At 40.5% G+C, this 121857-nt stretch overlaps 4 protein-coding genes across 10 annotated transcripts; all 4 read left to right on the top strand.

Moving 5' to 3' along the window:
* The first annotated feature begins 2807 nt into the window (after nucleotides 1-2807).
* slc25a10b (solute carrier family 25 member 10b) lies at nucleotides 2808-17185 on the top strand. The gene is made up of 11 exons (XM_054780310.1): nucleotides 2808-3281; nucleotides 9776-9895; nucleotides 10198-10312; nucleotides 10379-10427; nucleotides 10522-10563; nucleotides 10649-10692; nucleotides 10768-10838; nucleotides 11977-12069; nucleotides 12137-12214; nucleotides 12295-12351; nucleotides 13767-17185. The coding sequence occupies exons 1-11, from the start codon at nucleotides 3192-3194 to the stop codon at nucleotides 13866-13868; spliced, it is 861 nt and encodes a 286-aa protein (XP_054636285.1). The 5' UTR covers nucleotides 2808-3191; the 3' UTR covers nucleotides 13869-17185.
* Nucleotides 17186-21639: 4454 nt separating this feature from the next.
* On the top strand, nucleotides 21640-77047 carry gcgrb (glucagon receptor b). 2 transcript variants are annotated; one of them, XM_054780042.1, is made up of 14 exons: nucleotides 21640-21987; nucleotides 61228-61378; nucleotides 61452-61548; nucleotides 61615-61722; nucleotides 65785-65873; nucleotides 66150-66256; nucleotides 66517-66673; nucleotides 67387-67546; nucleotides 67752-67812; nucleotides 68718-68787; nucleotides 71759-71847; nucleotides 73003-73147; nucleotides 73946-73987; nucleotides 74294-77047. In XM_054780042.1, the coding sequence occupies exons 2-14, from the start codon at nucleotides 61325-61327 to the stop codon at nucleotides 74714-74716; spliced, it is 1602 nt and encodes a 533-aa protein (XP_054636017.1). In that variant the 5' UTR covers nucleotides 21640-21987; nucleotides 61228-61324; the 3' UTR covers nucleotides 74717-77047. The 2 variants fall into 2 exon arrangements, with proteins under 2 accessions (XP_054636017.1, XP_054636018.1); XM_054780043.1 differs by lacking the exons at nucleotides 21640-21987; nucleotides 66150-66256 and having other exon boundaries at nucleotides 61335-61378.
* A 22289-nt stretch (nucleotides 77048-99336) lies between these two features.
* On the top strand, nucleotides 99337-103791 carry LOC129182651 (tubulin beta chain-like). Its single transcript, XM_054779035.1, has 5 exons — nucleotides 99337-99478; nucleotides 101752-101860; nucleotides 101949-102059; nucleotides 102151-102395; nucleotides 102649-103791. The coding sequence occupies exons 1-5, from the start codon at nucleotides 99422-99424 to the stop codon at nucleotides 103465-103467; spliced, it is 1341 nt and encodes a 446-aa protein (XP_054635010.1). The 5' UTR covers nucleotides 99337-99421; the 3' UTR covers nucleotides 103468-103791.
* Nucleotides 103792-104168: 377 nt separating this feature from the next.
* On the top strand, nucleotides 104169-121355 carry dennd1c (DENN domain containing 1C). 6 transcript variants are annotated; one of them, XM_054779031.1, is made up of 22 exons: nucleotides 104169-104336; nucleotides 104665-104729; nucleotides 108646-108689; nucleotides 109984-110024; nucleotides 110546-110665; nucleotides 110727-110796; nucleotides 111868-111948; nucleotides 113075-113128; nucleotides 113244-113354; nucleotides 113443-113543; nucleotides 113613-113658; nucleotides 113728-113829; nucleotides 114066-114191; nucleotides 115137-115238; nucleotides 117290-117377; nucleotides 117461-117501; nucleotides 117596-117649; nucleotides 117753-117800; nucleotides 117893-118000; nucleotides 118142-118221; nucleotides 119405-119618; nucleotides 120017-121351. In XM_054779031.1, exons 1-22 carry the CDS (start codon nucleotides 104320-104322, stop codon nucleotides 120731-120733), a joined length of 2430 nt encoding a protein of 809 aa, XP_054635006.1. In that variant the 5' UTR covers nucleotides 104169-104319; the 3' UTR covers nucleotides 120734-121351. The 6 variants fall into 6 exon arrangements, with proteins under 6 accessions (XP_054635006.1, XP_054635005.1, XP_054635004.1 ...); XM_054779030.1 differs by lacking the exons at nucleotides 104169-104336; nucleotides 104665-104729 and having other exon boundaries at nucleotides 105770-108689; nucleotides 113731-113829; nucleotides 120017-121355; XM_054779029.1 differs by lacking the exons at nucleotides 104169-104336; nucleotides 104665-104729 and having other exon boundaries at nucleotides 105771-108689; nucleotides 120017-121353.
* The last annotated feature ends 502 nt before the right edge of the window (nucleotides 121356-121857 follow it).

Here is a 121857-nt window from a genome sequence, read left to right as displayed (position 1 = left end):
TCAGACCTGAGATTTCTAATGGAATGGAATTCATTGGTCAGTCTACGGGACAAATGACATCCTGTATGGCAGTGTTTTTAAATAGTGTGGCATGCTCCACCAGGCCACACTAGTGTGCAGAGCTGTGCAATGGAAAAGTTTCTGGCACAAGTCAAAAGAAGAACGAAGGAGACGTCAGAGGCAAGGAAAACAGGTGACGATAACCAGAATAAAAAGACCAGGAAATACGACACGGAAGGGGATGAGGAAAGACCGGTTTGAATCATTTTCACTTGCAGTATTTCTCTGTTTTGAGAATCACACAGACTGAGCAGTCTTGTTTGAATGTTGCAAATTGAGTTAATAAACTTAACTTGGAAATTGTTGAAAAAAATGGTTGCAAGTGTTATCTCAGCTCATTTTATTACATCTATTTTGATAATCAGGTGATTGAGTGCAGTATGCTGGTGCCAGAAACTCATACGGTTGTTTGTATAGAGAAATAAATATCAGGTTCTCAATTGAATTTCACTTCTGTCACCGATGGGAGCGTGACATAAAAGAATGGAGAACCACACATTAACAATTCAATATACAGGATATCCCAGCTAAAATGACAACCCGAGCTGTGTGGATGCAAAACAACTTTCTTCAGCTAAACTAAGACAAAACTGAAATCATTGTCTTTGTCCCACGGAAACAAATAGAAAGTGTTATCAGTCACCTTGAGACTTTTTCTCTAAAACCTAATGATCAGGTTAGAAATCTAGGGGGAATAATGGACTCAGATCTGAACTTTAAAAGCCACATTAAATCAATAACATCATCAGTTTTTTACCACCTAAAAAACATTGCCAAAATCAAGGAAACAGTGTCTAAACCAGATTTAGAGAGACTAACCCATGCCTTTGTCTCCAGCAGGCTAGACTAATGTAACGGCCTTCTCACCGGGCTCACTAAGGAGAGAAGGCCGTTACAGTAGTTTAGCCTGCTGGAGACAAAGGCATGGGTTAGTCTCTCTAAATCGGGCTTAGACACTGCAGTACATCCAGAATGCTGCTGCTCAAGTCCTGACTAGAAACAGGAAATATGACCATATTAGTCCAGGACTCAGGTCTCTGCGCTGTCTTTCTGTCACTCAGAGAATAGACTATAAAACAGATCTGCTTGTGTACCCGTCTCTTCAGGTCTTGCACTAAAGTACATGTCTGACATGTTAGAGCAGCTCAGGGAGTGGTCTCCTGCGGGTGCTCAGAGTTAAGACTAAACACGGTGAGGCTGCATTTCAGTTTTATGCTGCCAAAATCTGGAACAGTCTTCCAGAAGATGTGTGACAATCCTCAACTTTGGCAATGTTCAAATCCAGGCTCAAAACACTTCTATTCAACTGTGCATAAGACAAATGAAAGTATTTAATCTGCACTCTTCATTTTTTTTGTTTTATGGAATGATTTATGAAATTTTATATAATGATTTTAGAATGATTTTATGTTTTTATGGAATGATTTTATGAAGTGATTTTACCCTGAAAGGCACTTTGAATTACCTTGTGTCTGAATTCTCTATAAATACACTTGCCTTGCCTTGCTTAGCTGTGTCATTAGCCCCTTTCACACTTTCCTTTTTTTTTCAGTGTCGCTAATTTATGTGCACAAAATGTGTCAAAGTCACCTTGCAAATTTTCCGGCTTTAAAGCTTGTGTCAGAGCTGTAACAGCGGCAGGCTTGCGCCTGTATGACAAAGCTTGACGTTGACATAAAATGACCATCACCTGTACAAATGGCAATAAGAGTGTAATCACACTAGGCCATTCATATCTTGCTGGACTTGAGTCCGATTCCCCCACCCTCTCCATAAACTCCAAAAATACTGCTAGCTTTGTGTATACCACATTGACCACAGCTTATGCACAGGATACGGGATCTCTGAAGTGACAAAAGAAACGGACACCGCTTTAACAATAGCAAGCAACCAAGCTAACTAATTAGCCTTTAATTTATTTATTGTAAACCTAAGAATAGGTTTTAAACTGAGTGGGGAAGAAGGACAATGTAAGAAGCCAATTACGTACCACTTCCATGAGGAATACAAGAATTTATTTTCACTATGTCATGTCAGACTGGCTGCAAGTTAAGGTAATGTAATGTAAAGAAATGTCTCATCAATGTGAAGCCTAGTGAACAGGATACTACATGACTTGTCTTTCAATATTTTTGACTAATTATAGGCCATAGTCAACCATGAAATAGTGCTAAATTGTTCATGAAATTTTGAAAAACCGCGATGTAGTGAGGGGCGACTGTACATACATTGTTAGCTGCCTCATGCTAGCTTCTTTTCACTCTTTAGATTATCCTTCCTTTAAGTCTCTAATTGTAATGCATATTCACTCATTCATTTTCTATCACTTTTGTTAAATACAAATGTTAACTTTATTGTTTTTATCATTACACGTAAAAAGTCATATTGTTACAGACAATATAAATCAAGTACACCACCCCACCCCCCCAAAAAACATGTAAGGGTTAGAATTCTGAACCTCAGCTGGGAATCTGCAGTGTCATTCATGTCATTGCACAAGCTGATAAAGTCATTCTATTTAAGGTTCTCTGGCATGTGAGTGCAGAGGACACATCTCTAACAATGCTGAACGCAAGATCTTAAAGTATAAAAACAGACCAAGAATACATGGGTTAAAAAGTGCTCTTAAAGAGACAGTGTAAACAGTGTGAACAGACACGTACATGGGGGACGCATGTCTCTTTAAGAGCCACATGACAATGAATAGTGTAAAAAGTGGGGTGAGAGTGTGTGCGTGGCCTGCAGGGGTCTGTGGCACTGTCACGGGGCTGGTAGGCAGCTCCGGCGTCCACGCTGTCAATTGGCTGCTCTTCCTTTCGACTTCGGGTGCTTCCGGCGTCTTTGCACTCCGCGGCTGCAAAACATGCACGTACACACGCACGCGTAGTCTCCATAAATATGTGACAGGAGTGTGCACGGTACACCTGTAGCCAAAGTCTCCGCTTCTGTGAGCAGCCTCTTATCGGAATGTTTGAAGATTAACGAGGTTATCGGCGGACGTGCACATTACTACCAGCGGTGGTGTCGTGTCTCCAGCGGAGACAGGCGGCCGGGCTGTGAGGCGACTCGACCGGACTGGGAGCAACGAAGCTACCGCGTAGCTGCACCGCGCGACGGTAGAGGACGCAGCCATGACCGAGAAGCGGATGTCGCGGTGGTATTTCGGAGGGCTGGCGTCCTGCGGAGCCGCCTGCTGCACGCATCCTCTGGACCTCCTCAAGGTGAGAGGTTGTGAGTCTTAACACTGAAGGGTGCACCAAGGGTGACCCACACAGTAAGGACTGCAGGCCTTAACTGCAGCTGTGTTGACCAACACTCATGTTTTACCCTGAATGACTCATGATGGTATTCTAAGGCGGTAGATATAGTGACATGGGATTTGGAAGAGTGCACACTTTACATTCTGTGACCAACAAGATGTTGCTCAAGGGTTTGCGCACACTGTGTGGCTGTACACCTGCACAATCTAATGAAACACAATACCATATTTTATTGTGGCTGCCTTATTTAGTAGGGGTAACAGGACACCATAACATAATCACAGCACAGTACATACTTCCATTTTAAGGTCACGGTTTTGTTCATTCTCGATACAGTAAGGGAACATTCTAAACATAAACCTCCATAAGTTTTAATGATTTTTTAAAATTAAACAAAAAAAATGCAATAAATCATTTTTTTCCCCCAAAAGCATGTATTTTTAGGAAAGTGCAATGATTCAGACAAGAACAACAGTAACAGTTTGAACAGTAATTATTTAGTTTTAGGACATTAAAGTTGCTTACTGCCTCAAGGGCAGCAGTAACAGTTCCAGCTTGTAGCCCCGGTCCCCATGTCTACTAAACAATGCTGACACACAGCTTTCGTCTTATCCACTTCATTAATATAATGTAATACAGTAATATAATACAGTAATTAATGCTATTTGAGTAGTAATGTCATTTATGGATGTATAAAACAAGGAAAAGCGCAACATCAAATTAAAAGAACAAAACAAATACTGACTCACCATTGGTGGAATAGCGTGTTTTGATGTGTTTACCGGATTGTTCGGGAAAAACAGGAAACACTCAAATGGTTTGGCTCATTAGCATGGAAGTGATGAGCACGAGCCACGTGATTGCTTGCGCCTAACTCCAAAATCAGAGTAAAATACAGTTGGTTTTCTGTTTACGTTGTTCTGTAGAGTGTTTTGTGATTACGTACACATGCTCATAAATTCATTAAAAACATAATTTTTGTGTGTAAACACAAGACTCGCTGGAGAACTACGTACAGCGGAAGAGCTCACATGGACCAAGGACACTAGAAATGAATAGGACTGTCAACTCGGCATCCACATCTGTAGAATGCCCTGCGTGGGTTTGGCCCCCCTGATGGTGAGCAGAATCCAGAAGCATTAAATTGTAAACATGTCTACTGCACACTGCTTAGCCATTATTTGCTCTAATAGATGGTCCAAAAGACCAGATTTGTCATTTTTTAAGTTCCCCAAAAACAAAGACCGGTATGTGTCATAAAAATGTTGTAGATTTATAACACTGGTTCTTGTAAATAAACAGGACAGTGGACAAGACTCCAGAGTTGTCCCGCACAATATAGCTTTGTTTTTTGTTCCTCTGGGTGATTAGTTAAATTAATGACAAGTCAATGATGATGGTGATTTAGTTTATAGTCTATCAAATGTATTAACAATGCCATTACTGAAATAAATGTTGCATTGTGTAAATACTTCCAGTTAATTATCCATCCATACGTAAGAATTCTTCTTTTGTTGAGCGTTGGTAACACTGTTGTGTGCCTAGCTTGCTTACCATCATGGTGGACTTTCTGCTCCATGGCGTACCATTCCATTCATTTGCAGCCGACTCGACATTCCTATTCATTTAGCGTCCGTGCTCTCAACACTGGACTGTAGCGACCATAATTCAGGATAAAGATCGTAGTGTAACATCTACCCGGATGGATGACGAGGAGGTGTTTCATCAACATTCTCTTTCTTGCAAAAACTAACCAGGCTACTGTCAGCCAAACCATGCCACAACAACATCAGCAAACTCAACTGTCCACACTGCATGGCACCGTCCTCCTCCTGTACACACCCTGCTTCTTGTAAATCTTTACCAAACTAAGCTGCATGGACTAGTAGGAGCCAGTGTATTGGTGAACCTCAGTGACCTGGCAGAAGGTTGCGGCACAAGACTCTGATAACACTAACTGGCTCCATGGGGTGTGTAATTATTGACAGGAAGCCAACGTCACCAAAGTTTGGTTAAGACGCAGCGTTTTTTTTTTTTTTTGTGCTTTGAGCGGAATCTGCCGGGAGCATGTTTGGAAAGCTATGAAGGTACAGTGTGAATGGACACATGGGTCACGCTGCCTTCTGTAAGGTTTTTCTATTTAACCGACTTCCGCTAGAAGTATGTTGCAAGAAGTATTGCAGCAGCATTAGTGCTGAATATTAGAATATCCTATACAAATCACACAAGTGCGCGAGAACTTTTACAGCCACAAATACTGCATACTAACAAGATAGCAAACATCAAAGAATTTGATGTTGAAGTAGCATTGTAATGTGCACATAAATGTAGCAAAGGGAAGTGACACATTGACTGGATGTTTCTCATGATCGAAGAACATCTGTCCCTTCCATTGAGAGCGACTGTGACAGTGACTGGCTGCAACTATTGCTTTGTTTACAAGAATTCCAAAAATGCTACATTGTCCATTTTGACCCATATGAGGAGCTTTGTGGGTCATTAAAAACATTCCAGTACAGGGAGGCTTCTTCTAACTCAGCCAACTTTTGAAAACCAATCAGAAAACAGTGGGCTTTTAGCAAGGGGGGAACTTAAAGACACAAGTTTAAACAGTGAGCGTTGAGGACAACATAGGTGTTACAGGCATCTATTTTTTTTTTTCTAGAATCTTTCGCTCCAGAAACACAAGTACTTGATGATCAGGTGTGTGACAACATAACGGGAAACACTGTTTCGCCATTTTCTCTCGGGTTTTATTCTGCAAGTTTTCCTGTTTCATTTATAACACCTTGCATTTGAGAACAAACACTGTTCATATATTTTTGTGATCTTGCAGTAAAAGTCGCACAAAATTCAACTTGTCATCAAAGTTGTATTTGAATTCGTAAAACACACAGTTCGAAGTCATGTTTCAAACATCTTCCTTATTTGCACAAAGGCTTCTATTCCCCTAAACCAAAATAGTTGTTGAACAAGATCCTCATTTGCTGACCTGACACACCTATCTGCTCATCAATGTTATTACTAGTGAGTGTCTGTGCATGCATATCACTCAATAGTGATCATTGATACATCTTTGCAAACATTCTCTGTTCCTCAATGAGATAACTAGTAACTACTAATAATATATTTAAGGTAATAACTTTTTTAAAGACATTGTAAAATCTCCATTCACATTGAGGTGCAAAATTTCATAAGACGTTTTCAATTGAATACTGTGTATCACCCACACTCTCACCAACTGCTTGCCCTCATGTTTTTATTGTAAAACTATTTTTTTATACTAGTCTACAAAGTGGTTGAGATTTTAGCTCAAGTTATGGCTAGTGTGGTGCAGGGGTTTGCGGCCCATGTTTCATTTTTTGGTGGTTTGGAAAAGAACAAAAAATGTTTTGAGGAAAAAGTCTTAAAGTTGACTGTTACAAGAAATCCAACTAATACTGGCAAATACAATAATCCCTTGTTTATTGCGGTTAATTGGTTCCAGTTTTTTTGGTTATTCATAATATACATGTATGAGAGCTGCTGGTACAAAAATTTCTGTTTTGCATGAAAGCTGTTTTTGACTTTGCTATTCTATGCTCAGGATTTTAGTTTGAATTCAGAAGCCTTTATTATTTATTTATGAGTAATGGCATATTTTTCAAATGTTGGTTATGCTGCTGCTGGGAAATATGTTGGTAGATGTAACCTTCCAATTATTAAGATAATGGAAGTGAATTCATCTTTATTTTAATGTTTATTTTAATTGAGGCTCATTACAAATATGCTTTGTTGTAGTAGTACAAAGTGAGTAAAAATAAATTATATATAGAAAAAATTACGCATAAAAAATGGACAAACTATTGATCACAAAAAAAAGATGCATCGCTAATCGTGTTATCATCACATCGCAGGCCTCTGAATCTAAATGGCATCAAATCGTGAGGTGGCCAGAGGTTCCCACCCCTAAACCATATAGTCACTTATACATTTGTATTACCCAGTATAGTAGATATAATCATTTACAATAAGCTATTTAAGACAAAATTGTGCAAATTTTTGTCGCAGTGTTCTGGACGTGTGGACAGGAAATGACGTCGGGATTCAGAGTTGAATTTTAGCTGGAGTATGGCCACAACAGTAGCCCGTGTTGTTGTTGTTGTTATTGTTATTATTATTATTATTATTGTGCCTGTTGTGAGATAATTTAAACCTGCAATAAAAGCCTGTTGTTCCAGTGATCAAATATGGTGCTTGTCTCATCCAGCAATTATTGACGCCTTGTGACCAATGTTGAATACGACATTCACAATTCCTAATTCTTAATTAAGTCTTCTCAACTCCTTATATTTGTGTTTTTGTTCATTTAGCTATTTTATGCTTGAAAATGCTTAATTTAGGTTAAAAAAAACAACCTTAAAATGTGCTTACATTTTTATTTTGAAACATTAATTTGTCGTATTCAACCACAAAACAGCATGATTTATTTATATTTGAAAAATGGTGATAGCTTGTAGCCTTGTTATGGCGAGGGACGACTGTATTCAATTTGACAACTATAACAGTAAGCTGAGGTGTGGGCTATTCTTTCTTTCTTATTCTTTCTTTAAATTTACTGATTTTGCCAAATCTTGACTTACATTGGATTGGTTTTAATATGTTTAATGAACAAAAGCGAAAATACGGCCCCTGCATTCTTAAGTTGTTAAGGATGCGTTCACTGTTGGAAAAGGTTTGGACACTCCTGGTGTAGAGGTTATCTCTGCTGTCTTTCATGCAGTTTTTGTCCTTTTGTACAGTCATGGATGCAATAGTTGTGTCCTACCGTAAAAGAAAGAAAAACACAGTAATCACTAACTTGAAAATGACGGAAGTATTTTTTGGAGGGGAATTTCCCAAATGTATATTGACAAGTTATAAAAAGCTTCTGGGAGACAAATCTGGAGCTTTTTGGCAAGTCTTTGGCAAGCTCTATGTTTCCAGATGCAGAAATGAAGCGCACCAAGAAAAGAACAGCATACTGTACCTACTGTGAAACATGAAAGAGACTCAATTATGCTATAACGCTGCTTTGCTGCATCCGACACAGGGTGTCTTTAATCTGTGCAGGATACAATGAAATCACTCTCACGGCATTCTGGAGCCAGGTGTGTTGCCCAGTGTCAGAAAGCTTGGTCTCGGTCGCAGGTATTGGGTCCTCCAACCAGACAATGACCCAAAAACACACAAGTATGGCTAAGGGCGAATCATTGGACTATTCTGAAGTGGCCTTCAATGAGCTCTGATTTAAATCCAATTGAACATCTGTGAAAAGATCTGAAACATACCGTCAAACCCGAGAGAGCAAGAGCAGTTTAGATTGGACGAAAGTACCTGTCGACAGGTGCAGGAGTCTGACAGGAAGTGCTTAATTACAGTAATTGCTTCAAAATATTAGGTTCAGGGTACCATCATTTTTGTTCAGGCCAGTTTCGTTAGTTTGTTTAAAAAAACAAACCAAAAAAAACGTTTTCTTGAACCACAATTGAAAAGGAACGTCTGATTTTGATTAGATTCACTAATTTTTGGTATTTTTTTTTTGTATTATCACTTTTCTCAGCTTCCAACTATTTCAGAGATTCTTATGTGTTTTGCCTTCTCGTGTATGTTTTCTGTGATTAATGGGGAGTATCCAAATTCCACTATGAGACCTGTTTTTAGAAGTTGTTGAGAGGTCACCAAAGCAAAATGCTAATGAGAAGAGTGGCCAAAGGCTACATAGTAATGTTTCAGACCCTTTCAGGGCATCACTCATATTATGGTGCTGTGACACATTCCTGTCTTTTTATCTCTAACAACCGTTTACTCATGAAAGTATACATTTGATGGAGTGAAAACATTTGTATATGTCTTGTAGTGTTGTGTAAGAAAATAAGCATAATAGCTCAGCGATGAAAAAGCTCAATAACGGCAGTGTTGAGTCACGTTGTGAAACACGTACAATTTGGCTTTTGCCGTTTGATCTATGCTTACGAAAAGTCTTTGGTCATTTTCTCAAATTCCCAGAACTGCCTCAGTTAGTGTTGTTATTTTTTTGTATATTTATCGAGAGTTGACAAAATTCTTAATCACGTGAATCAACTGCAAGAACAGTCGTCCCTTGCTACTTCTTCGTGGTTCACAGTTTCACTGACTACGGCCTATTATTAGTCAAAAATATTGAAAGATAAGTCACATGTAGTATTCTGGTCATTACTTGGCGTCAGTAATGTTACATCGATGAGACGTTGCCTGCATTAAGTCAGCCATGGACGAAGTGTCCAACATGATATCGTGGGAAAAAAAGTTTTCCTTTCCTTGTAATTAATAATCCGCAATTCATTCCACACAATTAAGAGGATGCATTCACCCTAATCAATAATCAATTTGTATGCTATGCTAAAAAGCTGTAATGTTTTAACTCGACTCCATCCCATTATTTGCTGCCCTTGCAGGTGCATCTACAAACACAGCAGGAGGTGAAGAAGAGAATGTTCGGCATGGCTGTTCATGTGGTGAAGAACAATGGTGTCCTTGCTCTTTACAATGGCCTCTCTGCTTCCCTTTGCAGACAGGTGTGTGTTTTATTCCGCATAAATATATACCTTGGGTGTCCTGCTGACTCACAGTGAATTTAATTAATGGACAATAAATGGCCATCCACTTACAATCTACTTCATTAGTACCACTTGCACATCTAATGCGGTCCAGTAGAGCCACTCAACCATCAGCCCGTTGAAGCACTTACCTTCTCAGGATAATGCGTGTACATCCCTCATTGTTACCTTAAACTTAAAGAATTATGAGTTAGCATTAAGTCTGTGTTTTATTCTATCATTTCTTATTTTGAAGGTTCTCCTCTTTCTTCCTCTCTCAGATGTCCTATTCGCTGACCAGATTTGCCATCTATGAGACTGTAAGGGACATGATGGGCAGCACAAGTCAGGGACCCATGCCCTTCTACCAAAAGGTCTTGCTAGGAGCCTTTGGAGGTTAGGAAACACACACTCCCATTATGCCGGCAGTGTTACAAACCAACAATATGTCTGCTTCAATAGGTTTTACTGGCGGGTTTGTTGGCACGCCAGCAGACCTGGTGAATGTCAGGTAACATGCCAATGCCACGGCACTCAGCTTTTTCGTAATGTTCTCTCATTTACGGTATGTGAGTGAGTTGGATGATCTGTGTTTCTGTCTCCAGGATGCAAAATGACATGAAACTACCTGCAGAACAAAGGAGAAAGTGAGTGTTGCAAAACAAATCATAATATATATCTTCTATCTATCTTATCATAATGGAATATGTACACCTCGATGTGTTTTTTCAGCTACAAACATGCCATTGATGGGCTCTTCCGAGTCTTCAGAGAAGGTAACATTGGCGCTGGAACAAACTGTGGCTGGAAAGAAGTTATAGCTTAACTCCAACCTGCATCCTGTTCTACAGAGGGTGTGAGAAGGCTATTCTCAGGAGCCACCATGGCCTCCAGCAGAGGAGCCTTGGTCACCGTGGGACAGGCAAGTTACATTACTTATAGTCAACTCCGACAGCATGGAACGATTAGCTAGTATGAGTGCACCAGTCCGTGCCCAAACACGCCACACGTACCACGCTTTGATTACGATTGCAAGCAGTGGGCCAGGGCACGGCCCGATTCCATGCACACGCATGTGCACGAGTCATGGAATGACTGCTCTTGGCAGGTTCTTAATAATTACTGGCACATTTTACAACATAAATAAAATAGAAAGACTAAAAATAATCCAGAATTGAAACCCACAGCTTGCTTGCGCACCGCAATTACACTCATGTGCATAATTAAATCATGTCATTGAATTAATCTCGTTACGCCTCTCGCAAGTAATTTAAGACATCCGCCACCTTGCACACTAAAAATAATCACAACGACTGGCGATACTTCACAAAGTCAGAGATATTGCAGTAATACAGCAGTATAGAAGTGAATGGGCCAAAGCACAAAGGGGAAACTGGCACAATATGAATGATCTAGTGTGTCTACACCCTAAAACTAATTTGGAATGTCTGAGTATCTAATTGGAAGAGTAACATGTGAGCACTTCAATTTGACTGATTCAAACTAGACAAACAAAACATGAGTGAATGTTGTCTCTTAAATGATTAACATAAGTATTAGACACATTAAAAGCTTTTCTCACGTGTAATAATAGTCTTTTAAGGGCACATTACTGTATTATTACTAAATCCATATTTGGAGTGAATTGAGTAGTTGGTCAATACAGGCAGAGCCTCACTTATCACTTGGAAATCATAGACGGTACAGACTTTTATTTATTTTATGTCTTGATGTTCTACACACATTGTTTGTATGCAACATAATTTTACTTAAAATGCATTTAATACTCCAAGGTCACAAATATTTGAGTGTTGGTGAGTAGAGCCGTTGGTAATGGTAACTCTGAGCATTCAGAGCTACTTTCTCAGGGAACTGCAATTTGTGGTATGCGTGGTTTATTTGATGAAGACACAGGGTGTTATGGGGATGTCAATATCCACTGCAAATCCACAGTGCATAAATGTGGCTTCATCCTAGTAGGATGATAGAGACTAACTGCAAGATTGTAGATTCTTCTACCCAATTTATTCTTGTCATCATGCTGTATTCTTCCCGTTCAGCTGGCGTGTTATGACCAGGCCAAGCAGCTAGTGCTGGGAACAGGGATGATGGGAGATAACATGTTCACACACTTTCTCTCCAGCTTCATTGCTGTAAGTATAAGTTTTCTGGAGGAGGGCAGCAGAGAAAAGTTAATTTCATCAAATGTTCTCTCTGCAGGGAGGCTGTGCGACGTTCCTTTGTCAACCACTGGATGTCCTAAAGACCAGACTCATGAACTCAAAGGGAGAGTACTCTGTGAGTGGATTTCTCCTCTTCAGTGTCTTTGCTCATTTTTTTTCTCCTAACTTTATCAAACCAAGTGTCTTTCTTTTCAGGGGGTACGACATTGCTTACAAGAAACTGCAAAGTTGGGTCCCCTGGCATTCTATAAGGTAGTGCCACTTTTATTTCACAATGACTACCTAAATGTATCATAGCAGATCACCGAATATTTGCAGATTTATTATTATTTTTTTAATCATAACCCACCATTTTGGTATTGTAGTCTGATTAATTAGGTTGTTTATCATCTCATTTGCCCTACATTCCTAAATCTTCCTAAAGCCAGACGCACACTTCCCCAACAGGAGGTTACCCAGCATACATTGCAGGTTATGAGTTAGCATAAAATAGTATTGTTTTGCACATACTGTATATTAGTGTGTAAGCGTTTATTTCGATACCCGCATAGTCCATGTAGTACGGTTACATTGTTCCACCTGTGTTAGTGTTCCCTCGTGGCTCACCTTTTGGGGATTTGTTGTTTTGCAGGTTTTTTAAAGTGCAAATTTACATATTTTTTAAACAGCGTATGAACATGCATTGTGTTCTGCGTCCTTGTGGTGTATTAGAGCGATCTATCGGTGCTCTGTTGTGTCTCTTAGTGTTTGTACTACTGATACCAGTAGAGGGCGTATACTCATGTGAGAGTTGCAGACGTGTGCAGCTGGAGTAATCCTCCACAAATATAAAGACACAACAGTCCTGACTGCTTAAGGGAGAACCCGCCCATTGTGGTCTGCGTTCGGATTGGCTGTAGACCATTGTCAATCTCCTTTTGTGTTGCACTGCCGTGTTTCCTGTTAGCTAGCGATCGTAGTTGTGCGATTGCTAGGGCGCCATTATGAAATACTGTAAATGAATCTTCGGTTTATGGAGGACTACGGAGAGGACTAAAATACTACAACAGGAGCAATATGTTTTAACAAGGATACAAAGGGCGTGTCACAGCGGAGTGGGCTCAGTGGGAGGCGTACCTGGAGGGTCAGGGGTGGAGTAAATTACACAGACCGTTTGGGCAGGAGGCAGGAAACACTGCAGCAAGAGGTGCAGTGTCGGGAAGATATAGAAAGGGGTAGACGTGTGTAGCTGTTCTATGGGAGTCCAGAACTCAATACAAAGGCCCGAAAATTTGTATAATAGGTCCCCTTTTAATGTTTTTTTGTGTCCAAGAGATTTATCACTAAGATTCTAATGACATTTGAACTTTGAGAGTCATTAAACAAGAGAGAAATGTGAGAAAATGTTGTATGCTGTCTGAAAAAAGTGCATAAAGTGTATGGTGAGGGCTTTTACAGACTTAAAACACATACAGTACAAACATTGCAAACAAAGGTGGCTACTTCGCGAGTTTCACTTATTGCGGTCTATTTTGGGAGCCTATCCCCCGCGAGGGAACGAGGGAACACTGTAATTGTTATTTTTGGTTGCACCGTGCGTGAAGGAGGCGTTTTGGTCTGATGACCTGCTATTGATTTGCGTTAGTGTCAATGTTAATGTATGTGATGATCTGCTACGTTTTTTGCAGGGCCTCGTGCCAGCAGGGATCCGCTTGATTCCTCACACCGTGCTCACGTTCATCTTCCTCGAGCAGCTCAAAAAATACTTTGGGATTCGCATTGTCTCCTGAGCACAGCGTTGTGACCTGTCATTCTTCATTGGCTCTGCTCTGATCATCTCATGTGAAGAAGGAGGCAAGAGAGGAAGCCATGTGCTGCTGAGGGATCGGGCATCTTGTTCTACCTCTGTCTCATGGCGTGAAGCTGGATGGTTTTTAACATGAACAGTTGCCACATTTTACTAGGGATAAATACTGGAAAAAAACTATTTTGGAGTAGCCAAATTTGAAGTAAAAGTTAAAGATTGGCAGGTTTATCGAAATGGCCCGTTACCTTTTGAGAAAAGATATGTGTCTCTATGATTTCAGGTATGGTGAGACATGAGGTTTTCATGCGATTATTTCAAGTAATGTCTATTCCATTTTATTGAAAATGACTGACTTTATATTGACTTAAACTAATTCCAAAGACCATCATTTACATTTAGACGAGTTATGTTGATTGTTAGTGAGCTGTAGGCAGGTGAGAAAAAAGATAATAGTCAATTGCTGTTTTAATATTGTGTGCCAGGAAGACAAAACAAAAGTGCCATATTCGGCCAACATGGTGTGGGCATCGCATAATACATAGTAAACGTATACAGCTAACCTAAATACAATGGAATGTAGGTCGGACTCTAACCAAAACGGACACTAACCGAAACAATTTTTCCCATAAGAAATAATTATATCCGTTCCAGGAAGCCAAAAAATGTTAACACAAAACATGTTTTGCAATTTTCCATTTATACTTTCACTTACAGAAAGCAATTCAAAATGCTTACAAATGATGATCGTAAGGGATAAATGAACATTTGGTTACTTTAACCTTCACTGAAGACGTGATTCTTGACGTGAGGGTGCGTGACATGTGATGTGGCAGCGAGACACCACCTTCCAGTTTTATTTTTTTTAATTCAATAGTGTTTCTCACCTCAATACTGGGAGCCAAAGAAAGTTGCAAGTGCCAGCATTATGATAAAGAAGGTGAGAAGCACTGTTGATTTCAAGAAACGACCCATGACAAACAAGGAAGAAGGTGTTTGTGCGGTGTCTCACTGCCTCATTGTGTCTTCAATGAAAGCAAAAGCAACCTTAAATGTTCATTTATCCCTTTCGAAGATCGTTTATATGCATTTAGAATTATTTTATGCACGTAAAACTATAATCGTAAAACTATAAAAATGTGTTTTGTGTAAACATTTTTGAGTCACCGGCTGATGACATCACGGGCGAGATCCTGGTTGCCATTTTATTAGTAAGCTATGCTAACAAGGATGTTTGTGACAAAACAGTTGGACTCAAACGGTTTATTTATAACACAACAAGACGTGTGCCATATTGTATGCTAACCAAAAAATTTACACATACGAGGCAACATTTTGGAATTTTCGACGTTAACCGAAAAACACGCTAACCGGGGTGGACGCTAAGCAAGGTTCCACTGTATCACTAATCTGTTATGTCACCGATTATTATTCATTCCCACTAGTACTGACCAAATGTGGTACAAGCCTATATTACACTTGTTAACGTTCTTATCACCTCATAATTATTTTAGAACGGAAATTCAAGTAGTATGTCCTTCATCCAGGTCCTTGTATTCTTCGGGTATTGAATCGATCGCAACTGGACTGTTCAGGTTGTCTTAGAAGACGTTTGCCTCTCATCCATCAGTTCATACTCGTGTCTAGATAGGACAGCTCTAGTCTAGACCAGACATGCTCGTGACTAGATAGGACCGCTCTAGTATAGTTCAGACATGCTCATAGGGCAACTGTGGTCTGGACTAACAGACTACAGCTGTCCTATCTAGTCACGAGCATGAACGATGAAGCCGGCTCGGATGAGAGGTGAAACGTCTTCTGAGACAACCTTAACAGTCCAGTTGCGATCGATGAAATATCAGGTAGTAGTTTGTTCAAATTTCTTAGCGTTCAGATTTCTCATTCCAGTCACCTGGTATTAATTCATTGTAATCTTTTTGAGGAGTGGACCAAGTTGTCTCAACATCAGCTGACATAATAACGGTACACCTAACAGAGGCTTGAACTTCTTTAGAAGTGTGTTTATGACTAGAGGAGATTGTTGAAGAACCCATTAAGAGAAAAGCTGTGCATGTAGTGTGTTTTGTCTAGCAGAACATGTCACATTTAACGACTCAGGATTCTCCGATGCTTGAAGATGGCACTTTATGAAAACCTTGAACTCACACCGACTAAAATGCTCTACATTCAATTCAAACACTTCAAACATGTTTTGAAGTGAAAATGTTCCCAGTTACAACGTAGAGCCACTTCGTGCGTTTGCGTGCGTGTATGTGCCATCAATCATCAACTGTAATGGACATGTCCACATTTGTCCGAGATCCCAAGATGAGAATCCTTGTCATGTTGCCTTACTTTATGTGTCCTCCAGAGGGCAGTACAGATGTGTCTTTGGATTAAAACCCATCAAGCTCAAGGCTCCTCTCATGGGTGACCTCACGGCCTTGCACCTTAGGCCTAGGATAGATTTGGAAACAAACCCACCAGCTCCACTTGTGATGCATGTCCTTGATAATGTGACCTGTTGATCAGCCTTACTAATCCAATGGTATGAACACACACCTGCTGCTATGTGTGAAGTTTATATGCATTTTACTGACCACGAATTAATGACAATTTTTAATTAAAATACTAATTGAAATATGTGTGTGGTTTGTTGGTGTGTGTGAATTCACAAGTTGGGTTTTAGACGTTTGGTGGTATTTATGCAGTAAGTGAAAAACTACTGATCTTGCGAATGAGCTGCTGAGCCATGCAAACGGCCTTTGAGCATCATAATGCAATGATGCACAGCGGCACCCTCAGGGATTTGTCCTCATTCGATGAAAGATCAGACACAGGACCATATATGTTTAATATTCAGCTCTGTACATTTGAGTGGTTGCAGTATGATCTGCTCCTGTGATTAGGTGAACATATTTATCACATGTAAAGTGTTAATGAGGCTGACCTCACATATAAGTAGGGAGTCATTAGCCTTCTGCAAGCCACGGCACTCAGGAGAGGAAGGAAGAAATAAGGTTATTCATCATGTCTTTTCTCATTCTTTTACCTCCAAAACATCTCTTTTTTTCAAAGTCCGTTTCAATTTCCTGATGGGACATTTTTGAGCTATGACTATGAAGAAACCATCATCTTCTGTGTAACAGTTGTTTTCTCCTGACATCCCTTACAGAAAACTTATATTTGAATAAAAGTGCTGCCTGTCGTGAATGTTCTGCAATGTGTAGTTGAATTACCACATTCTGTATTGAAGTCATCAAGGTAGGTGACTTACAAGACATCCAATCGCAAGGACATTGTGGAGGAGAACTGCAAACTTTGAATGGCTTGTTTTTAATTAAAATGAATCACAAAAGATGAATGCCTGGGAAAATAATCTATACTCGCTGATAATGCTTTTAAGGTCGGGACGTTAGCTACCGATTTATTTCTGAATATTGTAATACTCTCATTTAAACATGTTAACACGTTAGTTTGCTTGCTGAATGCAAGCAGTGGAGGTTTTAGCTTTAATGCCCCGTGAGGTCCACCTTCCGCGCCCCGGTTCAGTGGCGCCCCTCCATCATCTTTTCCATATCATCTATTGCCGCATTAAGTGTGCGTTTTATAAGACAAGACATTGTGTACAAGCTGCTCTTGACAAGACAAAAACATTTCACTGCTCACAGAACCCTCCACTAGTTACAATATATTGCACTGGCTAACAAGTAATGTTAGCTTATTTCGCCACATAACATAATATGGTATAAAGTGATGACATACTTTTGTCTTTGGCTTCGTCTTTTTATTTGTTGACACTTAATCATCGCCCACCATCAACACCTCAACTAACAGTCAACTCACAATTGGCTCGTTATTATTTAACATTTTCGTAGTGATATAACATGTATATGCCTGCGATATATTCAATATTGAAGGTGTGTGCCCCCATTATATCTGGCCTAAAAGTAACGCCGCATTTCAGAAAAAGAAGATCATATTAACAATAAAATATGGTGGTGGTAGTGTGATGGGCTGGGGCTCTTTTGCTGCTTCAGGACCCGGAAGACTAGCTGTGATAAATGGAACCGTGAATTCTGCTGTCTGAAAAGGAGGAGGATGTCCGGCCCATCTGTTTGTGACCTCAAGCTGAAACAAACGTGGGTTCTGCAGCAGGACAATGATCCAAAACACGCCAGCAAGTCCACCTCTGAATGGCTGAAGAAATACAAGATGAAGACTTTGGAGTGGCCTAGTCAAAGTCCTGACCTGAATTCTATTGAGATGTTCTGGCGTGACCTTAAAACGGCGGTTTATGCTGGAAAACCCTCCAATGTGGCTGAATTACAACAATTCTGCAAAGATGAGTGGGCCAAAATTCCTCCACAGCGCTGTAAGAGACTCATTGCAAGTTATCACAAACACTTGATTGCAGTTGTTGCTGCTAAACATGCAAAAAAGAAGAAATCAGGAAGGCGGCAAACACTTTGACACCACCGTATAAGTGATTATTTATATTTTTCAGATGCTTCTCTGTGACGATTCAGTCAATAACTTCATGAATGAAATGTCCTTGCTCCTTTCTTTCCTCACATTTCTTTTATCTTACTAATCCTTGTCATAGTAATTTACAATGTGAATATTTCTTTAGATTTTGTCATGAATGTGACTTCAAATTAGTTGTGTTATTGCTTGGCCATAAAACACAGTTTCAAAGCAAGGAAATATGTGCCATCTGAAAATGGGAGCACAGCTGCAGCATCATTTGCATATACAGTATGCGTATGATGACTTTCAACAGGTGCTTAATTGGAAGCTTTACTGAATATAACTGTAACTGCACAGCAACAACTGGAAACGTTGCTTTCAAATACACAATATTCTATCATATGATTTATTACGTAATGCATTGGTCAGAATGATGGGCCAACTCATCTTCCGTGCAACGGCTGCAAAGCAAGGAAATATACGCTAACCAAGGGTATGTACAGTATATACAGTACATCACATACTTGTACATACTTCCTCATCAAACCTACTCTTGGCTAACTTTTTTTTCCTCTTCCACCAGGATAGAATGTCAGTTACTGATGCGTGAGGTACCCTCTGCTGCACCACATTATAGCACAATAGACATCAACAGTGGTTCTTCTCATAAAAAGTGACCTTAAACCTCAAAATTAAAAGGGAGCCAACTTGGGATGTTCCGATCGATCGGCCACCATTCAGTATCGGACAACAATTTTGTCATGGCAAAAGCAGACCTTTAAATACAGCTCTTGTTCTAATGTTGTGGCTACTGTGTGTGTATGTTCCCCATAATGTATATTTGCTGTGTTTAATTATGGAACACAACCTCAATTTAAAGCAAATGTGATTGATCACCAGTATAGAGGATGGATAAGAAAAGATTTGTGTTTTGGCAGTTGTCATTAGCTTGCCAAATTTAAAACAATTAAGTCATTTTCTTCCCAAAAGCCTCAATCACATATTCTCCGTAAGGACTAAGACAGCCAACTGCTATATCATGTTTTTTTTTGCCTCCTCTTCTCTTGTCAAATACAGCTTTGAGTTTAACAATGACCTTGTCTCTGATAATTATCTACCATAATCTTTGGATGAGTTGCAGTCATGAAGAAAGGTTGCCTTCATACAGTATTACATTTGAGGAACTCATTTGAGCTTTCATAAGAAGATGAGTAGGCCTACCATCACCAATGTGTTGCATTCACTCATTTTCTACCACTTATTCTGGTCTCAGGGTCTCGCGTGAGCTGGAGCTTATCCCATCTAACTTTAGGTGAGAATCAGGGTACACCCTAGACTGATCACCAGGGAAACACAGGGCACATACTTTAAAACAACCGTTCACACTCACATTCACATCTATGGGCAATTTAGTCTTTCCAGTTCAAGTTTTTGGACTGTGGGAGGAAACCCACAAGCACAGGGAGAACATAAACTCATAAGATTGAGCCAAGAGTATAGTGAAACGTAGTGATCTTGGTGCATCAAATATGCGTCATGTTACACTGACTGGAATGACAGAAGCTACAATTCCACCTCCTTGCTGAACCTGCGAATGGTACTCGACTTGAAATCGGTAGCACAAAATATTTATATTGCAGTGGATACATTTCCAACCAGTTTTCTTTTTTCCACTATTGATTTGCACATCAGGTTAGTCAAACAGCCAAATAAAAGCCAAAATAAACACATCTCAATGCTTGCTCTGATCAGTGCTATATTTTCTCAGCTGTGTTTTCTAGAAATCAGCAGGTAGCTTTTTCCCATGTCCACGTTGGCCAACCGCAGACGCCAAGCCACCCACGTCGTAGCAGTATGTGTCATTCGGTAGGCCACAAACAGAATCTTGTTTCGAGCAACAAAAATACCTCGACCCCTCCTCCTGCCCCACGTTTATCATAGGAGAATGCATTTTTGTATAACTGTATATTTTTGGGACATGCCAGCTGTGTATTTTAAATAAAGCTAATAATAATAATGAATGCTCCAGGATTCCTTTGAAACAGAATCAAACCAGAATAGAGTAAAACATGAATGAACTCCTTTACAGTTGCCAAATGGAGAGCCTTTTTGTAGAATAACTAATGTAAAAAAAAAAACACTCACTTACATTGTCTTGTACCCACGGGTGGACTGGGAAACAAATTTGGCTCTGGACTTTTTGGTCCAGACTGGCCCACTACATTCCGCACGCATATACTGCGCCAACACGCCCCATTAATGGACATACAATACAACACACAAGCCCTGATTACAGTGGTTGTCAAATATTTTCTGCCATAGGGACAGAAATGTTTTCATTATGTATCTATTTATTTATCTGTACTGTACAGACTGAACTCAAACCTGAAACCAGGAAAATGCAACAAAATAGAGAGCTGTGAAGCATACAAGCTTATTCAAGAGTCAAATTGCATGCCGAGTCTGATAAATTTGTACATGTTGGCAGGTCTGCAGTAGCATTGAAAGTACTCCCTCCCTGCCAAGGGTAGATGTCACCGAGTCCACTTCAGGTATTCGGAGAAATGGAACGACAATTATGATGATGATGGGGATTAGAGCTGCAACAATTAATCAGTTAATCAATGGTTAATCGATTATCCAATTAATTGACAACTATTTTGGTAATCGAATAATCGTTTTTTAAATTTAAATATGTAAATATCCTCGGAATTCAGCCTATTAAATATGAATTATTTTTAATTTCCTAATCATCCATGAAAGCACAACTATTATGTTTGTAGTAGTGATGGCAATGTTGGCTCCTTTAAGGGAGTTGGTTCTTTTGGTTTGTCTTACTAAATGAGCCGCCTAATTCGTCTCCTGACTCCTCAGATTTTATTTTGCTACTTCAATTGATTTATTAGCACAATATGTGTAATTTCTAATGTAAAATGTGATGATATCAAATGTTTATCATTTATATGGCTTTATTTATGTTCTCAACATGGAACACATTGCTACAAAAAAACAAAACGAAACAAAAAAAGAACAAGACACCTCAAAGGTCCAATCTGAATAAGTATTTGCAGTGAAACAACATAACCAAATATTCCAAAGGAAAATATAAATTCAATAAATATGCCTACCTAAAAGAAAAAGAAGTAACCAGGTAGCCGTTTTTGCTAGTCTTTACTGAAGGTTGGCATTCAGAAACCTTTTTGTTTTTTGTTGCGTTCACGGCTGTGATGTGTGTGTAACCCCTCCCTCATTCTCATTGTCGACACATAAGGCGCCACACAGTTTGACCATTCACTCCGGGATTTAGCATCAAAACAGACAAAAAAGCCGGATCGTTCGATACAAAGAGCAGCTTCCAGTCGCCCCGGATCCTTCGCGAAAGACCCATCACTGGAGCGCAGCGGCTATTATTGCGCCTCATCTCAGCGGGAAGACTCAGCGGACAGACTTCAAGAAAAGTCTTTGTAGACATTTAACCAGAACTGAAAACCCGACTGTTTTCTTTGCCACCCTTTGCACGGTGATGCATATGTTGGTCGTCGTGCGTCTTGAGCTGTGATGGACCGCGCCGGGAGCGGATGAGCATCGAGTGGTGTTGGGGTGGCCGAGGTGCAAAAGGACATCTGGACGCTTAGGTAAGTTTGGCTGTTTTTGTTTTACCCAGTTGTGTTTATTGCGAGGGTTCAATGTGTCATTGTATAGTTGGATGACTCAACTTTTTGCAATGGAGCAATAACGTGCTGATACATTCTAACTGTTTCAAGTGTCTGCTCGAGTATTGTGTTTGTATATAAAGCGTGCCCTTGCACATACACCGTGTCCTGTTTCCACTATCAACAACAACTGCCTTCCATATGTCACCAAGACAAAGCTATAGGTTTGCATGTTGATAATGTTGCGTAACATAATTAGGCGTACGTCTCCTAAGGTTTCTGCATCCGTGGTAATAATAATTATATTGTTTTTTGAACATACGGTTTGCCTTGCATTATTATCTAATCTCATGAAGGCTGCACACAAAACGTCTTGTGATCAGCAGCCATAATGTGATTTCTTCTATTATTTTTGTTGCTTGTTTTCACATTCAGCTAGATTCAGCAGAGATGGGTGAGATGCCTTCACAGACTGTGGTTAGTTTAGTCCATAGTGAAGCATGAAGTATTATGTCTGCGGGAATTGCAACAAAACAGTACATCATCATTGCCGTGGAACACCAATAGTGAATCATCGTAAGGATCTACATCTGTACTAGCTCAAAAGATGATCTCCGCAATGACCCCCTGTCTAATGACCTCTTCAAGGAGCTTCTTACCCGCATCAGAGAAACCGGTCCTTTCTGTCAGTCAGCAGGATTATGCAAAAACTGCGAGACTGGTTTTCACTCACTCAGTCAGGTCTTGTAAAGAGTTTCTCTGAATTGTGTGATGTTGGGATGGGCAGGCAGACACTGTGGCAACATATTCAGTTATATGGGTTTTAAAATAGACTATAGCGTAACGTATCACGCTAATGGCTTGTCGACCATTAATGGCTTCTTTGACAAGATCACTGTTGTTAAAAGCAGTTTTTAAGGGCTAAAAGGCAGGATGGACTACAGGCTAAACTTTATGAATCAATAAGCAGATAGTGGCAGACTGCTGTTGTGACACAAGGCTGGGAGCAAATAATCTTCTGAACTTTGAATCCATTATTATATTGAAGACTCTTAGTTATAGTATCTGTCTGTTCAATAAGACATGTGACACACCGAATTTACTGATTTGATTACATAGTTCCAGATCTATTCATTCATTCATCCATTTTCTATACGGTTTATCCTGTTCATTAACAATGTCACTCACTCACTAGCTATCGATATATTGTGCCACAACTTTACTGTTAACTGTTGGGGTATTTAATTCTCCCTGATGGAGCCTACTACTTGTAGTATGGCACTACACATTACACATCATTGCAATCATTGCAGCAGAGACAATAAAGAGGCAAACAACTTCAACATTAGAATGATGGACTTAAGTGGAGAAGTCTTGAACATACATGGCCAGAAAACCAGACCCATCCACATACTGTACAGTCTGAGGTCAATCACAGTCTGTACTGTATCGACCACAGATTTATTTAATAAAAAAAAAGATATTGTAATTGCCATGGGGGTGTAAAGACAGGTAAAACATTTCATAGAGAGAGAAGTGTGGAGGGAGTCTTGGGAGTTCTGTTCTACCTGGCTCGTAAACACATCACGGGACTGTCTGTGATGTAGCTTGTCCTTACAACTGTCTGCAGTAGGTGGCGTAATGAATCGTAACTCCACTTCTTAACACAACTCATAGTCCAAGTGGCGTCAACATTTTGGATTGTGAGTGTAACCCGCCTGCTTCACACTGCCCGCTCCGGGGCATGAACCCAGGACCTTCATAATGGGAGACGAAAGTGCAGACTGCACGGCCAAAAGCCCGGACTGTCGACCGCGCATTCAGCGCAGCTCTTAAAGCAAAGGGAGTGAGGGTTTTACCAACGTACGCTTGCGCAGCCTCACAGGCTGGCATCCGTTACATGAGCAATAAATGCTACAGTACTACATTGTACAGCACGCCCATGCCCAATTCACTCATTAGTTGTGCACATATAGTAAACTGGCATTGACTTGTGGTGCAAAGTTCTGGAAAAGGAAAATTCTGTTGAGTGTGAAGTTACACACGTTTTCCACCTCGGAAAGCAACTTACCTATTTTATACGTCACTCACTATTGCCACTACTGTGGAACTTTCTAGTGTGCATGCAATTTGGTTCAGAAGACTGAGATGAGATGAGATTTTAAGAGAATATGACTGGACAAACAAACTTTTTGATTTATTCACGTCAAAAACAATGCAGGTGCGTTGTTTATGTTTATTGTCCCACAAATTGACACTCAAAATATTGGCAACATTTTTTAGAGACCAAGTAAACCATTTTTATGGTAATATATAATAATAATCATAATAATGCAGTTCACTGTTTTTCTCTTGTCTACTTTTGTCTATTTACGTCAGGGCCATCCAGCTGTCCTTTGATAGTTAAAATAAAAAAATATATATAAATGAAAAAGAAATACATATATTCAAAGACAAATCTTTGTGTTTTTATTAGTTATTAGCATCAACAGCTTTTTCTATTTGCATTATGTCTTTGTGCTCTATATTTCCACTTTTGCTGGGATTCTGTTTATTTTATTTCTGCAATGAGCCACGTTCCACAGATGGCCCCTGCGCCACATTGTGGACACCCGTGCGTGTTTTGCCAGGAAGGCGAATGGGTCCATGCTCTGCCGTCTTGGCGATGTTGGTCGGGGGCTGGGTTGCATTACGGAGGGTTATTTTTGTAGCTTTCAGATGTACTGCACATTGCACCGCGTTACCGAAGTGGGGCTCATCCCGTGCGCTTGCTGGGCGGGTGCTTCACCGTTGTTGGTTGATTGAACTTAATTACCGAATAAATGCATGATGCAAAAACACTTAAATGTGCACCCTTACTTTGTAAATATTTCAACCATGTCTCTAAATTGTCAACACAAATCTCTTCTATCTATGAGGTGTGTTAAGAAACGGAACTGGTGATCGTGAGTGCTTGAAAGCTGGCATCAATAGAACCACTCTGTGATTAATGGCGTGGAAAGTCTGAACATCTGAGTGTGTTGATCTGACAAATCTTTAAGTAAAGTTGATCAAATGTAGAATTACTCCAGCTTCTGCTTGGACATCAACAATTAGCAAGCAGCTGTTTAACTCCGATGGAGAAAAAAACAGCCACACGTCACTCGCTGGCATTGGCGCGGTGAACACCAAGGTAGGTTGGACTGCAAGGTGTGCCTAAAGCACTTAATGTGCTCTTCCAATAATGCCTTCCATACTGCCGCTTGCATATTACTGTATTATCATTCATAGTAGGGATGCCATTGTTCTCAGTCTGATTGGCTACCGCCTGCCATGGTTTCATTCAGTGTCGCAATACCAAAGAATTGCCCTGTCAATTATGATGTTAAACTACAAACAATGTTAGAGTAAATTCATTTACATTCAAGGTCATATAAGCTGGTGGTGTTGTGGCATCTTTATTTTTTGGTATTACTCACAATTACTTTGTTTGCGTTTTATCCATGCTAAGCCCGCCGGTTCCAAATGAACGACATAAAGCGACACAGGCGAACAGTGGGTTATCACTCCTGCTGTGGTTCTCTCATCCCACTGGGAAATCACTGACATGGTATGTGACAATATGAGATACTTGGTGAATGAAAAGCTGCAATGACATCCGCATTCATCAGCATATCTGACATCTTCATGCTTAAGCAGCCCAACCATTACTACTTGAGCAGATGCAGGTAATTGGATAGCTCCAATATACAGTACAATAGAATTAGTCATCCTAAAACCGCATAATCATGCACTGTGACCAAAATGAGAGGCTATTACATAGTATTTCCTGTTAATGCTTTCTTGAGCTGGCAGCCTTGGAATGAGAAGTAGGTTTATGTCAATGCTTTACCTAAATATTTAATGTCCGTTTTCTTTGTATTATCTTCCATTTGATCTATCCCTGTTCTTTATTCATTAGTGGGTTACGGTCCCGGGTGACTGATCGTAAATGGGGTCTCATCTCACGCCTCTCCTATGCAAAGCTAGTACATCATTAACAAGTGCTGGCCTTAAATGCAGCTGTTTTGGGTTTTTTTTAGGTTCCTAACGATTTACATTGTCTGCTAACAACATAACAATATTGTGAGTTTCAAACTGTGCACTTAACCATAAGGAAATTGATAAATTAGTTGTATTTTCCGCTCTTTTCTTTTCATGGAGATGTGATAGGTTAAAAGGTGTGCTGTGTTATGTGTACGTTTGTGTGTATTTAATGCATGCATGATGAGGTCTGCTCTCCAAACACAACTGTTTATTTAATCAACACCAACCGAGACCGGTCTCTGACGCATGCTGTGTCCACACACATGCACGTACACACACATGCAGTGTCCCTTTCTGGTTCAATCACATCAAATATTCTCCCTCTAGTCCAATGCGGATGTCACCAGCGTGACCCCCACATGTCCACACGGAAACGTTCTGGGATTTTGAGTTTGGACTGTGCCGGATTAGTAAATAATTGCATCCAAATGATGTAATACACAAGGCACACCTATGTGTGGCGCAGTGAACAGACACACAGACAGAACTGCGTGACACACCAAACTATAGAAGCAGAAAGAACGCATGCACATAAGTCCGTCTGCCACTTTCCAAGGCTCGTCTAGACTTATGAAGTGGAATTACTTCATTTTTGAGTTTGAGACAACAAAATATCAGGAGAATGTTGACTGGGGTGACTCATGCCAGTGGAAGCAATCAGATATTATGTTGGCTTGTCGTTGAAGCTCACATTTGGTCACGTCACGTCAAGATGGGTCGGTGACGTCATCATTTTCCAAAAGAAGCGGGTTGCTTGTCTAGTTGGCGGCCATTTTGAATTTGTGCGCGCACATATTAACACGTCTGTGATTAGAAGCTTGTTGTGTTTGCAGATACATATAATTACAGTATACTGTTACATGTTGACCAGTCGAGGGCACTGTGGGACTGCGGATAAAAGTTGTAAAGAACAACTAGGCTTGATATTCTACACCACCCACAGACCAAAGCTGTTCTACTATATATACGGCAGAGTGTCATTACAGCTTTACTTCATCAGGAAGTGACGGTGCGACGTCACGAGCAGGAGAGCTAGGCTGAGTGCTAGCTGTGAGTGTCGAGAGAGTTGGGAAGTGTGTGGATGTTGGCGTGTATGTAAAGTCCTGCAAGCGGGTTGCTTGTCTACATGGAAACGACAAGCCAGCGGTTTCAGATTTTCCCACTCAAGAAGCCGAAACACTTCCAGTCACCCAGAAGGCCATTTCCACAAAGATGAAAGGCTGAAACGATAATAGTTTTCTGTTTTGACTTGAAAACGTTTCGGTGTGGATAGCCCCTAAAGCTGCACGTGACCACAGGTGAGGAAGTAATTTATCTTTTAGACATTTTAAAAAAACAGCAGCAGGAAGTCAAATCTGTTGCATTGAACACATTTCCAAAGGCAAATACAGTGAAAAAGTCCAATGAAGTCGTATGGTTTGGAATTTAGGCAAAATATTTGGGAGAAACACTGCACAAAACATTTGCTATCACAACTATGCATGACATCTATGGTTGCCAACTGTGAAAAATAAGGGACACCTTGATGGCAGGGCTGGTCAACCTGATTTTTTTTGCCTTTTATTTGTGTGAAATGAGTTTACTATCCACAAAAAGCTGAATCGAGGCAACTGGGCCCTTCTTGTTTGGTAAAGACGTTTCACTTCAATTCACCCTCTGCATACGACGTGAATGACAGATGACAGATTTTTATACTATTTATATTTATCCGTTGACATTTTGTGGACTATTTTTGATCCTCACAGTAATCAAAATAGGGGACAAAGTGCATCCCTTGTCAGCTCAATACGGGATGCGTACTTTCGTTTGTAAATACGGGATGATTTGGTTTTTCGAGAGATGTTTGGCAACCCTGATGACATCACCTAAAATGATATTGTGTGAAGCATCAGCTAATCTCAGGAGACCTCAACTATGTTATGTCAAATCAGTTTAGAGAGCAACTGCATTTTTGCAACTTGGATTTAATAAGGACTGCTCAAGACCAGCATACAGGGAGTTGTAATCCTCTAGTGAGTAATACAAGCATATTAAACAGATTTGTTGTTTTAAATTCTTAGTAAGTCTTCACCTTGGCTAACAATCATAGCTGGAAAAAGCTTGTTTTAACTGCAGCCCTAATATGTTTGCATATTTTAAAATCTTTGTCTAAAATCACGCCAAGTTTCATGATGGAAAGATTGGCAGTAAGTATTATTCTTCAATGGGTCGATAGCATTCAAATCAAATCACTTTTCATGCATATAAAATGCAATCCAAAGTGCTTTGCAGAGCTAAAAACAATGCCCCAATAACCCTCTCCCCCGTACCCCAACCACACACACTCACGCAAATTTACCCATAGAATTAAAATATTTAAATATGGCTGAGAGAGGAGCCAGGTGAGGAAACACTATCACAGGAGCCGTCTGCACCAGGAGCCCATCAGACCATAGCCACGAGGACACTGACACAGGGGAACCCGGCAACCATGGCCAGCATAACCCTGATGTAGAGGGCTCCCTCTGAGGAACAATGGAAGATAGACTAATAAAATGTATAATAATAAAACTAATCTAAATGGCCCAAGACCATTAAGAGTTTTTAAACCATATTAAGAACCTTAAAATCGATCCTGAAATACAGTACATGTACTGGCAGTTCTAGCTTTGGGCCACATGGCCAATTGCCCAGGACGGCATTCTCTTTGGTGCGCTGCAAAGATGAGGGGGAAAGAAAAAACATTTCTGTTCAGTGCTCATTTGTGCATCAAGTCAGAATATGTGTGGCAGATGAGGCGCCTTCTACAGTGCGATACTGGCTCACCCATACTGCTCATACTCTTCTGGACGGAGATGTCTGATGTTTCTCCAGGTATCTGCTGGAGCCACTTCTCCAGTGTGGGGGACACGGCCCCCAGTGCTCCTATGATCATGGGCACCCCCGTTGCGTTCACCTTCCAGTCTCTCTCCAGCCCTTGGTATTTCTCTAGTTGTATATGTGTATATATATATATATGTATGTATATATATATACATATATACACTAGTTTTATGTGTATGTATAATATGTACAAAAGAAACTCCTTTAACTAAAAATAAATTAAATCTTTCCAAAAATAACATAAATAAAGGCACAAGAAACACAAATGTATTCTTATATAAAATTAGTAATACATTAATTATCTACTCAGAGATGGGGTGGAGTAGCCAACAAAACAACTTTACTCATTTAAGAGTATTGTTACTTTACAACACTTTTACTCAAGAAAAAGATTGGTTGATGTTACACATATCAGTATCGGTTGATATCTGAATCGGAAATTGAGACTTGGACAATATCGGACGTCCCTAGTTCTAATGTTAGTGTGTTTATGAGTAAACCATTTGTGTGTTTGTCACTAATACAGACAAATCTAATTTTCATGCTGCTTGCCAATTTGACTACCAATGAAATGAAAAAGCTTGAATGGCTGTGTCACATTCATTACGTACCTGCATCATTTCTCACATGCTCTGTTCCTGCATTCAAATCTCTCATCTGTCCTGCTCGTACTGTAATAACCCTCCCTGTCTGATGGCCAATGAGGTTATTCACATATCCTTTCTTTAACATCATGTCTTTTGTCCTCTCCTTTCCTTCATGTCCTAATCACACCACATTGCTTTAAGATTGATACTTTATTAATCTCCAAGAGAAATTAATTAAATAAATAAATTAAGTCTTTGTATCGTCCCCTACATCTCTCAGCTCGCCTCGCTCTCTGCTGGGTTGAATCTCAAATTACTCCATTCTTTACCTGTCGACATGGTCTCGTTCACTTAAAATTGAAGCAGCTCTAGCTTGGTTTTGTTTTTACAATAAAAACCCAACGTCGGTTCATAATGAATTGATAAGGGCTGACAATCAGCAATCAAAAAATCTGAAAAGTACAAACAAAAGCCTACCGGGAACAATGCCTGACAAAAGGCAGGAATAGTCAAAAAACAAAAAGTAGGCTATAATTTACAGTTGGGAAACTGAAGGAGTGAAGTCATGGTGCAGAACAGGGGAATGCTGAGGAACAATCTGGTGTCTTCCTGGTGTGGACGCACTGATTAGTGATTGCGTCCACCTGCCTCGCAGCCCCACTCTAGCCACAAGGCAATAAATGAAGAAAAAAATAGAGTGAAACAGGAAACAACAAAATAAAGACATGCCTAAGATGGAGACCATGACAGTGCCAAGTGCAGTCCAAACCAAATGTCACAGCACACAAGGGACTGTGACAGATTATGAGCGACTGTCTTTTTATATTTTTCAGATCATTCTGATGGCTGAACTTAGTTTTGTGATTTCCGACTGTCTCTGAATGCGACAGGCTGAGTCCTGACCGTGTGCAGGAGGATCACGGCTGCGTACAGACAGGACAGTTGAGTTTGCTGACTTTGTTTTGGCATGGTTGCGGCCGGCATTAGCCTGATTTGTTTTTGCAGTAAAGACATTGTTGATCGACCTTCTTGTCATCCATACAATGTCATCCTTACAATCTTTATCCTTAATGATGGTTGCAACAGTCCAGTGTTAACAATATTTAGGTGTGCGTGAGCCCCGTATAGTGTATTCTTCCGCTGTAACTAGTTCTTCAGCAAGTCTTGCGTTGACGGACCAAAATTAAGTTAATTAATTAATTAAAGTTAATTAATTTAAGGGAAATGCCAAAACATGGAACGTGGTAAACCAAGGACCACCTGTACTGTATTTTTCAATGACCAATCAGTAGTGTAGTCTCAACAAAATAGTGTTCTTTTCAAATGAATTCTATTTAAGTTTGTGTAGGATGTATTCATTATTTGCTTTATACAGTATATTGTAATCACCCGTTACATACATAAACACTGGTAGACAGACATAAAGATAATGTATATTCAGTCGCTCCTCGCCACTTCGTAGTTCGAATTTTACAGCTTCACTCTATCACGGTTTTTCAAAATAAGTTAATTAATAAATTATTGCTGTTTTGTGGTTATTAGTAAAAGGTAGGTTATTATTAGTAAAAAAAAAAAAAGCATATTTAAGCAAAGTTTGCATATTCTTGGCCTAAATTAAGCATTTTCAAGCATAAAAATAGCTAAATCAACAAAAATACAAATATAAGGCATTCAGAAGACACATTTAAAGAAGTGCTATGCAGTGTTCTACACTGGTCACTAGGTGTCAGTAATGTTACGGCAGCGACGGGTGTATTGTGTAGTTCTGAGGTGCTCTTTAAAGTGTGGGGCAAAGAGGGCAGTAACTTTCTGCATGCTGGGTTAGAGATAGCTTTTAGGAAATAAGTCCGTAGAGGGAGAGCACAGTTCACGCTGTGTTTTGAGGATCTGCCGGGAAGACGTAGTGCCCAGTGTCTATTTTAAATAAAACGGCTGACTAATTTACAGCCATCTTGACGTGGTGTCATTCATCCGCCTTTACATTACATTGATGAGACAATATTCACCGCAGGAAGTATGCTGTCCTGAAAAAAGCAACAAGAAACTCTTCCAATGCTGACGTGTAAGTCTATGTTGTCCAACAGCAAACTAATCATGGTTTCATATAGAGATGCTTTTATAATATTTTTATTTTCTTGTTCTTTATTTGTGAGTTGTCAATTTTGCAGAATTGGCCACAATGTACATGTTTTTTTTTTAAAGGCTTTAGAAATCCATATATTTAAAGTCAAATATTTGTGTATTATTCGGAGCGGTGTTACGATGAATACAAACAGAAAAAAAAGTATTTTTAGCGCATGATTGTGACGTCACAGAGAGCAGTCATCTTTCCAGCAGCGCGCCAGTATCCAACTGATAACATAGCTAGTCAGCTCCGTCAGCGAGTGCAGTTTATACGGCGTCAACGCGAGCTGCCGATGAGAACCAAGAAAAGCTGTAGGAGACTTGTAGATTTATATACAGATGCGCCAAAATGTTACTCTACTGTGATTCACTTTGTATGGACTTATTTCAGGAGCAAAATGCATGAAAGGGTTGAAAAACTTAGTCGCATGTGTGCTCCCTTTTTATTTTTACTACTTGCACAGTCTATTTCTAGGCGCATATGCAAGTGAAATGCTGGCACTGTAAAGCCGCTTCTTCATTTGAACCATCACCCGTTCCCTCGTCGTCTGTTTCCCTTCTTGTTCAGGCTGGATGGGTGGAGTCACGTGACTACACACGCTGTACCGTCTTAAAGGGGAATGAACATAGCATACCAGCACACACTTTCAAAACCGACAAAAAAAGACTTTTATTTTCTTTTTTATTTAAACACCGAATTCACAGACATGGGCCAAATGACGTTGGTAAACGTGGTAAACGTGGTAAACGTGGTAAAACATTCTCAACACACACAACTCACAAGAGCGCTTAAATAAATAAGGGTGTCATAAAAAGGCTGTGCCTCACCCGCCTCCCCTGACTGCACGTTACTGCGTGCTGTTCACTTGATGAGGCGTTGATGCATAATTCTTAACGTGGAAGTACAATTTCCTGCATTTAAGTATGCTTGGAAATCCCAGAAAATACACTCAAAACGTGAATTTGACTTACCTGTATGTGGTGCCTTTGAACACATAATAACACGGTTAAAGTGTGATTCAAATGTTCTGCTACTAAGAAAGAGACTAGTGTAACGCAAATAGATTTTCAGACATACAGTATGTGATATCATTAGCAGGATTTACATTTTTAATTCATTTGGAGCTGTTATTACATGCATATATACAGTAATTGTGTCCTGTCATTTATTTTTATGTTAAAAACAGAGTAAAAATGGGCATATTTCTGACATTGTTGTAAATGGTGATTAATCATAATTAATGCATGTGGAAACTATGATTAATCTGATTCAACATTCTAAACATTTGACAGCCCCAACATAAATATATACTGCATTGATTCCGGCTGATTTATGGTTGAATAAGAGTGCTGATTTAATCTGCTGTGACCAGCAGTCCTTTGAACTAATTGTGAAAGACATTTTGATAAACATAGCGTAAGATGGCTGGAGTGGAATAAGTGGTTTCCTGCAAGAGCAGCGCGTCGCTGGGTTCAAACCGTACTCAAAACATAGCAATAGGCAGCTGCCTCCAGGGTAATCCAACATACATGAAGGGCTCAAAAGATAACATTCTCTACTGTACACATCCGACAGGAACATACACTCCATCAACACATTTGTGTGATCGTTATCCTTTTTGGACAAGAATCAATTCCATTTGACAGATTCACTATTGTCAGATCAGATTTGTGAACAAGTTGTGTATCTCACATGTGCATGTACGCGACTACCGACTGTACAGCAACAAATACATGTGGATAGGTTTTGACAGGTGTGCCGTACACTTCCTGGATATCACTTACCCCTCCATGTCTGGCACAGACTCCCAGTTAATGTTTTAGTCATGCTGCCCGTCTGTTGTCATGACTCCTGTTGTTCTGACTACCATTACCTGTATGGGGCAGTGGGTGCTTTTTAATGGTGCTAATTTCATGTCACGTCATTGTGCAAAGAACAAAACAATGCTAGCAGTGCTGAGTGAGCGGTAAGTTCACTAAACCAGTGACATTCTACCAAAGTTTACAGAACCTCACAGAGTAAAACCAACTCTGCGTAGTCAGTTACATATTCTTCGTCTAGACTAGTGGTCCCCAACCTTTTTTGACCCACGGACCGGCCTGTGTTCCCACAAATCTCCCGCGGACCGGGGGAGGAGTCGTACATTATAGCGATCTAATGTATCTTATTTATTATGTATTGTGTAAAACTAAGACATGAATAACATCAAATTAGAGCACAAAATGAATGCTGACACACCATCCACCAGTTCAAGTTCCAGCCAAGTTTTTCCAGAGAGATTATTACATCGCTGTTTGACGTGGGTGGTAAGAGGCAGTGCGCTAGCATGAATTAACTTGAGACAAATGTGCACATTAGCACTCAATAAGTCATCAAAACTTACCTTTATGCATTCCCACATAGTATCAGCATTTGAGACCAAATATGTGGTGAAAGAAAAATGGTAAAAATACAGTAGTAGTCTATCTGTGCGGCATGAGATAAAGTTAGCACACGCACAATGGACATGCGTCAAGTGAGACGGATGTAACAGAGAGAATCTGGCCACTTTTCAAAATAAAACTTCTAAAAAGAAATGATGGAAGTTATTTTTTTTTCTGTGCGGCCCGGTACCAAATGACCTACGGCCCGGCCCGGGGGTTGGGGACCACTGGTCTAGAAAACACCAATCCATACTTTATAAAAATGCCCACCTCAGATTTGCAGTTTCATAAGAATAGCAATATTTATCAAGAATACATGAATGTGTGATGTTCACACAAAAAGGTAGTTTGATATTGTATACATTCAAATATATACACAAGAGTGCAGAGAGTGTATGTGAAAACAAAGATCAGGATGCACTTAAGATGGGCTGTACATGCAGTATGTAAAAAATGGTAATCATGGACCATAATAAGCCACTCTCCCCTCCGCAAGACGCCTTTTCTGAAACAAACCACAACTGTTTATTCCGGCCAATTGCAACAAAGATTGACAACCGTAACCATGCACATTCAGCAAGACATCATCTTCTTTACAGATACAGTGGAACCTGGGTTAGCGCCATTAATTCGTACCAGAAGATTCAACTCTACTTTTTCCCATAAGAAATAATGTAAATAAAAAGTAAATAATGTTAATCTGTTACAGAAAGCCAAAAATGTTAACACAAAACCCGTTTATAATTGTAATTGTTTTACAATTAAGGTTTGACATGCAGAAAACAATTCGAAATGCATATGTATATCTATAAATGATTAATAAAAGGGGAAAATGAACATATAAGGTTACCTTTAACCTAATTGAAGATGTGATTCTTGACGACTGTCCCCAAAGACACGATGTGGCAGCGAGATCACCCACCACCAACTTCCTGTTTTGACGTGAGTTGTTTCTTAGATTCAATAGTGTTTTCGAGCAGCTGGTGACCACGTGCGCGTGAAGTCACACTCCGGTTGTACACGTGCAATGGAGGGGTCGGGTCAAAGGTCAGCATGCGTGTGTCTATGTCGGGGCATGCACAGGTAATCACGATACCACCAGGGGTACAATTTAAAGTCATGCAACTTAGCATCAAGTCTCTCCAGGACAAATTTACCGGGCAAACAGATGACAAAACATATTTCAGGTCGGTGGTCGTCCCCTTCAAAAGTGTTCGCTCAACGAGCCACTGTTAGTGCACGGTGAGGTGCATGAGAGATCACTTTTGGGTATTTCAGAGGCCTTTATGACAGAATTAGTGGTGCCGGACTCTACAAGAAATTTAACTTCTTTACTATTAATCAGGGGAATTATGGTGGGAGAAATACAGGTAGGCAGTTTTCTAAAAAATGTGTAAGGATCGTGTTGTCTGTGTATGAGTCAGTGTCCTGTCTAGCAAATGTGTCAATCAAATGTGTGTCTGTACATCACCAACTGACGAGTGAGGGTCTGCCTGGCAGACGAACCGGGTGTTCACGTGACGTGGAGGTCCAGACCCACGGCCACGTCCTCTGTGGCGCTGGCTTCGCAGGTGAGGACAGTCGTTCGCCCAATGTCCGGTCTCGCCTTGTCACTGCAGCTTGGTCACTTCGTCTCTTACTTTCCTCTTCCCATATTTTCAAACATTTTTCATGTTTCTCAATTTTCTCTAAGTCTTTTGTTTTGATCGATATCCCCTTCTTCAACTTTTTCTTTCTGTAAACTTTCACGCGATGCCAAAAGTTGCCGTTCGTTCGAACTTCCCTTACTTGGAAAGCCAAACTGATCCACCCACACTTCAACACAATCAAGACTTTCTTCCCCATGTTTTCTAGTATTTCTTTTCTCGCTCTCTTTTATAAAGGAAACGCAAAACCCATCTTTTTGTTAAAGGATATAGTTACCCCTATAATGACCCCGATACGCTGATCTGTATCAGAGACACTCCTCTATCTTCCTTGGATTAAGATGTTTTCTGCCTTGATCTACCATCTATCCCTCTACTCTATTTTCCTACACAACCCAACCAGTTGAGACAGACGGCCACCCCACAGAGCTTGGGTTCTGTTCAAGGTTTCTTCCCCAGAGGGAATTTTTCCTTGCCTCTGTCACCAAGTGCTTGCTCATGTGGGCATTCAGTTGGTTCTCTTTTTTCATTTATGAGTGTGACCTTCATGTGGAAAGTGCCATGAGATAACTGTTGCTGTGATTTGGCGCTATATAAATAAATTTAATGATTGAATTCAAGAAATAACATAAGAAAGATGGTGTCCGTGTGGCGTCTCGCTGGCACGTCGCGTCTTTGGGAACAGTAGTCCTCGGTGAAAGTACAAGTAATGTTAAATGTTCATTTTTCCCTTTTATTCATAATTTATATGCATTTAGAATTGTTTCATGCACGTAAATCTATAAAAATGTGTTTTGTGCTAACATTTTTGAGAGACAACGGCTGGTGACAACATCGATGGGCGACGTAACGTCCGGTTCCGGTTGCCATTTTGTTTAGCTAGCTAATTGGATGTTAAAGAGGAAGGATATTTTGTGATTAAAAAAATACATCAAGAACAAAGTTGGACTCACGCAGTGTATGGACAACATGACAAGACCCGCGCCATATTGTACGCTAACTGGAGAATGCACTCAAACAGAGGCAAAATTGTGGCGTCAATTTTCAATGTTAAACGGAAAACACGCTAACCGGGGCGGACGCTAACTGAGGTTCTACTGTAAATAAATATAAATGATTCATGAAAGGGATACGTGAACATTTAAGGTTACTTTTACCTTCACTGAAGACGTGATTGTTGACGTGATTGAAAACAGAAAGGTGGTGGCGGTTGATCTCGCCATATCGTGTCTTTGGGAACTCTCATGTCTTCAGCCAGCTGAAAAAAGACAGACTCCAGTCAAAATTTCATTTATTATCTATACCGCTTGTCTTGATTAAGGTCACAGGTGAGCTGTAGCCTATCCCAGCTGACTTTGCGTGAAAGGGCTCAATCATTCCCAACTACAATCAATGAGTAGGAATCAATCATGTGCTCGCTGCACAAAAATATCAATAACACTTGCAGATAAATGTAAACCATATACTGTATATCTTTGTGTTTAATTACAGTACTTGCTTTTTACCTTGCAAGAATAGATTATTAGAGAATCATATTTACTATGCAATATAAGTCACTGCACGTATGTAAATGAGATTACGGTAGATGGTTTTGTCTTTGTATATGTGTGTGTGTGTGTGTGTGTGTGTGTGTGTGTGTGTGTGCAGGATGGTTAATTTATGCATCGTATGCATGAATACACACATATCTATATACACCACATGTCTGTTGGGTCCTGCAGGAAATTATGCAAGGGAACAATGGTGTGTATTTGTGTCTAAGCGGCCACCTTTTTAATGTTGGTTAGGTGGAAAATAAACTCAACTTGAACATCTGGAAGCCACGCATGAACCTTTGATTCTCTGTGGGGTCTTATAATCAAGAAAACCTCATGTGATGTGCGATAGTAATGTATACCAATTTGTAATCGGGTCAGCACAGCACATTACATTACAGCGAACATTGCCATAAATGCCATGAAAATGTTTTAATCACTGCCTCATCCCATTTGATGTTGGTCTATGATCTCTGACGATGTGCTTCTCAGATCAAGGGCGATGCAAGGGCGATATCACAGCCAGCGATACATTGCATACAATGCATATAGAATATGTATAAAGCTGCAACTGACAATCACATCAAATAACACCAATGTACCACTGGGGCACTTCAAAAGTGCTATATAAATTATTATTAATTGGGCTGTGATGCGATCCTCTCCAATCAAATTGTGTTACAAAAAAATGCCTGACATGGGGACCTGTAGCTGTTCTTACTTCACTCTATTTGATTACACTTGAATACCATACATCCATCCGTTTTCTATGCCGCTTATCCTTATTAGGGGCACAGGGGTATGCTGGAGACTATCCCAGCTGCCTTCAGACGAGAGGCAGAGTACGCCCTGGACTGATCGCCAGCCAATCGCAGTACTTTAATACCACTTGACATTACAACAAGCATAATGTAAATGCTTGTCTGTTTCTGCATTTGCGTACAGTGGAAGCTCACAAGTCAAACACATGATGCTGGTTGGCTTTCAAGTCGTTTTTATGAAACTCTATTTGGAAAATTCTCAGAGCATTCAATTGATTCTGGACTGTTCACATACAAATAGGTTTTAAAAAATTGTGCATCACACCCTGCAGTGTGAACGTAGCCAAAGACTAGGTGGGACACACGCCAGTCAGACTAGATAGGACAGTTCTAGTCTAAGAGCCTGGTGCAAGATCCAATCTATTTATCCTCTTAAGAAGGAGGCAGCTCCCGATAGGAATGATTGGCTCTTTAGTGTCAAATGACGATCGTTAGGATGCAAGGGAGTGGGGCCTCTGCCCGCCAATGATGGTTGTTCGGGTGGTATCACTGCGTTGGCATCCCATTCAAATGTAATGATGGTCATGGGCCCACCTGAAACCAAGGTGGCTATGCCTTGTTTATTTCTTAGAGGCTAAATGACTTGAGTCTTTTAGGAAGGGATAAAAGGAAAGCATTGCATGTGGAATATTTAATGTATTTAGAAAACTAAATTATGTAAACCAAATTTTGATATCAAATATTGATATTATGATGATATATAATGTAAAGTGAATTAATAATTCAACCTGCTCCAATCTCAATCTGTCATCATCATGTAACCTTTATTAAATGTACAGGTAATGTTTTAAGTAACATTTCAAAATTCCGAACTGTCATACAAGTAGGAGGTGTGTCAGAAAAGTTCCAGGACCGGATATATTTCAAATCCACAATACAAACTACAACTTTTCCCCTTTTAACTAATCCCCCTGGAGTCCAACACATTTTCACAGCCTTCTCTGCCACACCTTCATGCACTCATGGAGGGATTCTTCAGGGATTCTCCGCAGCGCTATCGTCACGGCTGTCTTGATGTTGCCCACGTCTTCAAAACGGGTCCCCTTGATAACACCCTTGAGCTTGGGAAAGAGGAAAATGATAATATAATTAAATGTGTGTAGAAGGGTTTAGTAAGCACAGTATGGTCTATTCCGAGGTTGAGTACTGTGATGTATGACGTGTAACGTGTGTGTGTGTGTGCATGTGTGTGTAGTCTGATGGTTCAAAAGAAGGTAGCAGAAGCTGTATAATGAACACAATTGCACGCACACACGGGGAGAACATGCAAACTCCACACAGAGATGCCCAACGGAGATTCGAACACAGATCTTCCCGATCTCCTGACTGTGTGGCCAACATGCTAATCACGAGGCCACCGTGCGGTCCCAGAAGCTGTATGATGAACACACTTGCTTGTAATTGTAATTTTAATAATTGTAATGTCTTTGGGAGGTTTTCGTCTACAGTCATTCTTCGTTTATCGCAGTTAAATGGTTCCAGACCTAACTATGATAACTGAATTTCTGTGAAGTCGAATTCAATATTACTAAACTGAATATTTTTGTAGTTTGAGCATAGAAAACCTGTTTAAGGCTTTCTAAATATGGATTTTAACATTATTAGAACCCTGTAGACATGAAATAACACCCCCACCAAGCTAACTATCCATCCATTCATCCATTTTCTATACCGCTTCTCATCATTAGGATCGCGGGGGCATGCTGGAGCCTATCCCAGCTGACTTCGGGCGACAGGCGGGGTACACCCTGGACTGGTCGCCAGCCAATGGCAGGGCACATATAGACAAACAACCATTCACTCTCACATTCATACCTATGGACAATTTAGAGTCACCAATTAACCAAGCTAACTAGTTAGGTATAATTTACTGATTCTAAACGTATTCTAAACGAATATTCACTTAAGAAAGCCTTTCAAACGGAGCGGGGAAGAAGGATAAAGAGGCCAAACACTTACCACGTCCACACGAAATGAGTGGAGAAACTTTTTTTCACTCAATCTTAGCCATGGCATGTCGGCTTGGCTTTGCTGGCTCAGTAGCCAGTCTCCATGCAGCGTGAAAAGTAATGTAATCTAATGTCATGTCTCATAACATTACTGATGCTTAGTGACCACAATACGACATATAACTTGTCTTTCAGTATTTTTGGACCAATAGGCCAGAGGCAACCACAAAACAGCGACCATTTATTAATTTATTACTTTGTGAAAAAAGGCAATATAGTGAGGGAGTGACATTCGAACTGCGATATAGCGAGGGATGAATGTACAGTATGTCAATATGTATGCTATGCTTTTCACTAAGCGCTTTCACGTATCGTAACTTAGGGTCCTGTTAATGAGTGAAGGATGGAGAGCTGAGCCAAAAGACGACAATCTCGTTCCCACCCTCACCTACGTTGGCAAAGATGTGGGAAGTGACCAAAAAGTTGGGGATACAAAAGTCAGACATTAACTTTATTCACACGGTGTCCACAGTGGCTGTTAGAACAGGTTGAGGAATGTGGGAGAGGCTCAGAGCAGAGCTGCTGATCCTCCACAGATGCTGTAGACAAGGAAGTCTGGGCACGGCAAGCCTGGAGTTCATTCCTTGTCAATACCCCATAAACAATACCAGGTGATTGTTCCGGTGTGTCCCCAACACCCTGGGTCATCTGGGATAAACTCCATTTTCCCTGTGATCCTGAATAGGATAAGCAGTATAATAAATAGACGGATGAATAATACTACATTGTTACATTGTTAATCTAAATCCCTCATCACCCCGGATAACATCGCTTCACTGATAAGAGCAGCCGGTACCTAATTTGTCTGAGGGGTCAGTGCTGTGGTGTTTTTTGGGGGGAAAACTGAGTTCCTAGAGCAACCCAAAGAAAGTGCGACACATTTTGTGACTATAAAACGCACATATTTTATAACAGAGACATTCAAGATTGTAAAAGTTTAAACATTCAATTACACAATTCTGCACTTTGATAATAAAGTTAATAAGAGATATTCAAGCAAAACTCAATGAAAGAATAAAAAAAAGACAAGCATTATTAAGAATTGAATAAACCCGTGTTAAAAAGTTAATGAACTCATAAAACGGTGGCAAAAGACTGGAGATAAACCACTTGAGGCAGAAAATGACTTTAATGGAACATTGATAGCGTCACAAAATTACGAATGTTTTTTTGGATATTGTCTTCAGATTCATTATCATTATTGTCAGAAAAAAACAATGCTAATATGAACAGAGATCTCACTTTTTTATTATTTTTTTATTATTATTATTGGACATGCTTATTATATAAACGTTAATTACATTAAATCTAAAATCCATCCTCCTTTCACTGTACATGCTCTCTTTCTGGGACAAAAACAAAGCACCCGGTATTCCGATATTTAATTCCCTCATTCAGAGAGGTCCAAATCAAGTTGCAGTTAATATTTTGATGCTGGATAACTGAATACAAGAACGAGAAGTCTTGCAGGACTGCACCCGCTGATTTGAATTTTGAGGCTTCACTGCTGTCCTTACTGCGATTGTAAATTTTAGATGCGATGAATCAGTGCTTAGGACGATTTTCCAAAGAGCACAAGTAATGATATATGTCAGAATTTATTTTCTACATTGCACTTTTTCCTGCAATTGGACAGCCATTAAATTGGACAATCAAGCAGCAATGAAAAAATAAGCACTCTGTTTGTAAAGACGCAATTTCAACAAAACTGTGTCATAAAAAAGCAGATGCTATTTCAGGCTGATCATTGCTTGTACAGACGACAGGGTGCCTGATGCATGCTAGTGTGATTGCCTGATTGTATGTGATTTTTTTTTTAAACCATCACGCAATCAAACTAGCAGCATCCAATAAATGTGAGCAATCTAACAGCTTTATCTAGTGTAATTGTAATTGTGTCAGAAGAACAACACTGTCGTGTTTGTGTCTAACACCCACGTGTGTTTTAATGTGGGTGCCATGCTTGTCTTATTAAATAGCTCATATGCATGCATGCATACATGCATGCCAATTTTCCCATAAGAAATCATGTAAATCCAATTAATCCATTCCAGGAAGCCAAAACACGTTTTTATAGTTTTACATGTAGAAAACTATTTGAAATTCATACAACAAGATATAGATGATGAATGAAAATGGTAAATAAAGATTTGAGGTTTCCTTTAACCTTCATTGACGACGTGATACTTGATGTGACTGTAAACAGCAAGATGGTGGTAGTTGATCTCGCTGCCACACCGTGTCTTTGAACAGTCATGTTTGTGTTCACATTTTGAGAGTCAACCGCTGATAATGTCACAGATGGTCTACATAACGGCAGGTTGCGGTTGCCATTTTGTTAACTAGCTAATAGGATGCTAACAAGGAAGGACGTTTTGCAATAAAAAATACATTGAGAAACAGAGTTGGACTCACACGGTGTGTTAACAAGACAACAAGATGTGCCAAATGGTAGGCTAACAGGGAAATGCACACAAACTAAGGCAAAATTGTGGCGTAAGTGTTCGGCGATAACCAGAAAACATGCTAACCTCCGCAGACACTAACCGAGGTTCCACTGTACATCAACAAGACCTGTTGCGTGTCTCATGTTTGCAGCTACCACAAGTGTGACCATGTGTGTTCAAGTATACTGTATATGTGAGTATTGTCTTGTCCTTCATGTCTTTTGGTGTATGTCCATGCAGGCTGTGAATGTCATCTGAATGGGGAGTAATGGCGTTGACAGTAATAGAACAGCATATTCTTCGACACGATTGTCAGGCATTGTTCACTGACTGGGACTAAGGATGTGGCTCTAGGTCAGTGCTTCTCAAATAGTGGGGCGGGCCCCCTTGGGTGGGGCGCGGTGAACTGTCAGGTGGGCGTGAGAGGAAGGGAATACTTTCAATGTTAGTGCAGACCTGCCAACACGTACAAATTTATCGTACTCAGCATGAAATTTGACTCTTGAATACATGCTTCACAGCTCTCCATTTTGTTTCTTTTTCCTGCTTTTAGTTTCGAGTTGATTCTGTACAGTACAGGCAAATAAATCGTAGGGATGTCAATCGATTAAAATATTTAATTGTGATTAATCACATTGTGTTCATAGTTAACGCATAATTAATCACACATAATTAACCTCACATTGCAGATAGAAATAAGTTTTTATCTTTAATAAGTAGGGATGTAAATCTCTTTGTGGTACACAACTACGATAACTACATCAAATTTTCGAGGAAAAGGCTTCTTGAGACGTCATCTGTACTTCTGTGAAGAAGGTGTCGGATGTTTCGCTCCTCATCCGAAGAGCTTCGTCAGCGAACTAATAGATACATCAAATTTTATGTAAAGCGATACAAATTTTGAAAATATGGGCCATTATTTTATTCCAACAATAATATACATTTAGAAATCCCCCAGTTTTTGAATGTTTAATGTGAGTGGCGTTTTATCCCACTTATGACGGTCCTTGAACATACCTTCTAACTTTGTCCCACGCTGCACAGAAAGACTACTATACTGCATTTTTCCCCTTTTTATTTCACCTCAAATTTGGTTCCAAAGGCTGATACTATGTGGGAATGGATAAAGGTAAGACTTAATGACCTCATTGAGTGCTAATATGCATATTTGTTCAGTACACAACCTCTCTGTAAAACAAAGAGCTTGTACTGGTGGATGTTGGCTTTATTTTCATTCCGTGCTTTTAATTTGATGTTGTTCCTGTCATAGTTTTACATAATACATAATAAATAAGATAAATTAGATCACTATAATGTACATATGTTTTAATGATGTGTCTGTAATCTTTCCTGGTGGTTAGCTAGTGTGCTGGTAGCTCTTCAGCCATGGTCACATTGACACAAGCCCCCAAATAGCTGTCCTCGACTAAGCCTGCTGTTAACTAGCAGCTCATAACACAAATTTTAAAAGAGAGACGGCTAGCATCTAAAAAAACACTCGTTAGGTGGGACACTTGCATGCCAAGGTAGCACTGTATAAATGAATTTAAAAAAAAATACCGGCAGCGCTTCAGTTCTTTCTCTCTTCTCTCTGGCAAGTCCACGTACTCCGTGACAACTCAACTCAGAGCGACAGTAGACACAAATAACTTCGGTCTTGTTGTGAGAGCCATCTGCCAGGGCTTTGAAGCTAAATTTACCAATTAAAATAGCATTTTCTTTGTCCAGTTCTGCTCAATATTTATCTTGTAGCTCCACAGTCACTGCTGCCTTCCCTCAACTACGGTGTGGGCCAAGGGTCAGACAGGATGTGTGCACCGTAATTGCGCGTCAAAAAACATACTGCCGTTAAAGGAAACTTCCGCGTTAACTTTGACAGCCCTAATAAACAGATATGATCAGTTTCTCAATAGTATTTCAAATCAAGGAGGGCGTGAAAACGCTTCTGTCCCCCAGGGGGGCATGACCGAAAACAATTGGGAACCACTGGTGTTCCCAAGGTGTTCCCCACAGGACGTGACAGGCAGGCCAAACCTTGCATCCCTCCATTTTCTATGTCGCCTATCCTCATTAGGGTCGCAGGGGTATGCTGGAGCCTATCCCAGCTGACTTTGGGCGAGAGGCGGGGTACACCCTGGACGGGTTGCCAGCCAATCACAGGGCACATATAGACAAACAAGCAGGCCAAACTTTCTCCTTCCCATTTCTCCCTCTCATTATGTTGCTTTCCTTCCTTTTCTACTGTATGTTCCCAAATAACTTTTACGGCACTCATCTACGGTACTCCACATTAACGGCCACTAATTTAGTGCTGCTTGCCTTTACATTTTCTGTTAAGGCTGACAGACAAAAAAAATGCTTATTCTTAGATATGAGAAGTTCTCTTGGACTTGATTGCTATTTTTAACTTCTCGTTTCTTCTAGTGGAAACTTTAATTTGGATTTGAATCAACATTGAAGAAAACTGCAACGACTATTCCCACAAGAAGGAACAACTTGAAAAGAGACTTACTAGATGGTGTGAGCCCCTCCCAGGCAGGCCGGGCTGCTATCAGGACGCTATCAGTCTTAGCCCCACAACTCAGCATATTTACCCTTGAATATGCTTTACTATTCTCCAGAATCATAAAGGGGTGTTCAAAACAATCCTTTGCACCTCAGGACAGTCTGGCAGCACAACCATGTAATTTGTTGCAGCCGAGAAGAATAATTAGAATGACACATTTTGTGGACAATGCAGCTGAAGTCACACAAATGCATGAATCAACATTCAGCTGCTTTTTGCTTCTTGCTTCATGTGGAGACAATCATGTAAATGTGTTCTTTAATGTGTGGGGGAGAAAAGAGGCACAGTCCTACATGTACCACTCCTAATTATCATCAGGAAGTTGGAGGAGAGCAGGCTTTTTCTTCATCTCTTTATCAGTTGTATACAATTTGAAAATTACTACTACCGTATTGACCCGGATCAGACTGTATTTCTTTCCTTTAGTATGAAAAAGACAAGTTGTCTTATTTTTGCGGTCTAGAGATTTATACAGTCAAAGCGTGGTTTTTGTACACCCCAGTTTCTGCATGATTACTGAAAATATGTTTCGGTTTTCGTACACTGTCTCGGTTATCATGCGGCCAAATAGTGTGCCTAAGAATCTGACTGTTGACTCAATCTTTGTGAAGAATGGGAAATTGTTCTTTTAGAGTTGGGACACTATTAACAGATTCTGGCCAGTGAATCCTTGAATCATCTTTATTATGTGCATGTGGGTGGTTTATTTGTTGACACGCACACAGAACAATGAACAACTCATATCTGTCTCCTTCCTTCCTCCTAATGAGCACAGTGCGCTGTGGTCAGTTAGTCAGAGTCAATTAGTCTTCTCCAAAGGAATCAGTGCCTCACCAGCCATGAACCTCATTGCACGTCACTGGCATGGGTATAGACTGTCACCACGACTTCCCGCATCCTTGAAGCAGTCCTCGCATTATTTGGTCCTGCTTTGTCCCGCATGACACCATGCTATAACAGGCATCACCCCTAGCTTCATTAATTTGATTAATTTCTCTATTTGCACGGGACTTACAAAATATTGAACTCCAGAGACATTGCTTTGGGCATTATGATCAGTTATTAACAGAACAGAACAAGGAAGATCCAAGAGGCAACAGAAATTACTTGAGTATTGCCCCTGACTCCGAGTTAAGCCATTCATGTGAATGAGACAAGCTTTGATACGCACCGCCCACATTGTTTGCACACAGGTTGCAGTGCATTCACGGTGTGTACACGACTAGTTCACGAAAATTATGCATTCCAGAAATGTTGCTCTTGCGCACTGGCACGTAGCCCCACACAGTTTACACATACTGTACTTCAAACCGGTCTATGACGCAAAATTGCGTACTACTGCATGACAAAATGCGTGCAATCGTAAACTACGCTATATATTGTGTTTTTCCCGTTCGTCTTTCACCTCATATTTGTTCTGAAATGCCGATACTCCGTGGGAATGAATAAATGTAAGATCTGAGTAATTAGTTATTCAGTACGAATGTGCATATTTGTCTCTCCATACAACAACGTTCTAATCTTCTGTCTGAAAACTTGTACTGATGTCGAATGGTTTCTATTCATTCATTCTTTAATTTGATGTTGTGGATGTCTTTTATACACAATCCCTAAGAAACAAATAGCATTAGATCTCTATAATGTTCGACACTCCCCACCAAGTTGGCAAAAAAAAGGAGCAATTATGAAGCCAATTTAAAGAAAAGGATGACCAATAGAGCAGAGCCATGAAGTAACTGTTGAGGTACACACTACATAACCTTTACAGTCGCTACAGATCTTGAAAGTCTTTAAGTACGCATTAAACGACGGGTTTGAGTTTTTCGTTTCTGATCAGTGAAAGGGGACCACATGTTTAATAACTCTGTCTGATGGGGGATCAAAGACAACATGATTTGTCAAGGCATCTGAAGTCAACTGAACACATCACAATCCTTCAAAAATTCTTGTGACAGCGACAAGGGACAAAAGCAGGTGTGTGCCTTTCAACATCATGTCCAATCATATGACTTCACCACCGACTGGTTGACTCCAATTAAGATTTAGAAACTGTATAAAAAGATGTTCACTGGAAACAGGATGCACATGAGCTCAATTTTCAGCTTCATTTCAGCTTCATAAAATAAAACCAAAAAAATAGACACAGACACACTAATGTTGGCAGTTCAACAGCACTTATTGGCAACACACAGGTCAAAGCTTTGACTTGTTACTTTAAATGACAAAATATGGTTTGAGAGGGAACTATTGGATACATTATTTTGCACTTTACTCAAGTGCATTTTGGTTATGTGTGTGCCGCTGGCGTTGTGATTGAATCTTAGTTTGAAAATGACTTTGCTTTTGAATAGCTGTCGCTTGCCCTAGGTTTATACCTTGAATTGATATTACACTTTCTTTCTTATATGTAACTGTTGTTATTTTGCAATTGGGAAAGAGAATTTCTCTGTAATGTTTCACTTATGTTTTCCAATTGTGAGCGAACAGGCAAGATTTTTGGGCTCCTGCTGACAGGACTGAGCATCACTATACCTGTTATTTTCTGTCCATAACTGTCTAAATATGGCTTCAACCTCTAATGTATGCCTTTTTTTTAGACATTTCTGTCTGTATAACAAATGAAGTGCTATCTGCTGGGGAATATAAACTGGCTTGATAAGACCTGCATGTTGCTAGGGAAAGATGGATAATTACGAGAGAAACACAAGCTAAATATTTACATGGTGTAAACACATCACTATTGTTTTTTTGTCTGGAAGCATTTTCAACATGAGGGCGTGTATCTAGGGGTGTCTTAGAATAGTCGACTGTTCGCAGATTCGGTTCGACGGAGTCTGACTCGACTATCAATCTTGCCGTCAAATCGTATTGTATTGAGCTGCTGTCCAGGATGTAGGCAGGATGGCAGTGACATTCTGCATGCTGGGTTAGAGCAAGCTTTAGGAAATAAGTCCATAGAAGGAGAGAACTAGGAAGTGTTGACTACTGTTCATGCGGTGTTTTAGGATCTGCCTGAAAGACCCCCGTGTCTATATCATCTATATAATAAAAGGCTGACGTTTCTACAGCCATCCAGCCGTTGTTGGAAAACTGCTTATAATACTGAACGCTGTGCTTTTGAGAAGAATACAGAACAAGGCTGACAGATTATGTCCCTCTTTGTCACCAATGGATGTTTGCATGAATTACCAACTTCACACAGATCATTAAATAATAAAGTCTTACAGCTCACTTACACACATACACAGTGCACAAATAGTTGAATAATAAGCAATAAATTTAGCAACTTCTGATCAATCCATGTCAATTTCAGACTTAAAATGACTTACAGATTTAAGCCCCATCCCACCAAGCCCCACCCACTTCCGGTTTATGCCCCACCCAGTCTGCGTACAGGTACGGATACAGATCATTTAGATGGGTGAACAGATACAGATAGCGGTGTACTTGCTCCTACCTAGTCAGCAGCGTCTTACATATCACACAGCGTATCACCTAAAACGGGTATTTTATATCCCAAATGTGGTTTTAATCCAAGAAAATAGACTGCTAACAGTTTTGGCAAGTTAATATTCAAGCCATGTTGTTCCTATTTTATGTGCACTTTTCTTATGTGTAATATGGCCACTTGCGCTTGAAGACAGCCCTAGAAATATGGCCACATTCTAAAGTTCTTTTGGATTTAAGCCAGCCTGCACTTGGAAAGGCTGAGAAGATCATCGAGGACGCTTTATCAACTGAACATCAGTAAATTTTCTCGAGTTTTTTTTCCACACTTCAACTATTTATAGGAACACAGGTTAGGTTGATAACCTTTGAATCAAAGAAGAATAACTATGAAATTACTACTCAAGACTAAACACAGTTTTACTTTAGGAACAACAAATGCTGTTAGATACCAGTGGTCTCTCCTGTCTTCTCTTGTTAGAATCATTTGAATAGTCGTGACAATGATATTTCAATAGCCTTCGTAGTACTTTCTGTTGTCTACAAGATTTACCAATTGTTTACTTTGTACAAATATCAAACAAGTCATAATTTCATCTGTAATTTTTATCAAAGGTTTGAAAGACACTCCCTTTTAGCATCATAATTGTCATAAGAATTGTCATACTCTTTGATCAATACATGTACAGTCATGCGATGCTTATTTTTAACAATATGTTTTCAAATAAGCCAAATTCGACCGAACACCTCCCACTTGACCTACTGTTTCTTGAACCCAAGGAGGTCACACCAGCTTTTTATGGGTTTTCCTACCTTCAAATTGGAAATTGCCTGGCTTTCTCCTGGCTTGCCCAAGTAGAAGCTGACGTGTACAAGCACTTCCTGGCTTGGCATCCTTGCATCAGATTCAAGATTCAAGAGTTTTATTGTCATATGCACAGTAAAACAGGTAGTTCTGCTATACAATGAAATTCTTGTTCTGTTCATTCTCCCAGAAAAAGAAAGAAAGAAAACCACAAGAAAATGAATAAGAACTTCAGAAACATAAATGCCAATAAATTAAGCAACAACAACAGAAGAGACATTAATACAAATAAATAAATCAATAAATAAATAAATAATATAGTGCTATGAGTGTGTGCGTGTGTTGCGTGCGGTGTGTGTGAGTGCTTCGTTAAGAAGTCTGATGGCCTGTGGGTAAAAGCTGTGTCTCTCATGGTCTCTCGTGTACATGTGGAAAGTTGGTCACCACAAGAAGAAATTGGATTTCTTCCCAAATCAAAACTTCATTTCCTTCACTATTGGTGAAGGCTTGGTTTTCTATTTGGATTCGAGTCACCTCAGCAGCTCCAATCCAGAGGAGTGGGAATATATGCGGTTGATCCTGCAAGGTCCTTCTGATTTCTGTTTGCTGCAAGATCCTTCTGATTTCTGTTTGAATTAATCTGTTCCATTCCTGGTATCGTCGTCAACGTTGTATGTGTTGAGCGTTGTTTGAAACTAGTAAAGTTCCTCAAGAGCAAGTCTGGCTTCTCGAATGTTCGTTCCTGCGCTTGACCACAGTTTGTATGAACCGATCGATGAATGGAATCCATTGTTGGCTGAAAGATTCATTTGTGCTGCAACTCGGTCTGTGCCAAATGTACAGGCTTTACCCCACACATTGAGAGCTCTTCATCTTGGTACACGGTAACCTATTGAAGGTTGTGTTTGGAATACCTGTTTTTTCTTGGGCAGAACTGAAGGGGGCTTCCAGAGAATTTTCTCATTCTTCCCCTGGTGCTTTGACCTTTTGGGCCATTTCTTCAAGAGAAATGACCTGCCACTTCCGTTGAATGCATGTTTGCTTCCCTTTTGTTTTGGGCCACTCTTTCACTCCAAATCCATTTTGCCATCCAGTTTTGTCAGTGCATACTCTTGTCAAGATATTAGCAGTGTTGAAATATCCTTGAGTAGCTTCCTGAACAGTTTGAATAGCTCCATTCTGATTCAGTGATTTTAAGTTGGCTCTTGATTTTTACAAGTCCTACAATCACTTGGTTTGTGTTCCATCTAAGGTACAGGACAGTTCCATGGTTTTGTCACTGCTGTTGAAGAATGTGATTTATTTCAGTCTTCCTTGCCAGCAGTGGCAGGGCTTGAATGACGCCCTGGGCGGATCGAGGCTGTGGCGCTCCCAATACCCCCCCACAAATGAATAAATTAATAAACCACGAAAATATTAAACAAAACACAAATAAAGAGGAAAACTATTTTTTTGCAGTGTCCAAATCCTTCAAGTACAACCCCTCCCAGCCACCCTTCTCACAGCCACAGCCACCTCAACACACTTCAACCTTTTCCAACTACAGAAAGGTGCTTAGTTAACAATCTCAAGCTCCCCTTACATTGCATTTGACTTAAATCTACATTTAGACAATTAAAACTCTCAGTCAAGAAAACAAATGAACAGCAGTTAGTCTATAGCCACCAAGTAACGTTAGCTTATTCGATCATATGCATTTCATAATGTGGTGTACATAAAGTGATTCTACTGTATAGCTCCATACCATTATCTTTGGACCGTTTCACCTCATCTTCTTTCCTTTTCTTACTAAATTGTGCACCTGATGGCCTTGACTTTGTATTTTCCATGTTTTGTGGACACAAATTAACAGAACTTCTATCATCATCTCCCACCCTCACCCAACTAGCAGTCAAGGCTAAACCAACTCTTATCGACTCACAATTCCCTCCTTTTTTATTTCACATTTTTGTAGTGAAATGTTTGAGACTCTTGGTCTCCAATTTAATTCATATAATATTAACAATTAAATATGTTTTATTTTTGAGCAATTACTGTTGTAATTTACGTTTTTTACCTTGTAATTAATCTGAGGTCTGAGGCCCAGCGGCACCCGCCCCCTCGCTTCTTCTTTGGTTTGATCCACATCACGTGGTGGACGTTTGATCACCTTTGACCAGCATGGGGGCGTAACTATCTCGCCTGTAGAGGGCGCCCACCTGCCACGCGTGTGTGCTGACTTGATTATGATTTGATGAACGCTGAGAATTAGGAAATAGGATTTTTTTTCTTTCCCCTGCTGCAGCGCACCATGGAGAATGCCGCCCTGGGCAATTGCCCACGTGGCCCATAGCTAGAACCGCCACTGCTTGCCAGTCTGGTATTGTGAAACTTGTGTTGAGTTGGATTTGTGCAAGCTGCACATATTCCTTAGTTTCTTTCCTGAAGGCTTTGCCATCTTGGTTTGGGAGAACAAAGATTTCCTTAGCTGTCGGAGCTTTGGTGTACCCTTTCCTTCCACTTTGGCCTGTTAGGGCCCAAGGCCTAAGGGCGAGGATCTTTTTAATCCCTTGAATGGTTTTGTCAAGTTCTTCTTGACCGTTGGGAGAGGTTGGAAGAGTGAAGCTATCAGATACTTCAAGAGCCTTGTGTTCTTCAACTACTTCTTGAGAGATTGTCAGAATTATTTTGCCAGGTCTTTGTTGACCTTTGAAAGAGGTCAAGATGTCAGATACCTCAAGAACCTTATGTTCCTGAGCTACTTCTTGAGAGATCAAGATATCAGATACTTCAGAAAGCTAGCAAAGTTTTTCTTGACCGTTGGGAGGGGTCAAGGTATCAGATACTTGTGTTTTTGAATTTCTTAAGGGGTTGTCAAGCTATCAGATACTTCAGGAACCTTGTGTTCTTGAACTTCTTTGAGAACCTCACGTTCCTGAATTTCTTGAGGGGTTGTCAGAATGGTCTCCACATGGTTGTCTTCTGCAAGAACCTTGTGTTTTTGAAGGTGTTCTTGGACTACTTTTTGAAGTTCCTCTTGTATGTGAGAAATGTTTACTCTTGCGGTTTCCTGTACAGCTGCCTTAGCAATGCAAGCAGTTGGTCTGTCTTCAGTGTTGACATTAGTGCTGGCATTTTCACCTACGGATCTTTGGTGCATCATCATGCTTGATGAAAGTGCTTGATTTGTTTGTGAAAGCCTTCTTGGTTTCTTTGGCACCCTCGAGTGACAAGAACTTTCTGGCCTCCTCTATCCCTCCGGGCGACAAGTTTGACATGACTTTAATGTATTCACTGGTGAGAGTGCTGGTTCTTTTTTCTTCTGTCGCTGCCTTTTTCCTTTCTTGGCCAGAGAAAGTAGTGATGATCCATTTTGCACTTCTTATGGCTGCAGCTTTATTCATGCTTTTATTTCAAGTGCACTTTGAAAAGAAGGAGCCTGGCGGCCATGTTTGAATCAGTCACCTTTAAGATGAAAGATGAACATTTCCAACTGTTAAAAGCTTTGCGTTGTTTGTGCCTTCAAAGGCATCATCTGTAAGTATTTTTTTAGAAGTTATTTAACAATAAATACAGTATGTTATACTGTGCCACCTTCAAGCAATTGTGAAGTTTGTAAACATTTATTTCATTACATTTGCTTCATGTTATTTGCTTATAAGGAGCTTGTGAACCGATTCATGTTGTATTTCACTAGCATACACTGATGCTTGTCACTGAGCACCTTTTCTTAATGTATGTTTGTTTATTTGGTCTAGTTTCCCAATTCCTATTAGATTGGACAGTGCTGCACAGTAAAGCACTTGAACCTTGGATGCTACTTCCTGACTCCCATATTCACGTGAATGGAGTTTGGCTTGCTGTTGACTTGTGTTCGCTTGCACACACGAGGGGAACAGTACAGTGAAAGACGTGTATGTAACTGGCCTGAACAACGCTACAGCAGCAGACACTGTGAATACAAACGCTATGGAGCAGAAAGACTTTCGACCATCTTCACACAAAGAGGCAATGTGGGCTCATAGCATTCTAGCTCATCAAGGTCATCACGACGATCAGTCACCTTAACCGCAGCAGAAGCAAGAAAACTAGGAGAGATCACCCCTGAAACATCAGTTCGAGCAAGCTTTAAAACAATCTCTCGAGCCGTCTTCTGAGCAGTCCATTCAGCTCACAGCTTGCATTCTTCAGCGCCAATTGGAGAGAAGCACCAACACGCAAGATGAAATGAACATCGACCCCCCAGTGATAACACCACAGATCACACTAAAAGTGCCACATGACCCACATTCATCATTTGAGCAGCACCAAGAATCTCATATCTCAAATAGATCATTCCAAAGAATGAATAACGATGGAGTCAGCTGACAAGGTTTAATGTCCGCAGTGCAGAGATCGACCGGTGCGTCATTCTGAGAGAATGGTGGAAATGCAAAATATCTGGCACGCAAAGAGCTTGTGAGCACGGGTCTGTTTCACTTTAATGACCATCCAGAAAGCTACAAAGCATGAAGGTCATCCTTTATCAACACAATCAGATTTCTGGATCTTACCACAAGTGAAGAATCTGCTATCAAAATGGCACAGCAAAGAATTGTCGAAATATGTGACACGCTTTAGAGCAGTTCATGTCCAAAACCCAGAAGCAGCACTCCAAATGGCCTGGAAACATTTGCAACTGCAAAGCTGTGTTAAAGTGTGAAGAGTGCGACAGCAATGATCATCTTGCAGCCCTACATCCAGGACCACCACCATGGGAACCTCAGCTCCCAAACGGCAGGGAGGATGAATAGCATGCTTCAGAGACTGCCGTAAACTCTCTGTGCACAGAAGCATGCGATGGTGGCTTCATAGAGAAGTCCTCCTCTAAAATATGCCTAGTCAAGGTCTATCCTGCAAAAAAGCCAGAAAACGCAGCGAAAATGTATGCTTTGCTTGATGATTAAAGTAACCAATCACTGGCTAGATCAGAGCTTTTTGATCTCTTCACAATTCAAGCACCCAAATCCCGATATTCTCTGACTTGTGCAGGCATGAAAGAGCTCAGGCAGAAGAGCAGCTGGTCTACAGATCAAAACATTAAATCGGGGAGTTATTCTTGCACTTCCCGAGCTGATTGAATGTAATGACATCCCGGCGTTTTAGATGAACGTTCTACAGAACAGCAGACCTTGGGTGTTCACTCCATGCATAAGCAATGCCCATTGGAAAGAAACAGTCAGCCCCAAACCACTGCTTCAGTTTGCCGACAATCAGAGATGCTACAGCCAAAAGACAAATGATGATCGTCTAGGACTCACCGTCTCCCAGGGAACAAGCAGTGACGATAAGTTTGCTCTTTCCACAGAGGAAAAGGATCACATTTCCAGATCAACCCTAACCTCTCAAGTCGTCCATACCAACTTGCTTCAGTCAGAAGAAACATCCCATGTGCAAGTAGGCGGATTCAAGCTAATTGACTCAAATCAGACCTCTAGTGAGAAGCTTCACCGCTAGCACAACATACAAGGAGCTTAAGCTGAAGAGGTCCAAAAGGTTCTCTTCTTGGTGCCCCCAGCAGAGAACAGATGCTACACTCATCCATTGAGCTCGGTCCTTCAAGCCAACAACCAATCCAACCAGTGATTGGCGGTGATAAGTGAAGATTCAGCTCAAGGTGGAGCTCAAGGTGACGAAACTAGGTTCCAGCAAGAGGTTCACCAGGCTTGTGTCAGAGGTCATCCTGCTTCTCAGAAAAATAAAACAGACATTCTCATGTACACCAGAGTAACTTAGGTGCTATAAATAGATAGTGTTTTGCCCTTTATTTTCTAAAGCACTCCTTTATTCATGCCTGTATTTTGAAGTGCACTTTGACAGGAAGAAGCCTGACGGCCATGTTTGATTCCAACTGTGAAAAAGCTTTTATGTTGTTTGTGCCTTCGAAAGCATCGTCTGAAAGTATTTTTCTCTTAGTTATTTAACAGTATATACAGTATGTTATATTGTGCCACATTTTGTGCACGTTATGTGCTTATATGGCGCTTGTGAACCATTTTATGTTGTATTTTTAATTAGCATACAACGATGCTTATCACTAAGCACGTTTTCTTGATGTTTATTTGTTTCAGTTTCACTCCGGTTCATACTGGACAAGACAGTGCTGCACAATAAAGCACTTGTAGCTTGGGTGGTTACAGTACTTCCTGACTCATGTATTCACTTGAATGGAGTTGGGCTTGCTGTTGACTTGTGTCCGCTCACACACACAAGGGGAACAGTACACTTGTCTTCATCGTGGCATCCTAGGCACATTTGGCAGGCCCCTAATCCCTTGAACTTCTTGCAGAAGATTTTATCATGATGCCGATCATCTCCACACACGATGCATGTGCTTTCAGTCCCCCGTTGAAGTTGATGCTTGGGTAAACGCTTGCTTTTTCTCAAAGGCGTAGTCAGGTTCACTTGCGCAATTTATATTGCGTTGATCAGTTTGTTCAGGAATGCTTTCTTGAGCGTATTTAGAAATGTCCATCTGTGTTAGTCTCTGTTTCAACCACTGAACAAGGGTAGACAAGTTGCTTTAACCTTAATGGACAGTGCTGGGGTTGGTGGTGGCTGCACAAAGTTCTCATTCACAGTCTCTGGGATGCGGAATTTGAATTTCTTGTGCTTCAGGCCACTGTTAGTGTCTAGGATAGTTTCGACCCTTGCTTCTAGTTCCTTCACCTTATCCTGCGGTGCCCATATTTCCCACGCTGAGATAAGCTGGTGTTGCTTCAACTTATTTTCCAGGTCATCCAGTTATGACTGGTAGTCATCGCGATTTATGTCAGCAGGAGGCAGCTGTTGAACTATGTCGCAATTCCTCTCAGCCCGTTTAATTACAGATATAAGGCTGCTCTTTATGTATATCGTCACTAGACTGGTCCAAATGAGTTCCTCAGTCAAGAAGAATGTTACGTTCTGTTGTGGGTTGGACCCCAGATGCAAAGCCAGGAAGCTGGTCTCAGTTTAAATCTTTTGATAAAGTAAGGTACCAACACAGGTAATGACAAGAAACAAACCTAGGGCAATGGTGCAGGAGAAAAAACTGAGGATGTGGCACCATGGAATAAAGTACAAAATAAAAACAGAGCAAAAAACAGAAGGCTGGGCTGGAAAGCAGGAACAACTGGGCAAAAATTAAGGGAGACACACACCATAAATGGTCCATGGGTTGAAGAAGCTAAGTTGTAAACAGCATAAAAAATGACTAACAAAAGGCAATCAAAGCATGAGGTGTAGTCCGTGCATGCATGACTAGCAGAAGTGGAAGAAAGAAGCAGCGTCTCCCAGGTGCATGCTGTCCGCCTAAGTAGAGCAGTAGGCAATCAGCAACAGATGCGCCCAGGCTTCTTAAAATAAGAAAAAACAAACACATCAGAGCAACATGGAGCATTCTAAATAGTATTATCAGGAATGGATCCAAGACAGCAGATTACCCTCAATATTTCATACATGGAAAAGTGCTAAAAATGAGGATATCAACGAATTAGTTGAAATGTTAAATAAATATAAATAGTGGATCAAACTTGGGAGAAAGGATACTAAATTACTTGTCAGCGGAAGAAGGGGATAAAAGTATAGACAGGAATCCAAATCTATTTTCCTCACTGGTGTGACAAAAAAAGAAATAATTGAGATCGTCAATAAAATGAAAGCAAAAACATCAACTGATTGTAATGGATTTTAAATGGAAACAAAAAGTAGGGACGAGTACGTCACTATCTGTCTCTGTTCACCCATCTAAATTATCTGTATCCGTATCTGTACTTTGAGTGGGCGGGGTATAAACTGGAAATGGTCGTGGTTTAACCGGAAATGGGTGTGGCTTAAATCAGTACATTATTTCAAGTCTGAAATTGACATGGATTGATCAGAAGTTGCTATATTTATTGTTTATTTTTCTGCTATATGTGTACTGTGTATGTGTGTAAGTGATCTGTAAGACTTTATTATTCGTTTTTTTAATGATCTGTGTGAAGTTGGTGATTCACGCAAACATCCAGTGATGGCAAACAGGGAAATAATCCGTCAGCCTTGTTCACTGTAGTTTTCTCAAAAGCACCGCGACGAGCAAAGTTTTCCTACTGACTTTATATCACCAGCCAAATTAGAAACAAGCAGACAGACAAAAAAAAACAAAACACCGGCAGTGACCGATGTAACACGTGCCATTTACAGTTCTGTCTTGTCAAATGCACCGCGTACGTAACAAAACAAGTTTCCCAAGTAACCTTAGATACGAGCTTAGATGAGGAAAACCTAAACCACACCCAAAGCGGGGGCAGTGACCAACGCAACACAAACCGTTTTCTTGTGAAATGCACCGTGTACGTAAAGAAACAAGTCTACCAACTAACTACAAATTTCATACAAACTGAAATACAGCGAAATAGACAACGTGAGCTGGAGTCGAGCCAAGCAAGCAGGGCATCACTGTCGGTATTGTGTCTGTGTGTGAAAGAGTGACAGGCATGGCTCCTCTCTCTGGCTGTCTTGTCTTGGGAGGATTTTCCTTCATCGCGATTATGGATAATTTTGAGCGGTACACGTTTCATGCTCGTACTCGGCAAAAATGCATTATCCATAACGGATACTCGTCTAAAAACGAGTATCCAGCTCATCCCTATTAAAAACCTTCACCATATCAGTATGTGGAATCAAATTATGGAACTGATTGAGTAAAGAACAGTGCACTAAAATGAGCCATTTCAACAGAGTACAAGCACTGATGTTTACAAAGTATAAGGAGGAAGAATCATGAACCACAGGGAAATACTATGCTATGTCATATAACAGCACTTTATGCAATTTACAGCAATTTGTCCATACAGACGTACAAACCCCAAGTTCATTGTAACACAGTGCTATATTGCTTTATCATTTTCTCGTATTATTCAGAACTGGCGAGGTGAACATGTTGAATAGGATATGAAATGAACAATGGATGTTAAATGTATTAACAATTGTGAAATATATTAGCAATTTATGTGAAACAAAGACATGGTAGGATTGAATAAGCTCTGCTTCTTCCTGCTCCAAGGAATTGTGATATGTGATGTGCACTGAAGTGAAAGGAAAATGTTCTAATAAAGACAAGATATGTCACAAGGGGTAATAAACAAGTCATCATAATTTGTATCAGGGGGTTGAAAGACACGCACTTTTAGCATCATAAGAATTGTCATACTCTTTGATAAATACACATATAGTCATGTGACGCTTATCCTTTACAACACCTTCTCAGATAAGCCAAATACGACCGGACACACATTCCGACAGCGACCGTAAATTTCGGTTTTGTTCATCTTCCTGTCTATGTCACAAAACAAATGAAGGTACTGTTGTTGTACACCTACAATGTTTATTTATCTGAGTGTTAGTGACTTTTTCTTGGCAAATAAGGCCTGTTTATTTGTAGGGATGCCATTAGCTCGGCGCTAAAGTCGACAATTAGTCGATGATTAGTCAACTATGGACAAAGTATAACGAATAAGATTCGACCATGACAGTCCTTAGTCGAAGGCAGCCCTAGTGGCATCTCTACTTGTAGTATACTGTTTGCTGTGATAACCTGTCATGCTGTCGATCTTGATGCCTCAACCAGGACAACAAGGCTGGAGACTGGAACAGAATGGAATTTGAAACGTTTTAGCCAAAAATGTTTCCACAATTAAGGTGTTTTTTGCAGAAACGTTTCAGATTTCGTTTTGTTCTCCAACTTCGTATGTGAAGAGGCATAACCGATGACTCAAAAATGTCACCACATCAAATCAACATGCTCTCCTCCTGGGATGTTCCCTCAACCGGCTTTTTCTTGACTTAATGTATCCACATTCATGTACAGATCATTTAATCGTGCATTCACTTTTTGTGAGGTATTTTTGTTTTTGGTAGCCAGAAAGTATAAGCAAGATGACTGTCACTCTCCTAAAGTGACATGCCTGAGCCATTTTTACATTTTTTTTAGGGCACAGAAAAAATAGCTTGTGACTTACTTCCTTTTTTTTTATTTATTTGACAGGGACAATGTACATTAATTAGCTTTGCTGCAAATGCACCAGAATTAGCCAAAAGGCTATTTTTCATCGTTTCATTTCATCATTACCTACTGAGGTTAGACTATTGGCAAACTATGAGCCATTACTACTAAAATGTAAAAAATGACTTAGGCTGTGAGAAAATATGAATACAGTAATCCTTCATTTATTGTGGTAAATTGGTTCCAGAATCAACCGTGATAAGTGAATTAGGATTAGTGATAAGTGAAATAGGATTCTGCCTTTCTAAATTGAATATTTTCGTAGTTCGAGCATAAAATACCTGTTTACGATGCTCTAAATACGTTTTTTAACATTAGAGCCCTCTAGACATGAAAGAACACCCCCTATAATCATCTTATTACCCAATATAGTAGACATAATAAGAGCAAGTAAGCCATTTGAGACATAAATAAGACTGGAGCTTGTGTACGTTGCAATAAATGTGTTCTGTATGGAGGACAGGAAGTGATGTTGGGGGTTCACAGTTCAGTTTTAGCTCAACAGTAGCCCGTGTTATTAAAATTATCGTTATCATGATTATGTGATCATTGTGCCAGTTGTGATATAATTCAAACCTGAAATAAAAGCCAGTTCCGATGATCAAGTCTCATGCTTGTGTCTCACCGAACATTACAGTGACTTGTGTCGAATACTACATAGCATGTATCCCTAATGCAACTTCTGACTGCTTTATATTTGAATTTTAGTTCAGTGAGACATATTTATGCTTGAAAATGCTTAATTTAGGCAAAAAATACATTCAATTTACTTAAATATGCATATTTTTTGACTAGTGGAACAGCATGATTTATTCATATATTTATGAAAAACCATGATAGTGAAGCCGCAAAATTTGAACCGCAATGTGGCGAGTGATGACTATTTTAAAAATTATTTTAAACATTTTTTTAATTGCTTTTTTTTGTATAAAATGTAAAATAGAAGAAAAACTAATGAACTCTGATACTAATAACTTCCATCTGTTTACTATGCCGCTTATCCTCACTAGGGACGCGGTGCTAATAACTTGAACATGAATAAAGTAGTAAATGACAAGCTGAGCTAACAACAGGAGATATAGTTACTAATCATGACTAGAAAATCTAAATCTAAATAGAACCCAGATATGTAGCAAAAGGTCTATAGAAAGGAACACAGCAAGGAGAAGAACTGAGCATCTATTGTACCTGCCGACAACAAGAGGCGAAAAAGCTGGACTAATGACAGATGGAAAGCAGGTGTGGTTTGTCTGTCCGCCCAACACCAGAAGAGGAGGAACCTAGCGAGGAAACAGAACAAAACCAGTAGGAGGGAAACAGGAACTAACAAAATAAGGGATAATAACAAAAGACAAAGGCAGGAACGGAATATAAAATGAGGAGTTGCATGTGCATGCACCTGTTGCACGGCTGGGAGGCAGAACTGATCTGTATTTTGCTTGTCATACGTTAAAGTGATTTGTCTGTCAAACCATTTGTCATGAATTGTCTCGAAAGACTAAAGTTGTTCTGTAAAAGGGTTTAAAAGAACAGAGGATTTAAATCAGTTTGTGTTGTTTAGAGAAAATGTTATTCCTTTTTTGAATTTATTGGCGAGTTACATGCTGCCCTGCTACTTTAATGTCACACCATACACTAAACATTACTGATTGGCTGGATAGCACATTTGTTTGGCAATTTTGCAAAACATTGTCAGAGAGACATGCAGAGAAACAAGCTAACATTACTAGAAGTATGTAAGTGATGGTGAGGGATGTTCCTTCATCCACACACACACACACACACACACATTGTACATGTAAAAACCTTTTCACAAGTCTCCCCCCATCATGCATGCAGGACTCACAGTGACATCAGGCCAGGTGCACCTCATGTTTGGGGCTTCCTTCTTTGTGTTCTGGTCCCCACCGTCCCCGATCCTTCCAGCATCAGTGGGATGTCCCAGGTGTGTCTCCTCTTGGCCCTGCTCATGCTCTGCAGCTGCACGAAGGTACGACATCCTTGCCGTGGCTTTCATGACTGCACTCAAGCAAGCCGAGCATCAAGACGTGCTCCTCGTGCAGGTGTCTTCTACCACGTCCCTGGAGCTTCTGAAGGAGCGGTGGAGCAGCTACAGGATTCAGTGTTTGGACTTCTTGAACACAACATCCCCTGCTACAGGTGAGCAATCATCTAGACGCATGCAACTGGTCTTATGAGTTCAACATGCCCCCCGCACCCTGGCAGGGGTGGTGTGTAACAGGACCTTTGACCAGTATGTCTGCTGGCCTGATGGACTGCCTGGAACCACAGTCAATGTCTCTTGCCCCTGGTTTCTTCCATGGCATCATAAAGGTCAGATTTCTGTTTTTGCATTGCATCCAGAGACCTGCGAGTGTGCAGTTTGTGTGCTCAGCAGTGTTGAATGTAACAGTATTCACTCCGGAATCACATTTTGACTACGTGATTAACTTGTCCACAAACACCATTAGAAGCTGTCACAAACTTGAGCTATTGTAGGCCATAACTGATAAAAAAAACATAATTATAAGAATCTAATATTGTGGCTCACAAGAGCTGGCCAGAGGCACTTCAGCTTGCTTAAAGGACGTTGCTCTTTGCACGAGCAGTAGACAAAATGAAATTCACAATAATCTTGTCAACACATTGGAAACGGCAGGAGGTCATTACTCAACACAACAGTCTGATTCACAGCGTCATCAAAGCAACTACTGCTACTAGTGGAGGACAATATATAACAACTTAGTCAACTCATGTTTTCGTTTTTTACAAAATGCTGCAGCTGGGAATCACCCCTGTCAGTGAAAGTGCTTCTGGATTCCCAGCATGCTTTGCGGCACTTATTTTGTAAAATGCTAATGTTTCATGAGTTAACATACTTGATGTTTATTATTCCCGTAGTAGTAGTAGTTACCCTTCAGTATGTGTTTACTTACCTTTTACATGTTGTTCTGTAATCATTTGTGTTTCTTCATTTGTGAAGTCATTCATTTGTGTTTCTTCATTTGTGAAGTCACTGTTCATTTCACTGTGCGATAAGCTCACTGTAAGTTTGGTGCTGCCCAATTAAAGAGACACTTCCTTTAAGCAAGCTAAAGTGCCTCTTGCGATCTCTCCAGGGTGTGCGGGCTACACTTAAGACTAAACCTTGATGTCGGTAGGGGCCCGCAAAATGTGGTTTGCCTGCAGGCTGCAAGTTGGAGGTTGGACAAAATTGTCTACACCTAATGCATGTCTTTTTAATATTTTCTAAAAAGGTTAAAACCACAGAAACAAAACAAAAAATAACTTTACCATAGGCCATTAAAGGGCAAGGAATCATGGCATGAACCCAGAGCCAGAGACTTTAAATTTTGCTCTAAATGTGAAACGTTTAATGACTTCTTATGTTCTTCTTCTCTTAACACCCTGTCTTTTGGAAAAAAGTGTTAAATTGTGATTTTCTGTTTACAAATCACTTTGTTGTCAAGTTAACCAGGCAGCTCGTCTGCACATTAGATATATGTAGGGTGTGTTTTGTAACCTGTGATTCAAGCCCATGTGTTCTAGTCATGATAGATCATGGGAGAGAAGCAAAGACAGAGCATCTATTCACCAAAACACAACTTCTTAGAATGACTTCACTTAAAGAGCCCTCTTCAGCAAATACATTTTTTTTAAATTGAAAGCAAGGCTTTCAACATGTACAAATACAGCTATTTTTTATGTGGGAATTTTTCTGAACTTTTACAGAAGTGAAGTTCATTAAAAGTCAGTAACCCTGCTTGATATGATATGACACCAACCAAAGTCTCATTGACAGTTACAGGAATCGTGTGATTGCAGTGCTTGCCTCAAAAGGTTGTGCAACAAAATATTAAGTTATGGAGTACCATCATTTTTGTCCAGGCCTGTTTCACGAGTTTATTTTTTGCAATAATTCTGTTGAAAGCAATGTCTGACATTCATTGGTTACATTTCATAGAATTTTTATTTATTATTACCTTTTTCAGATTCAAGTTATTTCTGTGACCATTGTAAGTTTTTCTTTCATTGATCGAACAGTACCAACAATTTTGCCCACGTGTGTAAATGATGCTTAATTGAAACTAGAACAAGAAAATCTGTGAAAGTCTGTTGATCTGACTGACTGTAATATAGTGTTATCATGTGCTAAAAAGACTATATTTAGTTTTACCCCCCCCCAATTCACTTACACACACATCCTTTCGACCCTCTCCCCCTCTGTTTCCTTCTTCTTCTTCCCCTTGAAACGGTGGTTGACGTGGTGTATTACTGCCACCATTAGTGTGTAACAGGAATTGCAGCTGCCAAATTTCCTACAGTGATAATGGGGTGCAGGTGCGCTGGTCTACCACAGGACGGTCTACCACTCAACTCTAAATCCATGATTTTTCAACCATCTTTCCTTTCAATTATGTATAAACATTGTTTCGATGTCACCGATGTCAAGTTGAATCAGTTTGGCAACGTTAATTCACCGTCTGTTTTGCATTGAAATTTCAATGGCAACCATTCTTACGGAAAATCAACAACAACCAACATTGTTTCAATGTTAACTTGTTATTTGGGATGTGCGTAAAGTACTTCTCTGAATCTTGGCCACAGCTGAGACACCTTCCTTGCCGTCGTGACGTTTTTTACATATGGTATTTGCCAAAGATTAACCTATGCTCTTACATCATTTAAAAAAGGTTGACATGGAGGAGGCCACATGGAAATCTGCTGATCTGCAAAAGGCACACAAATACGTCAGCTCAGTCACATGACATGCACCAGGCTATTCATCATGAATGTTAGCTTCGAGCTAGGAAATTTGACTTTGACTTACATTTCAATTTGTCTTGTTTGGCAATTTTCTGAAATATGATGTAACTGCTAAGTTACCCACAGGGCTTCCAGGCATACGCACAGTCCTGGACAGCTTTCTTGACTCTTTCTTTCAGGATTCATCTGGAAAGAAATACATACAATGTGTACTGACTGGGAAAATGATTTTGAATTGTGTAAATAATGTAGTCTGTACTGAAGAGGTCTTACCATCACTACAGGAGTCTGAATGGAACCTCCTTGGACGTCTGCTCTGCCAGGATGTAGGGATGGTCGTGTCATCCTCCGTCTCAATGCTTGAGAAGTCCCATCAGCTGCAGACATTTCTGATATGCGTTGGTTTAGGAATCTATGTCAAGAGACACATGCTTTTTGAGCCAGTTGCAGAACAAAGCGGTTTTCAATACAGAGAAAACTTGCTAAATACATTCTATAAAGTGATAGCTCACCTATTGTGTACCAGACTTTCTTTACTGAACGTTTGGCGTGGCTTGTGTTCGGCTGACAGCACATAACAATGTGACATCTCACATTCATTGCAGTAGATGGAGCCCTGTTTAGAAAAATGGAACCATTTCAGATCCATTCTTTACGTGGACATGTTGCTTCTGTTCCTCAAAGCATGCAACTTGTCAATGTTGTGTGCTGCCAGTGTCACTACTACTAGTACTACTACTACTACTACAACTATGGTGCAAAACGTTAATCCTTCTGCTCACAGCATTTAATTCACAATATGTCAATTTCCGCGAGATTCCGTGTTTAACAGTAGCTGTGGTTGCTCTATTTGTGGAGACACTGCCTTGTTCAATAAAGTCGCTCCACCTAGTGTTCAAACTTAGAAGTACAAAACAGTTAAGTACATGTTTTAGGCGGGCCGTAGTGCATTATATTTTTAGTCTTTAACTCGGCCCAGTTAAAAATGGATCGCGGGCAGCATTTGGCCCACTGGCTGTAGTTTGGACACCCCTGAAGTAACGTTTCATCAGTTTGGCAACATTGATTCACCATCTGTTTTTCATTAAAAATTTCACTGCCAACCATTGTGATGGAAAATCAACTTTGTTTCAATGTCACCTTGCTGTCTGGGGAGTAGCGCACACGTGCTCCTGCGAAGACGTTTCGGTTGATGGCGGTCATGTTTTTCAACCAGTCATTTTACATTTTGCATTTATGTGTCTCCTAAAATTGTGTACCACATTTTGTGGTGATTCTTGACATTTCAGGTCAATCCGACTTATAGGGTGAAACTTTGGGGTTTAATAACAGCGTCACCATGCAGTGTCAGAAAAACAATAGCACAGGCATGTTTTGCCACTTTTCCCCTTTTGTTGTTCAGCGGTTCAGGAGGAGCAGAGTTACACCATGGGGTGTCCTCGTGTTTTTTTCTCATGACTGTATAATCAAATGAAATATTGTCAACTACAGTATATGATAAATGTAAAAAGAATTGTTTGTTCATATGTCTTCTCAAATGAGTCAACTGTACTCTCATGTCAAAACTGAACTCTCCCCTGATTTTATGTCTAATGGTTGTCCTAATAACGTTTGTGTCCATTTGAACAGTCCAGCAGGGTTTGGTCTACAGATTCTGCAGTAAAGATGGTAGATGGGAGCAAAAGAATACCAGTGAATGTGAGGACGACAATGGCCAGGTGAGGTGTTTGTGCACATTGCATGTGTGGGTGTGTCCGTATAAAAATGATGCATGCTCGAGTGTGTGAATGTTTGAAACAGCTCTAAGTCAGATGGGCAGATGGGTGGCTCCTGTGAAGACTTTGACTGTCTCAACACATTTACATGAAGTGAAGTGAAATAATTCATTGTGTTTAATGCCTCCCATCTGTTCTTTTCCATCTTGCACATCTGTGTATGCTGCGTAAAAGCATTGCATGGAATTATTGTAAATGCCACCTCTGCTATTTTTGCAGCAGCAATATGGCCGCATCCTCAGTCAGTTTCGGATCATGTATACAGTGGGATATTCTCTCTCTCTGGCAGCTCTATTACTGGCTTTGGGAATCCTCATCACTTTCAGGTAGGAACCGGGCAGGGGGTAGCAGGAAGACATGGAAAGGCAGGGAGTAGAATAATGAATAGAATTATAAGGCGGGCTGAGGAAGAAGAAATGGTATGAAGCAGGTATGAAAGAAGTGAGGAATGAGGGAATGAAAAAGGGAAAATGGAAAGGAAAATGAAAGAGGCGAGCAGAATGAAATACCTTCACTTTACATGTTGCATCATGCTGAATAGAGCATCTCAAAGTCAGAAGATCGCACACTGTCACCTCTGCACCAGGAAGCTGCACTGCATGAGGAACAACATCCACATGAACTTGTTTGCCTCCTTCATCCTGAGAGCCGTCTCCATTCTGGTCAAAGACGCCCTACTGACCCTCACACTGGACCCCAGGAGCAGTGGTGACACCCAAGCTCAAACCTGGGTCAACATACCGGTTAGAGAACACACACCTATCGGAATTTGGCACCTTGTCGTACATGGGCAGTGTGGCTAATTTAATGACATTACACGCGAGTGAAATTTACTTTTAGCCACAGAAGGAATTTACATCAACGCACATAAATAAAAAAAGGTCTATGTCAAGACAATGGTAGTGCATTACAATCAATAAAATATTGTATTTATTCTCACAAATGACAACACAATAATTGCAATATATTGCCACAAATAAAAATAATATTGCGATTCAATGCTCCAATTCACACTGAAAAGGCTGAACGGCAGAAAATTAATGGGTAAATACATTCATTTGTAAAGACAGTTAAAACACTTCTCTGAGGAATGCTATTGTGTTCTTCCATACCACTTACTTTCACATGAGATTATTTTGATATCATCTTTATTTGGCTGACAGCCCCTATGAGCTATTATTGGCACAGGAAAAGGGATTTCTATGGTACGCTGTAACGTTTGAACAAGCCCTCAATATGTTTAGTTCACGTTTAAGCAGGGCGACAGCATCAGCAAGCATTCTGGTATTCTTTTCTTGGTCTTAGTATTTCAACACAGGATGTCTGACCACGGTGTTCTTTACAGACAGTTGATGCGCTGCAGTCAGTTCATCTGTCAACCACTGCAGTTATGTACTTGGAGCAGGTTCTGCTGTGCTCATCTTACAATATTTTTTGTCGCCCTGCTGCCGTGCAGGCTGTGATGTGGTGTCGGGCCGCCGTGGTGATGATGCAGTACACCGTGATGGCCAACAACTATTGGCTGCTGGTGGAGGGCATCTACCTTCACAGCCTGCTCGTTATCACTGTCTTCAGTGAGAAGAAGTACTTCTACATTTACCTGGCCATCGGTTGGGGTAAAATTTAAACTTCTGCCATTGTCATTTACCATCAACAATGATAATAATCATCTATACGATATGAAATTGCATCAATGATTTTACATCATTTCTTGCTTACAACATCCATTCTCACGTCTCCCCAAATGTCATGTTTGAAATCTATTTCTTTCATCCAGTGCTTGTGAACTCATCAAAAGTCAACTTTCTTATTTGTTCTCAGGTGCACCCCTCATATTTGTTTCGCCGTGGATCGCAGTGAAGTACCTGTATGAGAATGATGAGTGAGTCCTCATGAGTACTCATTTTTATCCATAACCTGAAATGCTTCTTTCATTTACGTAAAGGCACTGCTATCAACTCAGTTAATACCAAAGACGTATTTATACGTTTCTATAAACCCAAACGCCCAATCCCGTCTTTTACGTTTTTTTTGCGCGAGAGGCAAAAAGAGGTGATGACGCAACTGCACACTACTAGAAGTCACTGTCACGGCAGTTTTCAGCCATAAAAACAACCACAAGGTGGCAGAAGTGCATTTGATTAGAGCTTGGCATGGATCTTTTGCATGTATTTACACACTCAAAAGCAAGGAGGATGTGGAAGAGCATGGAGGAGTGTAGCGTGCAGAAGGTTATGCATTGTAGGGAAAGTTTAACGCGTGCACATGCACACACGCACGTGCACACACGCAGTTGAGTTCCAAATGTGAAAAGTGTAAATAGTTCATGGTGTTATCTTTGCAAATAAATTGTTATTTTGATGTAAAACAGCCCTTTTTGTCTGGTTTATGCTGTGGTATAGTTGTTTAGATATTTGAGCTGTCACAAAAGCAAAATGTTTGTGTCAAAGTGAAAGTTATGCTTGAAATGGATCTTTTTACAAAAAGCTGGTTTTCTCCCTTTTTTAGTCGGCAACTGATATTTTCCCGAAACTTACCAATGTTCTACTGCTGATTACTAAAGAACGGAAAAAGGTAGAAACAACCTTTTTTCTGATGAAAGACGGGAGTCTTTGGTAGGTTCCATGTTTATATGGACGTGGAACACAATATTCTGTGTGCCTTGAAATATCAGTCAAAATCGTCTAAAATGGCCGGTAGGGAAGGGGTTGTCTTTTAAAAAATGGCTGGGATTGAATGAGTTAAGACATGGGCTACTGGTGTGTGTGTGTGTGTGTGTGTGTGTAGGTGCTGGGAGAGAAATATTCACATGGGATACTGGTGGATCATCCGTTCTCCAATACTGGTTGCTTACCTCGTAAGTCTCCTATTTTTCTGTTTTATGTGTTCACACAAAAGCAGCTAGTTTTATTACAGTATATCTTCTCAAGGGACAATACCATAAAAATAAAACTTGGATATATACTCAACAAAAATATAAACGTAACGTTTTTGCTCCCATTGTTCATGAGCTGAACTCAAAGATCCAAAACTTTTTCTATATTCACAAAAGGCTTCTTTCTCTCTCTCAAATATTGTTCACAAATCTGTCTAAATCTGTGTTAGTGAGCATTCATCATTAATGATTCATAATCTATCCACCTCACAAGTGTGGCATGTCAAGATGCTGATGAGAGCATGATTATTGCACAGGTTTACCAACCAATCAGGATCTGGTGTGACCGCCATATGCCTCAAATGTCGTATACAGCAATCCAGAGCATCCCAAACATGCTCACTATCTTCAAAATGCCATCAATAAAATGCACCTGTGTATGTTGTCTATAACATACATGCCTGCCCATAAAGAGCACTTTTGGAGTGGCCTTTTATTGTGGCCAACCTAAGGCACACCTGATGCTGTCTCATCAGCATCTAGATATGCCACACCTGTGAGGTGGATAGATTATCAATCATGAATGATGAATGCTCACTAACACAGATTTAGACGAATTTGTAAACAATATTTGAGCGGGATAGGCCGTTTGTTTTAGATGTTGGAGTTCAGCTCATTAAAAACGGGAGCAAAAACTAAAGTGTTGCATTTATATTTTTATACAGCTTGTGGTGTGTTTTTTAGACGCACATAAAAATGCATCTACAAGAACAACACATAACTATAAATACTAGGGATGCTCCGATCGATCATCCACCTGTCAGTATTGGCCGATTTCCGTAAAAACATGTGATCAGCATATGCTGATAAATGCCTTTCAAAGCCAATCACAAAAAACGAACAGTGTGCGAAGGCCACCCCTACATGTGTGCTGTGTCACACAGGTTGCCAACACCCGTACTGGGCCGACGAGAGACTTTTTCCCGTATTGCCACGATAATCAAAACAAGTCTGTAAAACCTGAAAGGTTTCAGTCTGACAGTTTGCCACAGGCCATGCCAATCGATGGCAGCATGACTTTTCCTGCATCTTTGTTCACACGCTTTGCCTAGCTGTCACTGGCAGCAGCTAGTTAGCGAGATTTACCTTATCCAGAGTTATCTAGCTTTTGGTCTTCAGACTCCAAATGTGACTTTTTACCATAGTGATATTTTGTTTTTAAAACAAACACACAATACGATTAGTTTGGAGCTCAATTTTGTCCCACGACGAAGCTACAAGTGGACGTCATGTTCGTGTGGTATGTACTAACTTAGCGATTTTGCTCTCTCGTTGTCATTACTCAGCCCGTTAGTCTTCTTATATTAAAATATTTGCTGGAGGAATAAGCACTCTTAGCCATCAATCAACTGGAAGAAAACACTTCTTTATTATAACGAGGAAAAAATTGTCACAAATTAAAAAGTTCGCCACAACACGTCAACACTACCATCAATGTCAACACCGCCATCTAGTGGTCACAACAAGATACAACATTTGAAAACAATATTGACTTTATTTCAAAGATTAAAAAAATAAGTTGTTGCTCCAATTTATGTATTTTTTCAATGGATAAGTGTTAAAATGTCAAAGTAGTGTAATGTTCAGTGTTGGTGTTAACTTGAACATTCACACGCTGCATGCTTGCATGCTTGCATGCTTGCATGCTTGCATGCTGGCATGCCGGCGGTCCTCCCTCGCTCTCTCGGCAGCGACAGTGTTGCTTTTAGCAGTAATAATCTTTTGGGAACTCCTCATAACACTCTGTAATAATTACTTGCTCATCCTGTGTAAAATACACTGGCTCGGACCGCCTCACTTTCCAGCGGAAGTAGAATAATATCATGTAAAATGCCCCTTTTTATGTGCGCGCACTTAGCACAAAGCCGAAAACCAGACTTGGTAAAGTAAATTGATAACCACCGTCATGGGACCAATTAAGTCTGATTGCGGATTTGAGGTTTTGTTGAGCTGCATCTTGAGCACAAAGCCTGGGTTGGTTGAACCACTTTCGCAGAATACCCTATACGTGTGTCCAGCCTCATGATGGTGATATTATCACAGGGTCTCCTTTCTCACCAGCTTATTTTGAGTAGCTCACCAAAGGGTCAAAGAATATTTGCTTCAACTCTCTGTAGTTTTTTTGTTACAACTGTTGAATTCACGATTCTGCCTTTCATATAATGACAAATGACCACAAAATAGAATGAAGACGATGGCCACACTATTTGAGTGGAGATGTGCTTGGTCAATAAAGTAGTGTACAACTTAAATGTTGCCAGTCATAAATAAAACACAAATAGTTGGCAGCTCTAATAGTGATGAAAGTTGGAGACCCCCGCAACCTGGACACTGAATTTATTCTGTTTTAAGTTGAGCAGGACAGATTTCATTTATAAATTTCAATTTAATTTATTTCTATGATTTCTAAATGTATAAAGATACTGACAGTATTGATACAGATACAGATACTGCCTCAAATTAAATTCAGGTTTGTGTCAAAATTGTTTCACACATATAAAAAAGGCAAAAGAAAACAAAAAAACAATCCACCCAAAACTTTATTTTTGAATATTACCTATTTCCCATGGGCCCTTGGAATTGTCTAGCAGCAGTACTGGCCAATAGCGCTCATCATTAATAAATTGAATGTACAGTTAATCCATTGGTATCGGCCAATCTCACTCATGGATGATTGGTATTGTAGTGGGCAGCATAAAACCCTGATCGGAGCATTCCTAATAAATACACTAACATACACACTTTAGACAAATGGAAAGCTTTATGTCATCAGCAATGGTTCTGCACTAGACCTCCTGGTGTGTGTGGCTGATTCAAGTCAAGCAGGAAGGACTCAAGTGTTGAAAGTCCCGCAACCCAACTGTCACGATATTCCTGTCTCCTGTCATTACAGATTAATTTTTTTATTTTCATACGAATCATCAAAATCCTAATGTCTAAGCTAAGAGCGCACCAGATGAGATACACGGACTACAAGTTCAGGTCAGAAAACGGTTTCAAACCACTTCTATCCAGTTTGTATCCTGCATGCATATACAGTCGTCCCTCGCCATATTGCGGTTCTAATATCGCGGCTTCACTATATCATGGTTTTTGAAAAATGTATTAATTAATAAATCATGCTGAATGCGGCCTGGTTTACTTTTTTAAAATATGCATTTTTAAGCACATTTTACATATTTTTGCCTAAATTAAGAATTTTCAAGCATATACATGGCTAAATTAACTAAAATGCAAATACAGTATAAGGCATTCAGAAGATGCATTCAAAAACATGATGCAATGTAGTATTCTACACTGGTCACTAGGTGTCAGTAATGTTCATGTTTAGTGCGGCACACCAGCATCAGACTTGATTGCTGTAACGGCAGGCTTTTATTGAAGGTTTGAATTATCTCACAAAAGGCGCAATAATAATAATATAATAATAATAATTCGAACTACAGCACAGGCTGAACCCCTAACATCACTTCCTGTCCTCCACACGTCCGGAACACATTTATTGCAACACACACAAGCACGATATTTATTTATGTCTTACAGGTAAATGCCTTATGTTTTGTTATTATGTCTACTATATTGGGTAATACGAGTTTAAACATGACTATAGGGGTGTTGTGCTTGTCTAGAGGGCTCTAATAATGTTAAAGAAAAGTATTTAGATGGTTGTAAACAGGTTTTCTATGCTCTAACTACAAATATATTTGATTTATAAAAAATCGCGGAACTTCACTTATCAATTTGGAACCCATCCATCCATCCATTTTCTATACCACTTCTCCTCATTAGGGTCGTGGGGGTATGCTGGAGCCTATCTCAGCTGACTTCGGGCGAGAGGCGGGGTACACCCTGGACTGGTCGCCAGCCAATCGCAGGGCACATATAGACAAACAACCATTCACACTCACATTCATACCTATGGACAATTTAGAGTCACCAATTAACCTCACATGCATGTTTTTGGAATGTGGGAGGAAGCCGGAGTGCCCGGAGAAAACCCACGCACGGGGAGAACATGCAAACTGGAACCAGTTAACCGTAATAAATGAGGGATGACTGTATATGCTTATCGATTGGATACAAGCATTTTTACGAATATTTTTACGACTATTTACCCATGTTTTTTTTTTGCTTCAGATTAGCAAAGTCCACCCTCACTCTTATCCCTCTGCTGGGGATTCATGCCATTCTCTTCACCTTTGTCATTGACGAGTCCGTCCCAAAAGGTTCCATGCTGCGCCTCCTCCGACTTTTTTGTGACCTCCTGTTCAACTCCTTTCAGGTCAGAAGTCAATTGAACACATGATCTGTAATTAGTGTTTTGCTGATCGACTATCATAATGTACACAAAAAAAAAACATCATTATGGGAATCATTATTTTTCAAAAATATATGAATTAATAAATCATGCTGTTTCGTGGTTGAATATGGTCTATTATTGGTTAAAAATGACTATATTTAAGCAAATTGACATATGACATTTTTGCCTAAATTAAGCATTTTCCAGCATGCAAATATGAGGCATTCTGAAGACGCATTGAAAAACATGATGCTATGTCGTATTCTACACTGGTCACTGACTTGATCGATGGCACAGCAGGCTTTTTTGGAGGTTTGAATTAGCTCACAACAGCCACAACAATAATAACATATTAATAATAATGATCATCATAATAATAACACCGGCTACTGTTGCGGCCATAATTCACTCCATGCTAAAACTCACATCGGAACCCCCAACGTCACTTCCTGTCCTCCACACGTCCGGAACACATTTAACACAACACACGGGCACAGGTCTTATTTATGTCTAGTATATTTGTTTTCTATTATTATGTCTACTGTATTGGGTAATATGAGTGTAAAGGTGACTATGGGGGTATTAGTTCATGTCTAGAGGGCTCTAATAATGTTAAAACTGTATTTAGAAGGTCATAAACAGGTTGTCTATGCTGAAACTATGAAAATAATTGATTTATATATAAGGAGTCCTACTTTGCGGAAATTCACTGATCACAGTCGGGTTTGTATAAGTATACAGTATACTGTATATTTCTCACAGTTCCACTTTTCTTTGCAGGGCCTGCTCGTTGCCATCTTGTACTGCTTTGTCAACAAAGAGGTAAGATGGATGAGCTCATGTTGAGCGCCTGCAGTCTGTGGTGCAGATGAATGACAACATTTTCATTAGAATTGTCCTTGGATTTTTTTTTATCAATAAAAGCTTAGTTCTTGTTGCACTTTGTTCTATTTGTTTGCTAAATGGAACAGACATGAAGGCAATCTACTAAACGTTAAACTTTGAAATGTATTTTTTGGAAGGAGACATCCATCCGCAGAGTCCCTTACGTCTTATTTAATCCTCCTCATCGTCTTCATATGGCTTTCTGCTGTTTGCTACCACTCCGCAATCGCATCATCCTTCCAGGTGCAGTCAGAGATACTAAAAAAGTGGAAGAGGTGGAAGCTGGGTAAGGACATCGACGAGGAGTACCGCCACACCCACAGCCAGACGCCACACATGAAAAGTGGCAGTATCGCCACGGGCAATATCCCTGACCTCCATGACAATAACACAAGTGACCCCAGCGGTGGACCGCAAGGGACACTTCCACACAGAAAAGCTGTCAAAGGCCCGTCCTGCTCCACGGCACCTGAGGAAAATCGCCGACTGGTTGTCTCCTACAGCAACGGGATGGGGAAAGTCCAGCCCTTGGGCAGCAAGCACACTTTTCCTCTGTCCTTCTTGTCAAAGCGAGGCACTGCCAATCACACCAGCACCACCACGGAGGATGTGTGTCTGGAAGAGAGGGCACAGTACCCCCAGGAAGGAGAGGAAACTCCTGTCTGACTCCTCGTTGAGTGTGTTGACTGCTCACTGATGCAACAAAACTGATGGTTTTACCACAGAAAAAGGAAACATTTAAAAGAAAAGTTGACTGACTTCAGACATCTAGAATGAATGAACATGAGCATGAAATGAAAGTCATGTGCTGTACAGTGTGCGAGTGTTTGTGTAGGTGTACTTTAATGTTATTCAGGTTATGATTGTGTGTCGGCTTGCTGCACAGGATGCACATTTGTGGTATTCTTCAACATAAACCTCCCAGTATCCTTGTGTCTTTTAATGTTCTTGTATTATACAACTGAATGTGAACTACAGTATCACTTATCACTTGAAAGCATCCCTAACAATCCCAGCGCAAAAGTATTGAAAAATGATATTAACGACCATGATGCCAAGCTGTGTTGATGAACCACTGTTGTTTTATGTCAAATGCATTGCGTTTTTTAAGCTAAACGAGGAAAGAGTCTAATGAACATTTGTGAGTTATCTTGACTAGCAAATAGGGATGAGCGAGCACACCACTATCTGTATCTGTATCTGTTCACCCATCTAAATTATCTGTATCCATCTGTACTCGGTACTGTACTGTACTTTGTGACCACTTCATGGAATAAGACAAGAATACATTTCAAGGAAAAAAGCAGTCATGCTACCCCAATTCAGTTGAAGAAGTGGCTGACGCAACACAAGCCTGCACACCACTTGCCAGATGCACCGCATACTTTACGAAACAAGTTTACTTTAGATACAAACCGAATAGAGGCGAGCTGAGGAAAACCTAATAAAGTGGAGGCAGTGGGTAACGCCACACGGGTCGTTTTCAACTCGCCAATTGTGCCAATTGCACTGTGTGCATGAACGAGGCACCGATCAACTCCTCTGTGGCTCCAAGCTGCACGGTCTGTCTCGGGAGGGGTGGTCGCTCTGTGTGACTGGCCAATCACAGAGTGTGAAGAGTGAATACATAATGAGGATTTTCTTTCATGACGATTACAGATAATGACGAGATGTACTCGTTGTATTCCCGTATTCGGCAAAAATGCATTATCCATAACGGCTCATCCCTACTAGCAAGTGCTTAATTCATCCATGTGCATTATTTTTCATTCCATGTTTTATATACCAATCTTCTTTTCCGCACATGCGAATGTAATGGTGAAATGTTAGTATAATGTACTATAAACTCATAACATTTTATAAGGACTTGAACTATAATGCAAGGTGCGTACTGGCTACCACATCTGGATGTTCTGTGAGAAAATAAACATATTTATTTAGCTCCATAACAATTTTATTTGGCATTCTGAAAGCTACTGTCAAAAGCAAGCAAACACAAATTCTCCTCTTTTGAGCACCATCATCATGCTGTTCTGTCATCGCCCACAGTTATTCAACTATGCTCTGGAGAATTGTGTGCAGAGCGTGTACTTCAATCAAAGTCCTTGGACAAGGAGTTTTCATTGTAGGGCGAAGGCGATACATTTTGTGATGTGCTGCATTCACAGTTCTTTTGAAAGAGTACAACAGTCAAGGACCTCTTCAAGTTGTTATTTTCTTTTTCGGACTGAAGCAGAATGTTCCACACAGAGCCATTTCATTCTTTGTGACTTTAGGTAAATGCAGTGTCAAAGAGTAAGAAATATATTGATCTGATCTTTACAAGGATCTTCTATGTATATTTTGAAATTGTTTGTCATTGGTGAAATGGAAATTCCATGGTTTGTAGTTTACATTTACATTACAGTTTACATTATTGAGGTACAGTGCCCTGCAGACGTATTGGAACAGTAATGCCCATTCCGTTATTTTTGTGGTAGACTGAAAACATTTGGGTCTGGCATCAAAATATGAATATGAGAGCAGACAGCAACATTTCAGCTTTTATTTCCAGGTATTTACATCTGGATCGGATGCACAGTTAGAAGAAAGCACCACAAAATCCTGACACAAATACACAAATATCATTGTTCATTAACTGTAATTGCATTGTATCCAGTAAAATGATTTGTAGTGGAAGTCACTGTTGATAGGCTGTTTGCAAAATACGCATACAATTTATTCTACAAGGAACAGGGGAACAGGGAGAGGAACTTTGGACATACAAAAAAAATTTTTTTTTTAGTTTCTGCTATCATTCACATGCGTTAATTACCATGGAACGCCCCTTGAACACCTGTTTGGCTTCGTTTATTTTCTTCTGTTTGGTTCTTCAACATAGAACTGGAGCAGCCACACACTCAGCAGACTGCTGACTTGGACCAGGTACAACGTGACCACTTGTGTGGTGGTCATTTTTCCGGCAACGACAAATCGAATGGTTTTTAAAACAAATTGTTGCACCCCTATATAGTTGTATGTGTTGACTGCACCAAATGAACTGAAAATTTACATCATGCAAAAAAGCACCACACATACCTGAAAATATAAAAAAACAGTCTCTTTAATAGTAGCAGAACATGACATATAGGTATACTGTATGTAATATATGACAATATATTGCAATCTACTAATTTAATATCTTCTTGTTACACTCTTCTGCACTCATTGTGTATGCTATTGGCCCCGCCTCCACCCAAAAAGGCAAAGAGCCTGTATGACTGACAAAAGGGATCACTCCTTTTATGCAGTTGTTCTATGGAACATACGCACCAAGGTGCTGAAACCAATGCACAGAGTGAACACTCTTCTTCCCTGTTCGGAGGCGAGAGATGAGGAAAACAGCCATTTACATGGCAATATACAGTATTAAGGTTGGCAAAATTATCGAGTTCATTTTAATTTATTGCGTGATTAGTGCCCACAAGACTTTTTTTTCTGAACGAGAACTCTTGTCACATTTTAATCTTGCGAGATCTGTGACCCGAGATCTTGTGACACCCGTACTGAATATCCATATTCATGTTGCATTAACATATCACACAGAACATAAAACACTGATTAATTGCCGACTCTAAATTGCCCATAGGTATGAATGTGAGTGTGAATGGTTGTTTGTCTATATGTGCCCTGCAATTGGCTGGCGACCAGTCCAGTCCAGTCACACTCGTTTTCACCATGGGCCACATCACAGTTATGATTACCTTTTAAAGCATATAAACGTATCATCACCTCGTGATATTACACGTTTCATGATTAGCATTTTCACTTTGTTTGTATTGTTTGACCAACAAAGCTATATTGAAATCAGAAGTCAAAGCCAAGCAGAAATTCTAGTATACAACTACTGTATAATTCATTTTAAATGAGGTTTGACAACAAGAAAAAGCCTCTCCAAATTTTCTGTCAAAATTGACAGAACGTTCAGCACGAAAGATTGTCTGCTTTATTTTGATATGATTTGATAATTTTTACTTATTATATAAATATATTCCAAACATTTACCAAATCAAATTAACAATAATAAAATTAAAATATATAAACAAACAGTTATTTGAAATCACAAAAATAATGAAATAAAATTTTAGAAAAGTGTCTTTAATTTTTTTATTTCCAGGGTTTTGCGGGCCACATAAAATGATATGGCCTTACAAATCTGGCCCTCGGGCCTTGAGTTTGACACCTGTGTCTTAAAGCAAGGCTGTAAATGTCATCTGAGTGACGACCAATATAAATGATGAGCTTCTTTCAGAAATTCAATATCTGTAAAACCAAAAATCATCAATTATTCATCCAACCTTTGCCCATAAACTCCTTTGTATAGCTATTGATGAAGTGAGCATGCCAGCAGTCAGGCTTCGTTTTACTGCATGTGGCCCTGTATAAAAATATCCAGCATACAGTGCATAAAAGCAGTGGCTTAATGTGATAATGCATTAAAAAAAAAGTTGATAATATTCAAATTGGTTAAAAGATATCAATGTCATATGTACAGTTTAATAAGTTACACTATGTACAGTTTAATAGTTGGATAAATAATGTTTTATGGTCATTTGCAACATTTGTTATTTGAAAGTGTGGTTGATGTGCAACTTGTATTAGTTGTCGAGCTAAACGTTTGTAGCATTCTGTCAGTTATTTCATGTCTGTATTGTCAGTAGGGCTCTGTCAACACACAGCCAATCAAAAGTATTGGGGGCGGGACTAAGAGCAACCGGGTTAGACAGAAGGAGCGGGAAACAGAGAGCTGGTAGAGAGCACAAGACATCATTAAGTAGCAACCACTAAGATTCACGTCAACTACCCATGGTTAACTTCTTGTCAACTGCAAAAGGTGAATATATGCTGTAACTACTTGTAGCTGTACATGATGGAAATGTAATTCTGGTTAGCAATCGCTAGTTAGCCTAGCATCGCACATGTGATTAGGCCTTGGTATCACAAATTAGCATTGTGATGTGTATCCAGCTAAGCTAACGCTAACTCGACATGATGTAGTGTTTCATGGTAGCTCAATGGAGTTTATGCGCTTAAAGGAGATGATGCTTTCACGGTGGAAGGGCGCTGCTGTTGCCCCTGCTGTACTGTGTTGTTGCCATGCTGTTCTTGCTCTGTTGCTGGTTTCCGCTGTGTTTCTGTGGTAAGCCTGCAGAGTGATGCTGCACTGGCTTGCCTTGCTATTGGATGCTAAGTGTGCTAACATCCAAGAGATCATATCCACATGTGATCCGGTATCCCTAACCACTCATAAGGATTCCTGAGTACCCGATGGACTCATTGTGCACGTGCTTTTATTTTGTGCTCTTTTTGACTAAAGTGGCCATTTTGGTTTGAAGGCCTGACCTCACCCAAGCAACGACACAGGCCTGCAACTGAGTTTGAACTACGTTTGGACAGGGTTTAAACTGAGAAACTAAATAATGGTGCTAATATGGGCACTTTGAGTTATTATTGTGCTTTATTCTTGCTCACTTTATTGTGATAAAGAGGTGATTTTGGAGAGTGAGGCAAAGATTTAGAACATATAAAGGAGATCTGGTACAGTATTTTCTTTGGGAAACTTTATTTGAGATTTTGGATATATTTTATTATAATTTATTTATATTTTATTATAATTTTTGAATAATTTTTTTCATCAGAAAGGGTCGTTTTGATTTTTAGGTGAATATATTGTGAACATATTGTAAATAAATTTGTTCATCTTTTATATTTAAAGTACAGTTGTGGAGGTCTTTTTTACACTTGAATAGGAATATACATTGCAAATTAATGTGTACAAAACACACTAACTCAGGCCCGGTCACATTGTATTAACCACTAGAGCTTTTATAAATTAACTACATGAGACCTGGGTTACATGCATGGTAAATGAAAACCATTCTGAAGCTCTACTGTACCTTTCTGCGCTAGTACACCTCACACAATGTGACACAACTCATTCTTCCAGGTCACGGCCATCCATTGAGGGGTAATTCCGGTGAACCAAGTATTGTGTACTGAGCCATTGTCGTATAAGAAATGTAGTTTGAATCGCATTTCAAACCACCTCCACTTTGGATGCATCTTGTAAAATATTATATAATTTTATACCTCTTCATAAAACCATGCATCTGGATGTGACAAAAATGGATTTTGGTCTGCCAGTGTGAACAAGGGCTCTGGTCCTCTTGTGTCTGACTTCGTTTGTCATCTCCTCCTCAATTCGTCTCACCTTCTGTCAAGTGACATGCCCTTCAAATCACTCCATGTAGCTGTGGTGTACCAAACAAAGCCCAGCCTGTTCCATTTGTATTATTCTACATTTTCCTTTCCATGCAGTGAAGCGCTTTTTACCTTTCGTGTATTTCCATCTCAAGAGAGGAAGTAATATGTGATTGCAAGTGACTACTTGAATGCATGTGCTGTGAACATACGTATGTATGGAGTGCCGTCTTCACTGTTGTAGGATGAAAGCATTAGTGGCTGTGTATAATAGACAAAGGCAGTGTCTCACTGGATCACGCAGTATGTGCGTTTCAGTACACTCCTGCTCACAATTTTAAGACCAGTTGAAAAATTGCAAGAATTTACATTTTGCACTGTTGGTTCTTAATGAAATATTTGAAATTGACGTTATTAAAGAAAGGTGTATTGATTACTTAGGACTAGGGCTGCAACTAACAATTATTTTAATGGTTGACTCGTCAGCAATTATTTGTTAAATTAGCCGACCAATCAAACGATTATTGCTTGTATGATCTTCTGTACACATTTGCTATAATTATTGACCTTAACCTGCATATTGACTGCATGTAAACATAGTGAGTTTCCAGGAGGCTGGTGGGAATGTTGCTCCAGGTGGTGAAGATGGCTTCACGGAGGGCATCAACTATGTGGAACTGATGTTCATTTTTTCCCATGTCATCCATCCCCAAATGTTTTCAGTTTGATTTAGATCAGGGGAACACACATAGAAGGAAAAAGCCTCCGAGATCATGAAGGCGCCCCCTCAACTGTGCCGTGCGGAAAACATCTCAGGTGGGATCTCCTTGTCACGTCAGTAACGTTGGAAGCCACAAGGACCGCCAAGGTAAAAAATGTTCTTGTCAGAGAATAAAACTTTTTGTCTCTGTTAAGAAACAGCTGGATGCCATAATTGGACCCCAAAGCAGAGACAACAAAAAGAGAGTTTCCAAAAATGTATTAACATAAAGTGGAAAAATGCTCAAAAAATACACAAAACAAAGTACAGCCATAGCCATAGCCAAAGTCCAGGCAAAGCCATTGGTAAAAGGTAAATAAGGGAGGCATAAGGCAGGAATAGCAAAAGCTGACCAAAGTTCTCACAAGGTTCAGGAACAAAGGTTGGCCAAAAAGCAAACTACACGCGCAAATAGCAAAAAGAGAACAAGACCGAATGCTGAAGGTGGAGGAGAAACAACAGATGGCTCCGCCCAGATACGCCCCTCAGGTGGACTGCAACACAGAGGAGACAGGCGGCGGCAGAGTGGCTCAAGCAACACATAACAGTCTCACTCCCATTTTTAAGCTCTACTTTGAACTTCCTTAAGATCCAACAGTGCAAAATATAAATTCTGACAATTTTTCAACTGGTCTTAACATTTTGATCAAGAGTGTATGTAAGCTTAAAGAGGGGTTCCAGTTTGGTACTCTACTAAAATATTACAATCTCCATGTAAAGTACTATTTATGCAATAATAAGAAACACGGGAAATGAAAGTAATTTCTTTAATTCACTTCACCACCAGTCACATTTGTTAATAAGGTGTGCAGTAGTTTAGATTGTAAAAATGCATGTTCATTATGTAGACATCGTGGCTTCCTGCCGCGAAAAAAACATGGTCTGCAAGGTGAGAGAGTCGGAGAGTCAGATTGTTTTTTGTTTTTTTTACTAAACAAGAAAAATAGGATATTGGACATCAGTATCATGAGTTCCAGGACCATGACAGAAGCTGCCTGTGTAACAGTAAGTTGACTGCTTTTATGTCTACTTTGTGCATGTGTTGCCCTTAAATTGTAGAGACCACCACACAGCTCAGTCCCTTGATTTTATAGTTAATACAAACGTGACTCAATTGCAGAATTACTGCATATAAATATAATAATCCTGTGTCCTTATTGTATGCCTGTCATAAAGCTCCATGTCCAGAGGCACGGCAGCCTCAGCCCCTAGTTTGACATTCAGCCTAGTGGGTGTGGCTGGAATATGAATATATTTTTCAGGCCATTGGGGACTGAATTGTGCGTGTGAGACGTGACCAGTAAAAAATATTTGCAATTTTGTTGATCTACACAGCTGCATCTGCTTGTGAGCTAAAATGTTTTCTTCTGTAGAAAATTTGTAGTTTTCCTGTAGTTTACACTGACAAGTGAGCTCATTGCATTAGGAGGATCCAGGTGCTCTCAGGTGGAGTTAAACTTGTCCTGAATACCGACAGAACTGTCAATAATGAGACCAGCTAATCATGCAGACACGCATTCATGATGAAACTCAAGAAATTCATTACATAGAAGGTTAATGCAATTGAGCTAAGACGGAGCAGATCAGAATTATTCATCTACAACCAAGTGCCTCCTCTGTATTATTAATGAATGCATGATGGAATATATATCATGTATTCATGACCAATTTTTGACAGTTCAATCCAGTTTGAGGAATCACCATCTGTGTCTATGTTTGACTTAAAGCCAAAAGGGAACCATGACTGCATAAAGTCAGGATGAGTGTTTTTAGAAGCAATGGAACAACAGTGAGATAACGACAGAGAAGCCACCCTGAGAAAGCATCCAGCAATGTTGATGTGTCCTTTAAGGAAAGGCACTTACACTAGGCTCCAGGACAAGATTGGATTAGGCTCTACACTTTACAAAGGAAAAAACACTTTTAATATCTGTTTGCTGTGTGTGCGCGTGTGTGTGTTTGACAGAGAAGGTGTGGAAATGGAGTGGAAATAATGTATTAATATTACTTTTCTGGATATTTTCCTCATTTCTGATGGGTTTTTTTCTCATTTTTTTCTTTTGCAAAGTCTCATTAGAGTCGACAATGAGACGCTGTCCCCGGTTTGTTCAGGTTTTTAATTACCGGTAAGTTTCTCTATAAATAGCAGTGAAATGCCCCTGTCCTCACTCGGGTCACAGGGGTATGCTGGAGCCTATCCCAGCTGACTTCTGGGTGAGAGGCAGGGTACACCCTGGACTGGTTGCCAACCAGTCGCATGGCACATGTAGACAAACAACCATTCACATTCATACCTGTGGACAATTTATGCATATTTTTGGAATGTGGGAGGAAGCCAGAGTACCTGGCTCAAACCCAAGCACGCACGAGGAGAACATGCAAAATCCACACAGAGATTCTCAAGAGATTCAAACCCAGATCTTCTTGATCTCCTCACTGTGTGGCCAACATGCCACTAGGCCACCGTGCGGCTCTCTAAACGTTATACAAATGATAATTAAACATACATGGTGAAATAAAGTTACAAATAAATCTTAACAGTAAAACTAGAACATGTAGCAAACATTAACTTGACCAAAGAGTACTATTTTTTCTTGGAAGTGGCTTTTTTTATTCTAATCATCAACATTTGGCTCAAAATAAAATTCACCCTTGTGGAAGAGTGTACACATTCTCCAAAAAAGCCAAATATACAAAAAGTGATTAAAATGTTTCAAAGGTTGTCTTCTCTAAAGCCTGTTTTTTTTGGTTGGTGAATTCCTTGTATGACTTTTGAACAATACAAACCTTCCTCATCTGGGCTCTGTAGCATTCAACTTGTTTGATACAATAGATGGTGTAGCGACATAGACCAGGATAACATGAAGAAATGCAAACAGACAAACACACCCGATGGTTTGTTCCACTTTAAAGTTAACATTACAAATGCTTCGGGGGAAAAGTCAATTTGCTTTCTGGTAAAAGGGAAGGTCCTCCATTCAGATCATCACGTAGGGGTGTGCTGCCGAAGATATAGTATACTCTAGCTTTTCTCAAGGAATGGACAAAGATTCCCTCTGACATTTTCATCTCAAGTCTTCACAGATGAGTGGAAGCTCTTGCACCTGCAAAGTGAAAGACCAAACTCATAGCTTCTTCCATTTTCTCTTTTTGTAGGTATAATGGAAATCACTAGCGGTATAACAGTAAAGGTACCTCGGTATTTGGGTCCGCTTCCTGTAGGTTTTTTTTTGTGTGTAAGGAGAACAACATTTTCCTGTCTTTATTATTGTTGAAAAAAAATTTCAATCTGCAGGTAATTGTCCAGTGAATAAAATTTGAACCGAACAGACCAAACAGTACTCGGTTTTACCGTGTATCCCTAGAAATCACATTTTGATCCTGTGATTAGTCATGATTCATTCAAATTAATCACACCCCCATTTAAAAAATACTAACCTTTTGTAGAGAGTTCTCAAAAATTCACCTCAACCAACCTTAAACCAAACAAAACAAGAAGTCTAAATGTGGAGCAGGTGGCGTTTGTATCCAACCAATACCAGTTAATGCGTATAACACACATGCCATCCTCGTCGACTATTGTTGTTTATCGGAAAAAACTATCCACACGTTTAAGCAGAAAGGGGTTGCATTGTTTTTGTTGTATGTTATTTTGTAGGTATTTCTTCAATTGTACGTTTTCTTGTTTTATTCCCTGATGAGAAAAAAATGTAACCTTGACTGTTCTGATGGCTTCCAACGTTACTGGCATGACAAAGAGATCCCATCTGAGATGTTTTCCACACGGCATAGAGGAGGGGGTGCCATCATGATCTGGGCTGCTTTTTCCTTAAATGGAAAAAAAATGGAGCTTCAGGTTGTGCAGTAGCACAACGATGAACAGCCTATTTCAGTTTAATGGTTATTTGCAATACATTTCTTACTCAAAAACGTTTTTGTCTCACTCCAATTTCTTCTTTTTGCATTTAGAAGCTCTACTTAGAACCCTATTAAGGTATCAAAAATGTAAAAATAATACATTTTTGTTCAAAAAGAAATCGTGACACAGGAAGTTCAAAGAACTGGAAGTGGGGAAGAAATAAAATGGGATGCATAGGTGAGCTACAAAAATTGGCTTGGAGGAACAAAGTAGAAAAGCAGCAGGAATATGAGATAAACTGAGTCGAAGTACATAGTAGATACATACAGTAGTATCCAGGAATATGTGTGTTGAATACTAATGATACCCTGGATATGACTGATCTGGAGCCTGTTTGGAAGAGCCTCTTTGTATCCTTGGAGCTGCTTAGAAGCATTTGCAGTACCTCCTCAACATAAAAGCAAAACCTCTTGAAAATTCCAACTACTCTCACAATTTTAAATAATACCTTCTCTGAGCACACAACCTGTCTTTCCTGGGCAAATATGTGATATTGACATTTACTTTGATTATCATTCTGTGCATGGCTGAAAAACCAAACATAATATTGGTAGACGTTATTATATTATTATACCATTTATCAGGGATGCGTCGATCGATCGGCCACCGATCAGATCTGCTGATTTCCGTGAAAAAGCATGTGATCGGCATATTCCGATAAATGCCTTTTAATGCCGATCACAAAAGCCGATCACCTCTGGCTTGTAGCGATCAAATCCCATCCGCTTTCCTTCACTCTGCGCAGGCGTGCCGAATTCAAAACAAACATGTTTTGAACAACAAACAGGTGCCCCTCAGGGTACGGTGCTCTCCCCTTTCCTCTTCACCCTCTACACCTCGGACGTCACACACAACTCCACACAGTGTCACATCCAGAAGTTCTCCGATGACACAGCCATTGTTGGTTGTGTTTCAGAGGGGAATGATCTGGAATACAGGACGGTCATCAGGGACTTTGTCAGCTGGAGTGAGCCTGTCAGAAACTTTAACTTCCCTGTGACTCTGAAAGTAAATAGATGTATAATCCTTCAAATAGACAGATTTGTTATATTGATGTACTGTATGACATTACACTCATACTTGGTAATGGTGGCAGACAAAGTACAAATCATATGTTGCGCCTGTCTCACTTCTGATCATGAGAGGGTTTCTTTTTTTTTGGGCCATTTCTCCTTTTTGGCCATGTTCGTGAGAAAGCAAACATGCTGTGGAGAAGAAGGAGCTGTCTACTTACTATTCACACAGTCACAGCATTTTATGAGATTTCTTCCTGCAGGCTGGAGAGCCTACAATCCCTCTCCATCATGATGGAAACAGCTGGGGAGGAGAATAGAGGAAAAAAAACATAAGCATGTACTGTAGTGTACATCAAACTGACCACTAACGTGGTACAAAGAAACCAACATCACCAAACAACTTCCCACAACACATTTTTCCCCGTCAGTGGCCATTAAAAGACATTTTTGTTCTTCTTTGCTTTCACTATAAATGCTGATTGCTTGATGCTTGATTAAAAGGCCACTTTTATAAACTGGCCTGTCCAGTGAAGGTGCCGGGGGTGTCCTTTGGCCATATTTTTGCACTTGTGGGCAGTGTTCTGTGTAGTGGCAACACTTAGTGGATCATTAAAACCAACAAAACCACAGAGGAAGCACGAATCTCCAATGGAATGTTGGGTGTGTGTCAAATCATTCATCCTGGTGGCCGGTCAAGATGCTTCCATTGTTACAAATGAACACTAGCTGCCCTTCCTCTGCAACCCACACAGACACAGCATTTATTTCTCCTCATCTGTCTCTAAAATCTTGTTGGACAGCAATCTGAAATTAAGCAATAGTTCGTTACAGCATGATATTGCACTGTTAGTGCATGTGTCTCTATAGGAAATGGCAGCATTATTTTTAATTTGGCAACCTAACTGAGGGTGAACAAGTTAAATTTTTTGTATTTTCATAAGGCTACTGCTGACTGAAATGTACGAGGAATGGTAGGAACTCAAAGGCAGGTAATGGTAATATCATAACATCAATCATACTACAAGTATGTACGGCAGCCCATGAAACTTTACATGTACTGCTTTTCACCATTATCATAACCCCAAATGAATTATTAGGTCGCAGGTATCATGTGGTTACTTATTTACTATATCACTCAAACAACCTGTGCCTAGATACTTTCTGGTCTATTGTTTTTCTGCAATTTTGTGAGTACCTGTTGTTCTCTGCCAGGCTGCTGTACCTCCTACTGTAGTTACTACTATTGTTAGTCAGTAGTTCCTGCTTGGTTCTCAGCAGCATTTTGTGTTAGTTTCTCCCTTTTTAGCAGCTCCTTTGGTTCTCTAGTTTTTTTACCTGCTAGCTTTCGGTGGTCAGCAGCATTATTTGTTATAGTTTTTATTTCCCCTCGACTAGGTCCGGATTGTTTTCTGTTGTAGTTTGTATTTTTGTTTTTCCTGTCTTTTCTACATTGTGGACACTTTCTGTTAATAATTTTTGTTACACGGACTGTCTCGCCTCTGCAATTGGCTTCCGGTACTCTTGGCATTGGCCAGTCGTAACAGTGTACATACAATGCTATGTCTAACCACTCTTGCACTTACTAACTCTTCATTTGTTAGGACTTCTTGAAGTATTACATTGTTTGTACTCACTCACCGTCCAACTATGTTTCTGTCAACCCTAAACCTTTTCATCAGTTTTTATATATGTATTATTAATTATGACTGTTTTTAAATTGATTTATTATAGTGATTATAAACCGTGACTCCTATTGTGCCTTGTCTTTTTCCTATGTATTTTAAAATTGGCTAAGAGTACATTTGGAATACAGGAAGTGAACAAATGTATTGCAATTAATGTGAAACAGAGGGTGTAGGATTAAGCAAAGCTTTGCATCTTCCTACACCTTTTTGTACAAGTGGAACTGTGAATTGTACTATGTGATGTATTCCAATGTAACGTGTATGTATGTTCAAAACCAATTCAACCATTACCATAGTCTGTATATACTGTTTTTAATAGACACAACATTCTTGGCTGTGGAGTAGAAACAAAATACCATTTGCCGTTTATTGACAAACTTCTCTGGTGATTGACATAATAGTCATTAGGTATTGTGCATTTAACTACATGCAATTACATCAGCATCTGGTTGGTAAAATGAATTAATTTATGTTTTTTTTATTACTCATGGTACGCCGCAGCCTTTCCTGTGTTGCAGTACGTTTTAGGTTGTATGGATATCATCACATATTTCATCTTGCGATAATAGTCATGATGACGGTTTCATCATTAAGTTTTGTTTCACTGTTCAGGCATATTTTACAGAAAATGTTGGGGAAACATTGAAACATATGTATGATAATGCATTTAAAGGCAAGCATGCACCTACAGAAACAGGAAATACAATCCTTAGGTCACACGTTTTGCTTTTCAACGACCTGCTTGTCCGGATCTGGGGTTTCTATGAGCCGGCTTATTGATTATACTAAATAATTTATGTGAATGTAAAAATAACATAGAAATCATATTTTTATGCCTGACATTAGACATATAAAGACTGAATGTATTCATGCACCTCTCCACATCAATTCAAGGCACATTTGTCTCATGACTAAGCCCCCCAAAAAATACTGTATGCATCCTATGTTTGAGACTTTCCTGAAAGAAAAAAAACAGACACCACATAAAAATATGTTTACACTACACATATTAATATACTGGATAACAATATATAATCACACCCTCGTGCCCCTGAGAAATACCTCATAATAGAATCATTTTTGGCTTGTTTACTTTTAAACTCCCTAATAGCTATAATTATGATAATGGCCTATATTACAGCTTTAGTGTTTTTCTTTGCCCGATAGAGCTACATAGCTATTGATTCTATTCACGTCTTGCTGGGGGGCATACAGCTGTTTACACTGTGGCAATGAGAGCTGTCAAGGAACAGTGTGCCAGTTTGATTTAAATATGATATGTTTTATTTGTCTGAAGATACCAACTCAGTAGGATAATAACACAACAAAACTGACCTAAGTTGGAATTGGTTTAGTTGCTGGGGGGCGGGGTTGGCACAACAGGAGGGGCAATCACCTTTTCACACAGGGCCATGTAGGTTTGGATTCTATTTCTTACTTAATATTTAAAAATTCCATTCAAAAACTCCATTTTGTGTCCATTTGTGTTGTCATTGACTAATATTTCATTTAGTTTGAGCTAAGTGTGACATGGTGGTCTAGTGGTTAGCACGTTGGCCAACACAGTAACAGCCTGGAGATCGGGAAGACCTGGGTTCGATTCTCCCTTGGGCATTTCTGTGTGGAGTTTGCATGTTCTCCCCGTGTGCGTGTGGGTTTTCTCCGGGTGCTCCGGCTTCCTCCCACATTCCAAAAACATGCAGGTGAGGTTAATTGGCGACTCTAAATTGTCCATAGGTATGAATGTGAGTGTGAATGGTTGTTTGTCTATATGTGCCCTGGCTGGCGACCAGTCCAGGGTGTACCCCGCCTATCGCCCGAAGTCAGCTGGGATAGGCTCCAGCATGCCCGCGCGACCCTAATGAGGAAGAAGCGGTATAGAAAATGGATGGATGGATAAGTGTGACAAGTATGCAAAAAAAAAAAAGAAATCAGGAAGGGGGCAAACACTTTTTCACATACAGTATCTACGCGTGGAATCGAACAGGGAGTCGAACACACGCCGACTACCGCATGCGTAACCACGCTACTTGTGACATAAGTAAAAACACGGGAAAAAGTAAAAACACGAAAATGTACTTGTATTATGTTTCTCTAAATATGTTGCTTATGCTGCATTCCCGACAGCTGGTAAATATCATACTTACCAACTTCTATAAGGTTCTAAGATGTTCCTGTCAAACGTATTGTCTCACTAATTGACTGTACATGCACAACACTTTGTGATTGTGACATTTGTATAATGCAATAAAATCAATGTGTATAGTATCTGTGAAGTTCAGACAAAAATCGTTATACACAAATGTTATTTGTTTGTATTGTGAGGTACTACCAGTATAGTCTGCCTGTATTTGGAAGTCCCTCTCTGCTTCAGTTTACGACTTTTAAATACTGTAGGATGTGTTAAAAAGGCCATTTTGAACAATGATGAAACGTGTTATTTCTCTCAAGGTGTTTTATTTCTCAGGAAGTATGAGTACATTATTGTTATTGCAATTGTTGTGCTCAAAATGAAATAATACAGAAAAATACATTATTTTTACAGACACTTTTATCTCCCCTAATGGTAGATACCTTCATATCTTGGAACACTGAGCACAAGCCTGAGTGGTTAAAACAAATACAAGTAGCAATAAAGTAAGATCATTGCATGAATTTCATTTTGCACTCTGCATTTTATTGCCAGAATGACATATTTGGAGCTGTTTTTTCTGCAGTATATTCTATAAAGGTAGATAAATAGCACTTGTTGTTTAATGGCATATAACCATGACTGCTGAATGTTTGAATGAATTTGAATATATCATATAATAACTACAAAGTAAATCTCATTCAGCATTTTCTCACCATGGTGTAGGCAGTAGACAGTATCTCCAAGGATGCACTTGGAGAAAAATTTGGCCCTGGATGTTTTGGTCCAGGCTTGTCCACTACAATCCATGCGCATATACTGTCCCAACTCACCCCACTGATGTGCATACGAACACACAAGCCCATAGTAACACCACTATACTGAACAATACCATTTATTTTCTGGAGCCTCGAATATACCGGAGCCTTGAATAAATAAATGTGGGCTCACTGGCTTCTGGGGTCTGTTGAGATGTGTCCACAGGAGAGGTTGTACTGCCGTCTATCATAAATTTGGAAATGAAAAGTAGAGGGAATAGTGTGGAATAGGTTTGATCAAGATGACATCCAAAAAAATGTGCCTGCATGCAATCAGCACTTTGGCTAGTTGGCTAAAATATGGAAAACAATAATATGATCTGAAAAATGGACACAATGATATTTTAGAACACAGTACAGCTCTACACAATGTATTTAGTGTGAGCACCATTCTTATCGAGCACTGTCTTTATCCTGTTGGCCATTACTATTACTGGAATCCTCTTCCAGTCCTCCATGATGACATCACAGAGCTGGTGAACATTAGACACTCTCCACGTTCCACTTGAGGATGCCCTATAGCAGTGGTTTCCAAACTTGTTTTTCAGTGGCGTACCCCTTCAGACATTTGACCTGAAGCCATGTATCCCCTACACACTTAAAAAACACAAAAGCCTTTTTATCTTAATTAACTTGAAATATTGAACACACTGAATTGGTTCATTAATTTTATAGTAATTGCAGGTCAAAAATGTGGAATTTGCATGGCCACATTTTGATAAAGTTTCACATGAGCACTGATAAATAGATAAGTACCGTAATCATATCTTTTATTCCAGTTTGATGTTGGTATTCTTCCATTTGAATGGGTTGAATTGAGCTTCACTTTTTTTGTCCACTCATGATGGCTGTGGTTTAAGTCTGCATATTAATTTAATCCCAAATTGAAGGGGAACGTTTCATAATCACGATAAAACAGTATCCGAAGTACAAAAATACACACAACCAGCGATAAACACTTATTTTCGGGGGAATCCCCACTCACAGTGACAGGTTTTCACCACTGCACCTTGCGGGCATTGGAACACCAATATAAATGAAATCTTTGAGATTAAACACTCTTAATACACAACATAATCATCAAATTTACTTATTGGTTCATGTGGTGCACACAGAGCGGGTGGGGGGCACAGCATCAGCCCACCCAGGGCATCATTCAAACCAGAACGGCCACTGCTTGTAGTTGCGAGTGTTCGGCGCTAAACGTAATTTTTATTCATGTACCCCCATGACCATTGGTGTACCCTTGGGGGTACGGATACCTCACTTTGGGACCCTAGGCCCTATAGGTGCTCAATTGGGTTCCATTCTGAAGACATACTTAGCCACTCTATCCCCCTCACCTTCAGCTTCCTCAGCAAGGCACTTGTCATCTTGGAGGTGTTTGGGCTTATTATCATGTTGGAAAACTGCCAGGAAATGTGAGCACTGTACTCACTTTGTGAGATACTGTATTCTTCGATTTCACGCTTGGCAGAGGAAATAAGACACTTCTAAGAGCTTTTGCGTCAGTAACTGATGTTATACAGCAGCACTGTCCTGGGGTGGGATTTTACTTTATCACTAAATCACTCCTACCATGACACTGTGTGTAGAAAGCCTAAGACTATGAAGTCAATATACTGGCTTCAAGCATTCAGCAAAGTGTTTCGTTTTCTACTTATGGTACGTTAGGTGTACTTTAAAATGTTTGATCTTCTGTGTGCACCCTAGTACTTGTACCTAGTACCTGTGTTTGTCCTTGTGAATTCAATGATCTTTGTGTGTCTCACAAGCCTGGTGGTTTTATTACACTCATAAAGAAGACTAATAAGAAGAGGGAATGTGTCAGCTTGTGCATAGACAAACACTGGTCATCTAGGCATAACCAAGTGGCTGTCAAATGTGAATGGACAATGTTTTTGAAGTGTGACATTGCAACTAAGCATGCACTGGTGTAGGACGAGATGGATCTATGCACTGATGACGGTCCCAGGGGGAGTGTAAAATTAGATTTTCACAGTGCAGTTTTTTTTGCAGTGTTTATGCATTTACTGCCGCTGTGCAGCTCAGCTTATGTTCCGTACCGTATTTGGCTCACCTTGTCTAACTCATGTCAGTCAGCACAATGTCTAAGCCAATCAGCTTCTTCCCTTTCCTCCTGTCCTAACTAGTCTTTGGACTGTTAAGGAAGGAGATCAAGATTTGTCTTGCTGCTCTCCAGCTGTCAAAAAAACCCACTGCCTTTTCCTCTCTTGACGTATGCAATTGACAAGCACCTTCCAGCTCAGTCAATCCCCCCTTCTGGATGACGTGAGTATTGCAATTGCCTCCTGTATGACATTTGTCTGTATTACATTGTCCGGTTAACAAGAATAACGATGTCACACTTACATTAAAGACATTACACATGCTGTATGAAGTCATGGTGCATAATCAATGTTTCTGCAACATTATTTTCAGGGCATTCAATTGATTGTAACTGAACAACCTGAACAGTCGAGTTGTGATCGATTGAGTGCCCTGAGAATACAATAACCCGGATGAATGAGAATATTCACAGGCATATTTCTGCAACATTATGTTACATAATGCAGGGCTTGAGCACTAAGCCAAGGTGAGACGCTCACAGCGGCCTCATCTTAGGTTTCGTCCCTAAACACTCCCGATCGAAATCTTAGGACCAGTTGAAAAATTGCTAGAATTTGCATTTTGCACATCTGGATCTTAAGGTTTTAAGCTGAGCTACAATATGCAAAAACAAGAAGGGGGAGTGAGACAAAAAAAACATTGAAGCTTGTAATTGAAACAAAAAAAACACAACTGAAATTGGTTGTTTATCACCTGATCAAAAGTTTAAGACCACAGGGAAAAAAGTCAAAATCTGCTCAGAATTGTAATTTTCTGTCAGGCATTCATTTCTATACATTATTAGTATTCTAAATGTATTATCTGTATTCTGCAAGGAGTGTGTATGTACCTCATATCATATCGTAGCTAAAAGGTAAGAACACAAATGTTTTTCAGTTAGTGAAAAACTAAATAGGCTGCACGGTGGCGTAGTGGTTAGCATGTTGGCCACACAGTCAGGATGATCTGAAAGATCTGGGTTCAAATGTGTTTGTGGAGTTTTTGTGTGTGGGTTTTCTCCGGGTGCTCTGGTTTCCTCCCAAAGCAAAACCATTTTTCCTCCCACGTTCCAAAAACATGCATGTTAGGTTCATCCGAGACGCTTGTCCATAGGTATGAATGTGAGTGTGATGTGAATGGTCTTTTGCCTATATGTGCTTGGCTGGCAACCAGTCCAGGGAGTACCCCGCCTCCTCGCCCAAAGTCAGCTAGGATAAGCATACCCCCGGGACCCTAGTGAGGATAAGCATCATAGAAAATGGATGGATGGACAAAAATAAATAAGGGGTATAAGAAGGACCTAAAAACATTTTGAAAATATTTTATTAAGCAAAGTGAATTATTCTGCTCATTAACATTAAACCTCTAAATGAGTCAGTGCCTCACCAGCCACGAACTTCACTGCACGTCACTGGTTGTCTAAATAGTCTTAAGGTTAAAGATGCAGGGGTCATTTTTCTATTCATAAATAGATCTTTATCTCCCTCCTGTGGTTAATATTTGTTAGTAAAGTATAATGTTTCTTGCTGGAAACTACACACACACATACAGTAGCACATTCCTGCACACAGGGGTGCCGGGGAAAGTTAGGAAAATTCCAAAATAAAGATTTGGTGACAGCTGCCCAAGAGAGCCCAATGTGATTCATTTTTTCACGGAGCCCTGAATTCCTGACATCTCTGCTTGCACAAGACCCAACCAACAGATTGTAATTTTAATTAATCATTCATTCATTTTCGTCCACTAATCCTGCTAAGGGTCACAGGTGAGCTGGAGTCTGTCCCAGCTGACTTTAGGTGAGAGGTGTGATAGATCCTGGTCTGTCACAGGATCTGCCCCCAATCATTCACACTCACATTCACACCTTGAGCAAACACCATCAAGCCCTGTAGCTGTGTAATGTAAAGTGTTTCAGGATTATTTTTGAGTATTGAAGATGGATCACTTTAAAATATGAAAGTAATATGAATGACAAGGGTGTCGTCAAACCAAACTACAGCATCCACGTTGCTTTGTTACCACAGTTATGGCTAAAATGTCAAAGCATCAATCACAAATTTCTGTGGGGAAATTGCAGCGATGGTTTCTGTCCGAGTTGAAATGTAACAGTTACATTACTTACCAACTCTTAAACACTTTATTAGATAAACTTACTTTAATTACACGCAGTTTGCAGTGTTGTAAAACTGCTGTACAGCATGCAAAAAAAAATTGCCCTCCTCTGGGTCACAAAATAAAGTAGCAAAATGTTTATTATCTCATTACGATGCAGCGCAGTTCTACAAAATTGAAGATGACACTCAATGCAAACATTGTTAAGTTCATTCATTCATTTCACTGCAGTATCATTTTGACTTCTAACTTTAAAGCTGAAAAAGTTTGTGCACCCCTGATATACATGTACCACGTACATAAATACGTACTTATATATTTTTTATAAATATAGTAAATAAAGTAAATGTATATATATATATATGCATTTTCTATATTTATAGTAGGAGGTAGATCTTTGAGACGTTGTCATTCTTAAAGTAGCTCGCAGTGTGAGCACCCGTGGTATAAATTGTGCTTGTTGTTGCTCACTGTAAACTGGAGTGTGTGCATGTATACCCGGCTCCGCTCAACTAGAGCTACAGGGTTAGCAAACGCTGAGAATGGTGCAACTTCTCTGACTTTTTTTGGTTTCCTGAACTTTTTTTGCCGTTATGATGGACTCTCTTAGAAATAGCGTTTTCCGAAATACATATTTAAATAAGTAGTAGTTGTGAAGTATAGGAGATGTTATGAGATTAGAACATGACCACATATTAGCCGCACCGCTCTATAAGCCGCAGGGTTCAAAGTTTGAGAAAAAAGTAGTGGCTTTTACACCCGAAATTACGATAGTTTCGGATAGAGTTTTCGGCGTGTGGTTGTGATAAAACAAGCATAGATTGAAAAATTGTGTTTTAGCAATTGAAAAAAAAAGCGTACCTGAACCTGAAACAAAACGGATCATTATCTTCAGAAAAGCAGAATTCCTGATGCAGCTGTTGTGCTGGATGTCACGTCAGTGGAAACTTGAATTGCAACTTCCATGTACAGGCATGCAAATCTCATAAATCCACCCTAGTGTCTCTTACACAGATGGATTTGTGAAACAAATGTTTTGTTAAGGAAGTCATTATTAAATATAGTTCTCACCAGACTCTCTCTTTACCACTTTGCTCACTTTATTATAAACTTACCAAACCTAGTATTTAAAATCAATTTCTGTTCATTAAATATTAAAAAAAAAAAAAAGCTCCATAATAACATGACTGAGATTAGGGTCCTCATTAGGGTCACAAAGGGCTGGAGCAGGAGCCTGATTTTGGGTGAGAAGTGGTGGTCACCTTGGACTGGTCACCAACAAAAAACGATTTAACAAGTGTGAATATGAGAAAATTCTCCCATTACCTGAGCTAGATAAAGCCCTTAAAGGAGAACTGCACTTTTTTTTGGAATTTTGCCACATCATCCACAATCCTTATGTGAGATATGAACACACGTCTTTCTCTTTTCTCTGCATTCTAAAGATATAAAAACAGATAAAAAGAGACAACTCATTACTACACATAATGGGGCACACCTATGCGCCTAAAAAGACCGCCATTAACAGCTCCAAAAACCTCCAGCAAGTTTTCTGATTTTATATACATGCTGTAACCCAGTACTAACAAATACATTCATGATAACATGCAATACTTAAGTATTTTCGGCCTTTTAAGCATTACCGGACCTTTCTTCCTCAGCGCATTGATTTCACATAGCAACACAGAAACGAATGCCTACACCTAGCCTTAACTTTTCCAAACTCAAAAATAAAAACACAGCAGCAGTGGCGGTAGCTCCAATATGTAGCCTTACCTTTTTGGTCCTGGTCTGAGGCGAGTGTGTGGTGAAGGTAGTTGCTAGCTGGCTAGTAGCTAGCCTGTGTACAAATTATCAATGCGTCAGTGACGTAGCGTAACAATGTTAATAATAACAGTGTCGATGTAGCTTGGTTAATATGCACGTCACTCATCCATCCATGCCACTTATCCTCACAAAGGTCGCGGGTATGCTGGAGCCTATCCCAGCTGACTTCGGGCGAGAGGCGGGGTACACCCTGGACTGGTTGCCAGTCATCGCAGGGCACATATAGACAACCAACCATTCACGCTCACATTCAATGAACCTAACCTTGGAATGTGGGAGGAGACCGGAGTACCCGGAGAAAACCCACGCGCGAAGATTCGAACCCAGAACCCAATCTCCTGACTGTGTGGCCAACATGCTAACCACTAAGCTACCGTGCGGCCCCTATGCACATCATATTTCATGTAAATATAGCATTGTTGGTGCTTTATAGAGTTTTTTCAGAAGGCAGAACATTAAGCAACATTTAATATAGTTTACAGCTTTAAAACTCACATCTTTGATGAAAAGCGTCACTTTCACCTTAGTCCCTAAAACTCCTTATTCTCCTAGCTGTCTACCTTTGGTAGTTTTAATCAAATCTGTTTGTTTTCCTCTCACCTTCTTCTCTTCTCCGCTCCACTAGGGTAACTACGCATCAGTTTCCTCCAAACCGCACCAAGAAGTTTGTTCTGCTCCCGGTTTCTGACAATTAGTCGAACCTCAGGTACAGGAGGTGCCATGTGGTTTTCGTCCTGTTCGAGGAACACTTGTCACGATCTATGTGTTAGCCTGCGTGACAGTTTAGTGTGTTTACACTTTTATGCCTTAGTTCCTGTCTATGCTCTTATTTTGGTAGTACTTCCTGTTTTGCCTGGTTTGTGTCCGCCTGCTTTGCTTTCTTCTTTATCTCTTGCACCTGTTGCTAATTTGAGTTGTCCTATTTAGTTCAGGTGCGTGCATCTTTCGGTGTTGTTGCATTTCGTTTGCGTCGGTGTCGGTGTCTGTGTTATGTAAGCTTGACATGCTACTGCAAAGCTTTGTTCCTTTTGAGTTCCTGCTGCTGCGCTGCAGCCACCATTAAAAGATAAGTTTTTCCTGCAATTCGTGCCTGCTTTCTGCATACTGGGGTCATCGCCACTATGCCAAAGACAAGACGTGACAACACTGGACCAGTTCTACACCCTTGCAAGGGTACTGGAGGGTACATGAGAGTTTGCCCAACCACATCTACATGTGCTTGGCGGACTTGGAAAAGGCATTAGACCGTGTCCCCTGCGGTGTCCTGTGGGGGGTGCTCCGGGAGTACAGGATTGGTGGCACGCTACTACGTGCCATTCAGTCCTCGTACAAGCGGAGCAGGAGCCTGGTTCGCATTGCCAGCAGTAGGTCCAGCCTGTTTCCAGTGAACCTTGGCCTCCGCCAAGGCTCCCCTTTGTCACCAATTCTGTTCATAATTTTGATGGACAGAATTTTGAGGCACAGCCAAGGCATAGAGAGAGTCCAGTTCAGTGGCCTGAGGATCTCATCTCTGCTATTTAAAGACGATGTGGTCCTGATGGTCTCATCAGGCTGTGACCTTCAGCGTTTGCTGCGGTGAGTGTTAAGCTTCTGAGATGAGACTCAGCACCTCCAAATCTGAGGCCCACGGTTCTCAGTCGGAAAAGGGTGGATTGGTTGGGAATGAGGTCCTGCCCCATTTGTGGGAGTTCAAATATCTTTTGTCCACGAGTGAGGGAAGGTTGGAGCGTGAGGTCGACAAGCGGATCGGCGCAGCATCTGCAGTAATGCGGTCGCTGTACAGGACTGTCGTGGTGAAGAGAGAGCTGAGCCGGAAGGCAAAGCTCTCAATTTACCGGTGGATCTATGTTCCCACCCTCACCTATGGTCATGAGCTTTGGGTCGTGAACGAAAAATGACAAAAGGATACAAGAAAAAATGTGAAAATGTGGGGGCAATGTGAAAACTCACCCTAAGAGATAGGGTGAGGAGCTCGGTCATCCAGGAGGGGCTCAGAGTAGAGCCACTGCTCCTTCACGTCGAGTGGAGCCAGTTGAGGTGGCTTGGGTATCTAGTACAGATGCCTCCCGGTCGCCTCCCTGGTGAGGTGTTCCAGGCATGCCCAGCCGGGAGAAGGCCCCGGGGCAGACCTAGAACACGCTGGAGGGATTGTGTCTCACTGCTGGCCTGGGAATGCCTTGGTGTCCTCCCGGTGGAACTGTAGGGAAGTAGGGAGTAGGGAACCTGAGACTTCCCTACTGAGACTGCTGCCCCCACGACCGGGGCTCCGATAAGCGGAAGAAGATGGATGGATGGATGGCATACTTTGCGTGGATTGGTTTAATTTGCAAAAACTGGTGTGATCGCATCATCAGAGAATCCTGGAGGGTCTTATTAAAGTGTAAAAAAAATTTCGTAAAATTATCACAGAAAATAATATTGTGATTTAATAGACTAAAATGCAGTATAAACATTTTGTAACTGCACCAAATGCTGCACACACTACACTACAGCATGCATGACTTCTGACATGTTTGTTAAACCTTGTTTATCTGCACTGTGCAAAGAAAAAAATATTCTGTCCTGCCCCAACTGGTTTATTCCTCCATCCAGCCCAGGCCTGCAGCCAGCTGGCGTCATGCTCCAGGAAGTAGAGCACTGAGGGGAGGGCAGGGTAGAAGCTAAAGACTTAGACACTTACACACAGAGCACCGCCATTCATCTAGCACACTCTGCACACAGTCGGCACTGAGCAGCAGCACACAGATCAGCAAAATGCGTGAGATTGTTCACCTACAGGCCGGACAATGTGGGAACCAGATCGGAGCAAAGGTACGCTAATAATACATTAAGAACCTGCATTTTGTTGTTTATCTCTGCGTGTAAAGTTATGAGGCCATACTAAATAGATCAACATTGTGTGATCTCACACGCACACACGTTTCCAAACTGGCCTAATTTGCATACCAAAATGACTGATACTTGTGCTGTGTTTTACCTACTTTTTTATACTATGAATGAACTATTTTTTGATTGTGTTTTCACTATCTTTTTAAAAGCCGTCTTTATATGTTGTGCGTATTTTATTATATTTAAAGCACTGATACAGCTGTGAAATTTCATTACTGTTGGCCTATCAAATATCATTGTCTTCATTTACCCACCCTTATGCTTTTAACGTAAATATTCAAGACATATATGATTCACATTTGTAGTTGACGAACATAATATTCAAAAAGGTTATTAAATGAATTCATAAATGGATAAAGATGTAAAAGCTGACAGAAATATTGTACAGTAATAAGTACAGGATATGATAAACAATACGTTTATTAAATATAAAAAGACTTCAAGCCCGTTGGTTCATTTGCAAAATCCCCTGATTGACACTCTTCAAGGTTTCAGGATACCAGGAAACAAATTGGGAACTTCACTTCCTGTGTCAGAGCCTGAGGAAGTATGTTTTCTGTGAGGAAAGTGTCACATCAAGGGGGTACTGCAGCAGGTTGCCCTGGAAGGATGTGTCCAACACCTGCCTTTCAGGTTTTTGCACCTAAATGGACCTCCCCTGACCAAATTAGATTTTGTGCTAATCGTTAAAACATGGGGTTAAAGTAGCAAGACCTATCATTCCTGTTGTGTGTCAGGTTAGGCCTGTTTTGACTTCTTTTTCAGGGCAGAGTTGATGCGCAAAGTATGTACAGGCTATTGATGGTGATGCAACTGTACATTCATGAACTTGTTTTCTTTGGCTTTGTGACCTTGTCTTTGCTGCTGTCATAATGTATTCGTAGCTCGGTGTAGTCAAACAAAATCTACTACTCCCAAGTGGTGCTTGAAAGTCGAGATCAAGTATTGCATTTAGAGTATCTCACAAAATTGAGTACACACCTCACTAGTGTTGGGAGTAACGGCATTGAAAATACTAATGCTGTTATTGTTTTCCAGAGACAGGTAATCTAGCCATTGTTTATCATTACTACACAGGAAGCTAAATACAGACCTGATTAAAATCTTAAGAACAGCTGAAAAATTACTAGAATTTGCATTTTGCACATTTGGATCGCAATGAGGTTTTAAGTAGAGCTACAATATGCAAAAACAAGAATGGGGAGTGAGACACAAAACATTTGAAACTTGTAATTTAAAAAACAAACTAAATAGGTTGTTTATCACCTGATCAAAGGTTTAAGACCACAAGCTATAAAAGCCAAAATCTGCTCAAAATGTTCATTTTCTGTCAGGCATTCGCACTGTTGTGCCTTCCTGATGGCTAAAGCTAAGAAGCTTTCTCTTTTTGAACGTGGTCGGATTGTGGAGCTGCATAAGCAAGGCCTCTCGCAGCGTGCCATCGCTGCTGAGGTTGGCCGCATTAAGACAGTCATTCTACATTTTTTGAAAAATCCTGAGCATTATGGAACAAAAAAGTCAAGTGGTAAACCCAAATAAATCCTCATGCACTGAGCCGGAGGGTCCGGCTGTCCATCAACACAGGGCGGTCTTCGATTTAAGGCCCTTTTTTTAATTGATTAACAAGAACGGTGGAGCTACTCATTACTGAGTCCTACTGAGAACATTTTTTGTTCTTGTTTGGAGAAGTTTTTTTTTTTGTTTTTGAGCAATGGTCTTTTGATCAGTTGATAAACAGCCTATTTCAATTTAATTGTTGTTTTCAATACATTATTTTTTCAAAGTTCTTTTTGTCCCACTCCCCCTTCTTGCTTTTGCATATTGTAGCTCTACTTAAAACCTCATTAACATGCAAACGTGCAAAATGCAAATAGCAATTTTTCAACTGGAGATTTTGATCACGAGCTTGCCAACAAGTGGCGGTTGCTCCTACTCAGAAAAGCAATGCCCCCATGCGTTTTGGTTGAGAATTGCAAGTCACAATTAAGCTTTGGCACACACCACTAGGAAGCTAAATCCAAATTTGTTACATATCTGAAGATTTTTCAAAAAGTATATCAAAGTATAATAATATCTTGCTGAAACGTGAGTGGCATGCTGTACTCACTTTTGTTAAATACTGAAAATAATGCCAATTATAGATATCTTGTTGCTATTAACTCATTTCTGTATGTGAATTGTTTTGTCTGTACCAGTTTTGGGAGGTAATCAGTGATGAGCACGGCATCGACCCGACAGGAACCTACCACGGAGACCTTCCCCTCCAACTGGAGAGAATCAATGTCTACTACAATGAGGCTTCAGGTCAGGATTCCCAAATTGAGACTACAAACCTGTAAATCTGTCGTTTGTTGACTTAACAGCCAAGTTGAATTGCCTATTTGGTTCCTAGGAGGAACGTATGTCCCAAGGGCCGTGTTGGTGGATTTGGAGCCAGGCACCATGGATTCTCTCCGGTCTGGCCCCTTTGGCCAGATCTTCAAACCTGACAGCTTTGTCTTTGGTAGACCAATCTCATTCAAGCGCCTTCCTGATCATTACAAACAATGCGTTTGTTTGAAAAGATCATAACACTGTAAAACCTTTCCTTCCAGGCCAAAGTGGGGCGGGCAACAACTGGGCCAAGGGGCACTACACAGAGGGAGCCGAGCTAGTGGAGTGTGTTTTGGATGTGGTTCGAAAGGAGGCAGAAGCCTGCGACTGCCTGCAAGGGTTCCAGCTTACACACTCTTTGGGTGGCGGCACCGGCTCCGGGATGGGAACTCTGGTCATCAGCAAGATCCGCGAAGAATACCCCGACCGCATCATGAACACCTTTAGTGTGGTGCCTTCACCGAAGGTACAACTCATGTCACATTTTGTAAAAATGATTTTCTGTCCTGTGTCTTTGGATTGAATTGCCTTTGGATTTAACTGCTGTTAGGATTATGCAAAAACTACAAAAAAATGTTCCCAATCCGGATACAATTCTGAATCTGAATGTCATTCTCCATGAGCAAGAAGGAAGCCTACTAAAATACTCACAGACAAAATTGCATTAAGGAGGTCAGTAGTCGGTGTAACATTGTATTTGTTTCATGTTTTCCTTGCAGGTGTCAGACACAGTGGTGGAGCCCTACAACGCCACCCTATCTGTCCACCAGCTTGTTGAGAACACAGATGAAACCTACTGCATCGATAATGAAGCACTGTATGACATCTGCTTCCGCACCCTCAAATTAACCACACCCACTTACGGAGACCTCAACCATCTGGTCTCTGCCACCATGAGTGGTGTGACAACCTGCTTGCGTTTCCCCGGGCAGCTCAACGCAGACCTCCGCAAACTGGCCGTCAACATGGTGCCCTTCCCTCGACTGCACTTCTTCATGCCAGGCTTCGCCCCACTGACCAGCAGGGGGAGCCAGCAGTACCGAGCGCTCACTGTGCCTGAACTCACTCTGCAGATGTTTGATGCCAAAAATATGATGGCCGCCTGTGATCCCCGCCACGGCCGCTACCTGACAGTGGCTGCCATTTTCCGCGGCCGCATGTCCATGAAGGAGGTGGACGAGCAGATGCTGAATGTGCAAAACAAAAACAGCAGCTACTTCGTCGAGTGGATCCCCAACAATGTCAAAACAGCCGTTTGCGACATCCCGCCCCGCGGTCTCAAAATGTCTGCCACCTTCATCGGAAACAGCACCGCTATCCAGGAGCTGTTCAAGCGCATCTCTGAGCAGTTCACCGCCATGTTCCGACGCAAAGCTTTCCTCCACTGGTACACAGGCGAGGGCATGGATGAGATGGAGTTCACCGAGGCCGAGAGCAACATGAACGACTTGGTGTCGGAGTACCAGCAGTACCAGGATGCCACCATTGAGGAAGGGGACTTTGAGGAGGAGGACGAGGCAGAGGAGGAGGTGGTCTGAGCCTGCCCTTATCATGGCTTATATGTTATTCAAACCCCCCAAGCACTTCACCTCTGCTTGAGCCTGCACTACCACTCCTGCCCTTTCTCTGCATTTGCCCTCTTCCACCCGTCAAATTTCACTGAGGTTTTGGTTTGGTATGGTTATGGTTCAGCTATGTTTAGTAGCTTTCTGCTGTTGATGTTCATTTGTTATCAAAAAGTTGCAAACTTTTTCTGGGAATATTCTGAATATGTAGTATGACAGCTGTTAAGATTACATTATATTTTTTTGGACTCATTTGTTCAATTTTGTCAATGGCTTCAATAAATGTATTGGATAATTTATGGGTGTTCAGAAATCATGCTGACGAATAATAATAATAAATAATAATAATATGTTTATATAGCTACATGTAGGTAACCAAAATATCGGCAGCATATTTCAGTACAGTCAATACTCAGTATAGATGAGACAACATAACAACGGTACATTAATACCTCCTTGGGCATTACTGCCTTTGCTAAGGCGGAACTTGCACTGAATGGGACATAATGTTTTGCAGAATAAATCACAAGTCTGTTGGTGTTTTATGAAACAAGATCGTCCCCTTATCAAGCCAACTGACAGCTAACATGGATGCTAGTGGATGCTAGTGAATGTGTCATATGCTCATACGCACATTGTGACACAAGACTGACATGAAGCAGGAAGTGTTCAGACACACGCAGCCAGCGCTGATTGCACACACCACTCTACTTCCTTGGTCCGTCTTCCTAAAAAAACACCAAACCTACGTAATCTATGCAACCTACTTGCTGAAGAGCTACCTGCAGCTGTATCAGCACATGGACGCAGTCCCATTAAGACAGCATGGGCTCCAGACTCAGGTAAGTGGAACATGTCACTCATCCACCATCCTAATCATCAGAAAGCACATTGTGTTTTTTTGTCATTTCCTCTCGCAGCTCTCAACTGCAGTTTCCTGCAGCGAGTGTGTCAAGTGACCATAAACTTCAGTTTAGCAGAAAGCACAAAAGACTATGTTTGTCACAGCCAATCATTTGATCAATTGTAATCACATTCAACCCTTCAAATTTAAAGCTATACAGTCTGTATAACAAATAACACACATCACATCCGATCATCGCCTGAAAGTAGTAACATTTTGTTGTATTTAGATTTCTCACGATGCTGTGAACATCTCTATGTTCACAGACAAAGCCCTGAGCGAACATTCATTGTATTCTTTGAGGCAACTTGTCCTGTAGCCAGAGACGAAGGTAAGTACTCTGACCTCTTTGTCCACCTGAAAAAGAGGGGCCTTAAAGAATTTAAACCTCCTTTATGTGTCGCCGAAGCATCATCCAATACATGTTACTTGTAAAGCTATTTTAAGCCACGTTGATCATTGTTGCTCAAATACATTTTCTGGTCACTCTAGCGTAGGTTATTTCATGACTACATATTTATGTACTTATAATAATAAAGCATCACAGTCTATACTGTATAATAAATGACAGCACTGGATGTCTGTACCAATGGGTACTTCCTGTTCTGTGGTTTGAAAACCGCACAGACTGTCCTGTTGTGTCGAACTAAACAGTAAATGCAGTCTATCAGCCGGTATGACCCTAAATGGGGAAACACTTTTTTATTTACAAGCAATATTTACAGTGGTGTGAAAAAAGTGTTTGCCCCCTTCCTGATGTTCTATTTTTCTGCATGTTTTTCACACTTTAAATGTTTCAGATCATCAAACACATTTAAATATCAGTCAATGACAACACAACTGAACATAAAATTCTGTTTTTAAATGGAACTTTTATTATTAAGGGAGAAAAAGGAATCTAAACCTACATGGCCCTGATTGCCCCCTAAAGCTAATAACTGGTTGGGACACCCTTAGCAGCAACAACTGCAATCAAGCGTTTGTGATAACTTGCAGTGAGTCTCTTACAGGAGGAATTTTGGCCGACTCATCTTTGCAGAATTGTTGTAATTCAGCCACACTCTTTGGATGTGGGGTCTTTTGTGACCTTGGATGAGTTGTTGCTGCGTTCTTGGGGTAATTTTGGTTGGCTGGCCACTCCTGGGAAATTTCACCACTGTTGTGGATAATGACTGATTGTGGGCAATCACACACAGCCATGTGGGTTTGGATTATTTTTTTTCTCCCTTAATAATAAAAAGTTTAATTTAAAAACTGCATTTTGTGTTCAATTGCTTTGTCAGTGGCTAATATTTAAATTCATTTGATGATCTGAAACATTTAAGTGTGACAAAAATACAGAAAAATAAAAATCAGGAAGGTGGCAAACACTTTTTCACACCACTGTATTTACAATGGTATATTTTATCTACTTGTCAATGAATGCAGTAAATGAACTACAGTATATATATTTGTATAATGAGAGCCTTTCAGGAAAACTGGTCTACTTTGAAATATGCATACAAATACAATATTAATATATTTTAATGTAAAATATATTAATATATTGAATGTAATATATTAATATATTAAATAATATATTATAAATATATACATGGGCAAACTATGGCCCGCGGACCACATATGACCTGTTAAGCCCACCAGACTGTTTCCAAATTATTTTTTAAAAACTTTTAACATTGAAGCTGGAGCTGGCAATAGCATTTGCAATACTATTTTTTAATTACTGTAAGTCTTGAACTATCTAAATGATCTTCTATCGAATATTATCTTAATGTTTTTTTAAGTAAGAGACTCTGCTTTCTTGTGATATATGGGTCATTACGGTAATCACAGAGACTACGTCACAGCAGCTCCAGGAAGACGAAGCTTTGACACAAAGCACAGTGGGTGGGGGGCTGTGTACAGAGCAGCTTGAGTGACGGAGAGGGTCGGAGAAGCAAGCTTTCTATGACAAAGCTCGGCAGAATAGTGATATTCATATTTCATGGGTGTTTTTACTGTTTGTTTTTGTGATTAGAAAGTGTTGTTTATCCCTTTTTTGCTGTGTTTTTGCTTGCAAAACATGTCGAGGAGGTCGTCTGGGAAGTAGCCAAGGAGGGACTTTCACATACTTTTGATATTCAATGTTTTGTAGTTCATAGATTATTTATTCATGCACATTCTAGGTGTTTTATTCAGTAAAAACCTGTAAAATGCAATTCTGTTTTGGAGGTAGTCTGTCATTATAATATTTTTAGCATGCAGTAATGCAAAGCAACTTGTTTAAAATGCACCTAAAAAAGGGACTCAAGCACATACAGCAGATTGTATAACACTTTTACAGCTAAATGAGACAAATACAGTAATAGCATGTGGAATGTTACACGTGTTAAACTATATCAGTCTCTGAAATGAAATCTAAACTTTCCCTCTCTCAGGTCATTTAGGATTACCAAAATTATTTCTATTTACTAAATGCTGCAATTATGAGAGAGAGAATATTTCAAAGTCAAAAGTTTATATACATTTCCGTGAAAACATTGCCTTGGGTCAAGCATTTTGGGTATCCTTCCCAAAGCTTGCTGGAGTTCTGGCATTTCCCTCCTCACAGAACTGGTGTAGCTGAGTCGGCTGCGAGGCGGCCATCTTGCTTCAAATCTGCCCACATATTTTCTACAGCCAGGGCGCTGAGGGGTTCAATTTGTTGGCTGCAGGATTGGGTCTCTGCTTTTTGCAGATAATGTGGTCCTGCTGGCTTCATCGAGCTGTGACCTTTAACTCTCATCGGATCGGGTCGCAGGTGGGTGTGAAGCGGCTGGGATAAGAATCAGCACCTCCAAGTCCGAGTCCATGGTTCTCACTCGGAAAAGGGTGGAGTGCCATCCCGGGGCCAGGTATGAGATCCTACCCCAAGTGGACGAGTTTAAGTCCTGTACCTCGGGGTCTGGTTCACAAGTGAGGGAAGGGCAGGCAGATTGGTGCAACGTCTGAAGTGATGCAGACTCTGCATTGGTCCGTTGTGGTGAAGAGGGAGTTGGGCCAAAAGGCAAACATCTCAATTTACTGGTCGAGCTACGTTCCTACCCTCACCTTTGGTCATGAGCTTTGGGTAGTGACCGAACAGACAAGATTGCGGGTACAAGCGGTCAAAATGAGTTTTCGCCGTAGGTTGGCTTGGCTGTCCCTTTCATCTGGGAGAAACTCAGAGTACAACCGCTGCTCCTCCGCATTGAGAGGAGCCAGATGAGGAGGCTCGGCATCTGGTCAGGATGCCTCCCTGGGTTACTTGTGTACCTTCTGTCATCTAGTGGAGGAAATTTTATGACGTTCCTCCTGCAGCAAAACATCCTCACAACATGATGCTGCCACCCCCATACGTCACAGATGGGATGGTGTTGTAGGTTTGCAAGCTGCTACCTTTCATGATTTTGGCCAAACAGTTACACTTGAGTTTCACCAGACCACAGGGGAAGCCACCAAAAATAAGGGTCTTTGTCCCTGTGTACATTTGTCAACTATGGTCTGGCTTTTTATGTTGCCTCCTTCCTGGCTGAGTGGCCTTTTAGCCGTTGTTGGTACAGGAGTCGTTTGACTGTGGATAGTGATACACTCTTAACAGCTTCAGCCATCATCTTCACATGATCTTTAGCTTTGGTTCTGGGGACCAAAATTCATTCATCTCTGGGATACAGAACATGTGAAGCATGACTTGTGGAAGTGCACAATTCTTTTCCTGATATGGTGGCTGATTCTGTTTAGTTTTTTTCACACAATATCAAACAAGGAAGCAGTCCGTTTGAGGTGTGGCCTCAAAATAGTACATGCACAGGTGTGCCTTCAATTAACTCAAATGTTGTCAGTTAACCGTTCAGGAGCTTCCAAAGCCACGTCGTTATCATGTGGGCTTTCTTTGTGTGTGTAAACTTTTACTATGAAGAAAGTCATACAAAAACTAAAATAAAATATTCTAAAATATTCTTTCTGTCTCTCATAATTGCAGCATTTGGCAAATAGAAATAATTTTGGTCATCCTAACTGATCTAAAACAGGAACAGTTTAGTCAGATTTAATTTCAGATAGTGAGGAAAAAGTGTTAATGTGTGTTTTTACACAGTGGACTGTATGTAAACTTCTGGTTTCAACTGTGTGTGTATATATGTATGTATATAGCCCAGCCCCCCTGAAGTTTTTTACACTCTTTGAGTGCTGTTTGGGTGAATTAAATTGCATAGAGGGACAGTATGTACAGTATGTGTATGTTACAGATCCAGGCGTAAGTCTTCAGTTTCCAGATGACTTCAGAGATGAGGTAGCCCCTTATGGTTACTCTGCTAATAATATTACAAATTAGGGATGTCCCAATCCGATCTTCAGGATCGGGATCGGCTGTCGATCTGTTGTATTTTGAAGATCAAATAATATCAGCTTCCGCCATGAGATTGGGCCGATCCGGTTGGCGTATAACGTTCGTAACTCTGGGCCACACTCCAACATGGTAAGCGTTTTGAGGTGCCTCAAGGCCGGTTGCCACTCGACTCACGCCACCCGGAAGAAGAAGAAAACGCAACACCACCATGCAGACATGTCCGTGGGGTACTCTGGTGAAGTTAGTTTCACGTTGGATGTTGGATATTCGGCTCCTTAGCTACAGAGGAAGTTCCCCCTCACTGTGCCTGGACTAATGTGTCATTTTGCGGGGAGCTCACACAAGAAGTGCCGCTGTAACCGCTGGTTGTTTATACTTGGGGCCGTCAATAAATTATTATTGTGTTGAAGAGAGTTTGTTAAAAAAAAAAAGTCATATATCCTAAATCACACCACAAATTGATCTATAACCATGTCAAATGATTAGCCCTACCGTAAACGTATTTTGCACGCCCATTTTTTCCAATTTGATCTTTTATTGGATGGACTTTTATTGGATCTTTTATTGAATTAGGGACCCGACTCACAGAGGTTTGTTGCAAAAGCCAAGCAACATTGTTAGTCATGCTGTGTGATAAAAAAAAAGTAAATTCAGCAATACTCCATCCATCCATCCATTTTCTGTGGGGGTATGCGGGGGTATGCTGGAGCCTATCCCAGCTGACTTCGGGCAAGAGGCGGAGTACACACTGGACTGGTTGCCAGCCAATCACAGGGCACATATAGACAAACAACCATTCACTCTCACATTCATAATTTAGAGTCTTCAATTGACCTAAAGGGCAAGTTTTTGGAATGTGGGAGGAAACCAGAGTATCCGGAAAAAACCCACGCACGCACGGGGAGAACATGCAAACGCCACACAGAGATGCCCAAGCGGAGATTTGAACTCAGGTCTTCCCGATCTCCTGACTGTGTGGCCAACATGCTAACCGCTGTGCAGCATACAGCAATACTTTGGTTGCATTATTTTTAAAAAGAGCTTTAAAGAGCTATTTTCAGAACCATTTTCAATTCCACAAATTCATGTTTGTAACAAAAGCTTCTTGTGGAAAAAAAAAAGGATTTGTTACTGGATCGGATCAGATCGTAAGCCAAAAAATGTGGATTGGGACATCCCCCTTACAAATGGTACATTTCAATGATGCATCACACAAAATGATGTCTGTCTCTTGTAGGAGTGTTTATCCAGGTTTTGCTTCCCTTATGACATACAAAGGTGAGTTGGCCATCATTTCTCCTGCCAATGCCTGAAAGTGTGAAGGTTTTGTTTGGATCGCCACTGGTTTGTGTGGACAGGTTGACTTAAAAACTATGCAAACAATTTATGTGAACATTTTTTGGGTTGTGCCACATACAATATGACAGGAGAGAAACCATTACAATTGCATTTTGCATTACTGGTGCATTTTGTCATGTAGCTGTTTGTGTTACGTAACTCTGTTATTGAGTTAGGTGTGTTGTTTATGCTGGCAGATTGTTTGTTACATTGTAACCACAATATTTTATGTTGGACCACAAGTTAAAGGGATAGCTGGGATTTGTTGACATCCCATCAGCAGTGTAGTACATCAACTGTGATTTCTACATCTGCTGCCTCGTTCTTGTCAAAGTGCATTTTGCTGATTGCAGAAACTTAGCTTTTAAAAAAACAAAACAAAAAAAAAACCTCAGTTCAACCCCACTGGGGGCTATTTTAGTTTCATTTGTTCTAAGTACTTCCTTCCTCTGTTTATTCAGGGTGAGAGAGGGAGTGGCTGTGCAGCACTTTACCTTTGTTCTCACTGACCTTGACGGATGCCAACGCTTTGGCTTCTGTCGACTTACCAACAGAGCTCAGACGTGCCTCTGTATGCTCAGGTATGAACACGTCTCTCTCTCAGATCACACCTTGCCGTATGACACCATGATTTCATTACAGTTACCTTCCATGGTTTGAAGTATTCTATAAGCTTCTCAACAGCCTTGCTGACTACATCACAAAGGGACAGGTGTGTTTGTGATGAAAGTGTATTACAGGGGTGTCCAAACGTTTTCCACCGAGGGCCGAATCCTAAAAAAAATCAAAGGATGCAGAAGCCACTGATACACTAGGTCCCCAACTTACGAGCACAATTGGTTCCAGACGACCGTTCACAAGTCAATTTGTTTGTAAGTTGAACAAAAGGTAATTTACCAATGATATAGGTACTACATGTACGTGTATACATATACAGTATATGTGTATGTATGTAAATATGAGTTTGGATGCAGTAGTAATATTAAACAAGGATAATTCATTAAAAAAACAATAATAAAAGTGATATAATAATACGTAATGATAAATGTTATTTACCTTTGAAGAGGAGTGATCGAGCATACGTCATTGGTGGTGGTGGTGGTGGTGGTGGAGGAGGAGTTATTGAAAAAAAGGACAAATCGTCATGGTCGTTAGACTCTTCTAAAAGAGGTAGTGTTCTGTGGGTGGTGTAGAATTAAGCAGGCCTATTAACTCTTCATAAACTTTAATCACACACTCTGTCCGGGTTGTATCGTACAGCTACAATTTAGCTTTCCATTTCTCCTTTACGCGCTCTCCCCAGCGTCTTCCTCTACCTGTTGGTCCCATTAGCAGTGTCACAGTGCCCTCTACTGGTCAAGCATGTAGCAGTATAAATATGGAGTTCCAAAAGGCAAAATACATGAAAATAAAGTCAGCTTGCGTTCGTATCTCCGAATGTTCGCAAGTTCTTAAGTTGGGGACCGAGTGTATATTATTTAAAAATTAATAATAATAATATAAGACTAATAATTTAGTTTTTTAAAAAGACTTAATAAACCATTTTAAATATATATTTAAAGACAAAGCTTTGTGTTAGTTTTAGTTATTACATTTAGCCTTTTTGCTCTATCTTCCTCATTTTTGAGGTTTTTTTGGTTTAATTTAATTTCTGCAATGTGCTGTGGGCCAATAAAAAAACGAGCCACGGGGGCAAATGTCCCCCAGGCTGCACTTTGGACACCCCTGGTGTATTATCTTCCTAATAAGCCTTTTTGCTTGATCACGTTTGTCTACTCAACAGACCACTGAGATGAAAGTGATGCTCACTGCCCTCTACAAGCAGTCCTTACCACTGGCGGCCGGATCGATCACACTGCAGATGGTGAATCTAATATAAAGGACACAAGAGTCCCCTGGATAATATGTGCTACTTTGTATATACAGTTGTGTTTATGGTTTTTCTGAGGGAGAGCAGGTATTGGTCAGCACAGATGTGTCCCTCCCTGTTGGACACCCTGAGGCAAAGGTGGTGAGTGCCAAGAAGGTTCATGTGAACAGCATAACAACATAATTCCAACTAGAGCCAAATAAGCGTGTCCGTGGCTTACCCTCACTCACCCCTCTAATCAAACAACTGTGCATGTGAACACCTGACTAACACAACTGTCAGTACTAATCAATTGCCACGTAGTGTATGTCTGAATCAATGATATATGAATTATGTGCAAGAAACTGCTCTCACTATTCCTGCGTCTTGACTGTGCACCTTAAGGGTTCGGTGCGCCGAAAGACATTTGATTTGCAAGACTAAGAGCTGTGGGTTTTGGTCTCAGTAACCTGCTGAACAATTTGGACCCTGTGTTCAAATGAGGTGAAGCCAGGGCCGAGCCAGAACAATAGATGCTAACGAGCCAGTATCAGAGTTGTTCATACCCAACTCAGGGAGTGACACTTCCCTTTTATCGGAGGTGTTAATAGCAGGAGAGGATTATAGCACTACTCCGCCCAGGCTTAGTGTAAGGAACCAATAGAAGGAGGGTGTTGGCACACCAAGTCTGCCCACTCTTACTGTATTTAAGGCCTAGGCTACCAGCACTTATTAGTTCGCTGACGAAGCTCTTCGGATGAGGAGCAAAACGTCCGACACCTTCTTCACAGAAGTACAGATGACGTCTCAAGAAGCCTTTCCCCCTGAACAGGAAAGTAATAATGGATAAATAGATGTTCATTTCTACCAGGATTTCTACCTTTCTTATGTTTATGCATTACACACCAGATCCTGTTCACACATCTTGTACGCACAGTTGGGTATAATGAGTTGAGTGCCTCGCTCAAGGTTACTTGACTGACCTTTCTCCAACAACCACTACTTATTGATTTCAGTGGGATATGAACGTGATGCCCTCAAACTCTCTAACAACCTCTGCTTTTTATCCTTCCTTCCATGAATGACGACTTTCACGGAACCAATTTTCTGAAAAATATTAACGTTGAATCGCATCGATTAGGTTCCATACTTCATTGCTCCAGACCCCCGAGGTCTTCCTTCCATTCCTGAAAATGTGAGTATTTCAGATTGAACTTAGGATCCAATTTACACCCCACCAAAGCTTTTATACACTGTTTTACTTGCTAACAGCTCTACATGTGTGTGTGCGCATGTGTGTGGTGTACCAGAGGAACTTGACAGAGCTGATAGTGGCGGTAGACGTGGCGAACCTTCTGCAGCTCTACGCCAGCATGCTCTTTGAGAGACGCATTCTCATTTTAGCTCACAAACTCAGCACTGTTGGTCACATTTCTCCTAGCATATTTGCATTAGATTTCGTGAACTCTTTGCAAACAAACTTACAGTACGTTACTGTGTTGCTTGCAGTTGACATCATGTGTGCATGCACTTGGGGCTTTGTTATACCCCATGCACTGGCAACACATTTTCATCCCAGTCCTTCCACCTCACCTACTGGACTACTGTTGGTGAGTCTCTTTGTCTCCCTGTTGTGTGTCTGCCTTCCCATACTTCATATTGGATTATTCCTGTTTCAGCGCACCTATGCCATACCTTATAGGGGTCCACAGCAGTCTATCTGAGGTAACATCAAAATCACCAGAATCTTAAGAAGTCTGCGGAGACCCCATAATCAAATTGTGTGTTTGGCAGAAGGTGAGGAGCCGTGGATTGGAAGAAGTAGTCATTTTAAATGTGGATACAAACACATTGGAAACCCCCTTCAACGACTTGAAGAAGATACCTTCCGATGTGGTAATGGATCCTCAGTGTGTGGATGTTTGGAATTCAAATATTGTTTGTATTTGCCATTGCAAGTGTCGTGGTTCGCACAGCTGACATCGTGCAGCTGACAAGAGATCATCTTGTGATAACTGGCGACCGAGGCAGGATGCAATCGTGCCAAAAGTGCATGTTTTCGGAATTCCCGATCACCTGACTGTGTGGCCATTTTTATCATGTTGTAATGCTAAATGCATATTTTTCCCCAGACGTCTGGACTCAAGCTATGTTTGAAACGTCAGGCGGTGTCTCCTGGTTGTGGGGTCTCACGGGCCTTCCTCAAGTCCCAGTCGCTGTTGTTTGGAGGATACAGAGATGCACTGCAGACTCATGAGGTCAGTTTATTATTAACGCATACCTTTTAGTAGACTCATATTCACAGATATGTCACGCTCCGTGAGTTAGCCCGCGTGACAGCTTGGTTTATGTTCCCTTTTATGCCTTAGTTCAAGTTATATGCTCTTATTTTGGTAGTTTTTCCTGTTTTGCCTGGTCTGTGTCTGTCTGCTCTGCTTTTTCCTTTATCACTTGCACCTGTTGCTGTTCTATTTATTCAGGTGCGTTCTTCTTAGCTGGTCGTTGCATTGTTTGACTGAACATTACACGCTGCTGCAAGCCTGTCATTACTGGATCCCATCCATCCTTTTTCTTTGCCGCTTATCCTCACTTCCCGACCTCCTGACTGTGTGGCCAAAATGATAACCACTTGGCCACCGTGCGGCCCCGCAGGGCAGCTCTTATTATTTAAATATACATTTTACCTGAAATTGGTTCCTGCTTTCTGCATCCTGGGGTCGGTGCCACACCACAAGCCAAGACGTGACAAGATACAGTATGTGCATATCTAGATCATAATTATCGTGACTTTTCCAAGGTTTATGGTTCAAGATGGTCCATTTGTGGTTCTGTTATTTTTAGTTCATTTGTACTATGCAAATGTTCATCCCTGAGTTTCAATTGTCAGTTTTTCAGTCTGCTGTACATTTTGTACGTGCATGTTTAACAGTGGTCATGTGCACAGTCCAGCTCTGCGCAACCTGTGACCACACGTCCCCATGAAATGAGAGTTATGTTGAGCAGTGCTTGCCAGTGAGCCAAAAGCCCCCGGCTGTCAACTCTCTCTCCGGCGCAGCTCTTAAGGTGTCAGGGAGTGAGGTTGCGGGTGCTTTGGCGCCTTCTTGAAGCAGACTACAGCACATTCCCTCATCTGTCCCGACAAGCCAAGTCCTTGTTGACAGGTAGACTTGAGTATATTAATCATTTCTAATCTCTTTTTGCAGGGAGGCGAGATCTGGTTCGATAAAGAGTCGTTTCTAGATCACAAGTCATCCAGTATGAAGCGATTTCTGCAGAGTGCCATTCATTTACAGTTTTTCAAACAGGTACTGCCCTCTGTTGGACAGATCATCGAATTAACCCCTCAAAAAAAAACCCAACTTCTCCCGCCTCATTTTTTTGTCCGCTAACTACTCCATTTCTGAACCAATTCAAACAAATCCAACATCAAAATGTTCAGCTTATTCGGGACAAGTGTGCTACCAATTCATTCTTTTCAAAATATTCCCACAGGTAATATCATTTCATATTTTCTGTGATAATTTTCCCATTGAACATGAATGGGCAATTTAAATGGTGCCCTCTTGTACATTTTCCATTACTGAATCACACTGCTTCTACAGCAGTGTCATGGCTTAAGCGGTGAAACTACTTTTCTAAATATTCCAACATTTAGTGTCATTTCATATTTCGAGCAATTTAAATGCCCATTCATGCTGGTGTTTCACATTTTCCGTTACTGAATCACTCTGACGATTCTACTACAGTGACACGGTTGGCTCATAGAGTGCATGCTTCCCAACCCAAAGGTTGGTGGTGGTATAAAATTAGATTACATCAGACGGAAGTCATTTCGACAGCATTTCAGCACAGCTTCAGCTCAGATTCCGAACTCCAAATGAACTGAAAGTTTAAATCAATCTAAAAGATATCACACGTGTCTGAAAATGTATTTGACTAATGCTAGTCTCTTTAATAGTAGCAGAACATTTTAATGAAGAGTTGCTTTCAAAGACACCACATAATTTAAGTATAATTCACGTTTTCAGTGTACATGTATGTCATGCGATTTTCCGAGCACATTTAAATGCAGCAAATTCTACGCCTGCACTAAGAGCTACTTTAGTGAGAGATTTGAATATCCACTTGCTGTTTTTCTTTGTCTTTCTGTTTAGTTCGACCACACATACTGTACACTCAAAGACGGGATTGGGATTTTTGGAGTGTCAGTCAATGCAACTCGCTGTAGTCTCGTGACAAGGAAGTATCGTTCCCAGGATGAGCTGGCGAGAGACGTGTTTGCGATAGTGATGTGCGACGCCTCTGCTTTTGTTTCTGATCCAATACTGAGAAAAATTCAGGCTGGTATCAGCGATACTATGCAGATTCTTCGCAAATTCACTCCATGTGTCTGGTAAATTTGGGAAAAGTAGTGTATTTCATATCATGCCATAAAAATACAAGACATTTCATTAATTTATTATATACAGTATTCATTTAAATGCAGACATATTTAAGAATTCGTTTAAATAATGTATTTTAAACCCTGAAGTATATTGTAGTGGGGGGATTGACAAAATAGCCAAGCTAATACGCAACAAGAGAACAACAGAACCAAATCATATAAAATATGTGAAAAACGGTATTTTAAACAATTTTTTAAAAAGGGTAAAATAATAAAAACCATTAAAAAGAATGAAAACTTCATTCACAAGTCACACATGGCTCAGTTTCAACAGACAAACGTCACAAACTTGACCTCAAAAGACTGAAATATCAAAAGTATCAATATTTTGATTTGAGAATCTATTTCAGCGTATGAGAAGCTGGTATCGTAAGTATCGACATTTCAGTATCGAACCGCACATCGCTTGTTTGTGAGCTGGAAATGCATATACACACTATGGTGTTGGAATTGCACTGTTGTTGATGTGTTCAGGTGAGAATAAGGTTATAAAAGAGTGACGGCAACAGAGAGCTGTGGCTTGACATGATATGATGCGCACGTGTTAGTGATGCTAAAAAGTGTAACATAATGAATGAAATAAATTAGTTGCCGCCCTTAACGCACCGTTTTTGACTGCCTTAAGAGATACATCGATAGATAGAAAGATGGATAGACAGAAATAATGTATTAAACCTGTGAGGAAAATGAGGGTAGGTAACAAAATACGGTTCCTTGCTCGCGCAATATTTATCTTGTCAATATTTAACATCAGTGCATATTTATTCAGGTGAACTGGTGCGAGATGAAGTCAGGTCAGCACCTTACCTCGCACATATACTTTCATCACATAAGAATCTGATTTGAAGACAGAGACATTGCGGAATTAAATTAGATGGGCACCCGCATATTTATTTTGTGACATGTTTTCAGTTCATTGACGGGCGCCTGGACATTCTGAACACAGGAAAAGTACCGGAGGACCTCTTTGAAGAGGAGGTCCTTAAGTGTCAAGCAACAGGTACTGCATGTGCACTCTGATTTGGGGGGATTTGGCTCTGCATCACACTTATCTTCTTTTTTGTATCTTATTCCTTTTTGCAGGAAAGAGTAAATCTTATCAAGAGTTAGTTGGTAGTTTAAAGGTAAGTTATTTGAATGAAAATTTAAAAAAATACAAATGATTTATTTTCATTCCACGTCGTTGGACAACTTGACATGCCTTCGTATGCTTGACAGAAAGGGGGAGGAGGGCTCATCCTCAATCTTAGGTCCAAAACAAATTACATAAAGGTGAGCGCAAGCTGTGTTGTGTTTACTGTGCGGAGGAGGGTTTGCTCTTGTGTCTGCTCAACTAGAGCAGTCCACATCCAATAATGTTGTTTTTCTTTACAAGATAAAGGACGTCACGAGTTCTGGTTTGAAAAAAGTTTTGAAGCACAAGGTGAGTTCATGCTTGCGATGAAACATTTGGGGCTCTTACACTCAGCCCACGGTGTGTGTTTGTGTGTGTGTGTGTGTGTGTGTGTAAGGCAGGCTGACAATGAAACACGCACTCTTCAGAGAGGTGGGTGTGTGTCATACCACTGTGCTCAATCTGACTGCCTGCAGAATCGCCTGCCAATAACACAACACTTCGGAATGGTAACAAACCCAAAATAACGACCAATTCCACCTGTCAGTTACATGTGAAGCGCAACGCCTGATGCAGTCAATGTGTGTTGTTTTGCACCTTTGTCGCCGCTTGTCTGTCTGATTGCTTTACTGCCGTGTTGCACACGTCAGTCGCGGCCTCGTCGGCCTGTGAGCAAACACGGCATCACCCACGACAAGAGCAGCACGGTGGTCGGCGATAAATGGACCGGGTGAGGAACCTATACCTGTGGACAAAAGTATTGGGACAGTTCTTTGTCACGTCATGAGCCAATCATGTGGATTGCGGAATGAGTTTGGAGAAGGTCCATGAAATCACGTTTGGATGAGTTTGGTGTGGAGGAACTTGAGAGCCCAGACCTAAAATCCTAGCAAACAAATATGTTGATTCACCCTGTCCCGAACCTCACAAATACTCACAAAAATTCTTAGGAACACGTTTTAAAATTTTTGTGGAAAATCTTAGTTATTGAAAAAGGGGAGACCAAGATAGAATTTGTATCTAGTTTCTCGCTTTTCGTGGGGGTAGCAGCAAATGGCAAAAATCCAAGACTAATCGATACGCCCATTTAAATGACTCCAAACTTCTCCTCCAATTTTGGGTCAGCGTTTGCAATAAAGTTAACTGGAGTAATTACTGTAGTAGATTGGATTTATCTCCGGAACGCTCTCTCTTCAATTGGCATTGTTTACTAGTGGTGGAAGCTAACAAGCGAAATGCGCAACTCGAGTTTAAGCTCTAAATGTGCCTCACACACTTATACATACAAGTGTTTTAAGTCCTAAAATGTGTAGGTACCCACACAGCTCCCCTGCTCTGCAGGTTGCGAGCTCGTGTCTACATAATCCACACTGCTTGCCTGATTGTAATTTAAGTAACGATCCACGATCAAATATTGACTATAACTTGTGTTCACCACGCTGCAAATTTTGAGGCCAGATTTCTATACCAGTATATATGTTTCACTTTTGTGTCTCACAGCAACTGTGGTGTGTTCAAGGACCTCCAAACAAAGCAAAATCTCAACGCAAAACATCAGTGAAGCATAAAGACATACAAGTCCAAAGCGTGGGCTTCTGAAGAGTGGTGCATATATTGGGTGTACATTGGGTCTGTATCATCACGTGTTTACAAATTAATACAGACGTAGGTTGAATGAGATGTTTTCTGCGGGGAAAAAAAAAGTTTCTTTTTCAGAGAAGAAAAAAAAAACATTTTCGACCAAAAATTCATGAATTTGCAGGGCCATAAATGCTGAATCGCGAATGTGCGGGGATCCACTATATTTCATTTCCTGCAGGTGAAACTGGCCAGGTGTCCCAATGCCTTTGTCGAATACTGGGGTGTATTTATGCCACATGGATTTTGCCAGTTGTGTTTACTATATGTATCAGGGCGACATCGGGACCAATAGAGCAGCTTGATTCAGAGCTTCAAAAGAGTGAAGAGGAGGAGGAAGAGTCACTGCTGTGTGATCCAGAGGAGATGGATCTGTTAGGAGAGATCTTTGACACGCTCAGCACCCGCAGCTTGCGTAACCACGGCCAGCTGTATGCCACACGCAGCTTGGATCTGTTTGGACCAGACAGTCATGACTATATTACAAGGGTAAGAAAATAAACTGATATACACAACACTACAGGTTGTATATCAAAATGTCTGCCATTCAATAATTCTTAGTTTTGATTGATGCCGTCAGACAGGTATTGGTTTAACAATACGTTTGTTCATGCGGTTTGAATATGCCCCTCATTTTGATCAACAAGCTATCTAGAATTAAAATAAAAAGTAGCTTTCATTATGATGCAGTGTACTTGTAGTACTGCACTACTACTAATAAACATCAATACATCATCTTTACCTATTCTACGTCATTTGGATAGGGGAGGGTTTCCTTATATTGATTCTCACCATGCCAATGAATGTGCAGGTGTTCCTAATGAAGTGTCCAGTGAGTGTTAATTGGAATTTGATTGAACTATTGCTCCTCCTGTTGTGTTTTCAAGCTTGGTCCGGCCAACCCTAGCGAGGAGAGCCTCTCTCTGTCCATAAGCGGCAGCGGAAGCCTACACAGCTGGAATCCTGAATCGACAGAGGAGGCGACACCTCTGACTGACGACTTTTACCGGCTCGACACAAACAAAACGGCCAAGGAGGCGTCAGTGTTTGAAAGGGAAGTACAAGAAGAGGAGCGAAGAAAAGTAGAAGATAGACAGGAGGAAGCGAAGGCAGCCATAAATTGGAACCTCGGAGAAGAAATGCAAGATAGCTCAGACGAGGCAGAAAAGAAGGAGGAAACTCCGGAAAGGAGAGTGACTTTTGGCCATGGTCCTCTGGAGGAAATAGCTGCACAGGATGAGAGCAATGTGTTAAAAATGACGCAACATGTTGGAAACAAGACAGGGGAACAACAGGGTGGGAAAAAAACAGCCAGAATGCAGGAGGATGTAGCAGAAGAAGTCAATCCTGAGGAGGAAAGTAAAGCGGTGGGCTTCCAGTCCCAAACATCCTGCGACGGGTTCTTAGAGAAAAAGAGGACTGAAGGCCTGGTCGGGACAGATGTACCATGCAAGAACAGTGAAAATGTTCAATCATGTCAGTCATGTGACCCAAAGAGCCAATCGGACGCTATCAGCTACATCCAGGAGGGAGGCCAGACGTCTGTCAAGGTGTCAGAACTTAAAAAGAGATTTGAAGTGCAATGGAGCAGCCACACGAGCTGACTGGAAGAGATCATTTGCTACTTCCCAAGAAAAACTGACAGGAACGGAAGCGTTGGTGTGCACATCATTCAGTATTTATGTACACATTTAATTTTTGTGCGTTTTTTTTTTTTTTTCTACAAAAAAGGTGAACAAAGTGCATCCTAGTGTCTATCGGTATCCTTCATGACTATATAAGGTGTAAAACATGGTTTCTTTATAAATAGAGCGAACATAACAGTGTGCAGTAAAAAAACAACAAAAAAAAAACCTTCATTTCAAGTCATTTGGTACACTGAGAAGTGTGATTTTTAGATGAGCAAATTCAGCAGGGAGCCAAACTTCCATAGTCTAATAGCACCTTTGCTTTTTGGTACAGTGAAACTGGTGACAGATTTGATGGTCTGTCAGTGCCATTAGTGTTGAGTGAATAAAAAGCTGTCGGGAAAAAAATAAAGAGTATAGTGCGTCAGAAGATTTGTGGTGCAAGAGTCAAGCTTGGCTGTCAGCATTGATCCAAAAGTTGACAAAGGCTCAATAATGGAGTTCATTTGAGTGTGGCGTAATCATATGAGCCGTTCTTCCTTCGGCAAAGGGAGTGGCAGGCCGGACTTTTCGGATCGCGCGCCGACCTGTTTTCTCTCCTCTTCGCTGGGCCGGTAGGTTCCCTCCATCCTCCTTTTCTTCTTGATGACACACAGGAGCAGCAGCACCGCCAAGCAGAGAATGAACATCACAGTGGAGATGAGCGCTGACACCGTGGGTGGGATGGTTGCCTGCATTGCAGTGGCGACGGACAGCTGAGGAGGAAATACCACATGTAACATGTCAAAATACACAAATCCTTACGAACCAATGGAGGGAAATCATTTCTGCAACTTTGTGGATTATTTTGAGCCTTATTTCAAGTTGTTCTATTCATTTCTATAGTGCTCAGTGGCTTCTATCATTTCTAACTTGCTAGAGGAGCACTTGCATTACTACGTTGTGCATGTGTATGTCAGTCGTGCCGAACCCTGGTCCACCAAGGTCAAAAGAATAGGGGAAGTGTACTAAACTGCAGCACGGATTAGAACAGGGGTGTCAAACTTGTGCCACGGAGGGCCGAGACAGGTTTTCTTTCCAGCCAGTCACTAAAGCAGGTG

Source organism: Dunckerocampus dactyliophorus, chromosome 6 (assembly GCF_027744805.1).
Source record: "Dunckerocampus dactyliophorus isolate RoL2022-P2 chromosome 6, RoL_Ddac_1.1, whole genome shotgun sequence".
NCBI classification, from domain to species: domain Eukaryota; kingdom Metazoa; phylum Chordata; class Actinopteri; order Syngnathiformes; family Syngnathidae; genus Dunckerocampus; species Dunckerocampus dactyliophorus.
This window is presented reverse-complemented; position numbering and strand designations above follow the sequence as displayed.

What these genes read in the sequence shown, in the direction of transcription:
- gcgrb (XM_054780042.1), top strand. Translation starts at nt 61,325, where the DNA reads ATGTCCCAGGTGTGTCTCCTCTTGGCCCTGCTCATGCTCTGCAGCTGC. An exon ending in TGCTCTGCAGCTGCACGAAG is followed by an intron (nt 61,379 to 61,451) that starts GTACGACATCCT and finishes CTCCTCGTGCAG; the next exon opens with GTGTCTTCTACCACGTCCCT. An exon ending in GGAATCCTCATCACTTTCAG is followed by an intron (nt 66,257 to 66,516) that starts GTAGGAACCGGG and finishes CCTCTGCACCAG; the next exon opens with GAAGCTGCACTGCATGAGGA.
- dennd1c (XM_054779029.1), top strand. Translation starts at nt 108,477, where the DNA reads ATGTGTGTTTTTACACAGTGGACTGTATGTAAACTTCTGGTTTCAACT. An exon ending in CCTTAAGTGTCAAGCAACAG is followed by an intron (nt 117,378 to 117,460) that starts GTACTGCATGTG and finishes TCCTTTTTGCAG; the next exon opens with GAAAGAGTAAATCTTATCAA. An exon ending in CCAAAACAAATTACATAAAG is followed by an intron (nt 117,650 to 117,752) that starts GTGAGCGCAAGC and finishes TTTCTTTACAAG; the next exon opens with ATAAAGGACGTCACGAGTTC.
- LOC129182651 (XM_054779035.1), top strand. Translation starts at nt 99,422, where the DNA reads ATGCGTGAGATTGTTCACCTACAGGCCGGACAATGTGGGAACCAGATC. An exon ending in CTACTACAATGAGGCTTCAG is followed by an intron (nt 101,861 to 101,948) that starts GTCAGGATTCCC and finishes TTTGGTTCCTAG; the next exon opens with GAGGAACGTATGTCCCAAGG. An exon ending in GTGTGGTGCCTTCACCGAAG is followed by an intron (nt 102,396 to 102,648) that starts GTACAACTCATG and finishes TTTTCCTTGCAG; the next exon opens with GTGTCAGACACAGTGGTGGA.
- slc25a10b (XM_054780310.1), top strand. Translation starts at nt 3,192, where the DNA reads ATGACCGAGAAGCGGATGTCGCGGTGGTATTTCGGAGGGCTGGCGTCC. An exon ending in ATCCTCTGGACCTCCTCAAG is followed by an intron (nt 3,282 to 9,775) that starts GTGAGAGGTTGT and finishes CTGCCCTTGCAG; the next exon opens with GTGCATCTACAAACACAGCA. An exon ending in CTGCTTCCCTTTGCAGACAG is followed by an intron (nt 9,896 to 10,197) that starts GTGTGTGTTTTA and finishes TTCCTCTCTCAG; the next exon opens with ATGTCCTATTCGCTGACCAG.